The following is a 144,179-nucleotide window of genomic DNA, read 5'->3' on the forward strand; positions in this document are numbered from 1 at the left end:
TTATTTGACAGAGAGAGAACACAAGCAGGGGAAGTGGGAGAGGGAGAAGCAGACTTCCCACTGAGAAGGGAACCCGATGCGGGGTTTGATTCTAGGACCCTGGGACCATGACCTGAGTGGAAGGCAGAGGCTTAATGACTGAGCCACCCAGGCGCCCCCTCCTAGAAACCATTTTTTTGCATCTGCTTTAGGGTTCCTGAAATTTAGCATGTCAGAATTTTACTCTTTCTTCCTCCAGCTTTTCAAATGCATTCTTTTGCCTGTTTTTCTTATTTTTAGGAGATAATTCTACCTACCACTTGTTTGATTTCTCTCTGTTTCTCACCACTCAACCTCAAACCATCCTACTTCCAGAACTGTCTTAAGTCCATCCTTATCTGTCCGTTCTCACTGCTGTCATCCTAATTCAGGCCATAATCTTGTCATGCTTGAACTAATGTATGTGCCTGTCTGGTGTTGCTCAACTTGACATTCTCCTTTTTATTTAGAATTGTTATTTTTCCTTCTAAAATGCTTATGAAATCATGTCAGTGTCCTTTTAAAAACTTCAGTAGTTCCCTATCTTCTGTAGAGTAAGCCCTAGTGTGCTTTAGGGGCCTCCGTTGATCTTCATCCCATCATGTCCTCATAACCCTCTCTCCTCAGCTTCGCTCCCTCCCACCCCCCCTGCCCTACACACTTTTCTTCAGGCCTAGCAAACTACTTTCAAGTGTGGGGTTTCTTGTTTAAATACTAATACCTTTTTATATTACTTTAGCTTTTGAGTGCTTCCTGTAGTTTGCCAATCCAACTTATTTTTTCCTTTTTTTCTTAAAGATTTATATATTTGAGGGGTGCCTGGGTGGCTCAGTTGGTTAAGCAGCTGCCTTCAGCTCGGGTCATGATCTCAGGCTCCTGGGACCGAGCCCCATTTTGGGCTCCCTGCTCAGCAGGGAGTCTGCTTCTTCCTCTCTGTGCTCTCTCTCCCTCTCCCTCTGTGCTCTCTCTCTTTCAAATAAATAAATAAAATCTTTTAAAAAAATAGATTTATTTGAGAGAAAGAGAGAGAGAGCGGGGGGTGGGGCAGAGGGAGAGAGAGAATCCTTAAGCACACTCCCCTGCTGAGCACGGAGCCCATCTCAGGACTCGATCCCACGACCCTGAGATCATGACCTGAGCCAAAATCAAGAGTTGGCCACTCAACAACTGAGCCATCCAGGTGCTCCAATTGTTTTCTTTTAGGATACTGATATCTGATATGGACATCATTCTTAAAGTTGTTCTTTTCTGTTTGAAAAAATAGCTTTAGAATTCTATGGTTGGATGGATGTGTGTGTGTGTGTGTGTGTGTGTGTTTGTGTGTGTGTGTATGATACTCAACATTTCCTCATGTTTGTAATTTTTTCGTTATTAAGTTCTTTATTAGTATTATTACAGATTACTTGTACACATGGAAACACATCTGCTTCTAGCCTCATTCCACAAACCAGGTTTATAGAGACTCTAATTCTATTATTGTTTCATTCTGTCATCTACCTGATTTTCTATTTAGGTAATATTCTTGTTATATTTCGCCACCAAAAATCAATTTGAAAAAAGCAGCTACAGAGAAAGGACAGAATGAGAGAGAGAGAGAGAGAACTGCACATGGGAGGACAGTGTAGTAAGAGCAGATTTGGAGCTCTGACAAGAGCCACTCATGTTGGTGTTGGTTGGGAACTTTTGTTGAAATGGTATCTGTAGTTATAAGACGTAACCTGTGCGAGTGAGGCAGTTCTGAGGATGGGTGGGCTAGGCACTACCTGCATAAAAGGGAGGGGGGCAGTGTCACACAGGAGGGTGGGACACAGCTCTGCTTCATCAGACTAGCCCAGAAAGGAAAGGGGTCAATGGGACATGGAGAGGGAGGGGTGCTAGTCACACGTTGTGGGGAAGGAACTGGTGAAAAGAACTGAGAGGCTAGACGAGGAACTTGGGATGACTTTTAACTCCACAGAAGGTTTACTTGACTCCTGCTTTGGAATTCTTTTCCCTAGAGGAGGCAGATAAAGCTCAGACCTGTGGACCTCATCTTCCCATAGGGCAGGCTTCAGTTAGACTGAGAAGATCTCTGTGCCAGCTGACAGGTGGGCAGCTGTGACTGGTGAACCGCTTTCACACCGAGGATCAGGAGTGGAAGGAGACACCTCTAGATGACAGACGTCTGTAGAATCCTTATCCTCAGTTCTTCCACCTGTACCTTCTGCTGTCCAGAATCTCCAAGCAAGATATAAATTCTGTGCTTTCTTTGTGCCTGTTAATATCCACTGCATCCTTATCCTCCGCACAGGATTCAGGCATCAACATGAATTGTATTCTATTAGCCTTGCTGATGGTGACTGGTGAGTGACTGAAGGTAACTCTTTGTCAAATTTATTAGGACTCTGTTGGGGGGTGAGGCTGTGGCGCTGTGTTGGGGAGGGAGAGCTGGTGGATGAGGGATGTCAAAGTTTCGGAAATGGGTGATACATTACTCATTTTCTGTACAGGCTCAGTCATTGGTAGGACCTAACTAAAACTTTCTGTTGTGGGCTCAAACCTCCCAATGTCTTACAAAGTTCTCGGGCTCAAACATGGAGGTGTGCCAGAAAGGAGGATGGAGGTAGGAGCCTGGAAGGGGGCATAGGAATGTACTGAAGACATAGAAAACAAAAAAGCAGGTGTTCTGCTGTAAGGGTCAAAAGGAAAGGGTTTATTTTGCTCTTGGGCTTTAAAATGTAATGTGCAATCGTAAGAATAATCACCATCAGCACTGCCACCATAAAAGCACATAACTATATAGTGCTTTTATAACAGATACTGCTTTCTTCATATTATCTCATTTGATTCTTATAACAACTTTGTGAGATAAGTATTATTATTGTCCTCATTTTTTCTGATGAGGAAACTAAGGCACAGAGTAATTAAGTAACTCGCCCATAATGAGGTTGGTATGGTTCTGTAATTAGGCAATTATGCTCTTCTACCCAGTTATATGGCCTGGGACAAATACCCTAACCTCTCTGAGCCTCAGTTTCCATATGTGCAACATGAGAAAAATGTCTGTCTTTTAAGGACATCAATGCTTCCTAAACCTATATGAGACTGAGTGGAGTTAACCAAGTTAAGTGGGGTAGGGGGTTGGTAGGTCGTTTCAGACAGAGGTGCAGGTCGTTTCACTAAGTGTGAAGGTCATGAGGTGTGACATGTTAACTAAAAGACCATCTGTGTGGCTGGAGCACAGAGGAAGGAAGTAGATTAAGAGTCATATAGTAGAGGGTCTTCTAGCCTTAATTTTAGAAATGATCCTGGATGTAATAGGAATCCTTTAAAGAGTTTTAAATATCCGAGTTATATTACCACACTTAGGATTTAGAAACCTTCACATGACTTTAGTAGGGAGACTGGTTTTGGGTAGAGACGTGGGTTATGGGTGGGAAAGATCTGGAGAGAAATTTAAGAGACTGTTGCAACTCTCCGGGCAACAGAGTGGACTGGGGTGGTGGCAGTGAGTCTGAGATAAAGGAAAAGGTTACCAGAGGTAATAGTGAGGTCAGTGGAATGTGAGGAATGAGGGGCAGGAAAAAGTGAAGGCTGTTACCCAGATTTCTGGCTGGGTGAATGGTAGTACAATTTACGGAAATCAGGAACACTGGACAAGGAGGTATTTGGGGAAGGAGACAGGTTACTTTTTTGACTTCCTGAGTTGGAAGTACTTTTGAGACATCAAATGGCGATGTCCACCTGAATATAAAGGTCAGGAACTCATGACCCGAGTCTGAGCTGGGATGCAGATTTTGGAATTTGGGAATCTTGACAGGATTTGAATTCATGGGAATGAGTAGAAAAGATTACTTGAGAAGAGTTATGGAAATGTGTAAAAGACAGAACTATGAAGAATTCTAACTGCCTTTTTTTGTTTAAAATTCTTATTTTGAAATAATTATACATTTATAGGAAGTTGCAAGAAATGTGTAGAGTACCACGTATCTTCATCTGGTTTCCACCGTGGTAACATCTTGCATAACTATGGCACGAAAAGATAGCAAACCATGAAACTGACATCGATACGATCCGGTTTATTCGGCTTTCCTCATTTTTACATGTGTGTGTATTTAAATCTATGCAACTTCACACGTGTAGGTCTATGCATCCATCACTACTTTGAAGACACACAACAGTCCATCACCGCAAAGTCCCTCCTGTTGCCCTTCTATGGACACACCATTACATTCTCCCTCCTCCACACCTCCCCCCTTCCCTAAGCCATGGCAACTACTAATGTGTTCTCCATTCCTGTAGTGTTGTTGTTGCAAGAATGTTACAGAAATGGAATATACAGTATGTTATATTTTAGGATTGGCTCTTTTCACTCAGCATAATTCCCTTGGGATTTGTCAAGTTGTGTGTATATCAATAGTTTATTCTTTTTATACTGTTATTCTGGAATATGGATGCACACTGGTTTGTTTAACCATTCACCTACCAAAGCACATTTGGGTAGTTTTCAGGTTTTGGCTTTTACAAATAAAGCTGCTACGTTTTTGTGTGATAGTAAGTTTTTGTTTGTCTGGGATACATGTCCAAGAATGCAATTTCTGGTGGAATGGTAATTGTATGTTTAGTTTTATACCATACTGCCAAATTGTTTTCCAGATTGGCTGTACCATTTTAGATTCCCACCAACAATATGTGAGTGAACTATTTTCTCTATTTCTCTGTCAGCCTTTAGTGTTGTCACCAAAGTTCATTATTTTTCACATTAGTCATTCTGTTAGGTATGTAGTAATACCTTATTTAAATTTTAATGTTCATTTTCCTAGTGACTAATGATGTCAAATATCTTTTCATGTGCCTATTTACCATATGGATATTCTTTTTAGTGAAGTGTTTGTTCTTGTCTTTTGCCTATTTTCTAATTAGATTGTTTGTTTTATTAACTGTTGAGTCTGAGAGTATGTATCCAGGCTAGATATAAGTCCTTTGTCAGCTAGGAGGTCTGCACATATTTTTCCCAGACTATAACTTGTCTTTAAACTCTATTCAGAGAGGGCGCCTGGGTGGCTCAGTTGGCTAAGCGACTGCCTTCGGCTCAGGTCATGATCCTGGAGTCTCGGGATCGAGTCCCACATCGGGCTCCCTGCTGAGCAGGGAGTCTGCTTCTCCCTCTGACCCTCCCCCCTCTCATGCTCTCTCTCTCTCAAATAAATAAATAAGTAAAATCTTTAAAAAAAATAAACTCTATTCAGAGAGTCTTTTATAAAGCAATTGTTTTTAATTTTGATGAGGTCCAATTTATCATTTGAGCCATAGGTTATTCAGAAGTCTGTTTAATCTCCATGTATTTTGGAATTTTCCAGTTATCTTTCTGTTATTCATTTCTAGTTTAATTCCATTGTGGCTTAAGATCAGAAATTGTGTGATTCCCTATTCTTTTAAGTATGTTAAGGTGTGGTGTGTGGTCCAGAATGTGGTCTATCTTGGTGAATGTTCCATGTGAGCCTGAGAGGAATGTGTATTCTGTTGTTTTTACAAAAGCAGTCGATAACTGTCAATTACATCCAATTGGTTGAAGGTGCTGTGGACTTAAATGATATCCTGACTAGTTTTCTGCCTTCTGGAACTGTCCATTCCTGATAGAGGGGTATTGAAGTTTCCAAGTAGGAGGATGGATTTATCTGTTCTTTGTAGTTCTATCAGCTTTTACCTCACATAATTTGATGCTCTGTGATTATGCACCTGCATACTAAGGATTGTTATGTCTTCTTGGATCATTGATCCCTTTATTATAATGTAATAATGCCTGTCTATCTCTGATAACTTTCCTTGAAGTCTGTTCTGTTTGAAATTAAATATAGCTACTCCTGCTTTCTTTTGATTAGTGTTAGTGGGGTATATCTTTCTCCATCCATTTACTTTTGGTCTATATGTCTTTATATTTAAAGTGGGTTTAGGGGTGCCTGGCTGGCTCAGTCAGAGGAGCATGTGACTTGATCTTAGGGAAGCCCCATGTTGGGTGTAGAGATTACTTAAATAAATAAAACTTTAAAAAAATTTAAAGTGGATTTATTGTAGACAACGTACAGTTGGATCTTATATTTTGATTCATTCTAACAATCTCTGTGTTTCAATTGATGCATTTAAACTACTGACAGTCATAGTGATTATTGATATGGTTGGATTAATATCCACCGTATTTGCTATTGTTTTCTATTTGTTGTCTTATGTTCCTATTTTTGTCTTTCACTTTTTTTTTGGTCTGCCACTTGTGATTTTAATGGAGTATTTTATATTATTTTATTCTCTCTCCTTTCTTGGCATATCCATTATACTTCTTTTTTATGGGTATTAAAGAGGGCACTTCTGCATGGAGCACTGGGTGTTATACGCAAACAATGAATCATGGAACACTACATCAAAAACTAATGATGTAATGTATGGTGATTAACATAAGATAATAAAAAAAAAGAAAAAACAGAAAAAAATGTTTTTTATATGATTGCCCTAGAGTTTGCAATATAAATTTACAATTAATACTCATCCACTTTCAAAAACACTATGTCAGTGCATGGATAGTATGAGTACCTTATGATAACAAAATAAATCCTTTCCCTTACATCATTGCTGTCATTCATTTCACTTGTATATGAGCATATACACATATAGGCATACATCATTGAATACATTGCTGCTATTACTATTTTGAGCAAACTGTTGTTTATTATATCAATTAAGAATAAAAAATAAGTTTTTTACTTTCACTTATTCTCTTTGAAGCTGTTCCCTTCCTTATGAAAAACCGAATTTGTGACTTATATTATTTTCCTTCTCTTAAAGATCTTATTTAATATTTCTTACAAAGCAGGTCTGCTGGCAACAGATTCCCTCAATTTTTGCTTATCTGAGAAAGTTTTTATTTTTCCTTCACTTTTGAAGGATAATTTCACAGGGTACAGAATTCTAGGTTGGTTTTTTTTGTCTCTCAATACTTCAAATATTTTTCTGCACTTTCTTCTTGTTTGCATGGTTTCTGAGGAGAAGTTGGATGTAATTCTTATCTTTGTTCCTCCACAGGTAAGGTGCTTTTTTCTTGGGTTTCTTTCAGGACTGTTTTCTTTATCTTTGATTTTCTATCTTAAGTGATATGCCTTGGTGCAATTTTTTGGTTGTTGTTGGTGGGGTTTTTTTTTGTTGTTTGTTTGTTTTGTTTTGTTTTGTTTTTTGCATTTATCCTACTTAGTGCTCTCTGAGCTTCCTGGATCTGTGTTTTGAAATATGTCATTTATTTTGAGGAAATTTTCAGTCTTACTGTTTCAAATATTTTTCCATTTCTTTCTCTCTTTCTTCTGACATTTCCTTTATGCATATGTTACACTTTTTTTTTTAAGTTGTTCACAGCCCTTGGATATCCTATTTTGTCTTTTTAAGTCTTTGTTCTCGCTCCCTCTCTCTTTCTGTCTTTCCTTTCATTTTAGTTTTGGACGTTTCTATTGATATATTTGTAAGCTCAAAGATTCTTTTCTCAGTGATGTCCAATCTACTAGTAAGCCCATCAAAGGCATTCTTCATTCTATGGACAGCCATATGCAAAAGAATAAAAGTGGACTACTTTCTTACACCATACACAAAAATAAACTCAAAATGGATGAAAAACCTAAATGTGAGACAGGAATCCATCGAAATCCTAGAGGAGAACACAGGCAGCAACCTCTTTGACCTTGGCTGCAGCAACTTCTTGCTAGACACATCTCCCGAGGCAAGGGAAACAAAAGCAAAAATGAACTATTGGGACTTCATCAGGATAAAAAGCTTTTGCACAGCAAAGGAAATAGTCAACAATACTAAAAGCAATCTATGGAATGGAAGAAGATATTTGTAAATGACTTGTCTGATAAAGGGTTAGTATCCAAAATCTATAAAGAACTTATCAAACTCAACACCCCAAAAAACCAAAAAATCCAGTCAAGAAATGGGCAGAAGACATGAACAGACATTTCTCCAAAGAACACATATAAATGGCTAACAGATGCATTAGGTTTTTTTGTTTTGTTTTGTTTTTGAACTATACTTATGATTGGTGCTTTGAAATCATTGTCAGCAATTCTGTCATCTTAGTCATATAAGTCATATAACTTAGTCATAAGTTTTTTCTCATTCAAGTTGTGATTTTCTTGGTTCTTGGTATGATGGATGATCCTCGATTTTCCTAGTTTGGATATTACACTCTGAAACTCCAGGTCCTATTTAATCTTCTTTTTTAGCAGGCAGTTACCTCCATTCAGGTGTAGTGTTGCAGGTCTTGGTGAAAGTCAGTGTTTAGCCTCTTTCTGAACCTACTTATACCATTGCCAGCAGAAGTGGAGTGCTGCCTCATTACCTCATTGAATATGGGTGGGATGGAAATTAGCCTTCCCCCTCAGGTACTTGACATCTTTTGGGTGGAAGTGGAGCTCTGTCACATATCACTTATTGCCACTAAATAGGGGTGGAAGCTTAGCTCCCTGTTGGGCTGTGCTCACACCAAGAAGGGGTGAAGTGAATTGAAGTTTTGCATTTACCAGAACATTTCCATGTTGAAGGGTGGGTATTGAAATTCACCTCCCTACTGTGCTCCATTTACCAGGGGATGGAGGAAACAATGTTCTGAGTAGCTCTGCCTTACATAGTCTTGTTCAATTTAGTTGTCAAATGATGCTGAAAGCTTGGCAACCTGCTGAGTCCTGGGGACATAGGGCCATGTGTGGTGGAGGGAAGGAAGCAGAGTACTCTTAGCTTTGCCTCAGACTGCCTCCATTAGCCTCCTGGCCACTGTGCAGAGGCTCAGCTTTCCCCAGGGCCCCATTCATACTACTCTGGTTGAGGAATTGGAGTATTGCCTGCTTCCACTGGGAGTGAGGGTGGAATATTAGTCCCCTACTCAGCCTTGGTGAAACCATGGCAGGTGGGCAGTTTTCCACTGTTGTTTGGTTAGAGTAGGGTGGGTGTTGTCAAAAAGAGTTCCTTTGTGTTAGACCACTCATTCCCCTTTCCTTTGGCTAGAGGGAGCAGGTTTTTCTTGGAGTTTTAAAATTTGTTTTGTTTTTGTTTGTTGTCTTTGCTTTTTGGTGGTTCTGGATTATAGGCTACTCTGCTCCAGTGCCCTATCCTGGATCTATGAGATGTAAGGAGAATACCCAGGGAACTTAGTATTATGTTGTTCCTTAAGTCCCCAGGTTCCTTAGGCAGTCCACTTTCTTCTTTCCATTATTCAGAGTCTTCCTATGCTTGTTGTGTTTGTTGTGTGGGGTTTTTAGTTATAAAAGTGAAGAGCTGGGAGGGGGGAATGTGGCTACTCCTTCTTGGATCAAATGTAAAATTGAGCTCTAATGTTTTAGGGACTGCTACAAGATGAGAGCCTGGTAATGTACCTTATGAGGCAGGAGAAATTAAAAATGTAATTTATACCAGTCAGAGGAGTCTGTTTCTAGGAGGAGGAAGTTGTTAATGTGTTCTATGCCTGTGACAGATTAAGGAAGTTAAAACTGCAGACACAGTGAAGGCAGGTAGTTGCATTAATATGGAGTTAAAATTTGCCCGGTTAAAGTATAACTCAAGGACATTAGGACAAGGGATCTCTAAGGAGTAATAAGAACATAATTAAAATGATGAATAAACGGATCTAACTCAGGTAGAGAGAGAAGGTAAAACAGGCAGGGACTGACTGGAACCCAGGGGTAAGGACGCAGTGTGTCAGTTTCTAACGAGTTCTTAGAATCAGTGACTGTAAAGCTTGGTCAAAAGTGAGTTAGGGCATCAGGGCTTTGGTGGAAAGCAATCTGAGCATTTTTAGAGTAAATGACCAATATTCAGTTGGGGCCTCAGCCTGACATATAACTCAGTTTTGATTAGGAGAAACCTGTTCCTCAGCTTTCCTTGGAAGTCCCAGTGGCTTGAAGGAACTCTGTCTTGTTGCTGCAGGTAAGATGGAGCTAGGAGTAGTGCAGACTTCTTAAAGCTAACGAGAGATGGTCTGGAGTCAGGAATAGATCATGGGATTAAATAAGACTTAATTTATGCACTGGATTATTTTAGAATAAGAAGGAATGTGAAGATTATCTGTGTTCTCAACTTTTTGGGCATGAGAACCTCTTTTAGTCTTAAAATATTTTGACTCTTTGAATGATATTTATTGATAGAATACTTATGTAATGACAAAAAGATGAATTAACTACCTTTGTTAAAGCAATGTGTATCTTATTAAAATACTGTTTACCTGGATTTCCCCGGTCAGCTTTACCTTTGAAGTAGATCTTGTGTCCATCCACCCACTTACGTGCTCTTCATCTCCACTGCTGCCACTCTAGTGCAAGTCACATCACTACAGTAAGCCTAACTGTTTCTTCTCTTGCCCTTTTCCAATCCATTTCTTTTTTTTCTTAGGATTATTTATTTATGAGAGAGAGAGCGCATGTGAGAGCAAGCATGAGCAAGGGGAGGGGCAGAGGGAAAGGGAGAAGCAGACTACCTGCCGAGCAGAGAGCCCAATGCAGGGCTGGATCCAAGGACCCTGAGACCATGACCTGAACTGAAGGCAGACTGAGCCACCCAGGCACCCCTCGAATCCATTTCTAATCAAAATCCAGTGATGTTTTTAAAAAAATAATTGGATCACATAACTTTTATATATTCAAATTCTTTTAATAGATTTTTATTATGCTCAGAATACAATCCAAACTCCTGAGCATGGCTTTCAAGCCCTGCTTGATGAGCTCCCTGCCTCCTGCCAAGGCTCATTGTGGGCCAGTCTTTTACTCAGCCTCTATGCTTCAGTCTCCTTGGCTTTCTTCAGATTCCTGAACACTCCTAGTCCTAACTCCTCTTTGAGTCTTTGTATACATGCAGTTCCTCTCCTGAAAATCTCTTTCTTCTGCTCTTCCCATGGCTGGTTTTTCTCATCTTTCTGTCTCAGATTACCTGTCATTTACCTAGCAAGTACTTCTTTGCACACCCAAACTAAATTAGATTCTTCATTTACTCTTTCTTATTATGCTTTCTCATGGAACACTGTTACTTTCTCATCACAATTTATAACTATCCATTTATGTACTTATTTGCTTGTTGTCTATCTCCCTCATTTCATGGAGGCAAAATCTACTTCTATCTTGGATACCTTTTTATATTTAACATCCAATATATTGCCTGGCATATAGCAAGTATTCAGGAAATACTTTTTAAGATAAATGTATGCATATATGAATTTGGAAAAAAGTACACACTCATATACATAACATTAACTCTTAGTCTTCTGTTGATGCTTGCTTCACAAAGGGATTCAGAAAACCATTTTATTAATTTCAGAGCCTCCCAGTGGACCCCTGCACACAAAGGAAATTTTATTCCAACCCATTAATTTATTTGTATAATACATGCATACTGAGTTCCTGCCAGACACTGTCCTAGTTAGTGGGGGATATTGTGTAAGTTATTGTTCCTTCACTACTTATCGTCTACAGGTAAAACAGCATGGACCCCGAAACATAAATTGACAAAGCAAGAGAAGCCCAAATTGGAAAAAAAGTGACAAAGACAAGAAAGGATAAGAAAAAAATCTCCAGAAACAACAACAAAACAAGTAATAGAATGGCAATAAATACATATCGATAACTACTTTGAAAGTGAATGGACTAAATGCTCCAGTCAAGAGACACAGGGTGGCAGAATGGGTTAAAAAAACAAGACACATCTATATGCTGCCTACAAGAGACTCGTTTTAGATCTAAAGACACCTACAGATTGAAAGTGAGGAGGTGGAGAAACCTTTATCACACAGATGGATGTCAAAGGAAAGCCAGAGTAGCAATACTTATATCAGACAAACTAGATTTTATCCCAGATTATAGCAAGAGATGAAGAAGGGCATTATATAATAATAAAGGGGACACTCCAACAAGAAGATTCAACAATTGTAAATATTTATACACCCAACCTGGGAGCACCCAGATAAACAAACAATTATTAAACATAAAGGAACTAATTGATAATAACACAATAATAGTAGGGGACTTTAATATTCCACTTACATTAATGAACAGATCATCTAAACAGAAAATAAACATGGAAAGAATGGCTTTGAATGACACACTGGACCAGATGGACTTAACAGATAAATGCAGAACATTCCATCCTAAAACAGCAGAATACATATTCTTTTCAAGTGCACATGGAACATTCTCCAGAATAGGTTGCATTTTAGGTCACAAAACAGGCCTCAACGAATACAGAAAGATTGAAATCATACCATGCACCTTTTCTGATCACAATGCTATGAAACTAGAAGTTATCCACAAGAAAAAATTTAGAAAGACCACACATACATAGAGGTTAAACAACATGCTACTCAAAATAAATGGGTCAACCAGGAAATCAAAGAAGAAATAAAAAAAATACATGGAAACAAATGAAAATGAAAACACAACAGTCCAAAACCTATGGGATGCAGCAAAAGCAGTCCAAAGAGGGAAGTATATAGCAATACAGGCCTACCTCAAGCAGTAAGAAAAACTCTCAAACACTCTAACCTTACACCTAAAGGAACTACAGAAGAACAACAAATGAAGCCTAAAGCCAACAGAAGGAAGAAAATAATAAAGATTAGAGCAGAAATAAATTATATAGAAACTAAAAAAAATACGGTAGAACAGATCAATGAAACCAGGAGCTGGTTCTTTGAAAAAATTAGTAAAATTGATTAACCTCTAGCCAGACTTATCAAAAAGAAAAGAGAAAGGACCCAAATTAATAAAACCACTAATGAGAGAGGAGAAATAACAGCTAATACCACAGATATACAAATAATTATGAGATTATGAAAAACTATATGTGAACAAATTGAATAACCTAGAAGAAATGGATAAATTCCTAGAAACATATAAACTATCAAAAGTGAAACAGAAAAAGATAGAAAACTTGAACATACTGATAACCACCAAAGAAATTGAGTCAGTAATCAAAAAACTCCCAACGAACAGAAGTCCAGGGACAAGTCTACCAAACACTTAAAGAAGAGTTAATACCTATTCTTCTCAAACTACTCCAAAAATGAAAAAGAGAAGGAAAACTTCCAAACTCATTATATGAGGCCAGCATTACCCTGATATCAAAACTAGATGAAGACACCACTAAAAAAGAGAACTACAGGCCAATATCCCTGATGAAGATGGGTGCAAAAATTCTCAATAAAATACTTGCAAATTGAATCTATTAAAAGAATCATTCACAACAATCAAGTGAGATTTATTTCTGAGCTGCAAGGGTGGTTCAATATCTGCAAATCATAGGATACTTTCAGTAGATGCAGAAAAAGCATTTGACAAAGTACAACATCCATTCATGATAAAAACTCTCAACAAAGTACGGTTGGAGGGAACATTCCTCAACATCATAAAGGTCATATATGAAAAACCCACAGCTAATATCCTCAATGAGGAAAACTGAGAGCTTTTCCTCTATAATCAGGAGCAAGACAGGAATGTCCACTCTCATCAGTTATTTAACAGTACTGGAAGTCCCAACCACAGCAATTGATGACAAAAAGAAATAAAAGGCATCCACATTGGCAAGGAAGAAGTCAAACTTTCACTATTTGCAGATGCCATGATGCTCTATATAGAAAACCTGAAAGACTCCACCAGAAAATTACTAGAACTGATACACGAATTCAGCAAAGTCACAGGCTATAAAATCACCGTACAGAAATCTGTTGCATTTCTATACAGCGATAATGAAGCAGCAGAAAGAGAAATGAAGGAAAAAAATTTTTAAAAAGTACATCAAGTGTTTAGTACAGTGTTTGTACAGTATGTTTCTCTAGTACCATAGAGTTAGGGGCTAAGTGATTAATGAGTCGTAAATATTGATATTATCTGATATTGGCATCCTGAAATCTCCATAAGCAACCTGAGTTCTCTTTAGTCAGCTAGGTTATATCCCTTGATTCTCTTTTCTTTTTGTTCCAGGTGTTGTCTCATACGTTAGTGAAGACATGGAAGGGTTTAATCATCTTCTCTACTTATTTTACCTGAATTCCAGTTATCAGTCCTGTGTGGGGACTTTGATTGCCCCTCAGTGGGTCTTGACAGCAGCACACTGCTTCTTACCGTAAGTGATGGGGATCTGTCCACTCTGTTCCAAGGCTCCAAGACTCCCTAAATACATGTGTTGGTTTATATACCTATTGGTGTGTACCTGCAACTATACCTCTTGGTGTATAACTCTAGAGTATATAATTAGGAGTGGAATTGCTGGATAATAGAGGATGCAAATGTTCACTTCTGCACATCTTCCAGCAATTTATAAGCATTTTCCCACATTGGGTATTGTCAAACATTTTTACTATTTTGCTGATTGTGTCAAATATCTTGTTATGCTCTTAATTTTTTTATCTTTATTAGTAGTGATGATTGGCATAATTTTTTCTCCTTCTTTTCCTTCTCCACCCTCCTCCTTCTGCTAATAGTGTTTCTTCTGGGAAATTCTCTTTCATGTTTTTTGAACATTTTGTGAATTTTTAAAAAATTGCTTTGTAGGACTTCTATAAATGTTGTAGTTATTACTCTTTTGTCAATTACATATGTTGAAAATATCTTTTTCCGGTTTGTGGCTTGATTTTCTCTTTACAGTGTATTTTGATAAAAGCTCTTAACTTGAGTATAATTCAACTTAACACTTAAATTATCAATCTTTATTTCTGGTAAATAGACTCAAAATGGTTGAAAGACCTCAATGTGAGACAGGAGTCCATCAGACTCCTAAAGGTGAACACAGGCAGCAACCTCTTCGACCTCAGCCACAGCAACTTCTTCCTAGAAACATCGCCAAAGGCAAGGGAGGCAAGGGCAAAAATGAACTATTGGGATTTCATCAAGATAAAAAGCTTTTGCACAGCAAAGGAAACAGTCAACAAAACCAAAAGACAACTGACAGAATGGGAGAAGATATTTGCAAATGACATATCAGATAAAGGGCCAGTACCCAAAATCTATAAAGAACTTATGAAACTCAACACCCAAAGAACAAATGATCCAGTCAAGAAATGGGCAGAAGACATGAACAGACATTTCTGTAAAGAAGACATCCAAATGGCCAATGGACACATGAAAAAGTGCTCAACATCCCTCGGCATCAGGGAAATCCAAATCAAAACCTCAGTGAGATACCACCTCAGACCAGTCAGAATGGCTAAAATTAACAAGTCAGGAAACGACAGATGTTGGTGAGGATGCAGAGAAAGGGGAACCCTCCTACACTGTTGGTGGGAATGCAAGCTGGTGCAGCCACTCTGGAAAACAGTATGGAGGCTCCTCAAAAAGTTGAAAATAGAGCTACCATATGGCCCAAAATTGTACTACTGGGTATTTACCCCAAATATACAAATGTAGTGATCCAAAGTGGTACGTGCACCCCAATGTTTATGGCAGCAATGTCCACAATAGCCAAACTATGGAGAGAGCCAAGATGTCCATCAACAGATGAATGGATAAAGAAGATGTGGTATGTGTATACACACACACACACACACACACACACACACACACACACACACACACACACACACACACACACACAGGAATATTATGCAGCCATCAAAAACCCCGGAATCTTGCCATTTGCAACGACGTGGATGGAACTAGAGGGTATTATGCTAAGCGAAGTAAGTCAGTCAGAGAAAGACATGTATCATATGATCTCACTGATATGAGGAATTCTTAATCTCAGGAAACAAATAGGGTTGCTGGAGTGGTGGGGGGTGGGAGGGATGGGGTGGCTGGGTGATAGACATCAGGGAGGGGATGTGCTATGGTGAGCGCTGTGAATTTTGTAAGACTGATGAATCACAGACCTGTACCTCTGAAACAATACATTATATGTTTTTAAAAAAAGAAGATAGTAGGAAGGGTAAAATGAAGGGGGAGAAATCGGAGGGGGAGATGAACCATGAGAGACTATGGACTCTGAGAAACAAACTGAGGGTTCTAGAGGGGAGGGGGGTGGGGGGATGGTGATGGGTATTAAAGAGGGCGCGTATTGAATGGAACACTGGGTGTTATACGCGAACAATGAATCATGGAACACTACATCAAAAACTAATGATGTAATGTATGGTGATTAACATAACATAATAAAATAAAATTAAAAAAATAATTATGACTTTATTATAACTTGTGATGTCTGATAGGGTAGGCCAGCCATGTTTTTCTTTATCAGGAACACTTAGGTATTTTTTAAAATAAATTTTAAAATCAACTTGTCAAGTTCTATAAAAAACTCTACTGGGATTTATTTGGAATTGCTTTGACTCTTGTATCCGTTGGGAAGAATTAATATTTTTCTGATAATGATTATTCCTAGCCATGGATCTGGCATATCTCTCTACTTATTTTGGTTTCCCTTTGATACATTTTAAGTTCTCTCTCTATATATATATGTATTTTATATATATATAAATATATATATATATTTAGATCATAAATATATCTAATGGCATGTTGTTTTGTTATATTCTCTTACTATTTCTAGCAATTTATGTATATGTTCCTGTGGATTTTCTATTAACCATCTTTGAAAAGGGCCACTTTCTTTTGTTTTTGTTTTTTAAAGATTTTATTTATTTATTTGACACAGAGAGAGAGATAGCGAGAGCAGGAACACAAGCAGGGGGAGTGGGAGCTTCCAGCTGAGCAGGGAGCCCGATGTGGGGCTCGATCCCAGGACCCTGGGATCGCAACTGAGCCGAAGGCATGACTGAGCCACCCAGATGCCCCTGAAAAGGGCCATTTTCATTATTATTTTATTTCTAAATAATTTTTAAGAATTTCCACATGATTAAATCTTTTATTCCTAAGTTTAGAATTTGGAGCAGTAAATTTTGGGGGCTAACTTTCCAAATTAAAAGAAAATCTTTGAGTTCTAGTTTAATTGTTTTGTGGTCAGAGAGTGTTACTGATTCTTTGAAAAGAATTGAGACTTGCTTTTTGGACCAGTATAAAGTCAATTTTTATAACTCCTTGTGTGTTTGAAAGAATGTACACTCTCTAATTTTAGGATAGAAGTTTCTATACATATCAAACTTTAAATGTGTAGTTCAAGCCTTTGATATCCTTACTATTTTTTTTTTTGCTTAACATCAATAATTTAGAAATTTGCATTGAAATATTCTTCTGTATTTGGATTGATCAAAATAGTCCTATATATTTATTACTTTTTGTTTTTAAAAATATTTTTAGGCCATTTTATTAAGTATATATAAGTTCAGGTACATTTATAAATGTAGGTGCTTTGTGCATTCCTGATAAATCAAAATTGTGATTGTCATTACTTTCTTTCATATAGATAATATTTTTTGTTTTAAAGCCTATTTTTCAGATATTAATATGCCAATCCTGGTTTTTTTTTTTTTGGTTAGTTGGCATTGTCTTGGTATATCATTTTACATCTTTTCTACCTTTCTGTATCTTTTTCATTTAAATATGTCTATTAATTTACATATAGTAGTAGGATTTAAAAAATGCAGTTTACAATTTCTGTCTTTTAACTGGAGAGTTTAGGCCATTGTGTTTATATTATACTCAGACTTGTTTCTACCTATTTTGAATTTCTATTCTTTTTATATTTGTCTAAAAATGCTTTTGCTCTATTATTTGATTAATATTTTAGATACCTTTTAATTCTTTCATTTTTGTTGTGGAATATACAGAATTTCTATTCTTTTAGCCATTGCTTTATAAATTTTAATATGGAGATTTAATGTAACAGAGTCTAAAGTTAAACAATATTTGATGCTCTTTTTTATTTCAGGTTTTTATTTAATTTCTAGTTAATTAACATATATGGTAAAATTGGTTTCAGGTGTAGAATTTAGTGATTCATCACTTAAATATAGCACTCAGTGCTCATCACAAGTGCCCTCCTTTATACGCATCACCCATTTAGCCCATCCCCTGCCCACCTCCCTCCATCAGCCCTCACTTTGTTCTCTACAGTTAAGAGTCTGTTATGGTTTGCTTCCCTCTCTTTTTTCCCCCTTCCCTATGTTCATCTGTTTTGTTTCTTAAATTCCACATATGAGTGAAATCATATGGTATTTGTCTTTCTCTGACTGACTTGTTTCACTTAGCATAATGCTGTCTAGCTCCATGTATGTTATTGCAAATGGCAAGATTTCATTGTTTTTGTTGGCTGAGTAATATTCCATTGCGTATATATACACCACCTCTTCTTTATCCATTCATCAGTCAGTGGATACTTGGGCTGCTTCCATAGTTTGGCTATTACAGATAATGCTGCTATAAACATTGGGGTATATGTAGCCCTTTGAATTGGTATATTTGTTTCTTTTGGGCAAATCCCTAGTAGTACAATTGCTGGATCATAGGTTAGTTCCATTTTTAAGTTTTTGAGGAACATCCATACTGTTTTCAGAGTGGCTGCACCAGTTTGCATTCCCAACAGTGTATGAGGGTTCCCCTTTCTCTGCCTCCTTGCCAACATCTATTGTTTCCTGTGTTAATTTTAGCCATTCTGACAGGTGTGAGGTGATATCTCATCATGGTCTTGATTTGCATTTCTCTGATGCTGACTGATGGTGAGCATCTTTTCATGCATCTGTTGGCCATCTGGATGTCTTCTTTGGAAAAATGTTCGTGTCTTCTGCCCAATTCTTAACTGGATTATTTATTTTTTGGGTGTTGAGTTTGATAAGTTCCTCATAGATTTTAGATACTAGCCCTTTATCAGATATGTCATTTGCAAATATCTTCTCCCATTCTGTAGGTTGCCTTTTAGTTTTATTGATTGTTTCCTTTGCTGTGCCGATGCTTTTTATCTTGATGAAATTGCAATAGTTCATTTTTGCTTTTGTTTCCTTTACCTCTGGTGGTGTGTCTGGCAAGAAGTTGCTGTGGCCGAGCTCAAAGATACTGTTGCCTGTGTTCTCCTCTAGGATTTTGGTGGTTTCCTATCTCACATTTAGGTCTTTCATCTATTTTGAATTTATTCTTGTGCATGGTGTAAGAAAGGGGTCCAGGTTCATTCTTCTGCATGTGGCTGTCCAGTTTTCCTAATACCGTTTATTGAAGAGACTGTCTTTTTTCCATTGGATATTCTTTCCTGTTTTGTCAAAGCTTAGTTGACCATATAGTTGTGGGTCCATTTTTGGGTTTTCTATTCTGTTCCATTGATCTGTGTGTCTGTTTTTGTGCCAGTACCGTACTGTCTTGATGACTACAGCTTTGTAATAAAGCTTGAAGTCCAGAATGGTGATACCTCCAGCTTTTCTTTTCTTTTTCAGGACTGCTTTGGCTATTCAGGGTCTTTTGTGGTTCTATACAAATTTTAAGATTGTTTGTTCTAGCTCTGTGAAAAATGCTGGTGATATTTTGATAGGGATTGCATTAGATATGTAGATTGCTTTGGGTAATATAGATATTTTACCAATATTTGTTCTTCCAGTCCTTGAGCGTAGAATGTCTTTCTATTTCTTTGTGTCCTCTTCAATTTCTTTCATAAGTGTTCTCTAGTTTTCAGAGTACAGATCTTTTTACTCTTTGGTTAAGTTTATTCTTAGGTATCCTACAGTTTTTGGTGCAATTGTAAATGGGATTGATTCCTTGAGTTCTCTTTCTGCTGCTTCATTATTGGTGTATAGAAATCCAACAGATTTCTGTATGGTGATTTTATAGCCTGTGACTTTGCTGAATTTGTGTATCAGTTCTAGTAATATTTTGGTGGAGTCTTCTGGGTTTTCTACACAGAGTATCATGTTGTCTGTGAATAGAGAAGGTTTGACTTCTTCCTTGCCCGTTTGGATGCCTTTTATTTCTTTTTGTTGTTTGATTGCTGTGGTTGGGACTTCTGGTACTGTATTAAATAACAGTGATGAGAGTGGACTTTCCTGTCTTGTTTCTGACTGTAGAGGAAAAGCTCTCAGTTTTTACCCCCTTGAGGGTGGTATTATCTGTGGTTTTTTCGTATATGGCCTTTATGATGTTGAAGAATGTTCCTTCTATACCTACTTTCTTGAGGGTTTTTATCAAGAATGGATGCTGTATTTTGTCAAATGCTTTTTCTGCATCTCTTGAGAGGATCAAAATGTTCTTGTCCATCCTTTTATTAATGTGGTATGTCACATTGATTGATTTGGGAATCTTAAACCACCCATGCAGCCCAGGAATAAATCCTACTTGATTGTGGTGAATAATTCTTTTAATGTACTGTTGGATTGGATTTGCTAGTATCTTGTTGAGAATTTTTGCATCCATGTTCATCAGGGATATTGGCCTGTAATTCTCCTTTTTAGTGGGGTCTTTGTCTAGTTTTGGAATCAAGGTAATGCTGGCTTTGTAGAATGAGTTTGGAAGTTTTCCTTCCATTTCTATTTTTTAGAACAGTTTAGAAAATAGATATTCTTCTTTATTATCTTTGTTTTTATTTATTTTAGAAAGAGCATGTGAGTGAAGGGGGGAGGGGCAGAAGGAGAGAGAGACTCTCAAGCAGACTCTGCATTGAATACAGAGCCTGATGTGGGGCTCAGTCTCAACACCCTGTGATCATAACCTGAGCCAAAATCAAGAGTCGGTTGCTTAACTGACTGAGCCACCCAGGTGCCCCGGTATTAACTCTTCTTTAAATGTCTGGTAGAATTCCCCTGGGAAGCCATCTGTTTTGGTTACTGATTCAATTTCTTTGCTGGTTATAAGTCTGTTAAAATTTTCTATTTCTTCCTGTTTCAGTTTTGGTAGTTTGTATGTTTCTAGGAATTTATCCATTTCTTCCAGATTGCCCAGTTTGTTGGCATATACTTGCTTGTTTCTGTGGTGTTGGTTGTGATCTCTCCTCTCATTCATGATTTTATTTATTTGGGTCCTTTCTCTTTTCTTTTTGATAAGTTTGGTAGGGGTTTATCAATTTTATTAATTCTTTGAAACCAGCTCTTAGTTTTGTTGATCTGTTTTACTGTCTTGTTTCTATGTTGTTTATTTCTGCTCTAGTCTTTATTATTTCCCTTCTTCTGCTGACTTTAGGCTTTATTTGCTATTCCCTTTCTAGCTCCTTTAGGTGTAAGTTTAGGTTCTCATAGGCCTTCTTAGTTATAGTCCATCCATATCCCTCAGAGGGAACTATTCTCTTGTTTTTCCACCACAGTTTAGTTTTGCATGCTGTAGAGTTGCCTTAAGCTGGAGTTTACTCACTCTAATTTTCCTGAATCATCTATTTATCATGAACTCTTTTTTCAATATAAACCTCTGTATTTACTTATAAACATATTTTATGATAAATTAAATCACAAAATTTCTTAAGGGAAGGAAAAAAGAAATAGAGGAAGGATAAAAGAAAATATTAGAGGACACCAGCTTTAGATATTAAATTAACACTGTAAGCACCAATGACTTTCCTTTAGCAAGAAAGGAGAATAATCTTAGCAACAGGAAAAGCCAATTTGACAAACACAGATGCACAAGAGAGTTACTACAACTGATTTAAACAATAAGTTTGGGCCTAACAATTCCATCAAGTTGTATAATTAAAACACCAGTTCTCATTAATTCCCAAGGTATGGAAATGGAGTGATAGGGGTCATTAAGTGATCTCTAATTTAGAAAGACAAGAGAGAAAGAATCTTAACATGAGGGTTTCTTCCCTTTCTGTTCTAATGTATCTGTCAAATGAACAGTCTTGCTCTTGTCAAAAGTTCCTCCCAGTGGCCACTGAAATTTCATATTGTTCTGGAGGAATTATGCCAATTGGAGAGACATCATATGAATTTAAACAAAAAGGGAGCATGTGTTCGGTATAGAGAACCAAATAGACTGAGATGATCTAATGAGAAGTGCAACAGTCAGTAAAAACAACTTGGCCAAAGACCAGTCATCCCCACCTGGGGGCCGAGCAAAATTCTTCACTGCAAGCAGATGAAACAAAGTATGACAGTTCTCAGGAACACAGCAAAACTAAGGAAAGTCCTTATATAGTTTAACGTCTTGTAAAAGTGGCCCAAAGCAAAATTTGTCTAAAGGATGTTGCTCTAATGAGAACTTTTAAACTTGTCAATCCTTGGGCGTGGCTCAAGGATGAATTTATCAGGCCTATTCCTGTCCTATCTCTTTATTTTTATTTTATTTTTAAAAATATTTACTTATTTTGGAGAAGGAGAGCATGAGTGTGAGCGGGGGTGGGGGGGGGAGGGGGAGGGGAGGGACAAGCAGACTCTGCACTGAGTCCCACACGGGGCTTGATCCCACAACCCTGAGATAATGACCTCAGCCAAAATCAAGAGTCAGATGCTTAACTGACTGAGCTACCCAGGGCGGCCACCCTGTCTTATCTCTTTAGACTTTATATTATAACTCTCTACAAGGTGACAAAGACAGACTGAGAGACATATGGTACTGTTGTTAGGAGACAATATAATCTTAGCATTTGGGAGCTCAACAAAACCATCGGTGCTCAGTACCAATGTGGTACTTATCTCACTCTTGTGGTTGGAGAAATACCTGAGTGGGAGACTCAGGGGCCTCACTGGAGTGCCCTGTTCTGAATTTAGAGTCTTGAGCCATGTTAGTGAGTGGATCTCAACTGGATCTCAGTGGAACATCCAGGATTTTTGACTATTATTTTCCCAAAGGACCACCAGAAAACCCTGTTAATCCAGCAGTTTTGATAGACATGAGTAGAGCATAGTATATTCAGATGATCCTCCTTAGCTTTAGAATATTTAAACTCTCAAAGCTGTTACTCACTTCCTCTGTAAAATTTCACATTTCTATTCCCCTCAACTCCCAGAGGAGCCTCCCTAACAAAACCTACTAGTCTCATAAAAGCCTTGACTATCCATTTACATCCTTCTTTCTACTGTTTCTAGGGGTCTTGAATTGGAGCTTCTCTCTAGAATTATGCTAAGAGTAGAGTCCAAGCCATTGCATTGCTTAATTCCTGAAGGCACCATTTACATTATAGTCTATGTGAATGACAACCCATTGGCTTGTATAATGCACAATCTGCATGACCACAGGTGGCAGCTACACATAAAGGATTAAGTGCATAAAAATGAGTGGAAAAGGTTAAATGGGTTACCATAGAAGGAAAGTGTGTGTGTGTGTGTGTGTGTGTGTGTGTGTGTGTGTGTGTGTGTGATTAGCCTTGGGATCTGGGAGTATTAATCTTTTTTCTCTTTTTCATTTTTCAGAGATCTTCAGATCATCTTTTATGGCAGTTCCACAAATCTTCGAGACTTTACTGGGGAGATTGTACCTTATGAGAGGATCATTATTCACCCAAACTTCACTGTTACCTCTCCTAAAGATGACCTCATGCTGATAAAGCTGCCTGTACCTTTTACCTTCTCCACCAAAATTTTTCAGTTGCCTACTCTCAAGAATGCAGTTAAAGATTGCTTGATTCACACTTGGTTAGACAACAAAGACTTTATTGGTGAGTGACAATCAAAAAGAAGAGTTAGTTCTTGGATATATTGACATCTTTAGGATCTCTAAGTAATTAGGGGAAGGAATTGGAACTTATAGGGTAGTGCCAGATTTCTACGCACGTGTGTAAAGCTAGAAACGGAACAACAGTATTGGCTTTCTAGAGTAGAAGTGATCTTAATTAGGGCTTTGGGAATCAAATCCTAAATCAAGGTGTTGCATGAATGTATCACATTGGCACACACCACAGGGGCTAGAATCTGAGATCTATGTTTGAGTATTGATTCTAACATTCATTATAGGTTTATGAACAAATTCTTTCACTTCTTGAATCTTAATTTGCAAATTGGTAAGAATCATATTTTCCCTTTACCTAACAGGAGTGATATTGTTATCAATTACAACAGCGGTAATAACTACCATTTGTCAATCACTACTTATGTACCAGGCATGAAGCATCCTATACATATTATATAGTCATCGTTATATATCGTGTAGATAAGTTTCCTTGGGATTTATAGCTTATAAGACAGGAAACTCAGACTCAGGGAAACTAGTTATTCAAGATCATGAACTTGGCAATGACAGAGCTTGGATTCAGATCTTGTTTGATGTGTGGAGTGTCTTCTCAGCAACCACCCCTTGATCCTGATCATCTGTCAGAGATGATAAATTGAGCAGGAGGATGTGTTTGATCCATGGTTGTTCATTCTTACTGAGAAGAAGCCCTGAAGGAGGAGGAGGCAGGGTGCCTTATGAAAAGGCAAACAGGAATCAAAGTCTCCTTATTTCCTGTGCTTAGGAAATTCAAACCATAAGCTGCAAAGAGTCAAGATTCAACTGAGCTCTAATATAAACTGCAAAAAATTACTGGGTGAAAAACTCCTTGAAGACATGTTCTGTATAGGACCCATGCTAGGAAGCCAAGAGCCGTGCCAGGTAAGTCTTCTTACGTCATTTGCCCCTAAGCTCAGTCTCTACTCTTTGTGTCTCTCATCCTTCTTCAAGGGGCTGGATTTTTCAGTCAGGCTGGGAGTTCAGAGAGTAAGGTGGCTGAAGAATGATGACTCTTTCTTCTCCACCCTGTGATAGAGATGAAAGAAACAGATTTTGGGGTGGAAAGCTATCTCCCAGCTACTGCTTGGAAATACCTGTGTAGGGATGACTGGGAGGTGTAGGAGTCATTAGTGCAATGGAAAGAAGCTTTCATATGGTATTCTTATATCTTGGATCCCTCTGCATGGCAAATGTAGTAGCTGTCATTGTTGTTCAGGTGTTGAGGAAATCTCAGGCGGGAAGGAATTTCTGATCCCTCTACTCTATCTGGCAGGTGGTCACAGCTGCACCAGCCATATGTGGTGGTGAATTACAAGGAATTTTGTCTTGGGAAACTGGATGTATTCTCACAGGATACACTGTTGTCTTCACTGACCTACACAGCTACATTCCATGGATCAAGAACATTATGTCTACAAAATAAGCTGATATAGAGCTCCATTGGCACCCTTACCTCCCAGCTGATCCACAGCAACCACATTATGTATCTCAGTCCCCATCTTTCCTAGGATCTAGGCTTGATTGGAGTCCCAAAAGAGATCGTTGATGACTCCTGGATGTTGGCATGACTCTAGTCTCTTTAACTGCTTCTTTGCTTATTCCTAACTCATGACTAAATGTTTTTGACATTGAAAACATGAGTGCTGGTCTCAGGAAGTGGAATTCACCCAGGAATCTTTTTGGATTCTACCTACGCAGATATTTCTGTTAAAATACTCTCTGCTTTATCTTAAGACTGCAAAAAACAAGTGGAAATGAGGGATAATAACTACCAGGAGTCTATTTGGGTAAAGTGTAACCATATAGCTGAGCAATAATTTGCCAAAAGTTGGTCAGATGATTAGCAATTTTTCTAATGACCAAGTGTCTCCTGTGTAAATGTGTGTGTGTGTGTGTGTGTGTGTGTGTGTGTGTGTGTGTGTGTGTGTATGGGTGGTTGTAGTTAGTTCCCATTAGTTACTTAAAAGATCTATAGAGTTCAGATTTGCTTAGGTTTACTGAGACCACCCAAAGGTCATTGTAATATTTGGAATAAATAAGGATTTCTGTATTTTGAACAAAAGCTGTAATGCATATTCATAAATGATAGGATGGGATTTTTTCCAATACATTTTCCTTCTGGTTTACTGCTTTTTATTTAAAATCACACATACATGCTTAAAGGGGCACAAAGTGGTGGAGTTCATGAGGATTTTGCCTCAGAACTTTCATACATGCCTCTGAATACACCTTCTATATGGTGCATGCACTCATGAGCACACACTTTCATCCACAAACACACTCAGAAGATGCTTGTTATTCCAAAAATGTGTTTTCCACATACTATTTTTCATTAATCAATGAGAGATTAAACTGATTTTAAACTAAAGCCTATCCATTTTCATATAAAATATTGAACATTCAAGAAATTTGTCTCTGAAATGTGAAATGCATTTTTGTTTTTCCCCATACTGTGAATTACTGGGATTTCTTAAAATTCAAATTGCTATCCAGTTGATTAAATCACCTATTTTTACAGATTCACAAAACCAAAACATTTTACTTTTTAAGACTCTGATGGGGATTAGAGATAATGTGGGAAGTGCGTTGTATGCAGAGGAACAATGTAGGAATTAGCAGCGGTTACTAATTTTGACAGTTTCTACCTCTTTCACCCTTTTGTTGCCTAGTTAATTCCCGCTACTTCTGGTTGCTAACAGTCCTTTTCATCCTTGCCATATGCCAGGTTGTGTATTGTCATCAGCCAACTGAACGAGTTGCAAGCAAACTTTTTACTGGGGTGATCTTCCTAACAACCTACCCTGAGTCCTGTTCTCTCTTTTCTGGCCTCAGGCTTACAGATCTTACTTTCTCCATTCCACTGGCATTGTTCCAGGCTGAGTCAGGTGTTTTAATTACAAGCCTTTTCTTATTGATTGGGTCATAAATTCTTTAATTTTGGGGCCTTTTTACTTCTTTATATCTTCTGGACTTGAGTTTTTTATGTATGAATTACCTTCTCTCTTTCTCATCTCATTCCTCAATTTGAAAAGGAAAAGGTAAGTCTATCCAGCTGTCTGTCTTACCTACTATCATCTATCTTTCATCTATCTATCTATCTATCTATCATCTATCTATGTGTCTATCTATCATCTATCTATCCAGCTGTCTGTCTTATCTACTATCATCTATTATCTATCATCTATCATCTATCTATTTATCATCTATCATCTATTATCTATCTATCTATCTATTATCTATCTACCATCTATCTATCTATCATCTAATCATCATCTCATCACCATCTGTGTATCTAACTGAGCCAGGACTGTTTATCACACTACTAATTTTTGAGTGTGTGAATACTTTTCTAATTATCCTATCAATTTCACCTAAACTCCAATTCTGTATATGATTGATTCCAAAGACTTTTGACTTTTTTCTTTTCTTCTCTCTCTTTCTTTCTCTCTTTCTTTCTTTCTTTCTTTCTCTCTCTCTCTCTCTCTTTCTTTCTTTCACTATTCTCCATTTTAAGTTAGTCTACTAAGAATTTCAGGTATCACCTCCACCTTCCTCTCCTGACATGCCGACCAACAACTGCTCATTTTCTTTCTGGTTCCTTTTTCCCTTCACATGGGCTAGGGGTAATGTTGCATGACTTTCTCTGTACTTTAAATACTTTTCATTTAAATGGATACCTGATACCAAGCTACAGATTTCAGTACCATAATTGGAGAACACAGGAATGCTTGCCCTGTTTGGTCCAGGGATGGCTTTTCTCTGCACTCTGGTTCCCCATCCTGTCTCCAACCTTATGATTCAGTCATGCCTGACCTTCAGATCAGGAGGATGGGGATCACCTTTTGGGTACATAATTTTATTTATATAGAGTACTTCAAAGATCCCTTCTAAACTCATGTGTATATGTTACATATTTGGCTTTTATTTACCCCTCAGTGTGATTATGGGTCTTCATTTCTATTGGTTCCCTGCATAAACTCTTTTTTTTTTTTTTTTAAAGATTTTATTTATTTATTTGAGAGAGAGAATGAGAGAGAGAGCATGAGAGGGGGGAGGGTCAGAGGGAGAAGCAGGCTCCCCGCCGAGCAGGGAGCCTGATGTGGGACTTGATCCCGGGACTCCAGGATCATGACCTGAGCCGAAGGCAGTCGCTTAACCAACTGAGCCACCCAGGCGCCCTCCCTGCATAAACTCTTGTAAGCTCACCATATTTATTACCACATACTTGCCTACCATTTACATGCTTCTGACATCACAACTTTTCTTCCTCAGTCCATGTCCTTTGGAAATATGTAGGGGATTAATACTCAGGTTCAGTAGACTATGATTCAGTTCTTGGCCTAGAATTAACAAACTGTAAATTTGGGAAATCAATGAGCTTTGGTTTTTAGATTTGCTTTATCTATAAACAAAAGAGTTAGACCTGATGATCTCGGTGGTGGACACTGTGACTGCCCTCCCAGCATCCACTCCACCCCTCCTCTGTTAGGTCACAGTCATACTCTAGGGTGTGGTCTGCATTGACAAACTTATCAGTGAACTCCCTGAGTTTGGTTTGGAGATGGATACATGATGCCGTTTGGCTTATTAAACATCAGTCCCTCTACATTCAGTGTTGAGATAACATTGTAATGAGCTATTGTTGAGACCTTGTTTTGGGCCTTGTGGCAGGTGAATGGGACAGAGCAGAGTTACTGCTGTCACTTGGCAACCAGCAGGGAAGCTGCCTGAGGATGAAGTGCGTCCACAGAGGAGGTCAAAACAAGAGAATTGCCCAGAAATGTAGCTGAAGTCCTGATAAAACCATTCCAGAATTTAAGTCTTCTCTCTGGATATTTTTTCGTTATATAATCCACTATGAAATTCCTCTCAGTGTTTAAGACAACTTGCATTGGGTTTTCCATTGCTATAATTAAAAATATCTCAAGTGATACAGTTTCCAAACTTCCTTCTGTCTCTGCCATCAATCTAGACCAATGTGTGCTAAGTGTTTTATATATTCATTCTTATTAATTTTCATGGAATACATGTGGAGTCATTTTTATTAGACACAAACATTCTGCATATCCTCAGATCTTCTCAGCTGCCTCTTTGTTTTCAAAGGCTTTGCCTGTCAGGCGCCTGGGTGGCTCAGTTGGTTAAGCGACTGCCTTCGGCTCAGGTCATGATCCTGGAGTCCCGGGATCGAGTCCCACATCGGGCTCCCTGCTCAGCAGGGAGTCTGCTTCTCCCTCTGACCCTCTTCCCTCTCATGCTCTCTATCTCTCATTCTCTCTCTCTCAAATAAATAAATAAATAAAAAAAAAAAAAAAAAAAAAAGGCTTTGCCTGTCTCCTTGATCATCCTGCTACCACATTTTTGGGACTCTCTAAACGGGCTGGAGGCTGAATTGAAGCTCTGAGCATGGATAGCTCTCATGCCCATAAGCTGAACGTATCCATGCCAAGTTACCACACTACTTTAAAGCTTGTATACAAAGGCACACTTTCAGGCCTTAGTTTGGGTTTTCTGAGTGACAAGGGGAGGATGGTATCATCATGAAATCTGAGTAGTTATAACCCGGGGTATGAACCTTGACCAATGAGAAATGAGAAGGGGGAGCCAGACTAACCCCCACTGCCCTCGCCCTTCCGTGGGCTGCTCTGAGGTGTGGGCTTGTCCCTCACCTCTCCCCGCAGCCCTGCTTCGTGTCTCTCCTTGCCTCACTTCCACGTGCTCCTCACCCTTTCTGCCCTGGTTTTGTAACTTTCAAATCATGGCAGGTCTTTAATCCTTGCCTCTGCCTCAAAAGGACCATTTTTATTCTAATAAGGCAACCAAAGTTCAGGGATGAGTTTGTTACTGGTCCACGGACTATCACTGTCCTGATAAGAGCAGCACTACAAAAGCCTTGGAGTCTTGAGTTCTTTTTGCCATCTCTGCCCCGTATCTTCTTCCTACAACACTCACTCAGTTCTTCTGGATGTGAGTGGTTGGGAAGATGTCAAAGGGACTTATAATTTATCTATTTATGTATTAAGTAATTTATACTTCATGGCTTTCTTTCTTTAGAGATCGAAGTATTTTAAGTTTTTTTTTATTATGTTCAGTTAGCGAGCATATAGTACATCATAAGTTTTTGTTGTGTTCAGCGATTCATTAGTTGCATATGACACCCAGTGCTCCTCCCAACACCTGCCCTCCTTAATGCCCATCCCCCAGTTACTCCACCCCCCCACCCCCACTTCTGTAACCCTCAGTTTGTTTCTCGGAGTCCAGAGTCTCTCATGATTTGTCTCCCTCTCTGATTTCTTCCCATTCAGTTTTCCCTCCCTTCCCCTGTGGTCCTCCGCTCCATTCATTATGTTCCACATATGAGTGAAACCATATGATAATTGTCTTTCTCTGCTTGACTTACCTCACTTAGCATAATCCCCTCCAGTTCTATCCATGTCGATGCAAATGGTGGGTATTCATCCTCTCTGATGGCTGAGTAATATTCCATTGTATATATGTACCCACCTCTTCTTTATTCATTCATCTGTTGAAGGGCATCTCAGCTCCTTCCACGGTTTGGCTACTGTGGACGTTGCTGCTATAAACATTGGGGTGCATGTGCCCCTTATTTTTACTACATCTGTATCTTTGGGGTAAATACCTAGTAGTGCAATTGCTAGGTCATAGTGTAGCTCTATTTTTAATGTCGTGAGGAAACTCCATACTGTTTTTCAGAGTGGCTGCACCAGTTCACATTCCCACCAACAGTGTAAGAGGGTTCCCGTTTTCTCCACATCCTCGCCAACACTTGTTGTTTCCTGCCTTGTTAATTTTTGCCATTCTAACTGGTGTGAGGTGGTACCTCATTGTGGTTTGATCACTGAACACTACATCAAAAGCTTATGATGTACTATATGTTGACTTAGTGAACATAAAAAAAAAAGAAAATAAAAAGAAAAAATAATTAACTGTGTGTTGGGGTAAATTATTTAAACCCTCTAAACCTCAGTTTTGTCATTCCAAAAAGGGGGATAATAATAATTAGTGACTAAGGGCTCAGACTATGGAGTTAGGCTGCTGACATTTGCATCCTGGCTTTATTACTTACAACTTATGAGAGTCTTGGTTATGTTATATAACCTCTATCTCACTTTCCTTATATATTAAAATAGAGATAATGCTACTAGTACCACATAGACGAGTTGTGGATTATATATTACATGTTATGTATCTAGTTCTTAAAAGATGGCATAGTACATAATAAGATCTCCATAAATGTTAGATACTATTTTAGGAATAGGATTGTTGAGTGGTTCAATGAGATAACCAATGTAAAGCATCTGACACATGATAGGTATGCAATAAATAGAAACCATTACTCGATATTAGATCCCTGAGAAGCACATCACCTCTTTTTTTGCTACCCCAAATTATAATAATTTTGCCTTGGAAATCAGTTTCTATCTTAACTGTATTTTATTTACAAAACTTTTGATGTAACTTAATTTTATTGAGGTATAATTAACATACAGTGTTACATTAGTTTCAGGTATACAACATATTGATTCAACAATTCTATACATTACTCAGTGCTCATCATGATAAGTGTAGTCACCAACTATTACTGTATGATGTTATTACAGTATTATTCACTGCATTTCCTATGGTGTACTTTTTATCTCCATGACTTTTTGTTTTATAATTGTAAGTTTGTACCTCTTAATCCCCTTTACCTTTATCTGTTTCACCCCTCCCCTGCCCACCTTCCCTCCGGCAACCACCAGTTTGGTTTCGCACATCACCTCTTTTTGAAGGTCACAACACATGTATACATGTATCAAAGAACATTTGGACTCTCAATTGGCAAATTTTTTTAAAAATTTTGTTTTATTATGTTAGTCACCATATAATACATCATTAGTTTGTGATGTAGTGATCCACAATTCATTGTTTTCGTATAACACCCAGTGCTCCATGCAGTACGTGCCCTCCTTAATACCCATCACCAGGCTAACTCATCCCCCCCACCCCCTCCCCTCTAAAACCCTCAGTCTGTTTCTCAGAGTCCATAGTCTCTCATGGTTCATCTCCCCCTCCGATTCCCCCCCTTCATTTTTCCCTTCCTTCCCCTAATGTCCTCCATGCTATTCCATATGTTCCACAAATAAGTGAAACCATATGATAATTGACTTTCTCTGCTTGATTTATTTCACTTAGCATCATCTCCTCCAGTCCCATCCATGTTGATGTAAAAGTTGGGTATTCATCCTTTCTGATGGCTGAGTAATATTCCATTGTATATATGGACCACATCTTCTTTATCCATTCATCTGTTGAAGGGCATCTCGGTTCTTTCCACAGTTTGGCTATTGCAGACATTGCTGTTATGAACATTGGGGTGCATATGGCCCTTCTTTTGACTACATCTGTGTTTTTCGGTAAATACCCAGGAGTGCAATTGTGGGTCATAGGGTAGCTCTATTTTTAATTTTTTGAGGCATCTCCACACTGTTTTCCAAAATGGCTATACCAACTTGTGTTCCCACCAACAGTATGAGAGGGTTCCCCTTTCTCCACAACCTCTCCAAAATTTGTTGTTTCTTGCCTTGTCAATTTTTGCAGTTCTAACTGGTGTAAGGTGGTATCTCAATGTGGTTTTGATTTGAATTTCCCTGATGGCTAATGATGATGAACACTTTTTCATGTGTCTGTTAGCCATTTGTATGTCTTCTTCAGAGAAGTGTCTGTTCATGTCTTCTGCCCATTTTTTGACTGGATTATTTGTTTTTTGGGTGTTGAGTTTGAGAAGTTCTTTACTGATCTTGGATACCAGCCCTTTATCTGTTAGTGTCATTTGCAAATATCTTCTTCCATTCTGTGGGTTGCCTCTTTGTTTTGTTGACTGTTTCCTTTGCTGTGCAGAAGCTTTTTATCTTGATGAAGTCCGAAAAGTTCATTTTTGCTTTTGTTTCACTAGCTTTTGGAGATGTATTTTGAAAGAAGTTCCCGTGGCCGATGTCAGAGAGGTTACTGCCTATGTTCTCCTCTAGGATTTTGATGGATTCCTGTCTCACATTGAGGTCTTTCATCCATTTTGAGTTTATCTTTGTGTATGGTGTTAGAGAATGGTCGAGTTTCATTCTTCTGCATGTGGCTGTCCAATTTTCCCAGCACCATTTATTGAAGAGACTGTCTTTTTTCCATTGCATATTTTTCCTGCTTTGTCGAAGATTATTTGACCACAAAGTTGAGGGTACATATCTGGGCTTTCTATTCTGTTCCATTAGTCTATATGTCTGTTTCTGTGCCAGTACCATGCTGTCTTGGTGATCACAGCTTTGTAATATAGCTTGAAATTGGGCAATGTGATGCCCCCAGCTTTGTTTTTCTTTTTCAACATTTCCTTGGCGATTTGGGGTCTTTTCTGATTCCATACAAATTTTAGGATTGTTTGTTCCAGCACTTTGAAAAATGTCATTGGAATTTTGATTGGGATGGCGTTGAAGAGAATTTGACGTCTTTGCCCATTTGAATACCTTTTATTTCTTTTTGTTGTCTGATTGCTGTTGCTAGGACTTCTAGTACTATGTTGAACAATAGTGGTGAGAGTGGGCATCCTTGATGTGTTCCTGATCTTAAGGGAAAGGCTCTCAGCTATTCCCCATTGAGGATGATATTCACTGTGGGTTTTTCATAGATGGATTTTATGAACTTGAGGAATGTTCCCTGTTTCCCTAACTCTGAAGTGTTTTAATCAGGAAAGGATGCTGTATTTTGTCAAATGCTTTTTCCTCATCAACTGAGAGGACCATATGGTTCTCTCTCCTCTTATTAATGTGTTCTCTCACATTGATTTGCAAATGTTGAACCACCCTTGCATCCTGGGGATAAATCCCACTTGGTTGTGGTGGATGATCCTTTTCATGTATTGCTGGATCCTATTAGCTAGGATTTTGTCCAGAATTTTGGAATCCATATTCATCAGGGATATCGGTCTGAAATTCTCCTTTTTGATGGGGTCTTTGCCTGGTTTGGGGATTAAGGTAATGCCTCATAAAATGAGTCTGGAAGCTTTCCTTCTGTTTCGATTTTTTGAAACAGCTTCAGTACAATAGGTGTTATTTCTTCTTTGAATGTTTGGTAGAATTCCCCAGGGAGTCCATCAGGCCCTGGTCTCTTGTTTTTTGGGAGGTTTTTGATCATTTCTTCAATCTCGTTACTGGTTATTGGCCTATTCAGGTTGTCAGTTTCTTCCTATTTCAGTCTTCGCAGTTTATAGGTTTCCAGGAAGTCATCCATTTCTTCCAGGTTGCTTAATTTATTGGCATATAGTTGTTGATAATAATTTCTAATAATTGTGTCTATTTCCTTGGTGTTAGTCATGATCTCTCCCCTTTCATTCATAATTTTATTAAATTATTAAATTTATCTTTTGGATAAGTTTGGCTGGTGCTTTATTGATCTTATTAATTCTTTCAAAGAACCAGCTTCTAGTTTCATTGATCTGATCTACTGTGATTCTGGTTTCTAATTCATTGATCTCTGCTCTAATCTTAATTATTTCCTCTTCTAATGTGTGGCTTAGGCATCGTTTGTTGCTTTTTCTCTAATTCTTTAAGGTGTAATGTTAGTTGGTGAATTTGGGATTTTTCTTTTTTTTTTAATTTTTTATTGTTATGTTAATCACCATATATTACATCATTTGTTTTGGTGTAGTGTTCCCTGATTCATTGTTTGTTCATAACACCCAGTGCTCCATGCAGAATGTGCCCTCTTTAATACCCATCACCAGGCTAACCCATCCCCCTACCTTCCTCCCCTCTAGAAACCTCAGTTTGTTTTTCAGAGTCCATCATCCCTCCTGGTTTGTCTCCCCCTCTGACTTACTCCCCTTCATTCTTCCTCTCCTGCTATCTTCTTCTTTTTCTTTTTTCTTAAAATATGTTGCGTTATTTGTTTCAGAAGTACAGATCTGTGATTCAACAGTCTTACACAATTCACAGCACTCACCGTAGCACATACCCTCCCCAATGTCTATCACCCAGCCACCCCATCCCTCCCACCCCCCACCACTCCAGCAACCCTCAGTTTGTTCCTGAGTTTAAGAATTCCTCATATCAGTGAGGTCATATGATACATGTCTTTCTCTGATTGACTTATTTCACTAAGCATAACACCCTCCAGTTCCATCCACGTCGTTGCAAATGGCAAGATCTCATTCCTTTTGATGGCTGCATAATATTCCATGGTGTATATATACCACATCTTCTTTATCCATTCATCTGTCTATGGACATCTTGGCTCTTTCCACAGTTTGGCTATTGTGGACATTGCTGCTATAAACATCTACCCTTCGGATCCCTACATTTGTATCTTTGTGGTAAATACCCAGTAGTGCAATTGCTGGATCATATGGTAGCTCTGTTTTCAACTGTTTGAGGAACCTCCATACTGTTTTCCAGAGGTGTTGCACCAGCTTGCATTCCCACCAACAGTGTAGGAGGGTTCCCCTTTCTCCGCATCCCCGCCAACATCTGTCATTTCCTGACTTGTTAATTTTAGCCATTCTGACTGGTGTGAGGTGGTATCTCATTGAGGTTTTGATGTGGATTTCCCTGATGCCGAGCGATGTTGAGCACTTTTTCATGTGTCTGTTGGCCATTTGGATGTCTTCTTTGGAAAAATGTCTGTTCACGTCTTCTGCCCATTTCTTGATTGGATTATTTGTTCTTTGGGTGTTGAGTTTGATAAGTTCTTTATAGATTTTGGATACCAGCCCTTTATCTGATATGTCATTTGCAAATATTTTCTCCCATTCTGTCGGTTGTCTTTTGGTTTTGTGGACTGTTTCCTTTGCTGTGCAAAAGCTTTTTATCTTGATGAAATCCCAACAGTTCATTTTTGCCCTCGCTTCCCTTGCCTTTGGCGATGTTTCTAGGAAGAAGTTGCTGCGGCTGAGGTCGAAGAGGTTGCTGCCTGTGTTCTCCTTTAGGATTTTGATGGACTCCTGTCTCACGTTTAGGTCTTTCAACCATTTGGAGTCTATTTTTGTGTGTGGTGTAAGGAAATGGTCCAGTTTCATTCTTCTGCATGTGGCTGTCCAATTTTCCCAACACCATTTGTTGAAGAGACTGTCTTTTTTCCATTGGACATTCTTTCCTGCTTTGTCAAAGATGAGTTGACCATAGAGTTGAGGGTGCATTTCTGGGCTCTCGATTCTGTTCCATTGATCGATGTGTCTGTTTTTGTGCCAGTACCATACTGTCTTGATGATGACAGCTTTGTAATAGAGCTGGAAGTCCGGAATTATGATGCCGCCAGCTTTGCTTTTCTTTTTCAAGATTCCTCTGGCTATTCAGGGTCTCTTCTGGTTCCATACAAATTTTAGGATTATTTGTTACATTTCTTTGAAAAAAGTGGATGGTATTTTGATGGGGATTGCATTGAATGTGTCGATTGCTCTAGGTAGCATTGACATCTTTACAATGTTTGTTTTTCCAGTCCATGAGCATGGAACATTTTTCCATTTCGTTGTGTCTTCTTCAATTTCTTTCATGAGTATTTTATAGTTTTCTGAGTACAGGTGTAGGGTCAGGTTGTGTATTTGAGACCTTTCTTGTTTCTTGAGAAAGGCTTGTATTGCTATATACTTTCCTCTCAGGACTGCCTTTGCTGTATCCCAAAGATTTTGAACAGTTGTGTTTTCATTTTCATTGGTTTCCATGAATTTTTTTAATTCTTCTTTAATTTCCTGGTTGACCCATTCATTCTTTAGTAGGATGCTCTTTAGCCTCCATGTATTTGAGTTCTTTCCGACTTTCCTCTTGTGATTGAGTTCTAGTTTCAAAGCATTGTGGTCTGAAAATATGCAGGGAATGATCCCAATCTTTTGGTACCGGTTGAGACCTGGTTTGTGACCTAGGATGTGATCAATTCTGGAGAATGTTCCGTGGGCACTAGAGAAGAATGTGTATTCCATTGCTTTGGGTTGGAATGTTCTGAATATATCTGTGAAGTCCATTTGGTCCAGTGTGTCATTTAAAGTCTTTATTTCCTTGTTGATCTTTTGCTTAGATGATCTGTCCATTTCACTCAGGGGGGTGTTAAAGTCCCCCCCTATTATTGTATTGTTGTCAATGTGTTTCTTTGCTTTTGTTATTAATTGCCTTATATAATTGGCTGCTCCCATTTTGGGGCCTAGATATTTACAATTGTTAGATCTCCTTGTTGGATAGACCCTTTAAGTAGGATATAGTGTCCTTCCTCATCTCTTATTACAGCCTTTGTTTTAAAATCTAATTTGTCTGATATAAGGATTGCCAGCCCAGCTTTCTTTTGGTGTCCATTAGCATGGTAAATGGTTTTCCACCCCCTCACTTTCAATGTGGGGGTGTCTTTGGGTCTAAAATGAGTCTCTTGCAGACAGCATATTAATGGGTCCTGTTTTTTAATCCAATCTAATAGCCTGTGTCTTTTGATTGGGGCATTGAGCCCATTTACATTCAGGCATGTATGTAAATTCATACTGTTGGAAGGTATGAATTTAGTGCCACTGTATTGCCTGTAAGGTGACTGTGACTGTATATTGTCTGTGTTCTTTTCTGGTCTATGCTGCTTTTAGGCTGTCTCTTTGCTTAGAGGACCCCTTTCAATATTTCTTGGAGGGCTGATTTCGTGTTTGCAAATTCCTTTAGTTTTTGTTTGTCCTGGAAGCTTTTTATCTCTCCTTCTATTTTCAATGACAGCCTAGCTGGATATAGTATTCTTGGCTGCATATTTTTCTCGTTTAGTGCTCTGAAGATATCTTGCCAGTCCTTTCTGGCCCGCCAGGTCTCTGTGGATAGGTCTGTTGCCAATCTAATGTTTCTACCATTGTAGGTTACATATCTCTTCTCCCGAGCTGCTTTCAGGATTTTCTCTTTGTCTCTGAGACTCGTAAGTTTTACTATTAGATGTTGGGGTGTTGACCTATTATTATTGATTTTGAGAGGGGTTCTCTATGCGTCCTGGATTTTGATGCCTGTTTCCTTCCTCACATTAGGGAAGTTCTCTGCTATTACTTGCTCCAGTATACCTTCTCCCCCCCTCTCTCTTTCTTCTTCTTCTGGGATCCCAATTATTCTAATGTTGTTTCATCTTATTGTATCGCTTATCTCTCGAATTCTGCCCTCGTGATCCTGTAGTTGTTTCTCTCTCTTTTTTTCAGCCTCTTTATTTTCCATCATTTGGTCTTCTATATCGCTGATTCTCTCTTCTGCCTCATTTATCCTAGCAGTTAGTGCCCCCATTTTGGATTGCACCTCATTAATAGCCTTTTTGATTTCGACTTGGTTAAATTTTAGTTCTTTTATTTCTCCAGAAAGGGTTTCTCTAAGAACTTCCACGCTTTTTTCAAGCCCAGCTAGTATCTCTAAAGTCATGATTCTGAACTCTAGGTCCGACATCGTACTAATGTCCGTATTGAGTGGGTCCCTGGCTGACGGTACTACCTCTTGTTCTTTTTGCTGAGGTGATTTTTTTCGTCTTGTCATTTTGTCCAGAGGAGGAGAATAGATGAATGAGAGAACAAAATGCTAACAGGTTAACAACGTCCCCAGCAGATATACTGTATACAAATCAGGAAAGACCTGAAACCAGGGGAAAAGAAAGGGAAAGAAAGAAAAAAGAAAGAGAAAAAAAAAAAGAAAAAAAGATAAAAACAAAAACAGGACAATACAAAAAAAGCAGAATATGATCAAATATGATCAGGCTGGTGCATAGATCAGTGCCACACACTAGATTTTGGGTGTATTTTGGTCTGTTAGAAAAAAGTGCCTCCTAAAATTTTAAAGGAAGAAAGACATATATGTACAAAATAAGGGTTGGTACAATGAAGGGATGGAAGATGACTGTAACGATGAAAATTATAAAAGATTTTATAAAAGGAATTGATAAGATAAGAAGTTGTTTGAAAAAAGAAAGAAGATTTAAAAAAAAAAAAGAAAGGGAGAGAATGTGATCAGGCAGGAGACTAGAACAAAGCTGTACACATAGTGGGCATTTTATTTAATATATACAAGAATTCTGTGAGAGGGTTATTACTGCCTCGTTGTATAAGTTTTATAATAAAGAAATTAAGGGGCAGAAAGAGTAAGAAATCTATACAGATTCACATATTGGGAGCAAAGTCAAAAACTCTAATCCAGTGGTTTACTAAATTTCCATTGCTTTAAAAAAAAACAAAGACACCTCATACTACTGCAGTCAATAAGGTCACATTTATCTACCTTCTTAAGGAACCAGCAACCCCTGCACCCTCCAGTAAAGAATTTAAAACCAAAGGGACCATATTCCCTATATGCTCCCTACTCCCACCCCAGCCCACTGGGCCTCTTTTTAGAACTTTCACAGAAGTATGTCCTCATCCTGGGGGAAATTTGGGCTGTCTACTGGGAAATTACTAGATGTCTACATTTCCTGACTATAGAAGTCTGAAATGTGTTCTGTCATAAAACAGGATGTGTGGCAACCATAATCTTCCCTTCTCAAAACAGAAGGGTTGTGGTTTTCTTTCTGTTGTCTGGATTCTGGGACTTACCTTTGGTGTAGAATTCTGTTTTCTTTCTTTATCTACCATAGACTCAGCCTCTCCCCCCAACACCTGCCTCAACTGTAGCCTTTATTCCTTGCTACTACCACATCCAATGCACCCCAAACACAAATTATTTCTGGTAACTTCCTTCAAGCAACTTCTAACACTTAATGTATTATCTCATTTTTTAAAAATTATATTTTTATATATAAATAAATTTTATACAATGGCCATGCTAATTGTATAAAAATTATGAAGCCTAGGAATATAGGAACAGAGCTTAGTACTGTAATAGACAATACAACAATAATTTTCTTCGTCATACATCTGATGATATACACAGTCATTGTGGTATGCTGTTTTTAGACACAAACGGTGAGAAGTTTACTTAGAGGACTATAATTTCCATTAGTTTAATACAGTCCTTCATTATGGCTTAATTCTTGTTACTCCAAACACAGAGGTGTCTCTTTTTTCCTTTCCGTTTACTGAGGAGGGTATGTGGTTGATATTTTGTTGCAAGTGCTGAGAATAGCCAGGATGCCCCAAGACTTTTCTTGCCTTTCTTCCAGTATGGCCAAATGAACTCTGTTTCCTTCTGCATATGATTTCCATTTGTCTCTGGTGTTCCCTCCCTACTATATGCCTACTTCTTGCCTATACCCTATGTTTCCTTGAGTCGTCCTCCTCTTTTTTACTCCTTGGTCAACTGGACCAGTTCTAAGTTGCTGTGATGCCAATCAGTATAAGGCTGTGACATCTTTTGGTCACAAGGCTGTACCTGGTAGCAGGGTCTCTCTAAACTGCAGGCAGGAATATCTTGTGACCACTGGAACCCAGGAGACTATTATTAATTCTTAAAATACACTCAAAAAGCATGGTCAGGTAATAAAATCTACTAAAATGGAGATTCAGGTCAAAACCAGGAAAATTTAAGCCTGAGTGTCTTTTCAGGGCTTTGTTGAAAAACATTGATCAGTTTGCTTGGTCATCTTGGCTGTCTGGTTTTCAAAGGGATTCCTGGGAGATTCCTGACCTGGCCAGACCCCTGTCCATTCCTGTGAACAATGCTTTCTCTGCTCCAACCTTGGCTCCAGGAACCCTTCCCTAGGCCTGGCTTCAATTCAGACTGAGGAGGGCCTCTGCTATCCCACCTGAGGTAGGGGTGGGGGAGCATGTGAACGAGGGTCCCTTGGGAATAGAGGTGCAGTCAGGAAGCTGAGTTTATCTCTCTTCTACCCCTGCTACTCTCTAAATATTGTTTTTACCTGCTCAGTCTGCAGTTTCTCCTCAGTAGTAGGGGCATGTGCTTTGAGGATAAAACAGACCCTGGCAACAGCCTAAACCCTGTTGATCAGTCAAAAATGCTCAGTTCTGTGGAAACAGACTTTGTCACTATATCAACTGAGTTGTCTCCATAAAATGACCCTGTCTCCTGGACATGGCTAGCACCCAGTCCCCTAAAGCAGAAGATCATTTCCCTACATAGGCAAGGACCTCTCATCATAGATAGATGGGTCATTGACTAGATGCCTGGTGCAGATCTAAGTGTCATGGGTGTGACACAGGAAGTGGAGCCTCGGGGGAGCTGCTGGCCCAGAATGGGGAGTTTGCCTCTGTTGTGTGTATGCGAGTGTATTTGTGGAGGGGCCGTGGAGCAATTTGTTAGGGAGCTCTGTCAGTGACCTGTGAAAGACTGATACACTAATTTGATATTCTATATTTCCTGGACCAATCCCAATTATATATTGTTTGCTTTCTCCAAAAGCATATTTGTCATTCTTGTCAGAGGCCACAGAGAACTGCAATCATTTGGCTGCCTTCTCACAGATCCAGCGGAAGTTGATGTCACACGGCGCCGCATCGTATGTCTTTGTTAGGCCTATCGTCACACAGTTGAAATTCTGATGTTGATTGGTAACACTAAATGGGAGAGAAAGTGTGGTGAAAGCCAATTGTTTCAGCCCTGGCTTTACTGAGTCCAGCCCCTCCCTCTTCCATCCCCAAATCCAGCTCCACACCCGCTCTTTCCGGACTCAGGGTCTTGGATTAACTCACTCTTGTGCTTGGTTAGAAACATCTCATCTGCCGTTTCCTCTCAGAAATATTGTTTTCATACTGCATAGGCTATGTTCACAGCAGGAGGAAAGAGAGGAGGAGGAGAGAGGTTGCTCTTCCTTTCATAGGCACCAGCTGGCTTTAGGAGAAAGTGTGTTGGCCTTCTCCCACCTCTTTTTCTGTCATTCAGTCTGACTGGAAGGAGTCTGGTTTCATGGAAACGTCATGAGTTTTGGAGTCAAGGGGATGTGGGATGAAATTGTGGCTCTACAGTTTCCCAGCTTGACGATATTCAGTACATTTTTAAACCTCCCAGCTTCAATTCAACTGTTCAATGAGGATGAATAAAAGCTTTTTCTACAACATCTTTGTGAATACTGTAGGAAATGACATGAGTAAGTACTTAGCAAGTGCCTAACATTTAGTAGACATTGAGCGAATCTTAATTTCCTTATTTCTGTGAGAAGCCCAGTTATAGGCTAGGGAACTCTCTGTCTGACTCAGCGTCTTCATATGTACACCTGGAATGTCATGTTCTCCACCAGTACTTTACATAAAGAAGCCCCATCTGGGGAATTTATAAGAACTTAGTAATAAAGTATGGTCTGTGGGTTAAAAGAGACTTATGAGATATATCAAACAAATGGTATGTATATGGGTTTGTTTGGATCTTGATTTCATCAAAATAACTCACTGTATGACTACTCTTCTCTCTACTTACAAATGTTTGATATCTTTCTTAATAAAAGTTTACCAAAAAATGTGTCTCTGGAAATAGATGAGTTGGAAGAAAGGAGAGGAATAAAACAAAAAAACCCAAGTCTCATCCTTTGTGATATTCCAGGACAAACCCACTGAATCTCAGGTCAGGTTTCTTTAGGTGAACTAAGATCCTTAGAAAAATGTGAGATATTCACATACTTGCCATTGAATATGGAGTTGTCAATCCAACGCCAACTGTTCTTTGCTTGCTGGTATAAGCCAATAAAATACTTCTCAGCACCAGTTTTGTCCTGGAGAAATTTCTAGAAGTTAAAAAAAATAGTTCAACAAAAAGTTTTTTTGCTGCTGTCTCCCTTTGCCAACCCTGATTATATCTGATTCTGGGAACATGGAAGACTGATAAAGGACTCTGAGGCTGGCTATAGCTGGCATTCACCATAACCCCTAGAGTAGTTTTCAGTAGGTACAGCATCAGGATCACCTGGAAGTCTTGCTAAAACACAGCTTACTGGGCTTCTGGTTCAGTAGGTCTGGTATAGGGGACCAAGAATTTACATTCCCAACAAATTCCCAGTGTGATGCTGATGCTGCTCTTCAGGGATCACATTTTGAAAATGAAGAGGAAGGGTACTATATGATCTAAAAGAGGGCAATTTTGAATACTTCTTTTTTATTTGGAATACCTCTCTGTATAGGATTATTTCATTGCCAGAAATTTTACATTCCAAATGAGGTTGGATCAAGTGAATCTCTTGAATACTTCTCAAGGCAATACAGTTAGGGAGATTTAAAAGTGTGTTGAGAAATAATCAGTGGTTTTTGAGTATTTGCTAAATTGGCACCAATCCGTGATATAATAGTTTCTTTATTAAACTAATGAATCACAGATCACTCCAGCTTGAAGTCTGGGAGTCCCGGGGCTCTTTCCTGTACTCTTCACATATCTCCTGTGATGAGTGGATATCCAAATTCACTTGTATATTCCCTCCGTCCCCAGGGCTATTGCCTTTATTCCTCCTTTTCCTATATTCTCCTTCCCTGAAATATCTCATTTCATTATCCTTTAATATTAGTTACTGTACTTACTCATTTAACAAAGATTTCTTGAGTGTCCAGTGAGCCATTGAACAAGACTGGACATATGGAAACAAATTGGTTTCTCCTTAAAGAAATTATGATCTAAAACAAGGGTTGGCAAAGTACGGCCAGTAGTTTAGCCTGTTTTTGTAAATAAGGTTTTAATGGAACACATCCAGGCCCATTTTTACGTGTCATCTATGTCTGCTTTTGAGCCACAAGGGCAGCATTAAGTAGTTATGATGGAGATCTTATGACCTGACATACATAAAATATTTACTCTATGACCATTTAAGAAAAATTTGCTGACCCATGGTTTAAAATAAGGGTTCTTAACCCTTACCTCTCTTACACTAAGTCATGGTTGGTTACCAAGGGGATCTCTGAAGCTGTTAGAACTTTATTCAAACTATCATGCTAATGCAGTGTTTCTGGGATTCTATAGATTTCTGGATATTTCTATAGATTTGGTCACCATTTAAAAATGTCAACGATCCCAACATGGTGAAGATTCACTGGTCTAATACGAGAAGATAGAGGAGTTAACCAGCATGGTGGCAAGGTGTCCTAGGTGTAGTGCTGGTGAACATGTACTAGATATAGCACAGGCAGAAAGGAGGAAGTGATCAATTCTACATGGATTTGGGGTTTTCTAGAAAGACTGCAGATGAAGTGATCCTGGAGATGGATTCTGAGAGATAGGGGAGGGCGTGGGTCAGGATGGACTTCCTGGAGGAGGGAGCATTGGATCATAGACAGACTGCAGAGCAGCCTGGAGCATTTGAGGAACTCTAAGATGCTTAGTGTGGTTGGGCAGAGGTAGAAGGGAGGTGGGTGGAGAGATAAGACTGGCAAGGAGGCAGATGCTAGGCTGTACAAGGCCTTATATGTCATGCCTGGTAAACCGGACTTTAACCCAGTTTAATTTGTAAAATGGCACAGACAGTTTAGAGGCTTAGAGATGTTATTATGTGGGTTCTATGGAGTATAGGTAAGAAGGGACAAAATCAGGAGCAAGGAGAGGAGTTAGAAGAATTCTGAAGAAATCCAGGTGAGATATGAACAATTTACTGTGGAGAGAGAGAGGAAAAGACTTGGTTAGCAGCTAATTTAGGGGAGAAGAGAAGAGGTGAAGTCTCAGAAAATCATCAGCATTCAATCTTGGGTACCAGTCATGGTTCCAATACTTGGAACACAAAAGGAGGAACCGGGTGAGGTAAAATATAATTTGGCTCAGTTTTGAAAATGGTGAGTTTGTGATGCTTTTTGAAACATCAGAGTGGATTTTGATATACCGTTTGTTCCAGAGATGACTAGCTGGGGATACAGACTTGAAATCACTAGCAAATCCTTGGTGTGAGGAGATTTTTCTGGAGAATGCTACGTATGACACTTGAGATGCGCCAGAACTTGAGGGTTGAGTAGAGGGAGAGGATGTCAGCTTCCTCTACTCAACCCTTTATTCCTCTCTTCTCTTCTTTTCCACTCCCCTGTCCCCCACCCCACATTACTCTTGGCTTTCTACTATAAGGCATTTTCCCTTCCCATCTGTATACTTAGCCTCAGAGGCAGCATCCTGACCCCTACTCTTTGTTGGACACCTGTTACCAAGACTCAGAGAGGGCCCTCTTATGAATTCTCCTCAACCACAGGAGGACTTTATAGAGGAAGTGTGAAAGATGGAGGGCAGAGAAGCAGGTGTGCAGTGTCTCCCACATGCCTAGCACTCAGAAGATGCTTAGGATTTGAAGGAGAGGCAACTATAAACTAAAATAACTTATGATCTAAAATTGATTAGAATGTGGGTTTTAGAGTTGGTGAGATCTCAATTCAATTCTGTCCTGTCACTTAGGAGGTGTATGACCTAGGTCAAATTATTTTTCTGTGTCCTAGCTTCCTCATATGTAAAGTATGGATAATAATAATACCTCCTTGGAATCCTTAGGAGGATAAAAAGAGATAGTAAAATAAAGGTTTTTGCATTGTGTTAGCCATCTTTATTATCATAATTATACACTGCAATCCCAATTCTATGACCTGATTCTTTGTTTTTCATATGGCTAATTTTGTTAATTTGCATCTTCCTTATTTATGAGGCCAACTTGGATGATACATTAGCTCTAATTCACAAATATGAAGTATTCTATAGTTTTTAAACAACTTTTAAGCACATTTGGTCATTCCCTGCACTTTAAATATCCTGGCCCGTCCCCAGGATACCAGTGCACTGCTAAGCCTCATGGAAGAGACTATAGAGTGTGGATTTCCCTAGCTCAAGTGATCTGAGGCATACACCCCACTACTGAGAAGAGTCTCCCACCACCAGATTCAGAGCAAGGAGCTTGGGCTCTCAGCCAGCCACCTCTCTATTCCTCACCTCCACCTTGCCCTTGCTCCATCAATCAAATTGCCCCATTGCCCCACCATCTCGTCCTGCTGAGGCTGCTGTAGGGTGGGCCACTTTACTGTACCCCCCTAATGCTCTCACCAGTTCCCCTGGCGTGTCCACAATGGCCAAAGTGGATCCTTCTGTTTTGCAAAAGTCCCTGCTTTTGTTCCAGGACAGTTCAAAAGGGGACAATAAAAAGCATCTTCTTCGATGAAAATACCACCCTCTGGAGCAGACTAAAGAAATCCAAGAAAAGAGAGTATAGGATTAGTGGTTTGGAGTGTGAACCCTGGAACTGAGTCAAAACATAATGGGGCATGAGTTTCTTTATAGAAGTTATATCAATGCAAATCATCCTCCATCCTGGAAGAAATCCCATGCAGTCTAATCTGAATTTCCCTGTGGACAAAGTGAAGGGGACGAATTAGAAGATCTTTATGGCCCCTTTGAGCAAGAACGTTCCATAAGCAAGGAGGTAATGGGAAAAGTGTCTAAGAATTCATCACATAAGAACCTGGGATAGAGGAGAGATTATTGTCATACATTGTACCTGTTCCGGAGCTCTCTGTGGGAACTAAGCTGACATTACTGCTCCCGATAGTCTGAGGAACTAAAACAAAAAGAAAACCTGAAGGTAACTGCATTATGAGTACAACACAAACATCAGAGCAGCTGTTTGGTCCCTGCAACTATTTGTCTCTGGACAGTGGCGATGAGAAGGCACTCTTGGCCACCATTGGCTAGAAGTTTTCATTTTCTTTCTTTGAATTTTCCATCTAATTACTACCATTTTTAGTCATGCCCCACACCCCATGTCCTATTCCATATATTTTTTGGAGGGGGGAGTAGGTGTGAAATGTTGAGAAATAGAACAGGAGAAAGGAACAGGAACGGGTGAATTTAGTACCAGAAAGGAGACCTCTCATTCCTTTCCATATATGCCTTTGACGGTGTTGCCCCCTCCGCTTCTGCCCAGGTGCTGTTTGGAGCACTTCCCCTCCTGGCTGTGCACAGCATCTGTGCTCTTCTCCCCATCTCTGGTGCCCCTAGTCCCGTGTGAACACTCTTCTCCCATGGGTGGCTCTTGGCCCCACTCTCATCAGCACCTGCCAGCCCTAAGAAGTGAGGCTAATGGGAACTAGTTTCAGGACCAGGGTCATTGACAGACATGGAGGCAGGTGAATGTTCCAGAGATTTCCTGTGGGCAGAGAAGAGTCCGTTTATGTCTTTAAATATAAATAGGGGAATTGATAAGCCTCTAAGAAGCCTCATTTTTCCTGAGAACACTGGCTGGCCAAGCAGACAGTGCAGTGGCTTGGAGGCTGGTCAGACCTCTCCTCAGCTGCCCAGTTATTTGTCCTATGTGGCTGAAGACCACTTTAGTTTACCCAGACACCGTATCAGCTACTTCTAATTATATGAATGAAACATACCAGTTAGCATTCACTTTTTATTTCAGTTCCCAGTTCAAAGGCTCTTTGTATTAAAAAATAACCTGGTTTTCAGGAGAAACCATTTGGGGATTATAACTGCACAGCACTTCATAAATATTTCATGAATACTGCTTCCATACAGCTCACTGTACTAGGAGCCTCAGTTGATACAAAGATGAACAAGCAATTAACTTTCTCCTCAAGATGTATGTAGTAATAAATGTTTTAAGAGGAAGTGAGAGGGAGGTCCTCGGGAAAGTTTTAAGAGGAGGAGGGTTTAATCGGGAGAGCCATGTCTCATTCATCTCTTTATGCCACTTAGCTTCTCGCATGGGGCCTTGTGCTTTACCGAGGACAGCTGGCTGATAGCTCCTCGTTCTTACTCTTCTTCTGTTGTTGGTCTAGCAGAGTGATTGGCGTACAAAAAGTGCTGGTTACAATCTTTGAGTTTTCCTGTGGGAAGTAGGTTTTTTTTTTTTTTTCTTTTGTATGACAGTTCCTTTAGGTATACAACATGTCAGAGTTTATAAAGTCCTTTCTCATGACATTACAGTGATTATATACAAATCATTCTCATACTCAGGAGGAAAACGGAGGATCACAAACTTTGATCAGCTTAGTCTGGGTTTCCCATCTATAAAAACAGGGGAATTAATTAGAAGATCTTTTTGGGGGGGCTCCTGGGTGGCTCAGTTGGTTAAGCATCTGTCTTTAGCTCAGATTATGATCCCAAGGTCCTGGGATGGAGCCCCATGGTGGGCTCCCTGCTCAGTGGGGAGTCTGCTTCTCCCTATTTATTTGAGAGAGAGAGAGAGATAGCAAGAGAGCATGAGCAGGGGGGAGAGGGAGAAGCAGACTCCCCTCTGAGCAGGGAGCCCGATGTGGGGCTGGATCCCAGGACCCTGGGATCATGACCCGAGCCAAAGGCAGACGCCTAACGACTGAGCCAGCCAGGGGCCCCTAATACAGTATTGTTAACTATAGTCACCATGCTGTACATTAAATCCCTATAACTTATTCCTCTTATAGCAATTAGCATATCTTTATGGACCCTCCCTGCAAAAGAATTTCTTAAGAGAGGAGGCCTTGAGGAAGGACTATAAGAAGTCAGCACACAAGAACCTGGAGGCTGGGAGGAGATCATGGTCGTGCACATTACCTGTTTCACAGCTCTCTCTGGGAAGGAAGTTGACTTGACTTTCTCCAAAAATCTGTGGGACTGCAAAGAAAATCAGCTATTGGCCCAGCCCCCAAAGTGGCTGCAGGTTGACTATAACAAACCAACATCACCCAGGGGCTGCTGAAGCACCGTGACTATTACTGTGAGATCTGGAGCTCTCTGACTCAGGTCAACGAGGATGTGTATGTGTTTTTTTGTGAATGTGTTTACTTATTCGTATTCATATTTTCTTCCTGCTCTCTTACATGATAGGAATTGTGCCTTCAGCTGGGTGAAAGGAAAGACACCTCTCTACCCAATTGTTGTCTTTTACTCACATTTCCTTCCTCACTTATGTTCCCTACTGGTTTCTGGGGCTGGGGAAGATTTTCACAGCTACAGCGAAACCCTTTGATACAAGGCTTCTCCTAAGTGTCTGGATAAAAGTTTCTATGGACATAGAGGGAAATTTGTCCCCCAGTAAAATCCCATTACCTCATCATGCAGCTCTCAGCCTCATCATTGGGTTGAACTGACACTGATTTTCAAGTTTGAGGAACAATAACAAGCACTGATAAGTATTTCACCTCAGATTGCCCAACTAACACTGTAGCGGCAAAAGCTTTGTTTGGTATTCTGTCAGACACTAGTCAGTTCTATATCTCCAAGGCAGTCCAAGGGACCCAGCCCATTGCGTGTGCTGGGGAGTGAGAAGAGCATTGTCAGTTCCCCCACACTGGGTCATTGCCCTCAGGTGGGAAGACTTAGGCGTGTAGCCTTTATATTCAACTTTGCATTCTGAGAGGAAAGTTAAAGAACAAGACAGTATGGGGTTGGGATAAGAGGTTGCTCAAATACTCACAATAAAGCAGAAATAAGGTCATTCCAACAATTTTAAGCACCACTATGACAAGCACAGAGATTATCATGTGCCAGTTCATGATGAAGGCGATGAGGAGGCCTGTGGGAATTAGATACTGTGTTTTGAGAGAGAGAGAGAGAGAGAGAGAGAGAGAGAGAGAGAATCACTTTAAAGATCTGGGAGCAAGTCTTCCTTTCTAGCAGGACGCATGCTTCTTTCTCAGAGCACCCTTGGGGGGCTTGAAAGGCAGGTGTGCCATTAACAGCTAGTTACAAGAATAAGGTCCAACCCATGCCCAGAAGACACATAGAATTTTGTACTGATTGGGAGCCTTTGAACTTGGCATGGTGCCTTTCCTTCACCCATACCTTAGCTCTAGACTTTAGCCCTATCAGTCACCTCCTAAACTCTGTCTAATGAAATAAATCCTCTCCTGGACTTTAAGAACCCTTAGCTTTGAAATGACCCTGCTCTCTAGGACCTTCTCTGTGGTCTTGGCCATAATGATTTCAGCTGTCAAAAGTCTCACTCTCCAAAAGACTATGCCAGGACTCTTACAGACAAGACAGGTGTCCCCAAAGCTCTTGGAATTGGGGAAGGGCCAATAATCTGTGCAGGGAGGACAGACAGACAGACTCACCTGCTCTCTCTTGGGAAGGCTGGCCTAGTTTGCAGGTGGGGATCTTCCTGGTGGCCTTATGCTTGGTGTGGTGGGCAGAGGAACCTTCAGAGAATATGCTCCTTCTGCTCAAGCACTGTCATTCCTTCTTTACATGGTCTTTCTATCTTGGCAGCATCCCTGAGCAAACACTTCTTCCTGTTCAGTGTTCTTGGCAATGGGAGTGGGTGGGGCAAGGAGGGGAAGGGATTTTATAGCCTTTGCAAGAGGAAGCTTCCTGCCAGAGGGTTTCTAATACAAGGGGACATTTTTTTTTTTTTAAAGAATATTTAGCTCTAGTCACTGTTAACATCCCTGGGTGTATGTTCTTTCTAGATGACTAGGTAGTGAAAAGATAGATGATAGACCGATAGATGATAGCTAGCTAGCTAGGTGATAGATACTGGTTCATTTAGAAAAATGGGATCATACTGTATACATTGTTTTGTAATCTATATACTATAGATTAAGCTAGCACTATATAAATATCCTTCCATGTTAAAATATAGATTTTGCACTTACAAATGGTCAAAATGGAAAATTTTATGTGTATTTTACCACAATAAAAAAATGAAAAAAAAAAAGGGAAAAACTGAGATTTGACTTTGGTAATCTTCACATGATATTAAGATGAAAATGCGATCTTTAGCATGTGTATTATGCAATATAACAATTTTCTTACTAAGACAATGGAATCTATAAACTGTAATTACCAAAGAGTTTGGGGAGATAGAAAACCATGCCCATACCTGTTCTTGGGAGAAATTTGGACACAGTATATAGCTAAACAGGCTTCTGGGTGTACTGTGGGTTTGTTGTGGGGAAAACAGTGTGTGTGTGGGTGGGTGGGTGAGAGAGAGAGAGAGAGAGAGAGAGAATTGAAATGGGTAGTTAAGAACTCTTCCAAGGAAGAGCAAAAATAGGGGCCATGGAGTTTACTTTCCCTCAGCTTCCAGGATCAACTATTAAAGCTGGCAAAGTATGGCACCAAAGAGATGGACTGCCTGTTTTCAGAATCTGCACCCTGTGGTGACAATAGCAGCAAAAATACCAGTGACGTAGGAACTATGACTGCCCTCTTTGGATTGATAAGCAACCATCGGTATCATAGGGTCCAGTCTGGGAAGGAAATCTAGAAGAAGGGCCTCCTATGAGCCATTGCTTGGTGTTTTGGAGTGGTATCAACATGACTATTTGCCAAAATGACTGTATTGTATACTTCACACAGAGAAAGATAAATACTGTCTCTTGAGCTTTATTTTTAGGTACACATACATTTAAATGTATGTATTTCCTTCACTCTATATTGCAGGAATTCTTTCAAGTAGTTTAGAGAAAACTTGGAAATTGAAAGAGACCTGATGTTTCCTCTTATCTTTACAGTCACAATTCTTGAAAGGATTGTCAGTTTTTACTGCCTTCTCTCCCTCCCCTCCCACTTTCTCCTCAGCCCACTCCAATCCAAATCCCACCATGACTACATCTCGAGATAATGACTCCTACTCAGTAGTTAAATGCATACAGTTTGGTCTTCATATTTACTGATCTTGAACAAGGGCCCATATCATCTTATGTTGTATACTTTTTCTTGGCCTCCACGAGTCTACATTCTTCTGGTTTCCCATCTTTCTCTTGAGCCTCTCCTTTTACTTTCTTCTCTGCCTATTCCTCAAATTGTATTCTTATCCCTCTTCTCTTCTGAGTCTCATGGTTTCAATAACCGTGCTCACGAAGGTGATTCTTAAATCTTTACTCTGAGTTTCAGGTCTGTATATTTTCTGACTGTTTCATTTTTCACTGAGATACTCCACAGACAACCTGGAGTCAACATGTCCCTAAATGAATTAATCCCTACCCTCTGCTAAAGGGGTTCATCCTCTTATGTTCTCTCTCTCGGAACATGAAAACCATCTCTTCAGTTGCCCAAATCATAAAATGTGGGTCTTCTCCTTCTCTTCCCTTCCCTCCCCCGCCCCTTCCCTTCCCCTTCCCTTCCCCTTCCCTTCCCCTTCCCTTCCCCTTCCCTTCCCCTTCCCTTTCCCTTCCCTTTCCCTTCCCTTCCCCTTCCCTTTCCCTTCCCTTCCCCTTCCCTTCCCCTTCCCTTTCCCTTCCCTTTCCCTTCCCTTCCCCTTCCCTTCCCCTTCCCTTTCCCTTCCCTTCCCCTTCCCTTTCCCTTCGCTTCCCTCCCCCTCCCCTCCCCTTCCCCTTCCCTTTCCCTTCCCTTCCCTTCTCTTCCACTCAGACTCCATGCCATGATGATTCTGTCTCCTCAAGGCTGTCAAACCTGTGTTCTTTTCTCCTTTCTAACGGCTACCTCTTGCTCTCTCACTGGCTCTATCCTCCATCTTCTCAACAATTTCCAGAGAAACCTCTTGCCATAATCTTGCTTCAGCAGTTCACTCTGCATCAGAATGATCCTTCTAAAATGCAGACTTGATTGTATCATTCCCCTAGTGAAATATTTGAGTAACTTTCCATTGCTATTAGAATAAGTTGTGGGTTCCTCAGTGTGGTCTATGAGTCTTTACATGTTCATTCTTTCAGCAAATGTTGCTGAGTGCTTGCCATATGCCAGATACTCTTCTAGGCACTTAGGATATATGTTCTGGTTTTTCTGTACATCTCAGGGTACCACATCTACCCATGCACTGTCTGCTAGCAACATTAAACTTCTAGTTCTTTATACACTCCTTGGATCCAAATCTTCATATATTCACCTGACATATACTTATTGAGCACATAATATGTGCAAAGCAGTAATCGAACCACCTCCCCTCTCCCAAGCACATATATATATTCTTATATACGCTCTTTAACCAGATAATTTTGACTCATTCTTTGAGTCTCAGGTTAAATGTCGCTTCTTTCAGGAAAATTTTCCTGATTCTCCTTCTTTACTCCAATTGGGCTTAAGTGCCCTTTATCCATGGACTCATGATATCATGTACTTTTTCTCTGAGGGCTAAAGGAAATGCATGATAATGCACTTGTTTGCTTCCCCTGCTAGACTCTATGAAGTCATGAAGGCAAATCCACAGTGTTTGCAACACTGCACTATGGCATTAGGCTTCTAGGCTTGTTGGATTTTTATCATTTACTCATGAGAGTGTGGTAGGGCCTATAGAATAACTTCCAATCAATTAAAAATTTCTGTAATATTCTTTGTGTGAATTAAGTAGTTTTCAATAATGATAACTTAAGAGCTAGACCATCTCTGAAGGTGCTGATTTCTGATTAGAAAATTTCATATCTTACTTAAACAACCACCCTGAAGTATGGATTGGGACTATAGTACTTCACATGATAACTAACCACCTCCTAGTTTATATAGAGTTAATTTATGTTCATACATATGATACTAATACTGTGTTATTTTAAAGTACATTGCCACTCAGACAATGGCAACAACCCAGAATTCATAGAATGCATGGAATAAACCTACTTTGGGAGCAACTAGAAGAACACTTTACTGGAACTGTGTTATGTATACCCTAACATGAAGAGTCAGAAGCTGGAGGTGAGGGGTGACTGTGGAGCCTGGAGAGGGGAAGATTTAGAGCCTGTGGGAAGGGTGTCAGGTCCTGGAGCCTACCAGAAGCAGCATGGAAACACTCACAGTTGGCTTCCACTTTATGCAGTGACTCACTGAATAAATGAGAAGTCATGCTGCAGAGGACAGTCATCCACCTGGATAACGAGGACATTACTGCATCCGTAGCCAGCTGCCGCAGCATCAGGACAAAGAAACACTATGCCCAGTAGTCAGACTTCCTGCTCAGGTTGTCTCTGGTTGGGCAAAACAGAACCGGGGGGGGGGGGGGGCGAAACTCTCCCCATGTTCCTCATCAAATCCTCTAAGATTTGACCCTTTTAATATCTAAATGGTCCCATTGTGACCTTGAATGTGGGGGAGACTCCCTAACCTCCCACTTCCAAGTTTAACCCAGAGGAAAAAAGATCAGTGGGTATGTGAGAATGCAATCACTCAAAATAAGATGAACACTATGAAGAGAGACAGGCTGTGTTTGTGACATAAAGTCACTAGCAGACACAGGAGATGCTAGAAAACATCTCTTAGGTTTTCGCTGAGATTTTAGAGAACACTGACTGATTCTATAAAAAGAATGTGCCTTCATATCATGAATTGGGCAAATGCTTTAAGATGTGGTGGCTGATGTTTGAGGCAGTTGGTGGAGTGAAGGGTTCTGAATAGCAGATTAGATACTGCAGAAAAAGAATGAGAATATTCAAAGATATCACTGAAATGTCAATTCAGAATCCACAGAAAAAGAACCAAAGAAAGAAAGGTTACTGGAGGTGGAAGAGAATATAATGTTGGATCCAGTAGAAGTTCTACATACACTGCACTTTGCAGAGGAGAGAACACAAAACCGAATAAATATAAGAGCTGCAACAGTCTAAGAAATTGTAAGAGAAAGTGTAAGTAAAAAAAGCTGAAGGTTAGGCAAAATCAACAAAAAAGGTCCAAACCTACATAAACTGGTGATTTGTTTCAAAAAGAATAAAAAGAAAATATATTCTAGAGGCCTCTGGGTAGAAAAATCTATGATGGAAGTAAAATACTAGGTTTGTTTCAGATTCTTGTTCAGAAATTCTAAGTCCCAGAAGATAAGTCAACATCTAGAGTTTTGATGGAGGTGCTCAGGAACTAATAAGTAAAATACATGACAGAGTTTGACTTAAACTTGCTCGTGGGATATGGCTGGTAGATCTCTGAACTTGGAGCCCAACCCCTGCCCTCGCCACATGGGAAGCACACAGAGCCTGTCTGTGGTCGCTGGGGTCCAGGCCTAACTGATGGGAAGTGTAATGGGAGGCAAGAGTCTACCCTTCTCTTTAGTCTGGAAACTCAGCAACCTTCAGGAGAATTCCTCAGAGCGATGTCCTTGCTCTGTGCCTGTCAAGAGAAAAATGACACCAGTCTAGAATAATCCATGATTACATTCTGGGCAATTTGACCTGAATAGCACCTTCTTAAGAGCTTCTCTTGTGATTCTCCAGTTCCTCATCTCTTGTGACCAAGTGCCCAAACAGAAAAACACTGTCACACCCCATTAGAGAGAGGTCGCAGATTGGGATCAGAGGTTGTGGACTGGCAGCCCACAGATTGCATTTAGCATGCAGCTATATTTTCTTTGATCTGTTCAGTGTTTTAAGAAATTTGAGTAAACATTTTGAAATTTGGGAGCTTTCAATAGATGTCAAGGTATCTAGAAGTTCTAACACTGCTGAGAACACATTCCCACAGGGAGCAGTGGGCTGGAGGTTAGAGCAGGAGTCAGGACTCACCGGGTCTGTCTCCGGTGACACCTCAGTGGAAAAAATCCAATTGGTAGCCATTGCCAAGTTTGCAAAGCTGTTTTTTTTTTTTTTTTTTTTCCTTAGAGTAGAGCACAAGTTTAAAGTCAGGCCTCTACTGAAAGAGGGAGAACAGAATGAGGCCATATGCTTCCAGAAAAATGGGAGAGAGAGCATTTCTTTGTGAAAAGTAAATGATATTTTATGTATTGAAAATTGAAAATATGTCTTTACCAAAAAGTAAAATTTAAGATGCCATTACAAAACAAATCAGAACAATTGCTATATAGAAAAGTTATTTGATGAAAATTTAATTAACTGAAAGAAAGAACTAGAATTTCCATAGGATTAATTTCTGAATGCAAATAAAATAGGTGATGATTTTTTAAAAAGTGGCCATAGAATCTTTTAAAATGCATTTTTGAAAGATTATCTGTGGAATGAAGGAGACTTTATATGACTTCAACAGAATCAAACACTCATGAATACATTATAGCTAGAAATACTGTGGTGTTCAGAATATTGAAGATGGCAGAGGACTTGCTAGAGAAGAATGAAAGAATCTATGATATTTTATTTTATTATTTTATTTTTTAAGCTGCTACAAGCAATTTATTTTATTTTCAAAGTCATTCTACTGCTATCAAACATCATTCTAACTGTACATGTTCAAAAGTCTAAATGTGGTTTAGAGTATTAGATTTCTTTTTTTAAATTTAAATTCAAGTTAGTTAATATATAGTGTAGTATTGGTTTCAAGAGTAGAATTCAGTGATTCATCACTTCCATATAACACCCAGTGCTCATCCCAACGAGTGCCCTTCTTAATGTCCATCACCCATTTAGCCCATCCTCCCACCCAGTTCCCTCCATCAACCCTCAGTTTGTTCTCTATATGTGATGTTTCATAACCACAGCTGATAAAAGCAAATATATAAATAATAATTCCAAGCAATAGCTATGTTCACCTGTGGCACTGAAAAAAAAAAAGCTTTTGTACTAAACTGAACATAAAACACAAGAGGAATTCTTAATCTCAGGGTGGCTGGGTGATGGACATTGGGGAGGGTATGTGCTATGGTGAGTGCTGTGAATTGTGTAAGACTGTTGAATCACAGACCTGTACCTCTGAAACAAATAATACATTATATGTTAAAAAAAGAAAAAAAGAAGATAGTAGGAAGGGAAAAATGAAGGGGGGGAAATCGAAGGGGGAGATGAACCATGAGAGACTATGGACTCTGAGAAACAAACTGGAGGGTGTTGGGTGGGGAGGGATTAGCCTGGTGATGGGTATTAAGGAGGGCACGTATTGAATGGAGCACTGGGTGTTATACGCAAGCAATGAATCATGGAACACTACACCAAAAACTAATGATGTAATGTATGGTGACTAACATAACATAATAAAATTTTTTTTTAAAAAGTATACCATAGCAAAACAAAACAGAAAAACACAAATGTATGATATTGGAGACAATATTTAACTGAAAAAAATACAAATTGAAAATTAGAAATGTTTAATTGTTAGATTATATTTTCATAATTTTATAATGTTTTTGATTTGGAACTAAACACCTAATACTTTTTCTTTTGCAGACTACAATTTTAGATTAATATTGTGCATTTTAACTAGATTTTAACTAGAAGCAATATTTAATTGCATTCTGCTTCATAATGGAAAGTAGTTGTTTTTAAGTATGGATTTTTAAAAATATGAAGAGAATGTTTGCTAAACAATTTTGAAATCAGAGAACATATGTTGGAAAGTAGTTTTTATAACTTTAGAAATTTACTCCATGTCATCTATTTCACTTCTGAAAAATTTGGCATAGAAAATAGGCTAGAATATTAGTGTTACATAAGTTTTCCAAAATCAGACTTTTTGTAGAAAGAGTGAATCTAATTTATACAATTGTGTATCTACACATGAATGTCCTAGCAAAGACATATCCAAAGTGCTTCAATGGTGTGTAATGTCAAAACAGGGCTGAGTCTTTGATGCAGTCTTTTAAAAAATGTATCATGTAATATTTCAGGTGTACAAAAAAGAATAAAGAATAATATAATAAATGCTCATCTCCTAATCCCAGAAATGAAACACCAAAACATAACTGAAACTCCTTTTGTTACTACTCACCAAGAGCAGTCCACTTCTCTCCTACCACCAGTAACCACTCTTCTGAATTTGATGTTTATAATTCTTGTGTATTTTTTCATACTTTATTACACACTTATTTAACTCTATATAATATGCTGAATATGCTGTGGTATTTTCTAGGTATTTAAGGCCTACATAGATGGGATCATACTATATGAATTGTCCTAAAACATAGTTTTCTCATTTGACAGTATGTTTGTGAATTCATCCATGTACAATTTTACTGTTGTGTAGTATACAGTTGCATGCATATGTCATGATTTATCCATCGTTCATCTATTAATAGATATTTTGGCGTTTCAAATTTAGTCAGTGTTGTAGCTGAGATTTGAAACAATCAGTCATTATGACTCTAGAACCCCCATGCTTAATTAACCACTGACTACACTATTTCCTGACTACACTATGAATTGTCTCTCTGAAAGTTTGTATCCTAGAAACAAAGAGTGGTCAGAAAAAGCATCTCTACCTGATATTCAAAGTCATTGCTCAAAGATCAAAGTGGAAAATGAAAGATACAAGATAGTGCAGTGGAAAAACCCAGGTTTACACCAAACTAAACTCTGTATAAACAACTGCTCAGTTCCATCGAGTGTTTAAGCAAGCTTCATAGGCTTTCAAATGTCACCTCCCCCAGGGATCCTACTGATCATTTCAATAATCAATTTGAGGTTGGAAATGTTTGGGATGAATGCTGGAAATCCCTAGTTTACAGATGGGTGGTTAGGTTTCTTATGCTTCCTTTGGGATATGTGCATGCATGTGCATGCTTTTACTTAGGAAGTTTTCCACTGCCTTTCTGGTCAAACCGGAAGGCGCCAGAGAACCTGAATTGTGTCTGCACTTGGCAGATGCTAGTCCTCAGCAAAATGGGGATGTACACACACTTTATTATCACTAGTTCTTTTTCAGTTTTCCTATCTCTGCTTTTGGCATCGATACCCCTCAGCTATACACAGAAAATTTGCTGAATGATTAGGAGAAGAAATTATCTGGGATGAGAGAGATTTGGGGCATTTCCACCAGGTACTTGTAGTTGTGCATATTTAGGGCCTCCTTCTTACAGAGAGCTTAGTTGACTCCTATACCATCATCTCCTCTCCCCCTCACCCCTTTAAAAGCATAACACTTTCTCAGGCAACGTTTCAGTGAGTAGCACCATTAAATACATTTTTAAAAGTTTATTTAAGCTTAATCACAAACATGTTAAGTTAAATATGTTTTGTAAACAAAATACATGAAGTAGAATAAAATGTATTATGAAAGAGGTGCTAACAATAACCCACTCTCTGGATCTCCTGTGACTGTTTATCTGTTTTTAGATTACTGAAGTTAATCCTCTGTTATTTAGATTTCCCACTGAGCCTGAGCTGGGATATTCTAAAAATAAAGCCTTTTTCTTCCTGGTCCACAGCTAACTGAAATGGTTATACCTTCTCTCTGTGTCTGCTCATGGACTTACTGGTTCCATTTATAGATTTTGTACCACTCGTTGTATCATAGATCTTTTGGTTGTAAGTGTAAGAACTGCAATCCAAACAAATTTAGGAAAAAGTAGTATGGATTGGCTCATAGATTGTGAAAAGGAATTTTACAGTGAAACCAAAGCAGGACAAGGATGTAGCTGGACTAGAAGTCCATTAGGAATCAAATAAAACCAGGTTTTGCCATACTCACCTCTTGTTTCTGCTCATTTCTGCTCGTGAGAGGAAATGGAGGAAACTAGCCATGAGAACCTGCTGGATTTCATGTCTTACAAATTTTTCTTGGATCAAGTTAGGAAAGTCCAAATGGTAGATTTTGATGGACTTGGAATGAATTAATCAAATACGATCGGGGCAAGATCCTGGTACACATCTTAGTTGGAGCATGAAGAGCAGTTATTTCTAGGAAAGAAGGTGCTAGGAAGACAATAAACAAAAATATGGTCCATTCCAACCATCCTCACTACCTCTTATCAGCTTGATCCTCCCATAACTTTATCACCTGCAAACTTGCCAGGATTTTTTTCTCTACCTTTATGACCCAATTGAAGATTTAAATTTTTCAGGATAGCTTCTCTTTTGATGACCACAAGTCTATTGGTTCTGTCTTCTAATCTGAATTTCAGTTCCTCATTTCCAAAAATATGCTGGTGTTTTCCAAATAGGTAACCTTATACCAACCCAGTTGCAGGAAGTTCCAAACCACATGTACCATTTTCCTCAAACTCAACCCCACTTCTCTTCTCAACTTCTTTATTTTTGTTAGCTATTACATCATATTACAACACAGTCACACACTGGAAACTCCTTGATCCTTCCTTTTCTGTCAGCCACCTATCAAGATGCTAGTTGATGATTTTCAAATCTCTCTCATAGTTTTTCATCTTCTCCATTCCTACTACCCCATCCTAGTCCAAATCTCTTGTTGCAGTTGAAGTTCAAAGGGTTTAAATCCTGTTCCTCCTCCTCTTCAAACCAATATTAGACAAATCTTTATAAAATTACTGCTGTAATCATATCACTTCCCTATTTGTTTCTTTTATAACCATTAACATGAACAAGTCTCAACTCTTGAGTCTGGGAGAAGATATTTGTAAACTATATGTATGATAAGGGACCAGTATCCAAAATATAAAAAAGGAGCTCATACAACTCAAAAGCAAGAGAATAAACAACCTGATTAAAAATGGGCAGGAGAATTTGCATAGACATTATTCATACATACAAATAGCTAACAAGTACATGAAAATTTTCTCAGTATCACTAATTATCAGGAAATACAAATCAAAACCACAGTGAAATACCGTTTCACACCTGTTAGGATAGCTACTATAAAAAAGACAAGTGGTGGGGGGTGGGAGGGACGGGGTGCCTGGGTGATGGACATTGGGGAGGGTATGTGCTATGGTGAGCGCTGTGAACTGTGTAAGACTGATGAATCACAGACCTGTACCTCTGAAACAAATAATACAGTATATGTTAAAAAAAAAGAAGGTAGTAGGAAGGGAAGAATAAAGGGGGGGAATCGGAGGGGGAGACGAACCATGAGAGACGATGGACTCTGAGAAACAAACTGAGGGTTCTAGAGGGGAGGGGGGTGGAAGGATGGGTTAGCCTGGTGATGGGTATTAAAGAGGGCACGTTCTGCGTGGAGCACTGGGTGTTATACACAAAGAATGAATCATGGAACACTACATCAAAAACTAATGATGTAATGTATGGTGATTAACATAACATAATAAAATTAAATTTAAAAAAAAAAGACAAGAGCTAACAAATACTGGTGAAGATGTGGAACCTTTGTGCTCTATTGGTGGCAGTGTAAATTGGTACAGCCACTATGGAAAACAGTATGGGGGCTCCTCACAAAGTTAAAAGTAGAACTATCGTATGGTCCAGCAATCCCACTTCTGGGTGTATGTCTAAAGAAAATGAAAACAGGATACTGAAGAGATATCTACACTCCCATGTTTATTGTAGCATTATTTATACTAACCAAGACATGGAAACATCCTAAGTGTCTATCAATGGATAAATGGACAAAGAAAATGTGATACTTATTATTCAGCCATAAAAAAATGAAACTTTGCAATTTGTGACAAAATGGATGGATCTTGAGGGCATTATACAAGTAAAATGAGTCTGACGAAGACAAATACTATATTATTTCACTTCTTTTTAAGATCTATAATAATTGGACTCATAGAAACAGAGGGCAATGGTGGTTCCCAGGGGCTGGGTTGGGGAGAGGGGAATTGGGAAGGTGTTGGTCAAACGCTACAGACTCTCAGTTATAAGATAAGTTCTGGGGATCTAATGTACAACATGGTGACTATAGTTAACAATGCTATATAGTATACTTGAAAGTTTCTATGACAGTAAAGATTGAATATTTGCACTGTAACCAGGAACAGCAACAAAATGGTAATTATGTGAGACAAAAGATGTGTTAACAAACTTTACTGCAGTAAACATTTTGCAATATGTATGTGTATCAAATCATCACATTGTACACCTTAATATTACAAATGTTGTATGTCAGTTATATCAATAAAGCTGGAAGGGAATGCAATATATTGAAATTTGTGAGATATGGCAAAAACATGTTTAGCAGAAGGCTTAAAACTTTAAATATTTGTGTTAGAGCAGAAAAAAAAAGATTTAATATCAGTGATCTAATTCTCTGCCTGAAGAAGCTAAATCAGGTTTCTTCGTGAGATTAAACCTACAAAAGTAGAAAGAAGGAAATAATAAATAATAGGAAATAATGAATAAAAAATACAAGTAGAGAAAATCAAATGAAACAAGAAGCCTTATTTCTTGGAAATATCAATAAATTGATAAATCTCTAACTAGATGAATTAAAAAGAGAACAAAAGTTATCAAACTTGGGATGGACTTGGAATGAGGTCAATGCTATAGACATTAAAATGATAATAAAGGAATATCATGATCAAATTTATAGCAATACATTAAACAACTTAAATAAAGCAGGCAAATTCTTTGAAAAATGCAACTTATCAAAACGGACACAAGAAGAAATTATACTGAACTAATGAATCATTGAACACTATATCAAAAACTAATGATGTACTATGCCTTGGCTAATTGAATTTAAATAAAGGACTAGGATGGATAGCCATTAAAAAAAACTTAATAATATGTCTATTAAATAAATTGTAATTATAATAATTTGGAAAACCTCCCTGAATAGGAAATTTCAGTCCCATAAGACTTCTGATTAATGCTATCAAATATTTAGGGAAAGATAATACCAATTTTATACCAAGTCTTGAATAAAATTAAGATGGAGGAAACATTTCCCATTCCCAACTTGTGTTATGTCAGAATAACCCTGATACCAAATTTGAAAAAGGTATTACAAATATATAGAAAGGTTAGTGTTCTTCATGAACATAGATGCAAAATTTCTTAGCAATATATTAGGATGTCAAATAGAGCAACCTATAAAATAATAATACATCATGAGTAAGTGAGGGCTTATCCCAGGAATATAAGATTGATTTAACATTTAAAAATTTTCAGTGTACATCCTTATGTTAACAAAATGGAGGAAAGAAATTATACAATCATCTCAATAAATATAGAGAAAGCTCCTGATAAAATTCAACCCTCATTGATAATAAAAATTCTTATTACACTAGGAATAAAAACAGCCTTTCTTAATCTCATAAAGCAGATCTATAGCTAACATTGTACTTAATGACAAAAATACTGAATGTTTCCTCCCTAAGATCAGTAATAAGGCAAGTCTGTATATTCACATTACTACTAATCAATATTGTCCTAAAGATCTCAGCCAATGAAATAAGGTAATAAATAATATAATAAAGGAAATAAATAATATAAAGGGCATAAAGATTGGTAAGGAAGAAGTAAAAATTGTCTCTATTTGCTCATGACATGATTAAGTATAAAATTTCAAAGAATCTACAACTACTAGAACTAATAAATTAATTAAGAAAATTCTCAAGATACATGGTTAGTATACAAGAATCAATTATATTTTTATATACTAGCAGCAAATAATTGAAAAATGAAACTTAAAAATTCTGTATATAATAAGATTATAAAATATTAAGTACTTAGGGATAATTGTGTCAACAGATATGCAAGACCTCTGTACTAAAAGCTATAAAACATTGCCGAGATAAAATAAAGACTTAAATAAATGAAGAGATATATCATATTCATAGATTATCAGACAATATTTTTGAGAGTCAGTTCTCCCCAAATTGATGTCTAGATTTAACACAATTAGAATTCCAACAGGTTTTTCTTTTTTAGAAACAAATGAATAATCCCAAAATGTGTTGTATTAGATTAGCCAAAACAGTTTTGCAAAAGAAAAGTAAACTCAAAAGAATCACAATATCTGGTTTCAGAATTTACTATTAATCTACAGTAATAAAGAAGTGAGGTTTTGGTGAAAGGTTTTTCCAGATTAATGGAATATGACGTAGGGACCAGAAAACCAGAAAGAGATCCGTGAATATATAGTCCTATGTTTTTGACAAAGATGTTAATTCAAAGAAAGGAGGGAGGCTTCAACAAATAGTAGTGGAGCACCTGAATAGACATGGAGAAAAAATAAAGTTCAACTCTGCTTAACATTAGATACACAAATTAATTCAAGATGAATTATTGTTCTAAATATAAAAGTGAAATTCTAGAAGAAATCATAGTAGACCAGTTTTGCATTTTAGAGGCAGGCACGTATTTCATACAGAGCACTAAATATTAAAGGAAAAAATATGATAAATTTGATCTTTTCAAAATTCAAAATTTCTCATCAAAAGCTAATGATGTAATGTATGGTGATTAACATAACATAATAAAATAAAAAAATTCAAAATTTCTGATCATCAAAAGATACCATTAAGAAAGTGAAAGGCAAATCATAGTTTGGGTTAAAATAGTCACAATACATGTATCAGACAAAGGACTTGTATACAGAAAAACAAAAACTATGTATATAGTTATACACACACACACACACACGCTACCAAACTCCTACAAATTAATAAAAAAACTCTATAAAAAGGGCATCAACTATACTTAAATCATAAAATTTTTTTAAAAGATCAAACAAATCAAAGTCACTTTACCATAGAAGATATACAAATGGCCAAGAGGCACATGAAAAGTTGCTCCATATCATTAGTTATCAGGGAAATGCAAGTTAAAACTACAGTGAGACGTCATTCACCCCACTAGAATGGCCAAAATTTCCAAAGACTGGTAATACTGAATACTGGTAAGACTATGGAACAACTCTTACATTGTTGATGGGAGCATAAAATGCTGGAATAGCTTTGGAAAACCTTTGCTGTTTTCTTATGAAGTTAAATGTACATCAACTTAATGACCCAGTAATTCCACTCCTAGGTATTTATCTAAGAGAAACGAAAAGGTGGATTTAAGAACATTAATAAAAACTTTATTCATGGGGCATCTTGCTGGCTTGTTAGGCATCTGACTCTTCGGTTTTAGCCTGGGTCAAGAACTAAGGGTCATGGGATCGAGTCCTGTGACAGGCTCTGCCCTCGGCTAGGAATCTGTTGAAGATTCTCACTCTCTGTCTCCCTCTGCCCCTTCCCCCACTCATGCTCTTTCTTTCTCTAAAATAAATAAATAAATCTTAAAAAAAAAACCCAAAACTTTATTCGTAATAGCCCCAAACTTTGACCAATGTAAATGTTCATTAATAGTGAGAGGAAAAACAAGCTGTGACTCATACACTATTAAGGATGAATCTCAAGGGAGGAGCAAGATGGCGGAGGAGTAGGAGACCTAAATTTTGTCTGGTCCCAGGAATTCAGCTGGATAGGGATCAAACCATTCTGAACACCTACGAACTCAACAGGAGACTGAAGAAAAGAATAGCAGCAACTCTCTGAACAGAAAAGCGACTACTTTCTGGAAGGTAGGACGTGCGGAGAAGTGAATCCCAGGCGATATTCGGGAGGATAGATGGCGGGGGAGGGGGCCTCCGTTGGCCGCTTCTGGCAAGTGATAGAGCCGCGGAGCACAAAATCGGACCTTTTAGAAGCTGGCTCCGCTGAGGGACGTCGCTCCAGTGGCTAAGCGGGGGGTGGAACCCTCACGGGACAGTGCGGTCTCAGGACCCTCGGGGTCACAGAAAGACCGGGGGTGCCTGAGTGCAGCAGAGCTCCCAGGTATCGGAGCTTTTGTTATTTTTCTTTTCTTTGAATTTCTCTTTTTCCTTTTTTAACCAACGTCTTATCAATCCCTTTTTAAAAATCTTTTTTATTTTTCATTTTTAAAGTCGTATTCTATCCCTTCATAGTAGTTAACTTTTAACTTTTGGTACATATATAAGTTGTTCTCTCTTTAAAATTTTGGGATACAGCTTCTTCTAAGAGATCAAAATATACCCTAAATCTCTAGTGTATGGCTTTGTTCTAGTCTCCTGCTTGATCACATTCTCTCCCCCCCCCTTTTTTAAATTTCTCTTCTTTCTTTTTTCAACCAACTTCTTATCTTACTAATTCCTTTTATAAAATCTTTTATAATTTTAATCTTTACAGTCATGTTCCATCCCTTCATCGTATTTACCCTTATTTTGTACATATATAAACTTTTCTTCCTTTAAAATTTTGGGAGGCAGTTTGTTCTAACAGACCAAAATACGCCCAAAATCTAGTGTGTGGCACTGATCTATTCACCAGCCTGATCATATTTGATCATATTCTTTTTTTTTTAACCTTTTTCTTTTTCTTTCTTTTTTCTTTCTTTCCCTTTCTTTTCCCCTGGTGTCAGGTCTCTTCGGATTTGTTTAGTGTATATTTTTCTGGGGTCATTGTTACCCTGTTAGCATTTTGTTCTCTCATTCCATCTATTCTCCTCTGGACAAAATGACAAGATGGAAAAACTCACCTCAAAAAAAAGGAACAAGAGGCAGTACTGACTGCCAGGGACCTAATCAATACAGACATTAGTAAGATGTTGGAACTGAGTTCAGAATGATGATTATAAAGATACTAGCTGGGCTTAAAAAAAAGCATGGACGATATTAGATAAACCCTCTCCGGAGAAATAAAAGAACTAAAATCTAACCAAGTAAAATCAAAAAGGCTATTAATGAGGTGCAATCAAAATTGGAGGCTCTAACTGCAGGATAAATGAGGCAGAAGAGAGAATTAGTGATGTAGAAGACCAGATGATGGAAAATAAAGAGACTGAGAAAAAGAGATAAACGACTACTGGATCATGAGGGCAGAATTCGAGAGGTAAGTGATACCATAAGATGAAACAATATTAGAATAATTGGAATCCCAGAAGAAGAAGAAAGAGAGAGAGGGGCAGAAGGTATATTGGAGCAAATTATAGCAGAGAACTTCGTTAATTTGAGGAAGGAAACAGGTTTCAAAATGCAGGAGGCACAGAGAACCCCTCTCAAAATCAATAAAAATAGGTCAACACCCCTACATCTAATAGTAAAACTACAAGTCTCAGAGACAAAGAGAAAATCCTGAAAGCAGCTCAGGACAAGAGGTCTGTAACCTACAATGCTACAAATATTAGATTGGCAACAGACCTATCCACAGACACCTGGCAGGCCAGAAAGGACTGGCATGATATCTTCAGAGCACTAAATGAGAAAAATATGCAGCCAAGAATACTGTATCCAGCTAGGCTGTCATTGAAAATAGAAGGAGAGATAAAAAGCTTCCAGGACAAGCAAAAACTAAAGGAATTTGCAAACACGAAACCAGCCCTCCAAGAAATATTGAAAGGGGTCCGCTAAGCAAAGAGAGAACCTAAAAGCAACATAGACCAGAAGGAACACAGACAATATACAGTAACAGTCACCTTACAGGCAATATAATGGCACTAAATTCATATCTTTCAGTAGTTACCCTGAATGTAAATGGGCTAAATGCCCCAATCAAAAGACACAGGGTATCAGATTGGATAAAAAAAAAAAAACAACAAACCAAGACCCATCAATATGCTGTCTGCAAGAGACTCCTTTTAGACCCAAAGACACCCCCAGATTGAAAGTGAAGGGGTGGAAAACCATTTACCATGCTAATGGACACCAAAAGAAAGTTGGGGTGGCAATCCTTATATCAGACAAGTTAGATTTTAAACCAAAGACTATAATAAGAGATGAGGAAGGACACTATATCCTACTTAAAGGGTCCGTCCAACAAGAAGATCTAACAATTATAAATATCTATGCCCCTAACATGGGAGCAGCCAATTAATAACAAAAGCAAAGAAACACATCAACAACAATACAGTAATAGTAGGGGACTTTAACACTCCCCTCACTGAAATGGACAGATCATCTAAGCAAAAGATCAACAAGGAAATAAAGACTTTAAATGACACACTGGACCAAATGGACTTCACAGATATATTCAGAACATTCCATCCCAAAGCAACAGAATACACCTTCTTCTCTAGTGCCCATGGAACATCCTCCAGAATTGATCACATCCTAGGTCACAAACCAGGTCTCAACTGGTACCAAAAGATTGGGATCATTCCCTGCATATTTTCAGACCACAATGCTTTGAAACTAGAACACAGTCACAAGAGGAAAGTCGGAAAGAACTCAAATACATGGAGGCTAAAGAGCATCCTACTAAAGAATGAATGGGTCAACCAGGAAATTAAAGAAGAATTAAAAAAAAATCATGGAAACCAATGAAAATGAAAACACAACTGTTCAAAATCTTTGGGATACAGCAAAGGCGGTCCTAAGAGGAAAATATATAGCAATACAAGCCTTTCTCAAGAAACAAGAAAGGTCTCAAATACACAACCTAACCCTACACCTAAAGGAGCTGGAGACAAAAAACAGCAAATCAAGCCTAAACCCAGCAGGAGAAGAGAAATAATAAAGATCAGAGCAGAAATCAATGAACTAGAAACCAAAAGAACAGTAGAACAGATCAACGAAACTAGGAGCTGGTTCTTTGAAAGAATTAACAAGATTGATAAACCCCTGGCCAGACTTATCAAAAAGAAAAGAGAAATGACCCAAATAAATAAAATCATGAACGAAAGAGGAGAGATCACAACCAACACCAAAGAAATACAATTATAAGAACATATTATGAGCAACTCTATGCCAGCAAATTAGATAACCTGGAAGAAATGGGTGCATTCCTAGAGATGTATAAACTACCAAAACTGAACCAGGAAGAAATAGAAAACCTGAACAGACGTGTAACCACTAAGGAAATTGAAGCACTCATCAAAAATCTCCCAACAAAGAGCCCAGGGCCAGATGGCTTCCCCGGGGAATTCTACCAAACATTTAAAGAAGAATTAATACCTATTCTCCTGAAACTGTTCCAAAAAATAGAAATGGTAGGAAAACTTCCAAACTCATTTTATGAGGCCACCATTACCTTGATCCCCAAATCAGATAAAGACCCCATCAAAAAGGAGAATTACAGACCAATATCCCTGATGAACATGGACGCAAAAATTCTCACCAAAAATACTAGCCAATAGAATCCAGCAGTACATGAAAAGGATTATTCACCACGACCAAGTGGGATTTATCCCCGGGCTGCAAGGTTGGTTCAACGTCTGCAAATCAATGTGATACATTACATTAATAAAAGAAAGAACAAGAACCATATGATCCTCTCAATAGATGCAGAAAAAGCATTTGACAAAGTATAGCATCTTTTTTGATCAAAACTCTTCAGAGTATAGGGATAGAGGGTACATACCTCACTATCATAAAAGCCATCTATGAAAAACCCACAGCGAATATCATTCTCAATGGGGAAAAACTGAGAGCTTTCCCCCTAAGGTCAGGAACATGGCAGGGATGGCCACTATCACCCCTGCTATTCAACATAGTATTAGAAGTCCTAGCCACAGCAATCAGACAACAAAAAGAAATCAAAGGCATCCGAATCAGCAAAGAAGTCAAACTCTCACTCTTTGCAGATGATATGATACTGTATGTGGAAAACCCAAAAGACTCCAGCCCAAAACTCCTAGAACTCATACAGGAATTCAGTAAAGTGGCAGGATATAAAATCAATGCACAGAAATCAGTGGCATTCTTATACACCAACAACAAGACAGAAGAAATGGAAATTAAGGAGTTGATCCCATTTACAATTGCACTCAAAACCATAAGATACCTAGGAATAAATCTAACCAGAGAGGCAAAGGATCTGTACTCAGAAAAGTATAAAGTACTCATGAAAGAAATTGAGGAAGACACAAAGAAATGGAAAACGTTCCATGCTCATGGATTGGAAGAACAAGCAATCTACACATTCAATGCAATCCCCATCAAAATACCTCCACTTTTTTCAAGGAAATGGAACAAATAATCCTAAAATTTGTATGGACCCAGAAAGATCCCGAATAGCCAGAGGAATGTTGAAAAAGAAAAGCAAAGCTGGTGGCATCACAATTCCGGACTTCAAGCTCTATTACAAAGCTGTCATCATCAAGACAGTATGGTACTGGCACAAGAACAGACACACAGATCAATGGAACAGAATAGAGGCCCAGAAATGGACCCTCAACTCTATGGTCAACTAATCTTCAACAAAGCAAAGAATGTCCAATGGAAAAAAGACAGTCTCTTCAACAAATGGTGTTGGGAATATTGGACAGCCACATGCAGAAGAATGAAACTGGACCATTTCCTCACACCACACACAAAAATAGACTCAACATGGTTGAGAAACCTAAATGTGAGACAGGAGTCCATCAAAATCCTAAGGGAGAACACAGGCAGCAACCTCTTTGACCTCAGCTACAGTAACTTCTTCCTAGAAACATTGCCAAAGGCAAGGGAAGCAAGGTAAAAAATGAACTACTGGGACTTTATCAGGATAAAAAGCTTTTGCACGGCAAAAGGAACAGTCAACAAAACTAAAAGACAACTGACAGAATGGGATAAGATATTTGCAAATGACATATCCGATAAAGGGCTAGTATCCAAAATGTATAAAGACATATCAAACTCGACACCCAAAGAACAAATAACCCAATCAAGAAATGGGCAGAAGACATGAACAGACATTTCTGCAAAGAAGACATCCAAATGGCTAACAGACACATGAAAAAGTGCTCAACGTCGCTCGGCATCAGGGAAATCCAAATCAAAACTTCAATGAGATACCACCTCACACCCGTCAGAATGGCTAAAATTAACAAGTCAGGAAACGACAGATGTTGGCGGGGATGCGGAGAAAGGGGAACCCTCCTACACTGTTGGTGGGAATGTGAACTGGTGCAGCCACTCTGGAAAACAGTACAGAGGTTCCTCAAAAAATTGAAAACAGAGCTACCGTACAACCCAGCAATTGCACTACTGGGTATTCACCCCAAAGATACAAATGTAGTGATCGGAAGGGGTACGTGCACCCCGATGATTATAGCAGCAATGTCCACAATAGCCAAACTATGGAAAGAGCCAAGATGTCCATCAACAGATGAATGGATAAAGAAGATGTGGTATGTGTACACACACACACACACACACACATACACACACACACACACAGGAATATTATGCAGCCATCAAAAGGAATGAACTCTTGCCTTTTGCATCGACGTGGGTGGAACTGGAGGATATTATGCTGAGCGAAATAAGTCAGAGAAAGACATGTATCATATGATCTCACTGATATGAGGAATTCTTAATCTCAGGAAACAAACTGAGTGTTGCTGGAGTGGTCGGGGGTGGGAGGGATGGGGTGGCTGGGTGACGGACACTGGGGAGGGTATGTGCTATGGTGAGCACTGTGAATTGTGTAAGACTGTTGAATCATGGACCTGTACCTCTGAAACAAATAATGCGTTATGTTTTTTAAAAAAGAAGATAGTAGGAAGGGAAAAATGAAGGGGGGGGAAATCGGAGGGGGAGACGAACCATGAGAGACTATGGACTCTGAGGAACAAACAGGGTTTTAGAGGGGAGGGGGGTGGGGGGATGGGTTAGCCTGGTGATGGGTATTAAGGAGGGCACGTATTGAATGGAGCACTGGGTGTTATACGCGAACAATGAATCATGGAACACTACATCAAAAACTAATGATGTAATGTATGGTGATTAACATAACATAATAAAAAAAAGGATGAATCTCAAAGCCATTATGTAGGACAAAAGCAGAAAGAAAGGAGTAATTACGGGATTTATACAAGAACAGGCAAAACTAATCTATGGGAAGAAATTAGTATAATGGTTGCCCGTAGTGGATGGGGATTGACTGGAAGAGAACACTGGATCTTTCTGTGCTGATGAAATATTGTTCAACTTATTTGGGGTGTTGGGTACATGCATGTGTCATTTATCAAACTTCACATTGTACATGGTTGTACATTTAGCATCTTTGCATTTTGCTGTATGTAAATTTTACCTAAACGTGAAAAATATTATAAACAAATATTGAATTCTAGTTAGTCCTTTTGCCTTTTGCAGTGCTATAGGATAGCAATTTCAAAACCGTATTCTCTGTATTCTAGGCATAAGCAAATGAGCAAATTATTAAGCATATGTGGAATATATTTCTCATGGTTAGAGAAGGGAGTTACAAGTGTGTAAAAAGGAAAAGTAAGGTGAACCGTGTATTATTGGATTGGAACTGGAGGTATCTGTGTGGGGGTGTGGAAAGAGAAATGGGGCAAAACATAAATAATGAGTGAATGTGGGTAACGGGTATATGAAATTCTTGCAACTTTTCTATAAATTTGAAATTATATCAAAATATAATGTTAAAAACAAAGCCATGGAGAGGAGTAAGAGGTTTGGAGCCCGGTTCAGAGAGAATTCATACAAAAAGAAAGAAAGAAAAATAAGAAGGGGGGCGCCTGGGTGGCTCAGTCGTTGAGCATCTGCCTTCGGCTCAGGTCATGGTCCCAGGGTCCTGGGATCGAGCCCCACATCGGGCTCCCTGTTCCGCGGGAAGCCTGCTTCTCCCTCTCCCACTCTCCCTGCTTGTGTTCCCTCTCTCACTGTGTCTCTCTCTGTCAAATAAATAAAATCTTAAAAAAAAAAAAGAAGGGATGTTCTCTATTATTTTCTTTATGCTTATATTCCTTCCAAATACTCTAGGGGAAAGTGGAGTTAAAAGGGCACAATAGAGGGCGCCTGGGTGGCTCAATAGGTTAAGCTTCTTGGTTTTGGCTCAGGTCAGGATCTCAGGGTCATGAGATCGACCACCATGTTGGGCTCCTTGTTCAGTGTGGAGTTGACTTGTCCCACTCCCTCCCCCTTTCCCCCTCCTTCCACTCATGCAAGCTCTCTCTCTCTTAAATAAAAAAATGAATGAATGAATGAATGAATGAATGAATGAATGAATGAATGAATAAGATTTCTTTTTTTTTAAAGGCCACAATACAGTTCCACAGGAGGGTCTGACATCATCCAGCTCAAGAAAAATGGCACCTGGAACAGAGTTTCTCAACACTGACTGCACCCTGGAATCACCTGGAGAGCTTTAAAATGATTCCTGGGTTCTACCTCTAAAGATCTGATGGAATTGGCCTGGTATGTGGCCTGGGCATTGAGATTTTTAAAAGCTACCCAGGTGATTTTAACGTGCAGCCAAGTGCGGGGACCCCTGCCTTGGAGGGAAGCCTAGGACAACTTCGGTGTCCACCAAGGAAAGAAAACCAGATGAAGTTACAAATTGTGTAGCCAGCAGAGGGGAAAAGGGTTTAGTTGGTTTGGACAACTGGGAGGAGGAATTGGGTGCCAGAGAGGAGGAAGCCATTGCTCAGCAGTTCCCACGGCTGCCAGAGCTACAAGCCTCTGTGCGTGACCTGCCATGCTTTTGAAGGCTGTCAAGATTTATATGTCTCGTATATCTTTTTCTCTCCTGAGTGTTGTAGGATTTGATCTGAGGAGAGCCTTCCTGGCAGGCAGCAAATGCCAGATCTCTACAAACATGCTTTCCAGTGAGGCTATTTTGGTAGGTTCCAATGCTTGGTACCAGGCAAAGCACTGTGTTCAGGGGCAAATAGAGCAGAGCCAGAAGGCACACACCAGCACTGGTATCCCGGGTACCCACTGAGCAAATATCTACCTCTCTTTCCCCCTACTATAAAGCAGGTTGAGTGTACATTTCTGAATCTGTGTATTTTCAGACAAAATGACCCCTATTCTCTGGTTCGTGTAGGAGTTTTAATTTAGTACCTCTTGAAGCTGAAGTGATGACACTTGATCTTCCAAGTCTGTCTTTTCATATCTTACATTTCCGTGAAATTTGTGGAGTTTGAAGAGGGTTATGTAATTGCCATAGTAGTGAATATTTTCTAATATTAAGCTAGCGCCTTTTTTAAGAAACAGGTTTAGCAGTCATGTGAAGAGCCAATCATGTTATCTTGGGGTTTAGATAGTATTTCATAAGTGGTGATTTCTCATGGTTTGGTTCATACCAAGCACAAATAAACTATAGTATACAAAGCATTTACACTGAGTACCTCACCTATATCATTCTTTTTCAAAACAAACTTAAAGAACCCATGCATGTCATTCTTGCCTAGGCCATAGATAGAGCTTTAATGATTTTATTCTACTATGGGTGAGTTCATTGACATAAAGTGGAGAGACCCTCACTTATGTCTACAGAAGAAACTGGGATAGGTTTCTGAAGGCTTTATGAACTATCAGAGGCATATTCATGAAGAGCTCATTTCGTGTCTGCTCTCAACATAGATCTGGAATCCTGGGATCTTCCCTGTGGTCTGCCCTTACCTTTAGGCTGCTCTGAACCCAGAGTAGAATGATCTCCACAGGTCTCCTTAGCTTGGCATTGCCTGAGAACAGGATTGCTGCATGTATCGAAGGACAAGCTGCTAGGATCCCTACACAGATCATTACCCTGATCTTGTTGTGCCACAGCATCAGGAAAAGCACTGAAATGAGGGCAGCACAGAATGACACCACATAGAGGCAGAGAAAGGAGACAAGAGATCTGAGTACTTTGCTATGGGCCTCCAGGCCGGGCTCACGGGAGTCCTTGGTTTTGGCCTTCATTATCCTCGTGTGCCTCCCCAGAGAGACAGTCAGCACCCCAGAAGAAACCAGAAAAAGCAAGAAAGGAGGAATGGACTCCAAGATGCAGAAGATGAAGGAATGATAGGAATTGAGTTTTGCAATTTGCAAATTGAGTTCTGTATTATTCATGAATAGCATAGTTGTGAATGCAAAGCCAGATTTACTAAAAAAGTCCCCCAAACAGAGGAGAGTGCAGATGGAAGAGAAAAGCATGGCACCCAGGAGCATCTGGGGGACCTTCCTGGAGACCCAGCTTGCCAAGCAGAGCAGGATGGTGTGAGAGAAACAGATAATCTTGGAGCAGGAGAGAAGACTCAGACAGGTGGTGAGCCAGAGCCCAGCTTGGTTTGTGATCATCCAGAGCATGATGATGGTCTGGTAGCTGAGGCTCAGTGGGTCCTTCATCCTCTGGAAGTATATAAGCTGGATGGCATCCAAAAACAGCAGCCCATGCAGGAAAAGCTGGGTGAGGCTGAGACTCAGAAGGTTAAGATCACAGTTGCTCAGTGGCTGCCTCCTCACCACATCCCAAAAAATTCATAAAGAAAATGAAGGCATTTGGCAGGATCCCCGCTGCAAGCTCCAGGGCTTAAAAGAATAGAAATGCACTCTTGACTTCATAGGACACAGTTATGGCAGGAGTCAGGGTCAATATGATGTCTGTTCTTACTTGGTTAATCTAAGGCTCAACATACCACCCAGCAGAGAAGGGTCAGTGTACGTTATAAGCCAGGACCTCTCCTTCACAAGGCATCAGGCTCTTGCTCTAGATCTATCCCACAGTGAATGCATAAAAATTTCTGACGGCAAACTTAGAATAGGGATATTGTTGCTTTGGAATATCTCTTGGATACACACTGGGGTTCATTATAAGAGCAGAGGAATGATGGTTCTTTCTCTTGGGTGATGCAGAAGCTTTTAATAAACTAGGTGTGTCCATATAGCAGACTCCTCAGAGGGCCCTGGCACAGCATCATGGATGCAAACAAGACAGGGTCTCAGTTTTCTGAGTCCGGTTTTGCATGCCCACCTGGACCTGCATGGTAGAAGAAGGGAGCGGGATTTGCTTATGGGTTTGAAGGGAACTGGCAGCAGGCAAAGCATATCTTCTTGATGAACTAAGGTTTGAAATGGTGCCTCTTTCCATTTGCATGCCTTCTTCTATCACCTCTGAGGCATGACTCTTATCATAGACTTTGTTTTTAATGTGGATGAATGCATGGTTCTTCCCCTGGCATCAGCACAGGAGTTAAGACTGCCATTGCTGAAGATTTCATTCAAGCATCATCATTATGCCAAGCACTGTGCTGGCAAGAGGAGCGTTACCGTGAACAAGGCCAGCACCTGCCATGAGGGGAGGAGGTAGGGGGTGATCTGGCCTGGATTATTGCAGAAGCCTTTTAACTGCTCACTCTGCTTTCCACTCCCCACTGCCTTACCCCATTTTCTGCAAAGCAACAATAGTGATCCTGCTAAATATAACTAAGATCATGTCATTGCTCTGTTCAAGCCTTTCGGGGCCTCTCATTTCTCTCACCATAAAAGCAAAGTCCTTACATACCTAATCAGGTCCTCTGTCCTTTCTTAGATGTCATCCATGATACTTGCTTCCTCCTTCACTCCACACCAGCCAATGGGCCTCTTTCATGTTCTGTGACTCACCACGCATGCTCCCACCTCAGGACTGGTGTGCTTGCCCTTCCCATTGCCCAAATTACTTTTCCCATACATACTCTGGTGTCCCGCTTTCTTCTCAAAAGTTACCTTATTGGAGGGACCTTTCTGATCATCCTATGACTGACATCCCTTACCCACATCATGGATGCTTGTGATCATAGTTACCCTAGTTTATATTCCTGTGTATGTTCAGTTACTCATTGCCTATACCTATCCCTCACTAAAAATACAGGCTTCATGAAGCCACACAGCAGGAACCCAAGAAATAATTTTTGAATGAACGAAATGTCCACAAATGAAACATTTATTAGTCTATAGCATCCCTGTGGATTATATCTAGGATTTTTTAACATTCCAAGGCATTATATCCTAACATATAACATACTCTAACATACTTGGCTGTAATTTCTGAAGTCTAGCTCTCTCCCCTTTTAAACATTTCCAAATATTTGATGTGCTTGGGCTTTCTGGCATCTCTAATTCTCCTTGATCTCTAAACGAATCTGAGCTGATTTTATAATCCCTTCTGCAAACTCTGTAAAAATTCAGGCTAGTTACTCAATGGAGATTTGGAGGGCTGATCATTTAGAGACTGGATGTTGTTTTATAACATTTCACTCTTACAAATGCTTTAACTTTTCCAGTTCTTTTATTGTTGCTTTTCATGCTTCATCCAGTCATTCACTCATTTTGTGGAGTGAATGATGGGGAAAGGAAAGGAGAAGTTGAGTGGTTGGTTTGCAGTCTGTCATATGGTAACATTTCCTCTAAGAGGTGGAGGTTTTCTACCTCTGCTCCTCTGCTTGCTCAGCCTCCTGCCTCATTGGCCGTTTTTGCTAACTTTTCACAGTCTCGCTCTGGGCAGTGTGCTCCTGTGACTGAGCTCACAGTTCCATAAAGCACCTAGAGGAAGGGTTTCTCTGTGTTCAGAGTCTCTGGAACCAGGAGCCTCTGGAACCAGGGTCTCTAAGGTTGAGGCCTGGCTCTGCCACTTCCCTGTGTGACCTTGGCAAATGTTTGAATCTTGTATATTTATCTCATATGAAATGGAGATGACCATCAAAATAACACCTACCTCAGAGGATTGGGAGGATTACCTGAACTGACACATACAGCATGCTTGGTGTTGTGCTTGGCACATGGTGTCTGATCAGTAAGTATTAATTATAGGACCACTGTATCATCTAGCAATCACTCTTCTGGATATATAGCCAATGGAAATGAAGCCAGTACCTTGAGGAGGTATCTGCACTCCCATGTTCATTGCAGCATTATTCCCAATAGGTGAGATATGGAAACAACCTAAGTGTCTGTCAATGGATGAATGGATAAAGATATTGTGGCATATACATATGATGGAATATCATTCAGCCTTGAAAAAGGAGATCCTGCCATTTGCAACAACATGGATGAACCTGGAGGACATTATGTGAAGTGAAAGAATCCAGTCACAGCAAGAAAAATACTGCATGATCCCACTCTTATATGGAATCTAGAAAGTTGAATTCATGAAGCAGAGTAGAATGGTGGTTATTAGGGGTATGGTGGGGGGTGATGGGGAGATGTTGGTCAAGGGGTAACCTACTCTCAGGAAGTGTGGAGGCTGAGGATGAGTCCCCATATCTCCAATGTTCCCAGATAATTGGACAAAGAAATGGGCCCCAACAAACTGGAAGAGTCCTATAATCACTGCCATTTTCCCAGAAGTTCAAAGCAGCTAGGGACCCAGAATCCTCCTATCATTATTTAACAGTTCCTACCAGAGGGCGCCAGACCACTGTGAGACCTGGAATTCCTGACCTGCTTACTGGGCAGGCTCAGCCCAGGAAATTACTTAATCTTGGGAAAATGTGGCTCCATATTTTACAGAACTGAAATTGTAGACTCCACTTACTACTTTATAGTAGGATAAGTATCCCTTAAGCTCACAGTTCCTGTAAAGACCATAATGCTACTTACTTCCATTTTATTGACAAAGTGGAGTTTCAGGAAGGTGAAATAGTTTAATATCTTTGCCAGGGTAACTAAAGTACTAAGTGAGAAGTTGGGTTTCTAATTCCGCTGATTTCATGTTTGATGTTCTTTCCTGTCAGTCTAGCTACCAATCTGTAGAGTGGGGTGTAATGGATATCCTTATTTGGGTAAAATGCCTGGTAACGTTCTTTCCAACCTGAGTCCTATTTGAATGGGTTTATTTTGGGTGGTGGCTGTTGAGTCCTTGTGAACTACCTCAGGGTAGAGGTAGAGGTCGAGGGAGGGATGAACTATCATCCCTTTCTCAGGAAAGATAGAAAAGTTGAGTCTGGTGGGTTCATATCTCCAGAAACTACTATTCTGGCAGGGAAAGGAGTGGGGGGGGATCTCTGTGGGCTCGGTTAAGATGACTGAAAGAAAATGTCTATCTACTCAGGAGGTTAGCATAGCGATTAGCAATGTATAACTATAAGTATAAATGAAATTCCTCAGAATTTCTTCTAGTGGATCCGGGCTGAGGCCTTCTTTGATTCCCTCCCATAGATTTCCTACGTCTTCTTTGCTTCCATACCACCATTTTGTCCATACCAGTATCATAGCACTTACCATATTGATCAAAATCTGTATTGGTTTGCAAGTGTTTATCCCCAATTACACTGACTTATTCAAAAGCAGGGATTATATATTACTCATTCTTTGCTCCTCGTGGTGTATGACATACAACTAGATTTTTGTTCATTTATTTGGTCATTCGCTTTAAATCCAAGGTAGTGATATGATCACTTGTGCTTTCTTATGAATGTGTATGTAGGCCCTGCTTGAATGTAGATGAATTCACTCCTGGAATTCAAATGTGTTTTCTGCACTGAAGATTAAAGCCTGTAAGTCTCTCATAACCTACTGTGTAGTCATTCAGGAAAGTACTCATCCTAAGGGAAGAAAGAACTAGTGAAATTTGACCCAGTAACAACCGGAGCCACCAGAGTGTAGGCAGGGTTCTGAGGGATATGGTGTTTGTCATTAGATCTTGTCCTCGATCTGGTCCTATGGGCTTTTGTCTGAACTCAAAGGGTATATTAAGCAGCTTCTTTTGGCTGCAAAGAGTAAAGATTCATTTGGGAGATCTCCAGTAAATGCAAGTTTACTATAAGTTACACCAGACCCGGGAGGTCAGCATCAGCAGAGAATTGTGGGAGATGCAAACTTTTGGGCCTTACTTAGAACCTTTGAACCAAAATCTCTGAAGGTGGACCCCAGCGATCTGTGTTTTGACAAGCCATTCAAGTGATTCCAATGCACACTGACATTTGAGAATCCCTGGGATAAAAGGGCATTAGGGATTTCCCAGGGTCCCAGCAGGAGCCACACCTGAGTCTGGAGCATGGCTCGGGCCCTGGCACCTTACTCAGTATCCATGTCATCTTAGCATGGAGAGTTTACCATTCACTTGACGGCTCCACCATAGTAAGATTCAGACTGTTGCTAGAAATTAAAGACTGTTGTTAATGCTTTTAGATGGCCCATAGCCAAGAGCTCTGGGAATTCCCAAACCCAGCTTTGCCAGTCACTCCTATTACATGAGAACAGCAGTGGAATGGGGGTGTGGGGGGGTGTATTGCTTTATTAAAAGCTGGACCAGCACCTGAAGAGTCCCAAGGCAGAGCTTGTGTAGTGCAAGTTGGATTGGAGCACACAGTTGACTTAGGCAGAGTCCACACATCCAGCTTGCCACTCCGGTCATGGTGGATATTGCTAATTACCTACACTCTTCATTACCAATAGAAGCCCTGTGTTATTGGGGATGTCAATATTCCCATCTAAAAATAAACTGCATCTCTCATCTTTCATATAGATAGGAGCGGCATTTGGAACACAAGAAGAAGTTACGGGGTAGACTATTTTAGAAAACCCTTGCTGCCTTTTCTTCTTTCTGTGCCTCCCGCACTTGAATGTTACAGTTAGAGCTCTGCCTCTGAGGGAAAAGTCAAGAGAATTGCAAAGCTCCCACCCTGAATTTTTTGAGTACTTGAAGGCATGCCAGCAACTACTCTGTTCCAGGCTTCTCCTTCTGTGAGAAAGGTCATCTCTTTATGGTTTTAAGTCGCAAGGCTTGGGCCACCATTACTGAAAGGTGAATGCCATTACTAGCTGATAACCCGCCTGCAAGAAGGGCCCTGGGAATCTATTTGCCCGCCTAAGCATGGAAGTGGAACGGAGGCAAGGACAGCCTGGACTCTGTCTAGGTATGCTTGTCACGGAGAGGCAGGAAACAGGAAGTGCAAGAGAGGAAATAAAAGGAAGGATGTCTCTGCTTCCTGCATTTCAAGTCTATTTTGTCCACTCATGGTTGTCAAAAGGATGTGGGCAGAGTGGTACTGGCATGGGGAGAGGAGGTTCAAGATTGTCTCGCTACAGCTCTTATTTCTGATTCTCTCTCTTGACATTTTGCTCTTACTACTAATTGATCCTGCTGCAAATTCTCTCTGTGTCTCACACTCAGAGAATCTAATTTGCCTTGTGATCACACAGTGAGCTACTCCATAAGAAGCTGGTTGAAATAAGGACTTGTTGTCTTTGGGTTAGGTGCTCCTCCCAGGTCCAGACATGGTACCAGCGTGGAATCTGGTGATTCAAGGACATGCATAAGATCACTTCCCTCATCAGGGAGCTGTGGAAAGGGATTCCTTTAGAGGGATCTCTGGGCCCCTTCTTAGGCCTCATTTTGTCCACTAAAATGAATTAAGGAAGAGGAGGTTTTCAGTAAAAGCTGATAGAGCTGTAAGACATTAGATGAGGACCAGTCCTGCTCTGTTTCTCAGTGACACAATAAAGTAGGAGAACATTGGGCAGCCTTGGCACCTTGAGGTTTCTCTATCTGGCAGAGACAGGGAGATCCTGTGGATATGCTGATTCCCAGAGAGCAGAACAGAGAAGGAAGCACATAGGGAGAGAGGCTGAGCCAGAGAGAGGGCAGCAGTGAAAGAGAGAGTCTGTTCATGGCTCTAAGACATTGTCAGTGCCTTTAAGATGTTTTCTGTGGCATTCTTTTCACATATTTTCCCCTTGGGTGGGGGCTAAGGGGAAAGCATACTCACTAGCATCTTATCACAGGGGAAAATTTCTGTAAAATTTAGTATTTCATGTTGAAAAGTATGTAAATTTGCATGCTATTACGTTATACTGTCACATTTTTCATCATTCAAAATATTGATCCAAATTACTTATTCTTCTCTAATGATCTTGGACTAAAATGGAATTTCTAAGAAAATGTGTGATGTACCTCTCAGCAGGTCACCACATAACCCTAGGTTACAACGTATTTCCTGATCTAAAAAGTACACTTCTATGCGGATGCCAAACAATTCGGAGAGACTCTGTGGGGATTTGAAGATCCCATGATTATTACAAGGGGTTGTAAGAACCAGCAAAACAAAGTAGGAGGATATGTTCGACGGGAGTGGTTAGAGATTTTTGGTGAAGATATTTACTCTGAACAAAGGGAGAAAACCGAGAGCCTGTGGTAGCAGGGCTAGCAGAGACTGGTTGCCAGGCATGGAAATGCACAGAAACTGTCTGGAAGAAAGAATGATGATGGTGGTGGTGGTGGTGGTGGTGGTGGTGGTTAGTCGCAGAAGAGGTGGTGGTAGTAATAGTAGGGATAGTATTTTGGTGAAGGTGCATGTGTATCAAATGAAATTCAGTTGCACCTTGACCTTCACAGAAATAGGAAAAATACTGGCAGCGAGTCTCTGCTTTGGATTGAGTGGTCTCTCATTTCTGCTACATTCTATATGCCTATTCCGTCCTCTTTTGGGTAAACAAGTATTTTCAGCAATGCTTTAATTTCTCTCTCAATAACATGACGTGACTCCACAGACTTAGCACCCAGTGCAATATGATTCAGACTCTGTGTTCCAAATCCTAATCTCTGGGAGAGAGAATCTGACTGGACTGGGTTGGTTCAGTCACGTGGGACCAGTGGGTCAGGGTTATGCTGGGCTCCCTTACAGAAGTGGAAAGGTGTTCTCCAGGCATGGGGCGGGGGAACCATGGGAATCTCTATTCAAGATATGGGCTGAAAGAGAAGTGGCCAGCTGTAAGGTGAGAGTGGTAGAGTTTGATAACTGATGGGATCTGAGAATGTCCACTTTGGGAGACGGGGTAGAGAGGAACTTGGAATAGGCTGAATGAATGAAGGAATATTTCATCTGAAAAAGAAATTCTGTATTTACTTAATTATTTACCGACTCAGACTCCGTGACCATCAGACTACTCTATTGAAATGAAATGACTCAATTTCTGTGTATTGATTTTATATCCTGCCACTTTACTGAATTCCTCTTTGAGTTCTAGCAGTTTTGGGCTGGAGTCTTTTGGGTTTTCCACATGCAGTATCATATCATCTGCAAAGAGTGAGAGTTTGACTTCTTTGCTGATTTGGATGCCTTTGATTTCTTTTTGTTGTCTGATTGCTGTGGCTAGGACTTCTAATACTATGTTGAATAGCAGGGGTGATAGTGGACATCCCTGCCACGTTCCTGACCTTAGGGGGAAAGCTCTCAGTTTTTCCCCATTGAGAATGATATTCGCTGTGGGTTTTTCATAGATGGCTTTTATGATATTGAGGTATGTACCCTCTATCCCTATACTCTGAAGAGTTTTGATCAAGAGAGGATGCTGTACTTTGTCCAGTGCTTTTTCTGCATCTATTGAGAGGATCATATCGTTCTTGTTCTTTCTTTTACTAATGTACTGTATCATATTGATTGATTTGCGGATGTTGAACCAACCTTGCAGCCCAGGGAGAAATCCCACTTGGTTGTGGTGAATAATCCTTTTAATGTACTCTTGGATTCTATTGGCTAGTATTTTGGTGAGAATTTTTGCAGCTATGTTAATCAAGGATATTGGTCTGTAATTCTCCTTTTTGATGGGGTCTTTGTCTGGTTTTGAGATCAAGGTAATGGTGGCCTCATAAAACGAGTTTGGAAGTTTTCCTTCCGTTATTTCAGTGGCGTTCCTATACACCGACAACAAGACAGAAGAAAGAGAAATTAAGGAGTTGATCCCCTTTACAGTTGCACCCAAAACCATAAGATACCTAGGAATAAATCTAACCAAAGAGGCAAAGGATCTGTACTCAGAAAACTACAAAATACTCATGAAAGTAATTGAGGAAGACACAAAGAAATGGAAAACGTTCCATGCTCATGGATTGGAAGAACAAATATTGTGAAGATGTCAATGCTACCTAGAGCAATCTACACATTCAAAGCAATCCCTATCAAAATACCATCCACTTTTTTCAAAGAAATGGAACAAATAATGCTAAAATTTGTGTGGAACAAGAAAAGACCCTGAATAGCCAGAGGAATGTTGAAAAAGAAAAGCAAAGCTGGTGGCATCACAATTCCGGACTTCCAGCTCTATTACAAAGCTGTCATCATCAAGACCGTATGGTACTGGCACAAAAACAGACACATAGATCAATGGAACAGAATCGAGAGCCCAGAAATGGATCTTCAACTCTATGGTCAACTAATCTTCGACAAAGCAGGAAAGAATGTCCAATGGAAAAAAGACAGTCTCTTCAACAAATGGTGTTGGGACAATTGGACAGCCACATGCAGAAGAATGAAACTGGACCATTTCCTTACACCACACACAAAAATAGACTCCAAATGGTTGAAAGACCTAAATGTGAGACAGGAGTCCATCAAAATCCTAAAGGAGAACACAGGCAGCAACCTCTTCGACCTCAGCCGCAGCAACTTCTTCCTAGAAACATCGCCAAAGGCAAGGGAAGCCAGGGCAAAAATGAACTATTGGGATTTCATCAAGATAAAAAGCTTTTGCACAGCAAAAGAAACAGTCCACAAAACCAAAAGACAACCGACAGAATGGAAGAAAATATTTGCAAATGACATATCAGATAAAGGGCTGGTATCCAAAATCTATAAAGAACTTATCAAACTCAACACCCAAAGAACAAATGATCCAATCAAGAAATGGGCAGAAGACACGAACAGACATTTTTCCAAAGAAGACATCCAAATGGCCAACAGACACATGAAAAAGTGCTCAACATCGCTCGGCATCAGGGAAATCCAAATCAAAACTTCAATGAGATACCACCTCACACCAGTCAGAATGGCTAAAATTAACAAGTCAGGAAACGACAGATGTTGGCGGGCATGCGGAGAAAGGGGAACCCTCCTACACTGTTGTTGGGAATGCAAGCTGGTGCAACCACTCTGGAAAACAGTATGGAGGTTGCTCAAACAGTTGAAAATAGAGCTACCATATGATCCAGCAATTGCACTACTGGGTATTTACCCCAAAGATACAAATGTAGGGATCCGAAGGGGTATGTGCACCCCGATGTTTATAGCAGCAATGTCCACAATAGCCAAACTATGGAAAGAGCCAAGGTATCCATCAACAGATAAATGGATAAAGAAGATGTGGTATATATATATATATATATATATATATATATATATATATATATATACACAATGGAATATTATGCAGCCATCAAAAGGAATGAAATCCTGCCATTTGCAACGACGTGGATAGAACTGGAGGGTATTATGCTGAGCGAAATAAGTCAATCAGAGAAAGACACGTATCATATGACCTCACTGATATGAAGAATTTTTTTTTAATTTTTTATTGTTATGTTAATCACCATACATTACATCATTAGTTTTTGATGTAGTGTTCCATGATTCATTGTTTGTGTATAACACCCAGTGCTCCACGCAGAATGTGCCCTCTTTAATACCCATCACCAGGCTAACCCATCCCCCCACCCCCTCCCCTCTAGAACCCTCAGTTTGTTTTTCAGAGTCCATCGTCTCTCATGGTTTGTCTCCCCCTCCGAATTACTCCCCTTCATTCTTCCCCTCCTGCTATCTTCTTCTTTTTTTTTTCTTAACATATATTGCATTATTTGTTTCAGAGGTACAGGTCTGTGATTCAAGAGTCTTGCACAATTCACAGCGCTCACCATAGCACATACCCTCCTCAATGTCTGTCACCCAGCCACCCCATCCCTCCCACCCCCCACCTCTCCGGCAACCCTCAGTTTGTTTCTTGAGATTAAGAAGGGTTGCTATGGTGAGCGCTGTGAATTGTGCAAGACTGTTGAATCACAGACCTGTACCTCTGAAACAAATAATACATTATATGTTAAAAAAAAAAAAGAAGAAGATAGCAGGAAGGGAACCATGAGAGACTACGGACTCTGAGAAACAAACTGAGGGTTCTAGAGGGGAGGGGGTGGGGGGACGTGTTAGCCTGGTGATGAGTATTAAAGAGGGCACGTACTGAATGGAGCACGGGGATGTTATACGCAAACAATGAATCATGGAACACTACATCAAAAGCTAATGATGTAATGTATGGGGATTAACATAACATAATAAAATAAATAAATAAATATTTTAAAAAAAGAAATTGAAAGAATCAAGTGACTTTAGCAGTCATCTTTCTTAGTTTCTGTTTCCTCAGTTTTACCTGGGGATAAAATACCTGCCCTATGATAAGTGATTAAAGAAATTGTACAGGTTAAAGTGCTCTGAGAGCTACAAGGTGTGTGTGATGTAATTGATGCTTTATGACTGCCACGTCAATACTAGGTCATGTATTATCCCCAAGAACTCTCTCCCTGGACCCACACCTGTGTGTTTGCACGAGTTGCTGTCTGTGGGGCTAAGAGGTAGGAAGGGACGCAGGGCAGTGTCAAATTGCTGAATAATAGGTATTTCCCCAGGGAAGGAAATGCTGTAATGCTCAGTATGGGTAGATCGTATTTTCCCCCCCCCCACCCCCCCCCACCTTTCCTCTGAAAGCTTCTGGGCAGAGAAATTACTCCTACCCCAAACAACTCCTCTTTCCCCTTTCCAGGTAGCCTCTGTTGTGAAGAGCTTACACTTGGAACAAAAGAAGGAAAACAACTCAGCTGCAATAAGAAGAAAGAGGTACAACTTAAAGTTTGTGGGTTGTGGCGAGTGTGAGAGGTGATTTGTGACAGGAAGGTTGTAGATGGCATGTAGCTTATGAGTGTGAGTGTCTTAGTGTGCGTGTGTGCATGTGTGTGTGCAGGGGAGGGGGTCATCCTGCAGAACAAGGTTCTGGGCTAGAGCTGGCTTTCCCCCACTGGCCTGGGGAATCAGTTCGGTGTGGCAGGCAAACTCTGCTCTCTGCTGTCTGTCAGTGGTCCACGGAGGAGAGAGTTCACTATCTCCAGCCCCACCCTCTAGTGAGGCTCTTCCAGGCGCTTGATGAATAAGAGCAAGAGTTCTAAACAGAATTTAAGCCAGTGCCACTGCTTGCTGGGTTTTATTTGACTTTATTTTCAGAAAAGACCAGTTAGGGAGAGCCTGGAAAACTGACCCTGGATGTCAGGCACTTACTGTCTCAGCTTGGGCTCCAAATAATATTATGTTGTGCATATTATCATCTCTAATTTACAGAGAAGGCAACTAAGCTTCAGACAATTTAAATGACTGCCCAAGTCTGTAGCAAGTAAGTAGAGACTCTGATATTCAAGCCCAGGCTAGTTTGATTCCAAACACCATGCTCTTTCTATGACACCAACTGGGGGATCATAAACTACCACCTGAAGGTTTTGCATGGCAACACATTTCCAAGAGATGACTCATCTTGGTTCCAACATTGTATTCAACTGTTTCAGATTAATAGGCTATAGGGATACCGCCAGGGTTATCTTATCCACCTGTAGTCTACCGCCAGTAGAATACAAGCAGATGTGTATCTTGTTTTCTATAGAATTTTATTCCAGGAAGGGAAAATCCAATAATGTGTTCAGTGCCAAGAGGATGGAGACACACACTGGTGCTCAGCCATCCCCTCTCAGCTCAGCAGTCAGAAAGGGCTCCTCACCTGGGTCTGGCTCTGCTGGAGCATTTGAGGGAACTCAGCCAGCAGGGACTTGATGTCCTCGGAGCACTTTTATGCACATCTATAAAGTAGAACCATATCTTCTTGAAAGTACTGTTACTTTAGTAGTTCAGAAAAGGAGAAGCATCAACATGAATTGAGTGTTTAGAGAAATTTCATGGCAAAGTGAGTTTAAACTTGGTTTTGCAGTAAGAGAGGGGTTTACATAGGAAGACAGAGGACATAGACATATCAGGGGGAGGCTGCGCCGAAAATGCAGAAATGGCAGTGAGCCAAGCTTTTTGGTGACTAATGAAAAAATATTGGAATGGTAGAATCAAGAATGATAAAGCAGCCTTCACGAGAAAGAAGAATTTGAGATTTTTCCTGAAAAACTGACTATTTTCAGGTTTCGAACAGAAGCCAGAATCAAGCGTTGTTTAGGGAAGGTCAGCAGATGTTCTCATCAGTACTGGCGAGGTGATGCACCACTCTCTTGATCTTTAGGGGATGCCTATGGAGATCTCAGGGTGGTAGAGTTCCCCACTTTTGTGTCACTCCAACGGACAGGCAGCTTGTACAGCTTCCAGAGTTCCCTACTGATTGGCACTTGTTCTGTGTGGAGGTGTGGGGAGACTAAATATTCTGATTAAAGAATTAAAGAGACAGATACTCCAGCATTCTGAGTCCTGGGCAGAGAGCTCAGAAATATTTCACACTTATGACCACTCTGGGCAGTTTCTTATCTGTGATGGTTCCCTGTTGGTAACAGGCTAGAGTCTCCACGATGGGCCTCCAGTGTGCTTTGCCAAAAGTGTCCCTGACTTTCCCATAACCATCTCCCTTGTCTCTATCTTTTCACTACAGTTTCTAAAACAGATCCCATTCTCTCTAACCTCTGAGCCTTGCGTATGCTGATCCCTTGGCTCACAATCTCTTTCCCTCTTCTCTGCCCACTCCAATCTATCCATGCCTTTGGTTTCTTTCTTGTCCCTCCCAGTTGTGGTCTTTGCATTAGTCAGTGCTGTCTTGTCTTCGGCATGGCAGTCACTGCACTTCTACCTTCTCTTGGCCATGAGGTTATAGATGCACCGCTCACATTCATGTTCAAGTGCAGGTTTGACCACACTACCTGAGTTTGCATTCTGGTTTCACCTCTTCCTAGTTACAGAAGCTCGCTCGAGCAAGTTGCTTTTTGTGTCCAGGGTTTCTAGTCTGCGAAACGGGGGTGACGGTTGCTACCTCACAGTGTGGTGATGAGGAGGAAATGTAATCATGCCTGTGAGTCATTTAGCCTAATGAACAGGCCCTAGGAAGCATGCCGTAGATGTTGCTGTTATTGCTTTTCTGACAATGCTTGCTTATAGTACACATACACCTATGTACTGAATTGACTTGTGTTAAAGAAGTGCTCAGAGTTGTGTTTTCAGGGGTTGGAAGCAAGGACAGGGCGTCATGAAAGTCTAAGTAAGGGTGATATCTAGGGAGCAGAGAGGAGGATGTATTGTCATCACACTGCTGGTGCTGATATGTGCACTGCCTCCATGGCTCCCAAGTAGACACAGAAGACAGAAAGCAAGTGAACTTGCAAGGGACAAGATATATGTATTTTTTCTTTGCTAAAATCCAGCTGAAATGTGGCCTGTCTTTTAAGTATAAAGTGAGATCACAAACCTCAGGAGTGTTAGAAGTACCTAAGAGTTTGGTTCCAAGAGAAGCCACAGTTACTTTTGTATCATATTTTGAAGATAATCTCAAGATACTATTTCCACTTATTACTCTTTCGAGATTGTAGTAGCTGTTAGACTTGTTGCTAGATTTGTTGGCTATTACATCACTAAAGCAACACATGCATTACTATGTTGTAATTAAAAATATTCTGGTAACTAATTCGTTGGAATTAGTTTCCTCAGTATCCTTTTTAAATCTTTAAAAAATTTTTTATTTAAATTCAATTAATTAACATAATGTATTATTAGTTTCAGAGTCTTTTGTATCCTTAAGTATTTTGTCTCATGCATTTAAAAATGTAATTTTTTTTTAGATTTTATTTATTTATTTGACAGAGAGAGAGAGAGACAGACACAGACACACAAGCAGGGGGTGCAGCAGAGGGAGAGGGAAAAGCAGGCTCCTCACTGAGCAGGGAGCCTGAAGCGGGGCTGGATCCCAGGACCCTGAGATCGTGACCTGTGCCGAAGGCAGACACTTAACGACTGAGCCACCCAGGCGCCCCTAAAAATGTAATTCTAAGAGAGGTCCATAGGAGGCACCAGACTGCCAAAGGGTCTCCACCACACAAAAATGCTTGGGGACTGCTCTCCTAGAGACAAGGAAAGAAGAAAACTATTCTGAAAATATTTTCAAAATTATTTCCTTCAAACACCAACCAGCAGATTGTGCTAGTAAATGTCAACGGGACCCTGGGATGGTTTATTTTTTGCTCTTTATCATCTACATCTCAAGTCAGTCTGTGTTCCTTTGCCAGGCACCTGAGTGTGATCACTGCTGAAAGTACATTCAGCCGCTGGAGGGGTTAGAGTGGGTCAGGATGGTCACTTCTTCTCTAGGTTCTTAGGGATGTTCTCGGAAGAAGACCATGATTACTAATTAACTAGCAGATCTGATCTGGAGAATGAAATCTGGGCAGTCATTTGCATTTGAAACCCATTAACGATAGCATGGTAATGGCTTGCCAGGGCTGTGGCTGCACTCAGTGGACTGTGCTCCTTGCTTTGCTTCCTAGTCCATCCTTCAGTGAGAGCGGGGACAGCGGCAGGAGGTGGTGAGGTATGTTTGTGAACCGGGTCTTCATTTATGGCTGTAGATGGGTGTGTGCAAGTGTGTGTGGACTGGCGCTGATCTCCATTAGTAGAATGTCCTTGCAATTGGTTAAACACAAAACTAAACAACAGCACACATAATTACACAAATATGCACATAAAACAAGATTCAATTCATTTATTTTTTGGTGTGTGTGTGCTCACGCCTCTATACCAAGGCTGGGTCTATAAGCCCTGCTGTAGCTAAACCTTTGTGTGTGTGTGATGGGGAGGATAATGAAAGAGTTAATATTCAGGGTAACAATTCTTTCTGATTCAGAGGTGAGGTGGGAGAAGGGAGGCAGGGGGTTAGCATAGAACCTGTGGGCACATTCCTTCTGAAATTATGTGGGGTTGTGATTGTGGGGTAGTAATTAGAGAATCCATTGTGGTCAGGAAATTGAGAAATCTATTACTAGCCCTATGAGTTGGGTGATCAAATAAAGAATTATTCTAGGGAAGAGTCTCAGGTGTGTGCATGCACTGGGTGCCGGGGGCTGTGGGGCGTGGGAGAGAGTTGAGGCGGAGTCTGAGGAGGAGGGTGTGCAGGGAAAGGTGCAGGACCTGGACTGGCCCTCATGTGTGAAATAGAACTGAAGTGCCCAGGGGAAGGGGGAAGGCGGTGGCTTGTTGGTGGCCCCTCTCTGGTAAAACTTAAAGTTGGGTCCTCGCTAGTTGCTAAAGTCTATTTAGATACAAGTGGGCATTTTCTGGCACTGAGGTGGGAAGGAAGAGTTTCTGTTGGGGAAAGAGAAGGAGACCAAGATCAATGCCATGGTCTCACTCAAATAGGCTACCAAGGGTCTGAACGGTAGCTTTCATGTGGTAAAGGGACCTCCTACTCTCCAAACTGGCTATTGCTCGGATGTCATGTTGCAGAACAGTGAGTACCCATGTGCTGGGCAGGGAGGGAGTGAGAGGGAAGGGGGTCTTTGGGGTTTTTGTTTGTTTGTTTGTTTTGTTTTTGTTTTTTAGTTTTGTTAAAAAAATTCGGACAATTCAGGAAACAGGGGTTTAGGAGTGGTAGTGATGCAAAGGGGGAAGCCATGGGGGTGGGAGTGGGGGTGGGTCTTTGGTTTGTTGTGCTGGGTAGGGCCAAAGTGTATCAGAGACCAAATGAAGTGGAAGGACACTCTATCCTGTACTCCAGTTTTATGATAGCTCATCACTGTTTCACTCACATTTACACATGATGTCAGGGATTTTTTTCTTGTTAACCATTACCTTGCAAATGAGTTTTGATGAGCTAATAAAGTTACTTTACAAACTGCTCCATAAGCATGGAATACTCATGAGTAGATGGACTTAGAAGAAGAAATTTTCCATTTAAAGTTACTTCAGGAGTTAGCTGCAGAAGGTGATGAGGAAGCCTTTGCTCACCCTGGTGTTGGGGTCACAGTCGTCCATAGCTGTCTTCTAGAGATTGATCCCTTTGTGGTTCAGGGGTGGAAACTGAGGCCTGGAGGGGTTAGACAGTAGGTGGGAGACAGTGAACCAACCCAGTAAGTTTTGCGCAGGATTTCTGAGGAGTAACATGACTTGCTGGACTCCTTCTTGTGAGTTATTCCCAGTATCTGTAAAACTAACCCTCTCTTTTCCACTAGATCTCTTGCCTTATGTTATCAAAGGATTTTTAGAAGAAAGGCTTAGATCATCAAATGCAAGTCAGACAGTGATCATATGATCCTATGCAAATACAGACATTATATTTAGAAAATATGATTGATTATCCAGTTTTTCTAAATTAATTCAGACAGCTATTTCAATAGTTTGGGCTGCTATCTGATTTATCTATCTACTTTGCCTAAACAGTTCTAATAGTACCAGGAAAATGCCCTTTGGCAACGATTCATATAACCGTTTTATTTATTTTTTTTAAAGATTTTTTTATTTATTTGACAGAGAGAGACACAGTGAGAGAGGGAACACAAGCAGGGGGATTAGGAGAGGGAGAAGCAGGCTCCCCGCGGTGCAGGGAGCCAGATGCGGGGCTCGATCCTAGGACTCTGGGATCATGACCTGAGCCGAAGGCAGACACTTAACGACTGAGCCACCCAGGCGCCCCACCATTTTAATTCAAGAGGAAAAAATTACTGTTGGAGTCAGCACAGTTTATGTACGGAAATAATTTGAGCCTTCCAAGCGAGCTTTGCCCTGACCAGTCTAATTGAAGGTGCATCCCTCACCCCCACGTTCCTCATCCCCCACCCCGTTTATTTATTTTTTCCATAGTACTTACCACAATCTACCCATCATAAATGTACTTATTTTGTTTATTGTGTCTTTTTTCTAACTATAAGAACATAAGTCCCGTGAGGGCAAGAATTTTTATGTTTTGTTTGTTGTAGGACCAGCTTCTGGAAGAGTGCTTGGCACATTGTGGGAGCTTAATATATAACTGATGAGTAATAAACTGGTTGCAGTTTATACAATTTATTTATTACTCTGCCCAAAGACAGAACATTGATATCTGGATGATGAATAAACATGGAAAGTATGCATCAGCAGCTCATTCTCTTTGGTCTCACAGAGAATTTAACACAGTGCCATGGGCCATAAACTAAAAGCTAATTGACTTCTATGGATGCCTACAAAAGCACTTTTGAGTCCCCCAGGTGCTGTGGGGACTGAACTGTTGCTGAATATTTGTTTCCTTTTCTTTCCAAAAGACTTCCAATCCCATGGTTGTCTCTGGAAGGACGCAGACATCTCCCATACGTCCTACCTTGTCTTAATTTAGCAGCCTTAATTATTCATAAATAGAGAAGTTTCCTGCATTTGCATCACATTGTGGCTTTGGACTCACACTGCCTGGCTGGAAGCTTGGCTCTGAGCTCTGGACCGTGGGTACCCCAGCTTCTATCATGCCCAGTTAACTATTTGTAGAATGGGGATAACAACAGTCCCTCCTCATAGGGTGGTTGTGAGGACTAATGGAAATAATGCATCTAAATGCTTAGCCATGGACCACGCACATTCTGAGCACTTGGTTAATGACCCAGATACTATCCGATAAAACCACAATCTCACAAAAAGCCTAAGCTGGTGTACAATATGGGACATTATAACATAGAATACAGAGTAATGGTTGAAAGTTTTGGCTGTGGAGTCCAAGGGCCAGGTGTTGAAATTGTGGCTTTGCTTCTTATCAGCGGTGTGACACCAGGCAAGTTTTTTGACCTTGCTGAAATTTTAATTTCCTCATCTGAAAGTGGGCTTGTAGCAGTAAATAATGTGGGGTTGTCGTGAGGATCACGACAGTGTTTTTATTTGAGGGGTGCCTGGGTGGCTCAGTTGGTTGAGCATCCGACTCTTGATTTCAGCTCAGGTTATGATCTCGGGGGTGTGAGATTGAGCCCTGTGGTTGGGCTCTGCCCTCAGTGGGGAGGCTGCTTCTCTCCCTCTGCCCCTCCCCCCACTTGCTCGCACAAGGGAGCTCTCACTCTCTCAAGTAATAAATAAAAAAAATAATAAAGTATTCTTATTTGATTTTTACAATAAGAAGGTGATGATAGGTAATACAATAGGTATTGTTAGTTTCATTTTTATAGATAAGAAAACCAAGACTTATGCGTATTAGGAAAATTCTTTTGGCCACCACAGCAAGAAATGGTAGGGCAGGGAGTCAAGTGCAAGTCTTTTTGTGCCCTATTTAGCAAGCTCTCTGTTCTGAGAAGGAGAGCTTGGGGATAAGATGCAGCAGGAAATTACTAATGAAATGTTTAGCACTAATGAAATCGACCAGGGAGTCAAATACTATTGATCAATAATTATTGATTATACAGATTCTACTAGTAGATACTTAGGAAGGAAATAAAAAGGAAGAAGCAGGCATAAATTTTATACCTCGGGAGCTCACAATTTGAGAGAGAACAGGGGTATTGCAAACCTATGGAAGTAGATATGCCTTTTGAGAAAAAGCCTTAGGAAAAAATTTATCCACTTGACCACAGATGAGTTGAGAGTAAAAAGGGTGTGTTGACATACTGGAGGTGCTGGGAGGAGTGCTTTGATGGGCTTGATAATTTCACAAGAGACCGCCCATCCACTACTACTCCTTCCAAATATGTTATTTGGTTTTAGTTATTACTGTCTCCTACTTAGTGTTTGTCCTATTTTTCACTGTCCTCAATTTACACTTGCCACTTCCACTCCCACCCTACAGGATAGTGTCATGTAATAGTATTAAATCCACTGATGAACTCAAAATTTTCAAAACGATTTTCAAATAGGAGTGGAGGGAACTGAATATCAAAGTCATCTGGGGAACTTTTAAAACCTACCCAGAAAGGTTCAAGATGGGAGACTGATCACAGGACTTCACCTGTTTTCTTTTCTAAACTTCCATTGACAGTCTTATAAAGATGTACCAAATGAAATGAGTCTGTAACAAAATGGAAAAAGAAAAACAGACATGACCATTGTGCTGGGTATAGCAGAGCAGAGACTACTATCTCACAGTGGTCTGTAGTGGAGTTGGGGGCAGTTCTGCTCAGAGACACCACTGGACCTTGAGCTAGAAGTAGGGGAAGGCAGAACAGCACAGGGATGTGAACCAGTGTTTAGCTATGGTTGGGCTTAATAAAGGGGCTGTGAAGAGCACTGTTTTCCAGAAAGTGGATTCTGAAAAAAACCAAACCAAACCCTTGAGATATTGATTACCTCTCCTTCATACTTCAAAAATGGTTGATTAAAGAAATCTTGACTTGGATCCTTTTGTAAAATTAATAACTGTGTTCTAATTTATATTATTTTTTATATCAAATTTTTTTCTTTTTCTTTTTCTCACTTGGACTCCTGTGATTACTGGTGAGATTGCTGGGATGAAGGCATACTGTTTCCTCTTTCATCCCTCTCATACTCCTCGGGAAAGAGGACCAGGTTCCCTGAAGTGCATCTGTGACACAGAGCATATCATGGTGGTGTTTCCACTCAGTCTTTCTTCCAAATCAGCAAATACTCATTTAGAGCACTTGCCAGGGGGCATCCACTGAAGCATTGTAGAGTTCTTCCCAATATTTTCCCCATCATAGAGCACAAAGAAAATGATAGTGGCATCATTAGGCTAAATGAAGGGGGGGGGAAATTGGAGGGGGAGATGAACCATGAGAGACTATGGACTCTGAGAAACAAACTGGGGATTCTAGAGGGGGTGCGTGGGGGGATGGGTTAGCCTGGTGATGGGTATTAAAGATATTCATTCATATTGAATGAAGCACTGGGTGTTATATGCAAACAATGAATCATGGAACGCTACATCAAAAACTAATGATGTAATGTATGGTGATTAACATAACATAATAAAATAAAATTAAAAAAAATATCAGATATCCAAGCCTTAACCCCAGAGATTCGAATTCACTTAGGTTGAGACAGCAGATGACTGCTGAACATCTGATTTAAACTTCTTGGCAAAATATTTTAATCCCCAGCTAGGATTGATAACAGTTCTAACTTAGGTAAATGTGTTATTTCTGTATTTGTTTTTTTTAATTGACAATTCTCCCTGGGACTCCAAAGGCAGCCAGTTGATCAGGATGATCCGTCAGGTACCTTTAGTTGTAGAATTCACTAGATCTCATTGAAACTCTGGTTTCTAAATATTTTTCCCAGTGAAAAAAACAAAGACTCCTTAGAGATGTTTGATTTGAGACTGGAGGCAGGAAATGTGCAAAATGAGCCTAGGTTATCATGTTATAGCAGAGAGCAAGGAAACTATCAAAGACTACCAGGAACCAACTTGAAGAGACTCCTGCAAGTACAGATAAGGCAAAATGAGCATTAATAATAATAATGATATCAATAGATTAGAACAGATAAGATGTGTTTAAATCCATAACTTCACAAAGATATTGTACAGATATTCTCCCTGGACCTCTTTGGAGGATGCTAGGGCAACAACTCCTTATTTTGAAACACAGAAAATAGAGTCAAACATTTATCCCAGCTCTCCTATATGAACTGTACCTTTATGATCCAAATAATAGATGAGGGGAAATTTCTCTCTATAGTAATATTTCATCCAGCATATTAAGAACGGTAGAATTACAGTATCACTGTCACAACTAATGGAATAATGGACCTAAGAAATGCTCACCAATGGCTATTAATATGAAAAAAGGAGAATCTGCTATATTTTATGTGTCTTCTGCTGGGAGACTGTATACCAACTATACACCATTCTTGCTAAAATATCAAACCTGTATCTGTCAAAACTCTAGATCTGATAATTAAATTTACAGGAAACATAAGGGTAGAGAAACATGTAAGTATATCCGTGGATGAAATTGACAAAATCCAGATTATGGGGAAATCTACAGAACAAAACTTATTGATTAAAAAAAAGCTTAACAGGGGTGCCTGAGCCAGGGGTAAGTGGCTCAGTCAGTTAAACATCCAACTCTTGATTTTGGCTCAGGTCATCATCTCAGGGTTTTGAGACTGAGCCCCCTGTTGGGCTCCATGCTGGGCATGGTGCCTGCTTAAGATTCTCTCTCTATCCTCTCTCTGCCACTCCTCCTACTCTGGGCTCTCTCTCTCTCTAAACAACAACAAAAAAAGCTTAACAGACACAAACCAATTACAATATATAAATCTTGCTTACATTCTGATAAAAGTAGAACAAATTGTAAAATATTTATCAGACAATAAGAGAAATTTCAACATTGACTAGATATTGGATGATTAAGGAATTATTTAAAAATAGTTTTGCTATTCTAACAATATTTTGTTTGGCTTTCATGAAGTTTACTTTTTTAATACTGAAATATTAAAAAAAAGTTTTAAAGTATAACATGTGGTATATATATATATATATATATATATATATATATATATATATTTACAATGGAATATTACTCAGCCATCGGGGAAAGGATGAATACCTACCATTTACGTTGACATGGATGGAACTGGAGGGTATTATGCTGAGTAAAATACGTCAATCAGAGAAAGACAATTATCATGTGGTTTCACTCATATGTGGAATATAGGAAACAGCACAGAGAATCAAAGGGGAAAGGAGGGAAAACTGAATGGGGAGTCATCAGAGAGGAGAAAAACCATGAAATTAACTCTAGGAAACAAACTGAGGGTTGCTGGAGGGGAGATGGGTGGGAGGATGGGGTAACTGGGTGATGGGCATTAATGAGGGCACATGATGTGATGAGCACTAGGTGTTATATGCAACTGGTAAATTATGCATCTGAAACTAATGATGTACTATATGTTGAATAATTGAATTTATTTATTTATTTATTTAAATTTTATTATGTTATGTTAGTCACCATACAACACATCATTAGTTTTTGATGTGGTGATCCACGATCCATTGTTTTCGTATAACACCCAGTGCTCCATGCAGTACGTGCCCTCAATACCCATCACCAGGCTAACCAATCCCCTCTACCCCCTCCCCTCTAAAACCCTGTTTGTTTCTCAGAGTCCATAGTCTCTCATGGTTCATCTCTCCCTCTAATGCCCCCCCCCCTTTTTCCCTTCCTTCTCCAAATGTCCTCCATGCTATTCCTTATGTTCACAAATAAGTGAAACCGTATGATAATTGACTTTCTCTGCTCGACTTATTTGACTTAGCATAATCTCCTCCAGTCCCATCCATGTTGATGTAAAATTTGGGTATTCATCCTTTCTGATGGCTAAGTAATATTCAATTGTATATATGGACCACATCTTCTTTATCCATTCATCTGTTGAAGGGCATCTCGGCTCTTTCCACAGTTTGGCTATCGCGGACATTGCTGTGATGAACACTGGGGTGCATGTGGCCCTTCTTTTCACTACATCTGTGTCTTTGGGGTAAATACCCAGGAGTGCAATTGCTGGGTCATAGGGTAGCTCTATTTTTAAATTTTTGAGGCACCTCCACACTGTTTTCCAAAGTGACTGTACCAACTTGCATTCCCACCAACAGTGTAAGAGGGTTCCCCTTTCTCCAAAACCTCTCCAACATTTGTTGTTTCTTTCCCTGTCCATTTTTGCCATTCTAACTGGTGTAAGGTAGTATCTCAATGTGGTTTTGATTTGAATTTCCCTGATGGCTAATGATGATGAACACTTTTTCATGTGTCTGTTAGCCATTTGTATGTCTTCTTCAGAGAAGTGTCTTTTCATATCTTCTGCCCACTTTTTGACCTGATTATTTGTTTTTTGGGTGTTGAGTTTGAGAAGTTCTTTATAGATCTTGGATACCAGCCCTTTATCTGTGGTGTCATTTGCAAGTATCTTCTCCCATTCTGTGGGTTGCCTCTTTGTTTTGTTGGCTGTTTCCTTTGCTGTGCAGAAGCTTTTTATCTTGATGAAGTCCCGAAACTTCATTTTTGCTTTTGTTTCACTAGCTTTTGGAGCTGTATCTTGAAAGAAGTTGCTGTGGGCGATGTCAAGAGGTTACTGCCTATGTTCTCCTCTAAGATTTTGATGGATTCCTGTCTCACATTGAGGTCTTTCATCCACTTTGAGTTTATCTTTCTGTATGGTGTTAGAGAACGGTCGAGTTTCATTCTTCTGCATGTGGCTGTCCAATTTTCCCAGCACCATTTATTGAAGAGACTGTCTTTTTTCCATTGCATGTTTTTTTCCTGCTTTGTCAAAGGTTATTTGACCATAGAGTTGAGGGTCCATATCTGGGTTCTCTATTCTGTTCCATTGGTCTACGTGTCTATTTTTGTGCCAGTACCATGCTGTCTTGGTGATCACAGCTTTGTAATATAGCATGAAATCGGGCAACGTGATGCCCCCCGCTTTGTTTTTCTTTTTCAATGTTTCCTTGGCGACTTGGGGTCTTTTCTGATTCCATACAAATTTTAGGATTGTTTGTTCCAGCACTTTGAAAAATGTCATTGGAATTTTGATTGGGATGGCGTTGAAGTTATAGATTGCTCTGGGTAGCATAGACATTTTAACAATGTTTATTCTTCCGATCCATGAGCATGGAATCTTTTTCCATCTTTTTGTGTCTTCTTCAATTTCTTTCATGAGTGTTCTGTAGTTCCTAGAGGTATTCCGAGGTATCTTATGGTTTTTGATGCTAATTTCTCTTTCTACAGTTGCATTGTTAGTGTATAAGAAAGCAACTGATATCTGTGCATTGATTTTGTATCCTGCCACATTACTGAATTGCTGTATGAGTTCTAGTAATTTGGGAGTGGAGTCTTTTGGGTTTTCCACATAAAGTATCACGTCGTCTGCGAAAAGAGAGAGTTTGACTTCTTCTTTGCCAGTTTGAATACCTTTTATTTCTTTTTGTTGTTTGATTGCTGTTGCTAGGACTTCTAGTACTATGTTGATCAATAGTGGTGAGAGTGGGCATCCTTGACATGTTCCTGATCTTAAGGAAAATGCTCTCATCTTTTCCCCATTGAGGATGATATTTGCTGTGGGTTTTTCGTAGATGGATTTTATGAACTTGAGGAATGTTCCCTCTATCCCTATACTCTGAAGAGTTTTAATCAGGAAAGGATGTTGTATTTTGTCAAATGCTTTTTCTGCATCAATTGAGAGGACCATATGGTTCTTCTCCCTCCTCTTATTAATGTGTTCTCTCACACTGATTGATTTGCAACTGTTGAACCACCCTTGCATCCTGGGGATAAATCCCACTTGGTCGTGGTGGATGATCCTTTTCATGTATTATTGTATCCTATTAGCTAGGGTTTTGTTGAGGATTTTGGAATCCATATTCATCAGGGATATCGGTCTGAAATTCTCCTTTTTGATGGGGTCTTTGCCTGGTTTGGGGATTAAGGTAATGCTGGACTCATAGAATGAGTTTGGAAGTTTTCCTTCTGTTTCTATTTTTTGAAACAGCTTCAGTACAATAGGTGTTATTTCTTCTTTGAATGTTTGGTAGAACTCCCCAGGGAATCCATCAGGTCCTGGACTCTTGTTTTTTGGGAGGTTTTTGATCACTGCTTCAATCTCGTTACTGGTTATTGGCCTATTCAGGTTGTCAGTTTCTTCCTGTTTCAGTCTTGGCAGCTTATAGGTTTCCAGGAAGGCCTCCATTTCATCCAAATTGCTCAGTTTATTGGCATATAGTTGTTGATGATAATTTCTAATAATTGTGTCTATTTCCTTGGTGTTAGTCATGATCTCTCCCCTTTCATTCATAATTTTATTAATTTGGGTCCTTTCTCTTTTCTTTTGGATAAGTCTGGCCAGTGGTTTATCGATCTTATTAATTCTTTCAAAGAACCAACTTCTAGTTTCGTTGATCTGATCTGTGTTTCTGGTTTCTAATTCATTGATTTCTGCTCTAATTTTAATTATTTCTCTTCTAATGTGTGGTTTAGGCATTGTTTGTTGCTTTTTCTCTAGTTCTTTAAGGTGTAGAGTTAGTTGGTGAATTTGGGATTTTTCTATTTTTTTGAGTGAGGCTTGGATGGCTATGTATTTCCCCCTTAGGACCGCCTTTGCAGTATTCCATAGGTTTTGGACTGATGTGTTTTCGTTCTCATTGGTTTCCATGAAATGTTTAAGTTCTTCTTTGATTTCCTGGTTGACCCAAACATTCTTGAGCAGAGCGGTCTTTAGCTTCCAAGTGTTTGAATTTCTGCCAAATTTTTTTCTTGTGATTGAGTTCCAGTTTTAAAGCATTGTGGTCTGAGACTATGCAGGGAATAATCTCAATCTTTTGGTATCAGTTGAGACCTGATTTGTGACCCAGTATGTGGTCTATTCTGGAGAAAGTTCCATGTGCACTCGAGAAGAATGGGTATTCTGTTGTTTTAGGGTGGAATGTTCTGTAAATATCTATGAGGTCCATCTGGTCCAGTGTATCATTCAAAGCTCTTGTTTCCTTGTTGATTTATCTGTCCATTGCTGAGAGTGGAGTATTGAGGTCTCCTACAATTAATGTATTGTTATCAATATGACTCTTTATTTTGGTTAACAGTTGGCTTATGTAGATGGCTGCTCCCATGTTGGGGGCATAGATATTTACAATTGTTAGATCTTCTTGTTGGATAGACCCTTTAAGAATGATATAGTGTCCTTCTGTGTCCCTAATTACAGACTTTAGTTTAAAATCTAATTTGTCTGATATAAGAATTGCTACCCCAGCTTTCTTTTAAGGTCCGCTGGCATGGAAGATGGATCTCCATCCGTTCACTTTCAGTCTGGATGTATCTTTAGGTTCAAAATGAGTCTTTTGTAGACAGCATATCGATGGGTCCTGTCTTTTTATCCAATATGCAACCCTGTGCCATTTTATGGGAGCATTTAGGCCATTCACGTTGAGAGTGATTATTGAAAGATATGAATTAACTGTCATCATGTTGCCAGTGAAGATGTTGTTTTTATAGATTGTCCCTGCAAATTTCTGTTGTATATCACTCTTAGGGTCTTTCTCCTTTTACAGCACCACCCTTAATATTTCTTGCAGGGCCGGCTTAGTGGTCGCATATTCTTTCAGTTTCTGCCAGTCGTGGAAGCTCTGCATCTCTCCATCCATTCTAAATGACAGCCTTGCCGGATAAAGTATTCTTGGCTGCATGTTCTTCTCATTTAGTACCCAGAATATGTCTTGCCAGGCCTTTCTGGCTTGCCAGGTCTCTGTGGATAGGTCTGATGTTATTCTGATATTCCTCCCTCTGTACGTAAGGAATCTCTTCCCCCTAACTGCCCTTAACATGGTTTCCTTGCTTCTAAGATTTGCAAGTTTTACTATTACATGCCGGGGGGTTGGCCTGTTGTCCTTGACCTTGGGAGGGGTCCTCTCTGCCTCTAGGACATGAATGTTTCTTTCATTCCCCAGATTAGGGAAGGGAAGTTCTCAGCTATGATTTGCTCAAATACATCTTCTAGTCCACTCTCTCTCTCTCTCCACTCCCTCCAGGATTCCAATTATTCTGACATTGGAACGCTTCATGGTGTCACTTATTTCTCTGATTCTATCTTCATGGATTCTGAGTTGTTTTTCCCTGGCCTCCTCTTTTCCCTTTTTATCTATTATATTGTCTTCCAGGTCGCTTATTCTTTCTTCTGCCTCACTTACCCTAGCTGTTAGATTATCTAGATTGGATTGGATTTCATTGATAGCATTTTTAAGTTCTGCCAATTCAGCTTTCATTTCTGCCCTTAGAGACTCTATGTTGCCATTAATTGATTTCTCCATTCTAGCTATTGTCTTCACAACTGCTACCCTGAATTCCATTTCTGACATCTTGGTTATATCTGCATCCATTTGTAAATCTGTGGCATAAGTCATAATCTCTGAGTCTTTTCTATTTTGGGGGTTCCTCCTCCTAGTCATTCTGTTGATGGGTGTTTGAGGGAATGTATGAGTCCAAATTATTGACCAGAACCCAAGCAAGATGCACCTGTTTTCTTGGGACTTTAGGGTTGCTGGCCTCTTATTTTCCCAGCCTGTCTTCTGGGGGAGGGGCCTGCCCCGCTGTGACTCAGGCAGCCCTGTTTGGGCGGAGTTGCCCTGCTCCCCTGTGGTGGGGGATGGCCTCCGCGGGAATCAGTTTTTGGGGCTTTTGTTCTCTGGCGGCTTTCCCTGATGGTTTTCCGCTTCTCTTCGGTGAGTTAGAGCAGAAGAGACCACAGTCTGTTCTTCAGTGAGCTCTCCAGGCCACACTCTCTCCGTTTCTGTCTGTGCTGCTATAAACTGCAGCGGCCTGGGTTGTGCGCCCCTCCGCAGCGCCCCCAGTCCTGCCTCCAGCTCCAAGCACGTCTCTGTCCTTTGTGCTTCTAAAACCGCCAGCTGCCCCCAGATTGCACGCCGCGACCGGGCCGCACCGGGTTTCTGCCCCGGGGGCTGCCCTAAAGTCCTTTCCCCACCCCTACTGGTCTGCGAGTCTGTGCCCTGTCCCCAGCGCGTGAGGCTGTCGCTCACCGGCGGCGTAGGATCCCCATGGCCAGGCTCCCTCCCGCTGCCGTTTACCCTCTGATATCTGCCCACGGAATCACGGCTCCCTGCTTCCTACCTCGAAACCAACTGCCTGCGATATTCTGTTTGTAGAGATCCAGATCTTCTTGCATCTCAGGCTGGTTTCATGGGTGCTCAGAGTGGTCTGGGAGATATCCAGCTCAATTCCGGGGCCCAGTTGAAATAGGGTGCCCTACTCCTCTGCCATCTTTCCTTCTCCCTCTGAATAATTGAATTTAAATAAAAAGAATCAAGTAATCTCTCTACATCTACATCGTGGGACTCAAACTCACAATCCTGAGATCAAGAGTCACATATTCTACCAACTGAGCCAGCCACGTGCCCTGATACTTCGATATTTTCACCCAGATGAAAAGGTATCTGATATTTGCTTCAAAATAATCCAAGGTTAGGGAGAGAAGTAAGTAGAATAAAGAAAAAATGAGATTGGTCATGAGTTGATAACTTTTTAAATCTAGCTGATGGGTGTGTACATGAAGGATTGTTAGTTATTCATTTTACTTATGTGACATTTGAGCTTGTCCATTTGAAAATTACTAGCTATAAATTAAATAAAACTCAAATCTAAAATTGTTTTCCTTTCTTTGCAGATGGCAAGAAAGAAGTTGAAAGATTTCACGACTTTGGAGCTTATGCTCAGTGTTCTTCTGCTTCTGGTGTTTATCATCACTATTCCTCTGTTTGTGCTTTCAGCTAAAGATTCTTTGGAATCACAAGGTAACAAGGAACTCTGATGTTCACCCTCCATGTGTTGCTCTTCCCAGAGCAGAAACTTCATGAGTGGCAGGAACGTGATGTTCTCTTGTCCATTGTTGTGAGTGCGTGTGTGTATGGGGGAGGGGAGAGTTACATGTGTGTCTGTGAACCCCTGACTGGAGGTGTGACAGCTCACTAGGTAGTCACTGTAGGCCTAAGCCGATACTTTTTTTTTTTTTTTAAGATTTTATTTATTTATTTGAGAGAGAGAGAGAATGAGAGATAGAAAGCATGAGAGGGAAGAGGGTCAGAGGGAGAAGCAGACTCCCCGCCGAGCAGGGAGCCCGATGTGGGACTCGATCCCGGGACTCCAGGATCATGACCTGAGCCGAAGGCAGTCGCTTAACCAACTGAGCCACCCAGGCGCCCAAGCCGATACTTTTATTTCCCAGTTAGCACAGTGCAGGATTCCACAATTGACCCTTGAAATAAATTTGCTGAACTGCATTGAATAATTCTCATTTCATTAACAATATAATTAACCTTTATTAACCAATTACCCCTTATATGCAAGGCATTTGAATAAGTATATAATCAAAGTATTTTAGGCCAAAGTTCTGATTCTTTAAAAAGTAACAACTAGGGGCACCTGGGTGGCTCAGATGGTTGGACGTTTGCCTTCAGCTTGGGTCATGATCCCAGGGTCCTGGAAGGAGCCCTGCATCGGGCTCCCTGCTGAGCAGGGAGCTGGCTTCTCCCTCTCCCTCTGCCTGCTACTCCCTCTGCTTGTGCTCTCTCTCTCTCTGTCAAATAAAAAATAAAAAATCTTAAAAAAAAAGTAACAACTACCAGAGTTATTTATTGAAACGTTTATTGAACTGTCTTATTCTGAAAGAGGGGCTGGATTGTGCCGAGTTATCCCTGACTTCTCACCTGTCGTCTAGGAACAGTTTCTATGAACCAAGTGATGAAGGGTCAGTCTGTGGCTAGAAGAAGACTTCTCTGCTCCCACTCCCTCTGTCCCAGCCCTGACAATTTTTACTTTTGCGGGGAGTTAGATCAAGTAATCTCAAAGATTGTTTAACTCTTAAAATTCCATGGCTTTGAAGATGGAACTAAAACCCTTATGCAGAAAGTGGCACAAATATGGAGCTCTCTCAATCCACCACTTTTGAATTGGAACAGAAATGGAACTAATTAAAAGCCTCATTGTTCTGTCTTAATGTCCTTATTAACTTATTGCAGAGTGACTTAAAGAAATCTCACTTCCTTATTTTAGAATGCAATAAATGTGTCTTTTATTTGACTGATTTTAAAATCTGAATCAAAGCCTTTGGGCAGATCCCTACGGCCAATTTTTAGAGTGGTGGCCTTCCTTTATATTTTTGTCGTATGAGACTTTATATTTACATAAGAATGTCATCACTCAGAAGTGTTCCTTGTTGAGGGAAAGCCCGTTGATGAAACAACTGCAACTGAGAAAACATACACCGCCCATGTTCTGTGCACAAACATATTGTGAACCAGTTGCTGGGGGTGGAAGTAAAGGATCAGAGCAATCTGCAAACTTTTCTGTAAAGGGCCAGGTACTTAATACTTCAGATTCGGCAGGCCATATAGTCTCTGTCACAACTAATTAATTTTGCCATAGCACAAAAACAGCTATGGATAATACATTAAAAAGTGGGTGTGGCCGTGTTCCAGCAATACTTGATTTAAAAATCAGGCTGTGACCTGAGTTGGTCCACAAGCTATAGTTTGCTGACCTCTGGACTAGAGAAGGTAGATTTGGTTCTTACTTTGGTGGTGACCTTTTTTTTGATCTAATGGTGGAGCCAAACTCCTTCCTGGTGGCGGAAGGAGATGATGCAGTATATACAGAGGTAAATGCAGTCAGCAAGAACTAATGAGGCTTTCTAAAGTGAATGTGTACATTTCAAGGACCTCAGGGTGAAGCCCAATCAGTAGTTGACTTCATATATATGGAGGTGTTGAGAACTGTGACAATCATGCTAAATGCTTGTGATATTAGACCTGTCTGATGGTCATTTTATGTTTGTTTTTGGGATTATCCCAGATCCTGGAGCAACAGTTACCCCAGATCCTGGGACAACAAGTACCACCCCTGATCCTGCTACGTGCCCAGTAGTAAGTGAAGTGGAACGGATAAATTGCATCCCTGACCAGCCACCAACAAAGGTTTGAATTACGGATCCTGTTTTCATTTAAGAGTTTATGCTGTTGGATAGTTTTTGTTGTTGTTGTTAATTTGTTTGTTTTCTGTTTATAACTCCTGGAGAACTGTTTGCATTGCAGCTCTTTGTGGCTCAGGCAAATGAATCCTGGATCCATGCTTGTGTGTCAATGCAGCTTTGGGAGAGGAAGAGTGAGAAAATTCCTTTGGGTTGACAGATTAAATTAAATATGAATTTCAGATAAAGCATGAATACGTTTTTAGCATAAGAATGTCCCATGCAAGATTTGGGACTTACTTCTACTAAAAATGGATTTGTCTTTTATCTGGCAACCCTACTTTGTTACTAGTTCTCTCTGATTCTGTTACTGCCTCTGTTTCTTGCCTTTTCTTTCCTTTTCTCTGTCTAGAGAGACTTCCAAAGGCTGTCTCGGATCTACAATGAAAAGTGATACACATGCATAAAACATTATTTAAAATAAGGACAAAGTTTTAAGAGCCATGTTTTGGAAGGAAGAAGATAATAAATACCAGATGAAAGATAGTGCAGACAACTGGGTATTTACGGCAGTATTTCTTGATCATCAACTGAAGTCCGGCTGAATAGTGAATTCAAAATAGAAGAGGTCTATAAACAAAGTGATGGATGAGGAAATTGTGGGGCACACACATGACATATCAAGTGGTCCCATATGACCAAGATACAGGGTGGGTGTCAGAGAGAAGATAATGCCTAAGGAGGTAAGGTAAATTAGAGCTTGACGAGAGAGGACCATTAATGTACCGCTTTGTTGATAGGAAAGGGAAGTTGTGGTCTAGATATGCTGCACCTAAGCAGAATGTTTGGTCTAGATATCCTGCACCCAAGCAGGATGTTTGGTAGGATGTAGGTTTGCAGAAAGTTGATCCACACCCATTCACTTGCCCCTGTCAAAGTGTGCTAGGAACCCCATTGCTTGGAAGCCCAGCTAGAAGACTAATGCATCCTCAGTCTGTTCATTCTCCTACAACACCCCATCTTGATACTGACTATTGAACTTCAGATGTCGTTATTGCACCAGTAATGTTTCTTTGGGGTTTTATTGTAAGACTTTTCACAAAATTTCTGTGGTATCAAGATTATAGTTCAGTAAATGAACTTTGCTTTTTTTTATATGTTGTACCAACCGAATTAATTTATGACCCTTGGCATTCATTCACTGGCCTGCTCCTCTTTAGCTCAGCCAGAGAGAAATGCGCTGGGAGTACTTTCAATGGCCTGTTTTTTCATAGAAGTTATATCTTGGGCATTTTGGCGCATGTTTTAAATATCCTGAGTGCTATATGCTGTTCCAGATTGTTGTTGAGAGGCTGAGTCTATGGATAATGATGTATTTATATAATGTATATGTAAAAGAGACATAGATGGCTGTGTGGAGTAGAGAAGTGGGAAGAAATTATGAATATGATACCAGGCTAGTGGAATGTCCAGTGTTGAGGCCATTGCAGTACCATTTTATCACTCCTATCTCTTCCTCTCCTCCAAGGTTACTTATAAAGAACTAACAGTATAAATTTCCCTTCAGGTAATTCTTTGTTGTAGATCCCATTGTTTTTAATTCCTAATAATGTGAGGGAATCCTATAAATCTCTAAAGCCACATGGAATACTCTTCAGAGACATCTTGGGAGAGAATGAACTCAAAGAGTCTTCCATGAGTCTCAGGGGGAAAAAAGGGATGGCTCAGTTATCAAAATCTCTAGCCTGATCTTTAGTTTTGGGCTTGCAGCTGGTTGCAGGGCATCTCACTTGGGTGTCCCACGATCATCTCGCCTCAACTTGTCACTCCTCATCAAATCTGCTTTTCCTCCTCAACCATCAGATTCTGTTCATACTTCTGTTATGCTTCTCATCTCAGTGGCAGAAACAGCAGAACTCTTGCCTGCCTCTTCCCTTCAAGCCCTTTGGCCAATGTTTCATGTATTTTAAACATTTTCCTTAACAATGTTTTCCAGAATAAGCACTTCATTTCCCTTCTCACTATGGTCATGCTGGGCCTTCACCACCTCACAGGTGGCTTATTCCCACAGATTCCCAGTGCCTCTTCTGAATTCCATTTCTCCCTGCCTGTTCCATTACAGGATTGAAACTGCCCACTTGAACATCTTACTTTCATTGTATTGCTACCCAGCTTGAGTACTTATAGTCTTCATCACTGTTTATTCGGTCAAGTTCAAATACTCAGTCTGTCATCTTAGACCCTATTTAAACTTTGTGCCTCTCAAGCTGCACATAGGCCATTCTCCCATACAGATTTTAGAGACAACTCTCTGTACTTATCCAAAACCTATCCGTTCTGAAAGAGCATATCACTTTCTACTTCCTTGTGAGGGCTTCTACCCACAATCCCAGAACAGTTGAGAACAGTTTACAGTAAGTCCTTTCTATGGTTAACAATAGTACTAATAATAATCTTTATGATGATATTTGAGAAGTTACCATATTTCTTATTCAGAAAATTTTGTCATATTTTATAGCAGACATACTCGGTAATTATTATTTACTTATTGGCTTGTAATATATTTTTGCAAATTCCATTTTCTTATCAATAAGTGTTTAATGAGTCAAGTTTTATGAATATCAGCAAGCAAATTGCATTTTGCAAAGATCATTATGAATCCCCACCTTCAAAATTACTCTGTGTTTACACAGCATTAGGTAAGAGCCATGATACAGTGCTAGGAGGAGCGGTGAGCTATCAGGTCCTGCGTACAGACTTAAGTTTATGCTCTGTGCCTTGAACTGGTAGTGTAGCCCTTGGGCAGAAGAGTGTTAGGGGAGCCCCAGTACCAGGTTCTAGTTCTGGCTTTGCTCCTGAAAAACTCTGTGATTTGATCACTAAGTCTTGTTTCCTTGCAGACTATCAAATCTTTGTCAGTGAAATGAGGCAGTGTGCTCAGGTCAATCCGTCCATTAAATCAATGCCTTCTGAGCGTGAGCCAGGAGCTCTACTAAACTCTGTGCTTCCCACGATTTTAGAATAGTGACCTCTAAGGTATTGGCAGATGACATGTGATAATTGACATGATAAATTTTTTTCTAAGGTCTCATTTTGTGTTTCCCATATGTTCTGTTTCATTATATGCTGCTCCCTACCTGTCCCCCACCCCATCCCCATATCCGTGTCGTCTTTCCTTAGTTTTTTTTTGTATTGAGGACTTTTTCCCCTGAGTTTTTAATACTGTATTGGAAGTTACGCATGCTGTATTATTTCAGCAATTCCTCTTAGATTTAAATTCTCACCTGAACTTAGAGGGACATTTGTATCTTGGGTCCAATTCTTCTCTTTATGCCCCTTCGGTCCTGTTCACACCATCATTTTGTAAAGCTTTTCGCTACAGCGATTTTCCTAGGTTTCACATCTTTTTACTCTCCTGTTTATGTGCACCACGCTTCTCTTTCCACTCCTCGTGACTGCTTAGGGCCACGGCAGGAACTGGTATTTTCAAGTTGCCCAACAGAGACTATTCACTTTTCTGGCTGCTTTGGCCACTCTTTGATCTTTGCCCCTTCCAGTTCAATGAAGAAATCATTAAGCTCTGGGCAGCATGCAGAAACCATCTGTTTAACACCCTTTTTGGCACCTTTCTCTTTGCCTGATGTACTGAGGTTTCATCTGAGTGGGTTTTGAAAGGAAAAAACCCCCAAAACCTGTTGATTGAAGTGGATTTCCCAGTGCAGCCCAATCCTGCAGCCACGTCGTCCACAGATGGACATGGTTTTCCATCCTTAAATTAGTATCCACATAAAAATAAGCATGTGTTTAGATCCATTTGTTCATATACCTCAGCCATTTTTTTTTTGTCTTATCATTTGCAAAGCAAGGCCACGTCCTCCTGAAAATGTGCTTAACAGAAACTCCACCCAGAGTATAGAAAAAAGAGAGTGGATAGCAAGAGAACTAAGTTTTGGTGCTTGCCTTCCCAATAGCTAACTGAGTAACCTTTGGCCCGTCATTTCACCTCTGTGAACTTCTGCCTGTCTCAGGCTCTTCATCTGTAAAATATGTAGCAGGATATAGTAGTTATTTATTGCTTTGTGACAGATTATCCCAAAACTTCATGGCTTAACACAACAAACATAATTTTCTCACATATTTTTATGGTCACAAATCTGGCTTTGATATAGCTGGATGTTTTGGCTCAAAGTATTTTAGAAAACTGCAATCAAGGCGTCTGCTGGGACTGTGCATGATCCCTTTTAGGCTCATTCATATGATTGTGAGCAGGATCGAGATCCTCCAGGATTGTTGGATGAGAGTCTCAGTTCCTGGAAGGCCACTGGCCAGAGACCTCCCTTAGTCCCTTGCCGTGGGCTCTAGTAGAGCAAGGGAAAGAGAGGAAGCCAGACAGGAGACATAATCTTTCTGTGCTCTAATCTTAGAAGCAAGATCCCATTATTTTTGCTTTATTCTGTTCGTTACAAGTCACTAGGTCTAGTCCACACTCAAGAGGAAGAGGCTTCTTTGTACTTTTTTGTAGTTACCCTGGTGCCCCTCCCAAATAAATTAGTTGACGTGAGAAAGGGATTGTGTTCATTTTAATCTCCCCTCGATTCTGTCATTAATTGTGGTATAAAGCGGGCACCTTTCTTAACTAAAAATTAGAATTTCTTTGGGTCTCAAGGAACAATTACTTTCTGCTTTGGGAGAAGTTGAGAGACTGTGTATATATGTATGTATCTATCACATATACGTCACACATACACACATAATAGACATATTTGAAAGTCAAAACTGATTTGATTTCAAAGCTTCTGAATAAAGCAAAGTCCTTTTTTTCTTTTTTTTTTTTTAAATACCCAGACTAATATAAGTGAAGCTGCATTTGCAATTTTAAGTTACTGGTGATATAACTATATTGTAGTTTAGGATATTTAAATGAAGTTGCCAGTTTTATTGTGATGGCAGATATGGGACTCCATTGCAGTCCCTATATTATTATAAATTAACAATAACAGGGTAGGACATTGGGCAGAAAAATTAGTTTTGAGTACAAGCTGTGCATTGACTGGGATAAAGCACAGTTTCTCTAAATATCATAAAATGAGGTTAATGATACCACAAGCTCAAAATATATTTATAAATGATGATGTTCTACAAATAAATGGAATTATTTGATTAATCTCTTATTTCAGGCCACATGTGATCAGCGTGGGTGCTGCTGGAGACCTCAGGGGACCATAAGTGTGCCCTGGTGCTACTATTCTAAAAGTCATGGTTATCAAATGGAGGGTGACCTTGTCAAAACAAATGCAGGTAAGCCAGACAATGAGGCGGGAGCTCCAGACACTCTGTTCGCTGCAGAGGAAAGCCTTAGTGGCCTGCAGAGTATCACACACCACCACCTATGACAGAAGGTGGGCACTGTTCTTAAGCCAGGGCTAGGATCTATTTTGGCATCAAGGAAAAAAAAATCCAGTCTTGGGAGTTAAGACACATGGTCTATTCCTGGCTCTACTTTATGTCCCTTGGTAACCTTGTACAAACATCATGATGTCTTTGGTCCCCAAGTTTCTAACTTTTAAAGAGAGGGATTTGAACTTAGTAACCTCTGAGACTACTTACAACTCTAATACGATGTGATTTTGATGATATGGAAACAATTCCAATTTCATAAACATTTTTATGAAAGTTAGCTAGTCACTGTCAGTGTTCATGGACTAAATGTCTCCTCTTCTTTCTCCCACCCCAAGATGCAGAGGATAATAGTGAACATTCTGGGAGATAATAGAGGGTGACTACTTTGGGAAGCTCTTAACATAAAGGAAGAGGCATGCTGCCCCTCCAAGGGTCTTGGCCTGATGGTCTTTTCTAATATAGTCTCAATTCTCACCTGGCTTATCACAGAAAATGGGAGATGGTTTCAGCATATATGATCACCTGTAATGTAAAATGAAAATAACTGAGAAGGAACGATGTGTGTGTGTGTGTGTGTGTGTGTGCGTGTGTGTGTGTGTGTATCAATGTCTAAGAGTGTAAAGGGTATGTGGTTAATGCCGAATGGCTGATGGACTGATGGAATGAGAATTAGGCCTTTTGGGGGAGGTTTCAAGCTGATTTTGTAAGCGAGAAGCATGGGTAAGATAATGACAGTGCCTAGCTTTACAATCTGGCCCAAAGTAACAAATGATGGGTAGACATCTATCTCTTCCCTTCTTTTGAGAAAGAAAGGCTTTTTACGCCCCTTTGACATAGATATGGCTACTTCTTGTGAGTTTACACAGCCAGCTATGTAAACCTTTTTCCCTCTACATACTAGGATTCACAGCCCAGTTGAAAAGGTTGCCTTCTCCATCCTTATTTGGAAATGATGTCAACAATGTCCTTCTCACAGCAGAATACCAGACGTCCAATCGTTTCCACTTTAAGGTTGTGGTTTGTTTATTCTTTAAAAATATTTTTGGAAAAGTGCTCATTCTCTACCTGATGGCTGCAGTTACTTCAAGATTGACGATGTTGCTAATGGAAGCATTTTTCTCTACAGACATTATTCTTACTTAGTACCTATATGTTGAAGGCGTTTGTAGCCTTCCTTCAGTGTGATAACTTCCTGAATATAGATTATAGAGTCAACCGGTGAAATTTGGCTTTTATTTATTTGCCCCTGATACCATGTGAAATGTAGTCAGGAGGGAAAAGAAAAAGAATGATCACAGCTGTGAAAATTCTAGAGCTAGTTCATCTCTGTAGACTTACAATGTCTATTTATACCAAAAAACTAACTTCTGTCCAAGTGTTAAACATTTGAATTTGGTAATATAATGGATATGTCTGCCTCGGACATCATGCCATTTGGATCAGTGCCTGAGTTCAGGACCATGAGCATAGTCATTGGGAAGCACTGCTGTTGGTAGGGAGGTTTCCACTTTGGAAATACTGAGGAGTTTTTATTTTGGCTTTCTTTCCCTTCATGTCCTGGGCAGCTAACTGACCAGAGCAAGGACAGGTACAAAGTACCTCATGAACATGTGCAACCCTTCAAAGGAGATGCTGCTTCTCCCTTGACCTATGAAGTTATGGTCTCCAAACAGCCATTTAGCATCAAAGTGATCAGAAGAAGTAATAATCGTGTTCTGTAAGTTTTGAAAACCTGTCTGGGGATCTGAGTAGGAAGGACATGGGAGAGAGAGGTCTGCAAGCCTAAGGAAGGGTGCGTGCATTGCAACAATGCTCCTGAAGGTTGTGAGCCCACTGTTGGTGACCAGACTCTCCAAATGTATACTTTCTTCTGCCTTCCTCTTTCCTCCTCCTCCTGCGGCTGCTGCTTCTTTTTTTGTTGTTGTGGTTATTACTAAGCATTATTATGGGCCAGGCACTGGGCTGGGTCCTTTTTTCTTTCATTTTTTATTACTGTGTGAGCATTTCTTCCGCCTTATTTTTCCCTTTCCTCCATCCATCTTACCACGTATCCACCAGTAACTATTTATGGAACATCTATTATAATGTAAGAATAATATTTTGGCCATGTAGTAGTGTATCTAAGGGAAAAAGCCCTGATCTCTTGGTGTCCATGGGAAAACATCACTGGAGGGCAAATGGGGCCAGTGAAAGCAGGGGATATGAGTCATTAAAATGTAAGGGACAATTTTCTAAAAGGTTGTGTCCTCTCCACTCTACTTACCCACTTGTCCCTGCATTTTGCATCGGAGTCTAGGTTGGACTCAGGCATCGGACCCCTCCTGTTTGCCGATCAGTTCCTGCAGCTCTCCACCCGATTGCCCAGTGCTAACGTGTACGGTCTGGGAGAACAGGTGCATCAACAGTACCGGCATGATTTGAATTGGAAGACCTGGTCCATGTTTGCCAGGGACACAACCCCCAATAGGGTAAGTTTTTAGGATGGGCCCCTCTGCACTGAAGGTCAGCCTCATTCTTGAAGATAACTCCTAGCAGTACAGAATAATAGTTAAGAGTGAGATTCTAGGGTGAGGCTGTTTAGGTTTGAATTCCACGCACCAGTTATGTGGTTCTGGGTGAGTTACTTCTATGCGTCTCCAGTTTCTCATCTATAAAACAAGGGGAATATACTTCCCTTGTAGGGTTGTGATGGGAATTAAAGGGATTTATCCATATAGAGTCTCTAGAAGAGTGTCTGCCACAAAAAAGTGCTCAGTAAATGCCAACTACTCTTCATTTTATTTTCCTTTTCAACTAACTGGTTGTGGAGAAAACATTACTAATATTGACTCTGCACAATAGGTGGGTTATTATCTCCATATATTTTAGGTTGACCTTTCTAAATCACCAACTTATAGCAGGTTTGTCAGCAAAATAGGATAAAATAGCAACTAAAATACTGTCTTGCTCATTCCTGTACGAATAATGTTTGGGGCAGTGAAAGAATAAAAGAAATAGAGTGTTGTTATTGTTTTGTTTGATTTTGTTTTAGTTTTAGTTTTTATATTGTTTTGACTGTGAAAATCTAAATCAGAGTTACTTCCTAGGCTCAGCAATATTACCTACAGCTCTTGTTCAGCCAATTTCCTGATTAAGCAGAACTAGTTTCTGGATAAAGGAGATCATTGGAATAATTTATTAAGTGATTCTTTTAATACACGATCTCTGTTTACCAAAAGAACCCTAAAAAATTAAGCATAATTGACTCCATTTAAGAGGCAAGAAATTGAGGCTCAGAAATAGCCCAATGTTTAAAAAAGGTTTGAAGTAACAGAGATAGGATCTAACCCCTGGCCTGTGTAATGTAAAGCCCATGCTCTTTACTGTACCATATGCCTATCAGAAAGACAGAAAAGGTGTTGAGTCAGAGCGGTTCATCTGGTAATTATTTAATAAGGAGCCTGAGACCTTTGCTACTCAAATGGGTATCACCATGTGAGAAATGTGGGCTCCTTCTTCCTTTGAATTAGAATCCGCATTTAACTAAGATTCATATCTCATTTCTCTGCACACCAAATTTTAGGAAATGCTATTCTAGAGCAGTGATTTCAAACATTTCTACTCATTGGAATCACCTGGAGAAATTTAACAAAATATCAATGCCTGCTTCCACCCCCAGGGATTCTGTTTTAATTGGACTGGATGCAGCCCCAGGTTGAGAACTACTGTTCCAAAGTCTTAGACGGTCAGCTCGAGTTCTATAAAGTCTAGACTTTAGAAAGCCTGGAAGACCAAGATATCTTGAGTACAGCTGCCTCTAGTTGCATATTAGAAAGATGTCAGATTCATATTAAGGCTTGGTGGAGCTTTTGTAGATGGGGTTAGGTTAAGCCTCTTTGAGAGAAGAGATTCTTTGAACTACGGTTTCAAAACTCTTCTCCCACATTTTGACAGATAGCACAAGCTCTCACATTTCTACTAGATAAATGGTCATAACTGGCTCAGTTCAATAAGAGAATACTAATTCACTTGGTTGACATCAACCAAATCTAGACTTGATATGTTAAAGATTTATCTGTGTCTTCTTTGACCAGGAGTTCCCTGTCAGTTACTCACATGATTAACACTGATTTCTTAAGTCATTTCTAGCCATTTGGGGTTTAGATTATTAGATGGTAAGTTTATTTTTAATTTTCTTTCTGCAGGATGGAACTAACTTATATGGTACACAGACATTCTTCCTGTGTCTTGAAGATGCTAGTGGATTGTCCTTTGGAGTGTTTCTGATGAACAGTAATGCCATGGGTAAGAGACTAAAGGGATAGTCATGAAAAAATGCATAAGAGCAGTTTTCAGCACTATGATAAAAGGAATGGAGTCCTTTAAGAATGGCAGAGCCATAGCTCAGGGACTTGCATGTTCTCTGATTGTCCCATCCCTCGTTCATTACTTGTTGTTATATGGTAGCCATGAGTAGGGCTTTCTCTCCTAGCTTATGATTTTCCTAAATCTGGTTACCCCTTTTGGAATATTTTCTATTGTAGAGTTAAAACAAGTAAGCCTTTCCTATCATCTACTCAGAGGCAGTTTCTACCAATTTGTTCTTTTCCTTCTTTAGACTTTCATCCAGTAGAGGGTTTGATATAAAATCTACTAGGAAACAGCCAAATGCCCTTGGCCTCATGATGACAGTAGCTGGGCCTAACCAGGGAGCTACAACTGAGCAGTGAATATTACACTCAGACAATCCAAAGGTAGCAAGGCAACGTGGAGTGGCAAGGGTCAGGCCCTGCAAGATCAATTTGTTTAAGACCAAACAGTGTAACATCACAGGATTCCAAAAAGTGGCTAGCCTCCCCATCTTTGAAGGTTTAGATTGGATCAATGATTCTGTACTTTTTTTCTGCTTGCACCAGTAACAATGGATCTCAGTGGCAATGAATCAATCACCACAGGGGAAGAGGAGATATATTAGAATCTCCCAGGGTTGACGGGCTATTGATCCCTACCTCTTCTCTACTGAGAATCAATGGACTGGATCAGAGCTGCTCAAAGCATGGCCCACGGATGGTTGACAAACTGTTTCAGGTCTACAGTAAGATGAGTATAGAAATGGAAAGTAAACATTGCAGTAGCTTCCAAGTGCATGCATGAACCCTTTTCTAGTAATTTGTTTTCATGTTGTTTTGCAGAAAGCATCAGATTGCAAAGAACTGGACATTTAAAAAATAAATCTCTGATCCTTCACTGTAGATTGAGACTCACTCTAGGTGACCTGAAATACTTCTAAGATACCTAATAGTCTAAGAATTGACTGAGATAGTTCAAGGATTGCATAGTTTCAGGGTGTTGGAAGGAACCAGAAAAAAAGTTGAATCAGGCTTAAAGAGAAAGATCCCAGGATCCTAGATACTCTGTGTGAGTTGTTCTTATGACTGAAGAATACATTTCAGTAGACCTTGACACCTTTTATTCCTAAATGCAAACCAAGGCTATGGGGAGACTTCACCTCTGAGAACTGTGATTGGGGCTTAGAGGGATGTGCAGTTTATAATATAATCTCTGACGTTTTTTAGCTTGGCTTTTGCTTGATGTGAGATTCACTGAGGCTGGTACCTCAGTGTGTCTAATTGGGTTACATTCCTGCAATGATGATGGGGTGTGAGACGGGAGCAACGAGTTCTGTAGTTGTGATGGTCAGAGAAGAAACACTTTTCCTCTGCCCTCGCCAGTCCAGTATTTGGGGGCCTGTGAGTCAAACTGACAAGAGATAGGTTAGCAAGAGAAAAGACAGGTTATTTACATGTGCAGCATTGATACACAGAGGAGTGCTCAGTGAAGAGTAACTTCTCAGAGGGGTGGTTAGAATCTGGGGCTTATATTCCACCCTGATATGCAAATGGGAGGGAGAGAAAGGGATCCCATGGGAAATATTGGGAAAGATAAATGAACCCTTAGGGGAACAGTTGGGGGATAGGATATTCTTGTGACAATGTTTGGGGGTGGTGCCAATGTATTGTCTTGGAGAAGATTTGATTTGGGCTGGGGGTGGGAATTTATGACAACTGAGTTCTTTTGGGAAGGCCTGCTTTTTGTTGAGAAGGGATTTCAGAAACTCAAATGTCTTCAGCTTAAAATAACTTCTGTGCTACAGTGGCTTCGTCTGGACCCCTTCGTGAAACTGATTGCTTTCTCATGAAAGCCTGAGTCCTGACATGGGAGCGAAGATGCTCTAGTCACCAGTGATCAAAATCTGTCACAGAACAAATGCTTTGCCTCTCACATGTCGTCATCATCAGAATGTGACCCTTTGTGTACAGAGTTTGAGGTGTTAGATCCACTTTCTTAATATTCAGATGATTGGCGATCCTTCAGTCTAGAACCTTGTAGTCATTACTCTAGAGTAAATTCTAATTTTTATTTTATTTTTCTTCTCCACTTTTAAATCTTGCAAGAGGTTGCCTTCCAGCCCACCCCAGCTGTCACTTACCGCACCATCGGGGGCATTCTCGACTTCTATGTGTTTTTGGGAAACACTCCAGAGCAAGTTGTTCAAGAGTATCTAGAGGTAAACTTATGATATCGTGATTATGACTGAGAAAATAAATCCTAAATAGCACAAAGAAAAGTAAATTTAAGATGCAGATGCGAGGCACAAAAATGTGATGGAACTGGAGGGTATTATGCTGAGCGAAATAAGTCAATCAGAGAAAGACATGTATTATATGACCTCACTGATATGAGGAACTCAATCTCAGGAAACAAACTGAGGGTTGCTGGAGTGGTGGGGGATGGGAGGGATGGGGTGGCTGGGTGATAGTCATTGGGGAGGGTATGCGCCATGGTGAGCGCTGTGAATTGTGTAAGACTGCTGAATCACAGACCTGTACCTCTGAAACAAATAATACATTATATGTTAAAAAAAAAAAAAGAAGATAGTAGGAAGGGAAGAATGAAGGGGGGGAATCGGAGGGGGAGATGAACCATGAGAGACTATGGACTCTGAGAAACAAACTGAGGGTTCTAGAGGGGAGAGGGGGTGGGGGGATGGTGATGGGTATTAAAGAGGGCGCGCTCTGCGTGGAGCACTGGGTGTTATACGCGAACAATGAATCATGGAACACTACATCAAAAACTAATGATGTAATGTATGGTGATTAACATAACATAATAAAATAAAATGTGCTATTGTAAGCAGCTATTATAAATCTGCTACAACAAATTGATCCCACCCTCAGTGATTTATAAAGGGGCTAGGAAAATAGAGTAACATTCCAACATTGATGACATGGTGTGTTGGAAATTGGAGTTGTCTTGTGCCCGCAAACCAATGCTTGCAAAGCTTTGTTAAAAATCGAGTATTTGCTTTCATTTTGCATACTTCTTTCAGCTCATTGGACGGCCAACCCTTCCCTCATACTGGGCACTTGGATTTCATCTCAGTCGTTATGATTATGGAACACTAGATAGCATGAGGGAAGTTGTGGAGAGAAACCGTGCGGCAGGGCTCCCTTATGTAAGTAAGGCTTTAAACCTCCTCCTGAAATAAAGGAATTCCCTTGGGGAATAGGATCAACTGCTTATAATTTCTCCCCCCTGAGTTATTTTTTAAATATATACAATAAAAAGAGTTTTATATATTCAGAATACTAGACTTTTTTGCTGTGCTGGCCATTCCTTTAAGGAACTAGTTCTTTTTAATAAGAAATGATACTTAGAGACCACCATTTTGGGGTTCAGAGATGATCTGTCTGTCTTTGTTCTTCTTATAACATTTTCTTAGTAAAATGTTCTTATGCTTACTGTATTGACTACATTTGTACAATGTGTTTTTACTTGAGTTCTCAAAACATTTCTTTCCCTAGTTTAAGTGAGCAAAAATGTAACAATAGAATATTTTAATATTTTGAATGGCTAAATTTGAATGTGTCTGTTCAATTATGGAGAGTGAGGTTTTTCAAGAGGTGCAAAGGAAAAAGCCCCGTAGTCTCTGGAATAGTCCTCTTCTCTTCCCTACCCCTTTCCCTTAGAGGCAGACACATAGGTCCTAGGGCAAGGGTCAATTTCCTTCTGGGCTCCGCTATTTTCATACAGGTTGAATTAGGAAAAAATAAGTGCCAAAGAAAACTTGAGTTAGGAGAGAAGTCACAACTCTGAGAAACAAACTGAGGGTTCTCGAGGGGAGAGGGGTGGGGGGAATGGGTTAGCCTGGTGATGGGTATTAAAGAGGGCACGCTCTGCATGGAGCACTGGGTGTTATACGCAATGAATCATGGAACACTACATCAAAAACTAATGATGTACTGTATGGTGATTAACATAACATAATAAAAAAAAAACACCCAAAACTAATGACATAATGTATGGTGATTAACATAACATAATAAAATAAAAAAAAGTAAAAAATAAAAAAAAGAAGAGAAGCAACAAAACAAAATGTGGGGCAGTAAAATGAGGGAGATGTGGGACAGTCTCTTCCCCCTTTCAGTTTGTGGATGGGGTAGGATTTAGGTACAGATATGTTTTTGATAGCCTTAGTGATTTGTTGCGATTGTTGTGGTTTGTTTGTTAGATTGGTTTTGAGTGCCAGAGGGGGCCAGGCGACAAGGCCGGGTGATGCAGTTAACCTGATTCCAGGGGTGGGGGTCAGGCCTTAGGGACACAATGGGTCCTCTGTTTTTGAAATTACTTTTGGCAAAGGAGCACTTGGATGCCAGGGACTGATCAAGAGCCCCGTTTCAAGCCCGGTACGGAGTCGGTGTGTATGGTGGGTAATTATAATGAGGATTTGACTGAGTCATTTGAACAGGGAAATTCTGGAGCCCTAAACTGTGGAGTTTGTGTATGCTTTCAGGATGTTCAGCATGCCGATATTGATTATATGGATAAGAGGAAGGACTTCACTTACGATCCAGTCAATTTTAAAGGTTTCCCTGAGTTTGTTAAGGAGTTACACGATAACGGTCAGAAATTGGTCATCATTGTGGTACGTGCCATCCTCCCCCCCTGCCCCCGATCATCAGGTGCTTGCTCTTCCTTGCCTTTATACCACCTCCCTCTCCTTCACCCCCCAATTCCCAATCTCCTTTCTGTGCCTCGAAGCTTGAAGCTGGGTGCTTCACTGTATTTTTCCTCTTCTTAGGATCCAGCCATCTCCAACAACTCTTCACCCAGCAATCCCTATGGCCCGTATGACCGGGGTTCGGGCATGAAGATATGGGTGAATGCTTCAGATGGGGTGACTCCACTCATTGGGGAGGTAACTGAATGGGGGACCTGGGGGCTGGTGGCGGGGCTGTGGTGGAGTGTGTGTATGTGTGTGTGTTTGCATGTGTGTAGTTGTCTTGACACTTTGAGATGCCTTATATATGCTGGGGATACACTTGCCCCTGTCCCCTCTTCCCCAGACCACCAATCATCTAGCTCTATATTCATTTAATTGACTCTGATCAATGCTTTTCTTTTTCTCCTGCAGGTCTGGCCTGGAAGAACTGTGTTTCCTGATTATACCAACCCCGATTGTGCTGTTTGGTGGGCAAAGGAATTTGAGCTTTTCCATAGCCAAGTAGAATTTGATGGAATCTGGATTGTGAGTTCTTAATACTCTGAACATTTGGTGACTAATATGCAGACTGTGTATATATTATTGAGTCAAGGAACATGGGGGAAAGAGGAGGAGAAGAAAGCACATAGGGCAGTAATTCTGATATTCCCTATCTTACTAGTTAAATAATCTTATTGAAACACGTAGCTTAGAATCTAAATCAGATCATTGGGTCTGGAAATAAACCAAGATTTTTTTTTTTCTGAATCCAGCTCTTCTTTTAAAAATGAATGAGCTGAACGAAGTAAAAATTGGTCATATATGCTTTACATTGCCACAAAGTACACGGTTTTTCAATCACCAGTTCAGGGTTCTTTCCTTTGGACATGGTGGACAAATTGATCAGAGCCAAAGGCCCCAGGTGCATGACAAAACTGTGGGGGTGGTAAGGACAACTGTCCATATGATAGCAAATGAAAACAAGTGCAAAGCAGCAGATGTTCAGTAAAATTTAGGGAGCTCTAGAGTTGAACTTTTTTCTATTTTTAAGAGAAATGTAGAAAATTCGAACAGTACAGAGAGCTAAAAAGATGAAAGCAAAATCCTCTAAAATGTTATCAGCCAAAGACATCTACCATCAACATTTTGGTACGCATCTTCCCAGAGCCCTCACCTGCCCAGCTGTTGGCACGGGCTTGCGCCCTCACTCTCTCTATGTGTGTATTTGTATGTATGTATGTATGTATGTATGTATGTATGTATCTAGATAGATAGATAGATAGATAGATATGTATGTGCATTCATGGCTATATTTGGATATATAGAGGATGTATAAGTTGACATATATGGAATCATATAAATCAAGATCTTTTTTCACCTAATGTTTTTGAAAATTTTTCATTTCCCATGATTATAGACATACAGCATTTTGAAGGGATTTTAAGAACCTTCTCTGTGGAACCTTCAATGGGTAGAGAAGACAGGAACATCTATTTCCCTCCATGTGCATAAGAACCTCTTTAAAGAAGAACTATCTGGAATCATTGCTCTGATTCCTTAAAAAAACAAAAAAGGAGACAAACATCAGTACAACATAAGGGGGCATATTTCTTTTCCTTCATAGTAGCTTTGTCTTACAGGATATGAATGAAGTCTCCAACTTCGTTGATGGTTCCATTTCAGGATGTTCCACGAGCAATCTAAATTATCCCCCATTCACTCCTAGTAAGTCTTGGTGGTGGTATAATTAAAGTGGCAATGCATATTTGGTATTTTACATTCGTAAGGATAGATATGAACTACCGGGCAAGGGAGTTTGTGTATAAATGTATGCAGGGAGAGGAAAATGTGGGTAATATATACTGAAGATTAGGAAAGAAAATCAAAGCACTCCAAGCTTTCCTAAATGAGGCATAAATTCAAACGGGGCCACTAGTCTTTCTACAGACAGTTTGAGCTATTTCTAGGGGAAGGTCCAGAGAACATTCAGTGCAGAGGCCAGAGGCTAGTGGTTAGTTTGTATTACTCCCTAGCGTGTATCCCCCGAGGTCAGGGCTTACCAGAGAGGGACCATAAAACTGGGCTTGGTCTTCGGGTAAGGGTAAAGTCTAGTGATATCAAGAATGTGAAGAACAGACATGAAACGTAGGATGAAAAGCCAGAAGCCAGAACCCAGAACCCATGGCCTTGAAGGTTAAAGTCAGAGTCCATGAATATGATGATAGTGAGCTCCAATTTAACTTTGAACAACACCATCTCTCAGGGTATGGCCCTGGAATCACAGTATTTATTGTAGTTTGAAGAAAGCTAGAGGCTCACAGATACATTTTATCTTAATTAAGGAAAGAACAAGGTGCTAACATTATAGCATCTAATGAAGACTTCCAGTCTGGTGAGAAAATAGGAAATTGGGGCAAATGGGCCAGGGATTTGCATGGGGGGGGGTGCACGAAAGTTCATACTTCATTCTTTTGGTGATGGAAGCTATTTATGTTTTAATATAAGGGAACCAGGATAGTCGAATGGTTTTGGAAATATTAATCTTGTGTTAGTGTGCAGCATGAATTCGGAGATCAATAGATCCGAAGTAAATAAGCCATTTAGAAACTATCGCAGTAGTTAAGATGCAAAGGTAATTTAGACTGGAGTCGGAATGATACAATGGGAGCAGAAAAGAATAGTAGCATGAGAGAGATTGGGGAAGCAGCCTTTTTACACTCTGGTGAGTTGAAAAAAGGGGCAAACAATTAATTTACACTTTCATCCACTGCTTCTGTTCTTGGGCCACATGATTTGGCTAAGTTTGCAGAATTCAGATTAAACGTCAAGTCTAACTGGATCCTCTGGTTTCCAAGTGCCTACCTTGAGCCACATGAGCACCTGGGGTGGAAGAGTGTGTATGGGGCAACAGAATTTATTTATATATCGGAGAAACTACTCCCAACATATAACCCTCTGATAGTGAGGAAGCTGTGTGATCATTTCCAGGATGGCCACAAGAAACCCTGCCTAGAGTGCTACCATTTCCGGTTCTGCCATAGACTAGGCCAGGAGCAGGGAATGCGCATCTGAGGCTCTCATTGACCGATTCCCTCCTTTGCCCCAGGAATCCTGGATGGGTACCTGTTCTCCAAGAGTCTCTGCATGGACGCAGTCCAGCACTGGGGCAGGCAGTATGACGTCCACAATCTGTACGGCTACTCCATGGCAATGGCCACGGCAGAGTAAGACCACTGTTGCTGTGGACTTCATACATGACCAGATTATTGATCTTTGTTAGATGCCAGGTGCCAGTGTGTTATTTTTAAGAACTCTGCAAGATAAATAGGGTTGTTATTACTGAATGAATGAAGAAACTACCCGGCACATAGGGAAGAAGGAATCCGGTAAATATTCGTGGAATGTATAAAATGAAAGAATGGATGAATACGTGAATGAATGGAAGGCTGGAAGAAATAAAGAGAAGTAACTTGACCAAGGGCAAACAGCTAATACGTTGTAAAAGCAAATTTTAAACCATTTTTGCATGAGTCCGAAACCCATGTATTTTCCTCTCTGCCACACTGTATGGAGTATGGAAGGTAAAGTAACTTATAGACTTCATGTGCCTCAGGGTTTTGGATACTGGCTCAGTGTCCTTCTACTGTGCTGTGTCTACCCTTGTGTATAGACTCAAATTCTACAGTGAGGAAAACGTACTGAGAATTTACTGTACTTACGGTAGTGGTGATAGCAGGAAGCCAGACCAAAACCACATTCACTCATTAGCAAAGTCATGGTTTAAGTTTAGCCTTCTTAAAAGTCGTTTTAAAAATTACAGAGCAGAAGTTTTAAAATAGACGTATAGACTTATAATTTTAAAAATATAGATGGGATGCCTGGGTGGCACAGTCGGTTAAGCATCCGACTCTTGGTTTCAACTCAGGTCATGATCTCAGGGTCGTGAGATCGAGCCCTGCATTGGGCCCTGCACTCAGGGCAGAGTCTGCTTGGAATTCTCTCTCCCTCTGCCTCTACCCCTCCCCTTAGTGCTCTCTTTCTCTCTCAAAATAAATAAATAAATCTTTTAAAAAATATAGATGATATATATTTATAGTTACTTATGAAAGTACACACATGTATCTGTACATTTAAAATGCCCACTCAAAAAGATTTTAATCTCTAAAAGGCTGTTCATAAATTCACTTTTTGTGTATGTCTAAAATCATACAATGTGAAAGATCAATGTATATACATCTATGTAAAATTAAATTTCACCTTCGTTCCTTAAAAATTGTATACCTCTAGTTATTAGCCTTTCCAAGCCTGCTTTTAAAAATTTTGGAAATTATGGATTTAATGACGTACATAAAACACCTTAAAACAAAACAAAATAAAATGGAAACATATTTAATGGTGCGATCTGCTTCCACAGCAGCTCTAACCCTCCTAGGAGGGAGTTAAAAGACAATGAGCCCTGGCATTGTCACTGTATCTGGGGGGCTGAGACATGCTGAGATCACACATTGACTCCTTAAGTTTCTCTCCCTTTCTAGAGCCGTCAAGACTGTGTCCCCTAATAAGAGAAGCTTCATTATAACCCGTTCTACCTTTGCGGGATCTGGCAAGTTTGCAGCCCACTGGTTAGGAGACAACGCAGCCACCTGGAATGATCTTCGGTGGTCTATCCCTGGTGTGCTGGAATTCAACCTTTTTGGTATCCCAATGGTGAGTCCACATCCCTACCTCAATCCCCAGAAAGCCTCATTCTAGAAAATTCTCAGAGCATGAAGCTCACCTCTCCTACCCTTTCTGGCCCAGGGATTTAATGTTTTGAGAACAAATGGCTTCATCTACATCAGTATGGCTCTGATACAACAACATTCTTTTCTGTACTGACTTATCAAGATAGAAAGTGGAACCTGGAAGTGCTATCATCGGAATATTTTTTTTCTATTAAAGTATAACATACACACAAAAAAGTACACATATACTTAAGTATATAATTGATGAATTTTACAAGCTGAACACATCTATGTATCCAGCACCCACATGAGAAAACATAACATTGCCAGGTTTCTAGAGGTGGGTTTGACATCTTTTAGTTAAATTCAACATATATATTTATGGAGCTGTTACTGTGTGCAAGGTACTAAGGTAGGTATGCATGGTGAGGGTAGAGAAAAGCATAAATATAGTACAGAAACATCTTCTCTGTCCCCTTATATATGAAATATATAAACAAATAATTATGACAAGCTGGGGACATATAAATTAAATGTTGAGGGAAATCCTGAGAAAGAGACTTTTTAATTCTGACAAGATTACAAGGAACACAGGGAGTCAGGGCAAGGAGTCAGGAGAAACTTCACAGAATAGGTTTCACTTGAGTTTACCCTTGGAAAGTGGACTTATTTTATCAGACCAATGGAGAAGTCATCTTAAGATTGAGAAATAAACATGAGGAAAAGCAGTAAGGGGGAGAATTTGATATGTTTATAAGGATTGGTTTGTAGGACTTGAGTGGAAAGTGATGCTGGAAAGGTGAGTTGGAACCAGGTTTTGAGGAGCTGCTAGCTAAGCTGTGGGGGGACCCTGGAGATGTTTGAATACATGACTGATGGAATCAGATTTAGGCTTTGGAAAGTTAATTCTGATATGGTGGTCAAAATAATATTGGAAGTAATTTTAGTTCTACCCATCAAAAAGCTATTGTATGTTGGGGCACCTGGGTGGCACAGTCGGTTGGGTGTTTGACTCCTAGTTTCAGCTCAGGTCGTGGTCTTCGGGTAGTGGGATGGAGCCCCACATCAGGCTCCATGCTCAGCAAGGAGTCTGCTTGGGATTCTCTCTCCCTCTCCCTCTGCCCCCCCCACCCCTCTCTCTGTCTCACTCGAATAAATCAATAAATCTTTAAAAAACAAAAGCTATTTTGTGTCAAGTGTTCTACTTCCATTATGTCACTTACTAAAACCCTGTGTAGCTAATTAATGCCCACTTTAACAAAATGAGGAAACTGAGGCACAGAAGGATAAAGTAACTTACTCATAGTCATCTGACAGTAAAGAGTGGACATGAGAGGTGCCCGGATGGCTCAGTTGGCTAAGCATCTGACTCTTGATTTTGGCTCAGGTCATCATCTCAGGCTTCTGAGATGGAGCCCCACGTCAGGTTGTGTGCTGGGCATGGAGCCTGCTTAAGATTCTCTCTCCCTCTCCCTCTGACCCTCCCTTAAAAAAAAAAGAGTGAACATGTGATGTGACCCAATTCTGATCACACTCTATAAGCCTTCTCAGTAAAGCTTGGTAAAGTGCAACTGGAGAGTCCCTGATGGAAAGCAAAGGGGGCGGGATAATGGAATTGAGGTATACGTTCTGTTTGTGTGTCCTTCCAGGTGGGTGCTGACATATGTGGCTTTGCACTGGATGCCCCCGAGGAGCTCTGTAGGCGGTGGATGCAGCTGGGGGCATTTTATCCATTCTCCAGGAATCACAATGGCCAAGGCTACAAGGTAAGTCTCCCAGGAGACATGATCAAAACAAATTTGGCGTACATTAGAGCGAGATCCGTCTGCATCCTCGCCAAGACATCTAGCGAGCCAACCTCCTACCTGGCGCTTCACTTAGGCTAATTTGCAATTAACCAGGGCCTCTGACATGCCATTAAAATGCTCTGCTGACACAGAATCTGCTCTTGGTACTGCTGTGGTCAAGGAGATGGAGAGTCTGTGAAGGTTTTCATCAAATGTCTGTACACTCTGTGTACATTGCTCATTTTGTAATGAGAATCAGATGAGGAAGTACTTCAAAATGGTTGAAATGGCAGTCTCCCGAGAGAGCAGTCCCTAGCGTGACTGAGGCTGGATGAATTGCCAGATAGTGAATGACATTTACCTGGTGAAGCAATCTCCCTCTGCCCACCTGTACTGCTCAGAGGCTGAGTTTATACCCTAGGCCTCAGGTCTTTGAGGAAGGAAACTCTCGGTTCTGATGAATGGGGTCTGGAGTTCTCCAGATGCTTCTGTCATTCGTAGCCGGATCACAGTGGCAACATCTTATTCCTCCCAGGCCCAGGATCCTGCCTCCTTTGGAGCTGACTCTCTGCTGTTGAACTCCTCCAGGCACTACCTTACCATCCGCTACACCCTATTACCCTACCTCTACACCCTCTTCTACCGTGCCCACAGCCTGGGGGACACAGTGGCCAGGCCCCTTCTGCATGAGTAAGTTCACCGCATCCAGAGGGTTTTTGTTAACGTGACTGGCCACATGGCTGGTTTCACCAAATATCAGAGTGAACATTGAGACACTCTGAGCGGTTATTCAGATAACTCTCTCTACTTTTTAACTGGGATACTGGGTATTTGCAAGGCAACTGCTGCCTCCATACTGTTGTAGAGGTATATTTAAGTGGTAGAGCCTGTTCTCTTTTGGGGCTAGAAGAAGACTAAAATCACGGGACTTCGGGGTCTTTGTTCTGCCACCAACTAACTTTCTGTCTTAGACAAATCATTTAAGTTCTTTGATCCGTTGTTTCTTGATTCTTAGTTTAAAGGATTTGATAGCTTGATCAGGATGGTGTCTTCTGTAATGCACTATGTTCAGGCCCTAGGATGAACCTGTTATTTACACATGAATAAGAATATTACAGAGGATTTCTAGAGTTCCAGAATTTTTACTGCCAGCCAATGAGCATCTCCAGCTTAAGCCTGAAAAAGGCCACTTAAGAGGTTTTCCATGTCAAAATGCAGTGAACCCCCTTAGGTGTCCGACATTCTAGGCTCTCAGGCACGTATCTGCTATTATCGTTATCATTATCATTATCATCATCATTATTATACATTCATTATTTTGAGTCCATTTTTACCATCTCCTGGAATTCCCTGTTAAAAGGCAGATACCCTAAAAGAGAAAAGAGTAGAATTTTAAATTATCTGCAATTTGTCTTGATCACATCCAGTTCCTTCTTGATAGTCAGCTGAAGTTTTAAGATGTATTCCTTGTTTTACTTATTTTATTTAAAGGGGCATATGGTGAACAGACTTACGGTCTGGACCCTGCCCAGCATACATCCTGGAATAGGCACCTATGTCCGACCAGGGAAAGAAAAGGAGAGTGCATGGGTTGGGGAAAGTGGGCCCATCTGCTGGGCTTGAGTAGGTGTCCCAGAATAATTTGGGGGGTTACCACAGGCAGGAGGCCTGCATGTTTTGGACAGTTGAGGGGAAAGCTGTCGGGAAGCATTGGCCTGGATCGCAGTGAACGTCTCTGATCTCCAGGTTCTATGGGGACAACAGTACGTGGGATGTGCACCAACAGTTTTTATGGGGCCCCGGCCTCCTCATCACTCCGGTTCTGGATGAGGTAAGTGTCCCACAGAGGCATGCGGATGGTCTCTGCTTCTGTTCCTGCTACCCTCCAAACTCTTCTCTTCTGGAGCCATTTATCTTCTCTTTATTCCAAGCCTGAGTCCAGCCTCCATGGCTGAGATGGCCTTGAAGACAGTGTGCTGAGGTTTGGGGAAGTTGGAGATGGCTGACTTAGGAGTCTTTTTTTCTTGACCAAGTTCCCACTCAGTGTAGAAGCAACTGTTGGTGGTTCTGGGTTTGGGAATGGTCCTATTTGTCATCAGAGTCTCCTAGCAGATCCTTCTTGCTCCTTGAGGTAGAGGCAGAATGGAGCAGGGGGCCGGCAGTGTCTCTAAGGTTGGATGGAATCAGGGTCTGATTGCTGTCTCTGCCTCTTAGCACCGTGTGGCCTGGGGCGAGTTCCTCAGCTGGAAAGGTGAGATCATGAGAGTACCTGCCACCGGGGACAGTTGGGAGGATTACATGAGTTCATGTAAAGCTGGAATTTTTACCACAACCTGTATTTCAAGATTATTATTATTCCTAATGTGCTTCCACTGGGATTTTCCTTTGGGTTGCCAAGTTATTGCTTCTATTATTCCTATTAGAAGAAAGGCATGATTTGATAACAGAGAAAAGAAAGGCCACTTATGCTCTCTCAGTATATGGGTAAGAAGCTCCTTTGGGAGTGCTAAGAAATCCATTTTATCCCCTTCAGAGGCTGGGCCATGAAGAACAATACTTTGTTTTAATTTCAGGGTGCAGAGAAAGTGATGGCATATATGCCCGATGCCGTATGGTACGATTACGAGACTGTAAGTAGCTTTGACTTTTCTTAAACTCCTCAAGACCACAGCTGCACAGACAAGATGCCTCTCTGGAGAGAGGAACATCTGTCCACATCCCCAGGAGCGTTTCTGTACTGTTTTCTGTCATTTCAGAGCACAGTTGATAAAGTGTGCCTAAGTCACTTCATGTCAGTCATGAAGAGATCTGAAAAAAAAAAAAAAACACTTTTATATACTTTATTCAACACAGGATAAGGGCAAATATTGGAGGGTCCAATGGAGGGACCAAATATTGGTCAGGAGTCAGCTAACTTGTTTAAAACTATCAGTTCATCTAATATATGTCAGATAGCCTCGGCATGGCGTAAACGCTCCCCCAAACTCCCAAGTGATGGCAAAACCTGTTGTTCTTAATTTGTTTCCTTCCTCTCATTTGATTGCCTGGCTAGACACCAAGTCATCTGGGTGGAGAAAGGATAGCTGTAGATAACTCAGCCCATGGGTAACAGGGGGGCGCGAATGTGCCATCCTGCCAAGGTGCTTGATGTGTGTGCCTGCATCAGGGGGCCCGAGTGAGATGGCGGAAGCAAAGGGTGGAGATGGAACTTCCTGGAGACAAAATCGGACTTCACCTTCGCGGAGGCCACATCTTCCCCACACAACAGCCGGCCACCACCACAGTGGCCAGGTAGAGCATGGCGGGACTTTCCTTCAAGGGGAGGCAACTGACAAAGCTGGTCGTTTCTGTTCCCATCTGTTGCCCATGCAGAAGGTGCTGAAGCTTTCCGTGGTGTGTGGGAAAGAAGAGGACTGGGGTGTGTGTGTCCATCAAACTCTGTCCCTTGTATTTCTCTCAGCCTCTTCTGAGGAAGTTGTGGTTTCCAAGAGGGATTTTGAAAGAACTTAACCCCTGTCCTTCCTTAAGTCTCCTGCATTTCTCCTCAAAACACACTGGCTGCTGGGGTCCTTATCCTTCCTCGTTTTCCCAGGACTAGTTCAATTTTAGCACCAAAAGTTTCATGTCTTGGGAAACCTCTCAATTCCGCGTAAATGGGGTCTGTTGATCACGCTACCTGCTTGGCCAGATCATCCATCCATTGTGCTATGCTCTTGACTCATTCATTCTCATTTCTAGGGAGAGGGAGTCCGCTTTCCATTACCCTATAATCTCAGTTTCCCATTCCTTTCCTCCCAGTGAGCCATTTATTTCTTGTGATGCAGAACAGGGCACAAAAATTGCTTGTTCACTTCAAATCTCCCTCATATCACTAATTTCTCCTTTATGACTTTGATTCTGAAATTCTAGACTCCATCTGTGCTAAAGACATACACATTTATATATGTCGCTAAAAGTCTATTTGTTTTTAATAGACTGGGAGTTCTTTGGAGGTTAGAAATCTTTCTTTTCTTTTGAACTTTCCTTACTACCTTAATTTTTCATATTGCAGACTTTTTATGACAACGAGGCAGAATATTTCTTCATCTAACACCAAATGGTTTCTTTGTATCTAATTGTTCAACTTCAGGCTGTTCCGCATACTGATACCAAAATTATCTTTCCAAAATGAAGATTTTTTTTCTTGTTGCTCCCCTGCGCCAAGTCCAAATTCTTTCACGGGTAGGGTTTCCAGGCCAATCACAATCTGGTTGCAAGTTAAAAACTGTGCCTCCTGAGACATCTGAATGCACACCTAAGGACCAGGCGTGCCCCAAAGCTTGCTGTTCCCAGACATACCCATCTATTCGACTGCATTTGGGCTTCTATACTTATTAGCCTCTCCAACATCCTTTGCCTGGTCCGTTCTTAATGACTTTCCAAATTAAAAATTTCATCTGCAAGAAAGCTTTCTCAGTTCTTCCAGCAGAGGGAGTCATGCCACTCCAAACTTTTTAAAAATACTTTTTAGTATACTGTTAAATATTATTTTGTACCTTAGCTGATTCTTTTTCTTTCCTTCTTAATATGTTTAAGTATTTCAATCATAGTTACTTTATACCTTGTATCTGAAAATTCTATTATCTAAAATCCTTTGGAGAATCCAAATTATTGTTCATTGTTTTTGCCAACTTTCTCTCATGCTGGCTTATTACCTTGAGTATTTAAATAGCAATGTTTTTGTTTTTCAAATGTAGTGATCTTAAGGATCCAAACATGGGTATTATTCCTCCAGAGAGGATTTGCCTTTTTCTTTGGTTGCAAATCAGGACTGCTGTCAACTTGAGGTCATCTTAAGCAACCTTTAAGGATCATGTGTTGGGTGGGTCTTTCAGGGTACCTGGTGTCCCCCAGAATATTTAGTCAGCCACACTGCTGGAAGTGCCATTCGGGACTCCTATAAGTCTTTCAGCTTCTGTGTCTCCCTACTTTCTGCCTTGATTATGCAGTGAATATGTTTAATCCTTCTTATAATATTTAAGGTCATCGATAGAGTTGTGATCTATTCATCTTTGTATCTCTTAGATGTGCTGATAAACAAGAGCTACTTAATACATGTATATTAAGTGAAAGCAGGTGATTTGATTGATAATGGAACCTGCCTCGCATAGGGCACAGTGGAGGGCTGGGCAGAAAGTGTGAGGTCAGTGACGGACCAATGGGAGCAGGAAACCGGGAGGGAGTACGGGGAGCAGTGACACCAGGCAGGAGTCCACGTGAAATAGCTCTTGCCCTCTTTCCCTGTGCCCATCTACTTTATCACCTTTTCGAGTTGTGTTTTGTGTTTCGTATTTTAAGTTATAAAGCAGAAAACTATAGTGTTTTATTTTCCTCTCCAAATGAACTAATAATAAATAATCAAATTAGGAAAGTTGCCATTAAATAGATGGACTTTATTGTATTTTATTGCTTTCTGAGTCAAAATGGAGTCACTTTCTTTGGCAGGAAAAAAAATATATTCCCCCCAACCATAGTTAAGGCTTCCCCTGCACAAACTCCAAAATTAGGCTGAACCAATTATTGTCTAGAATGTCTTTCTCTTCTAATTGTCTGTATTCTGAATAATAGTTGCTTCAGCAACTTTTTTTTTTTTTTTTTTTTGCTTCAGCAACTTCTATAGTAGCAATTACAATGATTCTGGTACTTAAATTCTTGTTTCCTACGTAGATGTTTATTGCTAATGTTCACAGTATTTCTGTCTCTTGTGATGTTACTGATTCTAGAGAAAGATGAGCCTGTTGATTTTGCTTTTGTGCCTGGAGAAAAGTCGAGCCATCTGCTGCTAGTAACCTTTCCCATCTGAAATCTGATGGCAGGGGTGCCTGGGTGGTGTAGTTGGTTAAGCGTCCAACTCTTGGTTTAGGCTCAGGTCATGATCTCAGGCTTGTGGGGTTGAGCCCTGTGTTGGTAGCCAGTGCTCAGCAGGGAGTCTGCTTGGCATTCTCCCAATCTCTCTCCCTCTGCCCCTCCTGCTTGTGTGCTCTCTCTCTCTTAAACTGGTTTTGGTTGGTGCAAAAAAGAAAAAAGAAGAAAAGAAATCTGATGGCAACATTTCCAGCTCAATTGGCAAAATTCTTTGAGTCTTAAGTGTTTGTTTCCTTCCTAAACCTTGTTTCCCACAGCCGCCGGAACCCTCTTGGTCTTATCATTGCCCTAGATGATAACAAAGAAGCAAAAGGCGAACTTTTCTGGGATGATGGGGAAACTAAAGGTGAGCACTGTTATGACAGCCTGCGTCTGTGTGTTACTCCCACTGGTCATTCAGCCAGGGGAGAAATCTCACCAGCTACAGCAGCGCTAATCACTCAAGAGAATTTTTGTTTGGGTTGCACTGTTCACAGCTAGTGGTAGATGGACCACAGATGGAAGGAAAACATGTTCCTACCTCTTAGAATGCTCCCATCAGACAAGCAATATAGACAGGCTCTCATTTTGTTGTCAACAGACATCTGAAAGAGATGTTTTCAAGACTGTTCCTGCCATTCACCGTAGATCTCTTCCCCTAAAATACAAAAGTCGATGATAGGAAACACATAGCATGGCAGCGAGGCAGAGTGAGAGTGTGTTCTCGTGTGCCTACATCCAGCCATGCTTCTTCGTGCATTTTCCTGGCTCCACTATACTAACAACTCTTGTGGCTCAAGCTTAGGAGATAGATTCACTTGAGGCATGTGCCTTTTTTGAAGCACTTGGAAGGGCATCTTTTCAAGGGTAAGGTAGGAAGGAAAAGGGAAAACAGTGGCCTGGCCTTGGAGACTCTGTCTACAGTCTTGTCATTCTCAAGATGGAGCTTTCAGTATAGCCAAGGGGTGATCTGTCCTCCTGTGGTGGGCAGGCCAGAGGCTGACTCACCTTTCTCACACTTTCAGATACTGTGGCCAATCAAGTTTATCTCTTTTGTGAGTTTTCTGCCACCCAAGTAAGTAGCACATTTTTATGAATCTTAGGTGTGGGCTTTTCTCTGACAATTAGCTCATGTGTGTTTGTATATGTGTATAATTACATTTATAGCTTCATATGCCTTTATGACTGTAGATGAGCACATTTCCTTTAAAAGAACTTTATTTTTTATTATTTGTCTTTATTTTAATTCCAGTTAATTAACATGCAGTGTTATATTAGCTTCAGGTGTACAGTATAGTTATTCAGCACTTCCATAGATCACCAGTGCTTAGTTGGGCACATTTCAGTTTATAACTTAACTCCCAATAATTGAATCATCCATGTTAGTAAAAAGAGGCAATGATATCGTTAAATCAAAGTAGCCAGTCTTTTATTTTTTTTATTTATTTTTTTGTTTTTTTAAAATAATTTTTTATTGTTATGTTAATCACCATACATTACATCATTAGTTTTTGATGTAGTGTTCCATGATTCATTGTTTGTGCATAACACCCAGTGCTCCACGCAGAATGTGCCCTCTTTAATACCCATCACCAGGCTAACCCATCCCCTACCCTCCTCCCCTCTAGAACCTTCAGTTTGTTTTTCAGAGTCCACCGTCTCTCATGGTTCGTCTCCCCCTCCGACTTACTCCCCTTCATTCTTCCCCTCCTGCTATCTTCTTCTTCCTTTTTTTTTTCTTAACATATATTGCGTTATTTGTTTCAGAAGTACAGATCCGTGATTCATCAGTCTTGTACAATTCACAGTGCTCACCATAGCACATACCCTCCCCAATGTCTATCACCCAGCCACCCCCTCCCTCCCACCCCCGACCACTCCAGCAACCCTCAGTTTGTTTCCTGAGATTAAGAATTCCTCATATCAGTGAGGTCATATGATACATGTCTTTCTCTGATTGACTTATTTCACTCAGCATAACACCCTCCAGTTCCGTCCACGTCGTTGCAAATGGCAAGATCTCCTTCCTTTTGATGGCTGCATAATATTCCATTGTGTATATATACCACATCTTCTTTATCCATTCATCTGTCGATGGACATCTTGGAGTAGCCAGTCTTTTAAAATGCAGTTTAAAAAAAATTTCTCTGTGTGTGTTTCTCTCTTTTTCACTCAGGAGAGTATTGAAAAAGTTGGTACTCCTTGAGCACATGTTAGTAGAGACAGCTTAAGAGGCATTCAAAGCAGTTTTGGGTATCTGGTCTACGATAGAATATTTGAGTGACTTCACAACCAATCAGCAGACCTTTGTGTTTAATTGTTTTGCAGAACTACTTGGATGTGAAGATTTTGCGGTCAACTTACAAAGACCCCAATAATTTAGTATTTAAAGAGATTAAACTTCTTGGGACCCAGGAACCTACCAATGTTACTGTGAAACACAACGGTGTCCCAAGTCAAATTTCTCCTAATGTCACTTATGATTCTAACCTACAGGTAAAAATTAATTTTGTTGAGATAGTTTACCAAGAATTCATAGCTTATGGTGTTCCTTCTTGCCAAAATCGCATGGGTTCCTGAAGGACCAGGGCACACTCTGAGATCTGGGGTGGGGAAGTAAGAGGCTTAGGAGAGAAAAAAAAGCAAGGGGTAAGCCGGAGCTAGAATGGATCAGGGAGCTGCTGAGAAACTGGAAGAAGATAAAATGCTCTTTTCATCTATTTCTGTTTCTCTCAACTATTCATTCCCTCATTTGCCCATCAATCAAAAGAGCAAAAGAGCATTTGTCTAGATAAAGCATGCAAGATTGAGATATCAGAATAAGTGGACTTGAGGATTGAGACTGGGACAGAAGAAGAGTGAAGTGTGGAGTGTGGGGGACGGGATTAGAGGCAAAGTGAGTCTGAAGTCTGCTGACTGAAGCTAGAAAGGCAAAGTGGGAGATGGGATACTTACTAATTAAAATTTTGAAGTGCATTTTTTTTTTTTTTTTACTGTGTTCGGATACATAGACTTTCTCTCCAACACATACATTTTAGAGAAATATTTCAAGTCAAAAAATCTGTTCAACTTAGCTAATGGCTACTTATTTGGTTAGATAATGATAAAAAATAATTTTTCATCAGTTGTAATGAGACCTGATGCTCCGGAGCAGGTTGTAATCTGTTCCCCTGGTATCTTAGCATTTGAGGAATGCTTTCTCCCATCCTCCTCACTCCAGGTCCTCCAGATGATCTGGGGCTGGGAGCTGCTGGGTCAGCATGTTTGTGAGAGATCTTCCAAATTTGGAGAAAATAAGTAAATCTGGCATTCTACTATAATGATGTATCGATTGCATTGGCCATTTTGCCTTATAACGTAGGTTGAGGATACCTACATTATAAAGTTAGAAATAAAGTACAGTTGACCCTTGAACAGCATGGGGGACACTGACCCCCCTATGCCATCAAAAATCCATAAATAACTTTTGACTCCCCAAATCTTAACTGCTAATAGCCTACCACTGACCAGAAGCCTTACGGCTAAACTGTCGATTAACACATATTTTATATATCATAAGAATTCTGTACTGTATTCTTACAATAAAACAAGCTAGAGAAAAGAAAATGTTATTAAGAGAATCTTAGGAAGAGAAAACATTTGCAGTTCTGTACTGTATTTATTGAAAAAACATGCGTGTAAATGGACCCATGCAGTTCAAACCCATGTTGTTCAAAGGACAACTGCATTATATGGTTAGTTATGTGTACAGCAAAGGGCAAGCCATTTGAAAGGTGCATATGTGAAAACAAACTCAATTAATATTTGTTAAATTAATTAATATAAGAGCAAAGGAAATGTTGATGCTTGAATTTGGGTGGTGGGGAGACACAGTTTATACACAGGAAACTACCAGGAAGGGGACAGGCAGTCCAAAGCAACGCAGAGGAAATGTTAACTGACATTATATCTAATTTAATGTTCGAAGCGTAATGGCCTAGCTGAGCAAAGCCGTTGGAGAAGTCAGGGTTCGAGCTGGGCTTAAAAATTTAGTTCTTAATCGTGAACTTTAATATTCTAAGCTGAAATAGTGAGTCAGAAGGGAACTTTTATATAAGGCAGGCAACTAGCAGAGCATTCCACAAAAGGGCACCATTTTCCTAGAAAGAGCATTTGTCTAGCTAAAGCGTGCAAGATTGAGATACCAGAATAAGCCAATCTAAGGATTGAGACTACCCTGACATTTGTCTGTGAGTTTTCTATAACTAGAATAGGGAGGGGATCAGTTTGGACAAATAATTTGTGGTCAGGTTTTGGAGGGTCTTAGATGCCAAAGTGAGAAGATTGGATTCTCAAAGTGTGTCCTATGAATCCTTGAATCAAGGCTGTGCCATTATGAAAGCATTGGTCTGGGGCATGAGATTTGTAGAATAGGGAAGTTTAAGGTGAATTTAGACTGAGAAGAGCCTGGAAAAGGGGTGATTATCCGTAGAGTGTGCTTTTGTAAATCTGGGCAAATGAGGACCTGCACTATGGAAATTGCTAATTAAAGAAGAGATAAAAATACATAGCAAATATTAAATATTTGAATTAGTGGGACTCAAAGAAGCAAGGTTTTGGGTTTTCAGGCTTTGGTCTTGGAGAAATGAATAGGTTGGGCTGTTAGGATATTAGAAATGGAAGGAAATGTAATGATTTTGCCAACTCCCCACTTTTGCTGTAGATGAAACTGAGACCCAAAGAATTGAAATGATTTGGCTAAGTTTCCCCAGCAGAATGGAGTTGAGAACACAAGCCGCATGACTCTTACTCCTCTGTTCTTGCCACCACTCCAGACCAAGGCAGGACAATAGGCTAGGGAGTGGAAGGCAAGAACATAAGCTCGATTTCAGATGGCCCCGTGAGCTCATGTGTGTTATGCTACCAGGGGAAACACAGAAGGCCTTCTTGTCCAAATAAGGAAGAGGAAGGGGAGTCAGGAAAAGAAAGAAAATGGGTGATCACAGTAGATTTTATTTGGCTTAATTCTCTTCCAAACGTGGCATACAAGATTCTGATAGAGTTGGCACATTTGCACTCTTCCCCTCTCTCCACGTAGCTCTCTTCCTAGAAGCTCCAGTGGGGTGTCACTTTGGATTGTTGAGAGTCTACTCTGGTTTCTATTTCCTCTCCTAAAAGAGGTTTCAGATCTTGCAAGGCCTTTGTGCTGGGGATAAATTTCCTTGTCACTTGCCCATCCCTACAGGTTGCTCTTATCACGGGAATTGATCTTATCCTGGGAGAAGCATACACGGTGGAGTGGGACCTGAAGATAAGGGATGCAGAAAAAATAGACTGTTTCCCTGATGAGAGTGGTGCTTCTGCAGAAAACTGTACTGCCCGTGGCTGTGCCTGGGAGGTAACCATGCTGACGACGCTAGCGTGCCTCGAAATCCTTGCCACTCAACCTACAGTTTCATGAGCATAGAGCTCCAGTACCTGTGTCACTGCCTAAAACCCATAGAAAGGCAGGACTTTCAAAGGAACCTGAGTCTGTATCTGGATATAAACAATAGATAGGGACAGGAGTGGGACTTTTTTTTTTTTTTTTTTTTTACAAATACCTTGTAAGGAGACCAGAAATTTAAACTTACGTCACTACCAATGAATATATAATGAAGTGAGTGATGGCCTGGATTTATCTCCCTGTAAATGGCCTTTTCTAGCCCCTTTATATTTGATAATTCTAGGACCGCATGCCGAGCTGACCTTAGCTTTCCTTTCCAGGTACCCACTTCCCCTGGAGTCCCGTTTTGTTATTTTGTCAACGATCTGTACTCTGTCGACAATGTTCAGTACGACTCACAGGGAGCCACTGCGACCATCTCCTTAAAGTCTTCGGTCTATGCCTCTGCTCTGCCCTCAGTACCCGTGACCTCCCTCCGTCTGCGTGTGACCCACCATAAGAATGACATGCTGCAGTTTAAGGTATGTGTTTGCAGTACACATATGTGTCAAGTGCCCACTGGGCACTTGGCAGTTCCATTACTTTTTGCTAGTCGAGGTCACAGAACCCTAAAATAAGTGCGTTCCTCTGAGCTAACCATGCCGCAGTATACTAGATCATTATCCTGGGGGCATTGAGAGACCATTGATCGACTGGTGCTGCCCCTTCTGATATGCATTTTGAAAAGATCACTGTGTCTACCCTAAGGAGAATGGTTGGGAAGACAAGAGTGAAAAAGGAGAGGGCAGCTAGGAGGCTACCAGTTCGGTTGTCCATGTGGGCAGCCAAGTGGAGACCAGGTATAAGAAAGGAAGAGAATGGTGGGAGAATTGAGAAGGTAGGATCATAGGATCTGGTGATGACTGCAAGTAGGCGATGAGAGAGAGGGAGGCATCAAGGACGATTGCCATGTTTCTGGCGTGTGTCTCTATATGGATGGCGGTGATGTTACCTGGAATGGGAACACTGGAAGGTTTGGGCTTGGGCCAAATAAGATGATGGGTTCAGTTTAGGATGCTGAATTTAAGATAGCTGAGAAATAGCCACGAGAGTGTAGAGACCTCTTTCTCTCCTATGTTTTAATTACACCTAAGGATTAGTGACAGGCTGTTCTTATGTCTATTTCTCTACTAACTTGTAAGTTTCTCAAAGACAGGAATTTCTCCATTCATATTTGTGTTTCTGAAATCTGACACAGAGTCTGGTAGACAGCACTCAGATGTTTACTGAAAGAGTAAATGGAAGACATTGGGCATTGCCCAAGAGGTTCATCACGAACTGCTATCAACCTAGGCTGAGTCCTTTTACATCTTCTGATGCAGGGAAGATGCTCTTTGATATTCCTATCCTCACCACAGCACTGGCCTGTGGTAGGCACCTAGTGCGTTTGAACTAAATGAACTTGCTCGCATTTCTGGCTTCAACCCTTTCCTCCTCTACGTCCTGATCACACAGCAGCTATCCCCCTAGCATTTGCCTCTTTCTGACCTGGCTTTAATACTCTGGGCCTTTGCATTTATTTTTCTAGCAGGACTGACTTCATCTCCTTGCTGTGCTTGCTTAACGGCTGCAAAGGTTTTAACACACAGCCTGTATTTTGCCCATGACATCATCTCAGTCTTCCAGAAACCGTGTTGGGCATTTTCTTCTCTATAATCTCACAACACTCGCATGTAGCTGTACATGAGCGTATCATCACCCAGGTATTGTGGGTGCCTCTTTTACCTCCTGTCAGCATGTGAATTTCTTAAAAACAGTGATCGTGTCTTGTCTGATTTAGTGTCTCCAGTGTCTATAGTACAGTATCGGGCAGGAGTAGAGAGCGAACTCAGTGAATCGATTTAGATGCCATTTGTAGCAAGGACATCTATGATTATTTTGATCAAATACAGTTCATGTTTTTTGACTTTTTTTCAATTCAGAGAAGCTTTCAGATATTCACATACACCCACAGATAAAGTAATAAATAATATATTCTATGTACCAAACTGATACCATACTGATTTTCCAAGGTATCACCAATGTCAAAGTGGATGTGTTAACTGTAACAGGGGCCTTAAAAATGAGATATGACAGACTCAGATCGAAATGTCAAGTCTAACATTTTCTTTGATATGGTAACTAAATCCCTGGTATCATGAGCTTAATGAAGACAAAGACAGCATTCAGCCTCCATGTCAAAGATACCAAGTTGCTGCTAAGGATATAGGTTTCTCGAATACTATATTTTCCTAATTTTCTTCCCACTCACCCTAGATTTATGATCCCAACAATAATCGGTATGAAGTCCCAGTCCCTCTCAACATACCCACGGTTCCATCCAGCACCTCTGAGAGTCAGCTCTACGATGTCCTCATTAAGAAGAATCCATTTGGGATTGAAATTCGCCGGAAGAGTACAGGCACTGTGATGTAGGTGGCTAGTCTGATTTGGAACTGATGGTTCCCTGCACTGCCAGGTCCGTTGTCCTTGGAGACATCCGGGCTCAAAGCATCACACTATACATTTCCAGATTTATGAATACATTATTCCCTTGGGGCCTGTTCTTATGAGAAATTTTTAGTTCCTTGGCAATAACTACTGAGGCACTTATGTGTACCAATGTTTATGGGGTGGTTAGTATATATTATCTCTATATTAGGGGATTCTAGAAGACGAGGTCTCTCTTCTCATGGCAAAAATTAATGATCAATAACAAAGATAACTTAAGTTAAAATATAAATAAGGAAGTTTAGGTAGTGACAACTGCTCTGTAGGAAAAAGAACAGGGTAATCAAGAGTTATGGGGAGTTTACTGCTTTTGATACTGTGGTCAGAGTAGGTGTCTCAGAGAAGGTGACATTTGAAATAGGACTTGGATGAGAAGGATCCACCCATGTGGAGATCTGGGGGAAGGGGAAGAACATTCCAGACAGATGGAATAAGAAGTGCACAGGCCATGAAACAGGAGCAACACCTGCCATATGGTGGGGGGGAATGCCCGTTGTGGTTGGAACACATTGTAGTTGGATTGCTCCGGATGTTAAGTAGCAAAGGGACTATATAGAGGAGCAAGAGTGGAACCCTGGGCTGGTGTGGAGTGGTAGCACCCGAGATGTAAAAAATGATTAGATTTGGCGACCGGGAAAGAGAACTGAAGGGAAGCAGTGAGAGAGGAAACCAGAAGAATGAAGGCTCACTCCTGGGCTTGTAGCAGGTGCACTAAGATTATTTTAACCAAATAGACTTTGTGTTTGTTTGGAGGATTAACAGGGCTCGGGGTGGGAGAGGGAATCAAGAGTCCTGTTGTCCTTGAAAAGTCAGCTGCTTGAAGCCAACAGGATAGCCCATGTCTTTTCCAAATACTCCTTTTTGTGTTGCAGTTGGGACTCTCAGCTCCTTGGCTTTACCTTCAATGACATGTTCATCCGCATCTCCACTCGCCTTCCCTCCCAGTACATCTATGGCTTTGGGGAAACTGAGCACACGGCCTTTCGGAGAGACTTGAACTGGCACACATGGGGGATGTTTTCCAGAGACCAGCCCCCGGGGGTAAGGACAGAACATCTGGGATCTGTGTCTGCTTCTCTTTATGCACTATGTACACTCCATTCTTCGTCTTCCCGGACTCACCTTAGATGGTCACATTTCCGCATTTAGATGAGTGGGCCAATGCTCAGTCTCCTTTGTTTTTTGTGTATTTAGTTTATTGCACAGAGAAGATGGACGGGACGTACCCCGTCAGTCATTTTTTGTGGAGTTTCTTTCTCGGCCACAATGTCTTTTAACCTCTTACCACTTTTCTCCTACGACTCTCCCAGTATAAGAAGAATTCCTATGGAGTCCACCCCTACTACATGGCACTGGAGGAGGATGGCAGTGCCCATGGGGTGCTCCTGCTAAACAGCAATGCCATGGGTAAGGTGATGCCAGCATCTCCCCTTCTTTTTGTGAACCATATTTGGCAACATGTAAGAGGGGATGTAAGAAGGGATAGAGAGACCAGGTGAGTCCCAAATATCCTGGAGGTCAGCCAGTGGGAGCCATCTTTTTAATTTGAATTAGTGGTGAGGCTATGGGTAAGAGTGCTCATTCTGGGGGTGTGAAGGTGTGAAGAAAATTTATACGGTGTATTGGAAAGGAGGTGGAAAATCAGGAGGTGGTGGTGGGGAGCATGCACGTAAAAACTGGTCGAATCAGAGTCAGATCTATCCCTGACTTAATAGTTTTATATGAATGTCAGTTTCCTGGTTTTGACAACGTCCGTTGGTTATATAAGATGCTGTCATTGAGGGAAGCAGGGTAAAATGTACAACGGAACTCTAGTACTACCTTTGCCCCTTCTTCTAAGTCTTAAACTATTCTCAAATGAAAGTTAGAGTAATAATTTTAAAAGAACAGAATGACAGAACATATTATAAAAAATAATAAACCCAATGGCAAAAAAGTCCAGGGGTAGCACCCTTAGACTTTCACTTAACTTCTTCAATTCTATGTAGGTATAGTAAAAATACTTTCTCTTAATACTCCCTAATAAAGAGGTATAGGAAGAAGGAAAAGGTAAGAATTTCAGGGGTAATTCCTCACCTTGAAGGTTCCAGCTTGATTGGTATTTTCCTATATTTTCAGATGTGACATTCCAGCCCCTGCCTGCCTTGACATATCGCACCATAGGAGGAATTCTGGACTTTTATGTGTTCTTGGGGCCAACTCCAGAGCTTGTCACTCAGCAGTATACTGAGGTAGGGGGGAATTAAACTGATTATCATGTATTCATACAGTAGGTTCTGAGTACCCAAATCCACATTTATTAGCATAACTCTTAGATGAGACCTGGAATTGTTGATCCTTCCGGAAGATAGACTATAAAACGAGGAGCAAGAAATATATCCCAATAACCATGAAATTTGCAGCCTCTCAAAGCATTGCAGAATAGCAGAAGTAGTAGTGGTGCCAGTTGCGGTGGTGGCAGTGGCAATGATAGTGATGGAGGGTGGTGGTAGTGATGTATTGTAGGTGATGGAGCTGCTGGTGTTGGATGTGGTGCTGGAGGTGATCATGGTGCTGGAGATGGTCATAGTGGAAGTGGTGGAGGTGATGGAGGTGGTAGTGGAGGTGGTACAGGTGGTGGTGGTGGGGGAGGAGATGGTTGTGGTGGAGGTGGTGGTGCAGGTGGTGGTGGACGTGGTTGTGGAGGTGGTGGTGGTGGTGGTGCAGGTGGTGGCAGAGGTGGTTGGGGAGGTGGTAGAGGTGATGGTGGTGGTGCAGGTGGTGGTGCGGGTGGTGGTGGTGGCGGAGGTGGTTGTGGAGGTGATGAGTGGAGGTGATGATGGTGGTGGAGGTGGTGGTGGTGGTGCAGGTGGTGGTGGACGGGATGGTAGAGGTGATGGTGGAGGCGATGGTGGTGGTGGTGGAGATGGTTGTGGTGGAGGTGGTGGAGATGGTGGTACAGGTGGTGGTGGATGTGATGGAGGTGGTCGGGGAGGTGGGGCGGTGGGGGAGGTGGTGGTGGTGTTGTAATAGTGATGGTGCTAGTGGTGATGGTGGTCACAGTGGTCGTGACAGTTACTTTGGCAGTAGCAACACACATGTATATAACTTACTACATGTTACTGATCATTTTACATATATTAACTCATTCAGTCCTCACAAAAGAAACACTAATGAAGCAAGTACTGTTAGCATCCCCAATTTACAAGTGAAGGAACTGACGAACAAGGGTTTTTTAACTTCTGCACAGGGCTGCATAGCCAGCAAGATTGGAGCCTGTGTGGTAAGCCAGGCCTTTTGCCTCTAGATTCTGAATCCTGAACCAGCAAGCTAGACTGCCTCTAGGAACCAGAGTAAAATCAGATTTTCCAAAATTCTTAGGCAAAGAGGTAAGATCTAGCAGAAAGCTTTCTCTGAGGTATCCCAGTGGTTCTGCATCCTCTCAGTTTCTCTCCATTTTTGAAGTTGTTGATTATCCAACTTGGGACACTGAAAGATGTTCTTATTAATTTGTTGACAATTTCAATCCAGATTCTCCTTTTTAAGGACTTAAATTTTCTGTCTATTTTCTAGCTGATTGGTCGGCCAGTGATGGTTCCTTACTGGTCCTTGGGGTTTCAGCTGTGTCGCTATGGATACCAGAACGACTCTGAGATTGCCAGCTTGTATGATGAGATGGTGGCTGCCCAGATCCCTTATGTATGTTCTCCATATGTGGTGGATTGGCTCTGGGACCTCATGGCCTACACTAGTTGTTCCTGTATTTGGATTAGCTTGACTTGGAGGGGGGCGGTTCCTATAACCACATCACTTTAAAACATTTGGTCAAAAACATCTTTGTTATCTTAAGGATAAAAGGTTGCCCAAACAGTAGTTTTGCTTAATTGAAAAGAAAATGCCCTAATTTAGTCAGATCACCATAGGTGCAGATATAACCTCAGTTCCAACACTTTGCTGGTACAGTGTTCCCTCAGCTTTGAGCTAAGGCTGAAGATAGGGATCTTGGGTATCAGTTTCCTGATGAAATAAATATGGAAACAAATTCTGTCCTTCACTGGAGGGCAAGAGGGGTCCAAGAATCGGAAAACTGATCCCATGAACTTCTTACATATTTTATTTTTTTCTATTTATTATTCTATTGTTTACAGTTGTTGCTTTTAATGGTAAGCATGGCATGCAATATTTCATTTTTAATAAGAAAGCTATATCTGATAACCTCCAGGCCTGGGTATTCTAAAGCACTCCCAGGTGCTTTTTTTTAAAAAAAAGATAGATTTACCATCCATCCAGTTGTATTAGTGCTGGGGAGTTTACATTATATTCTCTTCTCTGAAAGTGAACCACTGATCCCAGAGGCAGCCTCTTGGGCAAGGTAACCACAGTCACTCCTGCTGGCCTTTCACAAAGCACTTTCTCATCTGCTCTTTTCATTTATCCTCCCAACAGCCTTGCCAGATAGGCATTATCATCCTATTTTTGCTGATTGAGTTTTTATTTTCTATTTTATGACTGAAAATTTGAAAATGTCCCAAAATCTAATACCTGATACCTAAGGTTAGAAAAAGTCAAAAGAAAGCCCTCTGAAATTCACCACTGGTTAGTGGAGGCTTGTTCTCACCTGGTACCTGGTCTTTTACAAGCAGGAGCCACTCACTTTCCTCCTGTGGTTCCCCAGGACGTGCAGTACTCGGATATCGACTACATGGAGCGGCAGCTGGACTTCACCCTCAGCCCCAAGTTCATGGGATTTCCAGCTCTGATTAAACGCATGAAGGCTGATGGGATGAGGGTCATCCTCATTCTGGTTAGTGTCTCTGTGAATGGGTGGAGTT

The 144,179-nt window shown here is 40.4% G+C and overlaps 4 protein-coding genes across 10 annotated transcripts in view; 2 read left to right on the forward strand and 2 right to left on the reverse strand.

The window, feature by feature from the left end:
* The first annotated feature begins 1,876 nt into the window (after positions 1-1,876).
* Positions 1,877-48,622, forward strand: LOC113912003 (probable inactive serine protease 58). Of its 3 annotated transcripts, none has more exons than XM_027575004.2 (5): positions 1,877-2,360; positions 13,992-14,133; positions 23,216-23,460; positions 24,256-24,392; positions 47,767-48,622. In XM_027575004.2, the coding sequence occupies exons 1-5, from the start codon at positions 2,324-2,326 to the stop codon at positions 47,932-47,934; spliced, it is 729 nt and encodes a 242-aa protein (XP_027430805.1). In that variant the 5' UTR covers positions 1,877-2,323; the 3' UTR covers positions 47,935-48,622. The 3 variants fall into 3 exon arrangements, with proteins under 3 accessions (XP_027430805.1, XP_027430806.1, XP_027430807.1); XM_027575005.2 differs by lacking the exon at positions 47,767-48,622 and adding an exon at positions 24,784-25,377; XM_027575006.2 differs by having other exon boundaries at positions 2,258-2,374.
* CLEC5A (C-type lectin domain containing 5A) lies at positions 38,450-49,915 on the reverse strand. 3 transcript variants are annotated; one of them, XM_027575010.2, is made up of 7 exons: positions 49,399-49,915; positions 48,759-48,873; positions 47,897-47,956; positions 45,855-45,914; positions 45,404-45,540; positions 42,037-42,140; positions 38,450-41,492 (listed from the first exon to the last, which is right to left on the reverse strand). In XM_027575010.2, exons 2-7 carry the CDS (start codon positions 48,835-48,837, stop codon positions 41,447-41,449), a joined length of 486 nt encoding a protein of 161 aa, XP_027430811.1. In that variant the 5' UTR covers positions 48,838-48,873; positions 49,399-49,915; the 3' UTR covers positions 38,450-41,446. The 3 variants fall into 3 exon arrangements, 2 of the variants coding, with proteins under 2 accessions (XP_027430811.1, XP_027430810.1); XM_027575009.2 differs by having other exon boundaries at positions 38,451-40,980; XR_003516660.1 differs by having other exon boundaries at positions 40,851-40,980; positions 41,116-42,140.
* Positions 49,916-73,069: 23,154 nt separating this feature from the next.
* Positions 73,070-75,151, reverse strand: TAS2R38 (taste 2 receptor member 38). Its single transcript, XM_027574712.2, is given in 3 exon segments — positions 73,070-73,954; positions 73,956-74,099; positions 75,083-75,151. Coding segments are annotated over 3 exon segments (1,098 nt in total).
* Positions 75,152-84,926: 9,775 nt separating this feature from the next.
* MGAM (maltase-glucoamylase) overlaps positions 84,927-144,179 on the forward strand; it is an 86,437-nt gene continuing 27,184 nt past the window's right edge. Inside the window, exons 1-32 of one of the 3 annotated variants that reach the window (XM_027575002.2) lie at positions 84,927-85,056; positions 102,301-102,427; positions 104,484-104,605; positions 109,776-109,896; positions 110,900-111,009; positions 111,564-111,715; positions 112,295-112,466; positions 114,183-114,282; positions 116,433-116,545; positions 117,368-117,493; positions 118,832-118,963; positions 119,120-119,236; positions 119,453-119,566; positions 120,661-120,745; positions 122,127-122,244; positions 123,556-123,727; positions 125,394-125,510; positions 126,067-126,221; positions 127,278-127,362; positions 128,105-128,161; positions 128,698-128,822; positions 131,693-131,781; positions 132,440-132,489; positions 133,743-133,910; positions 136,639-136,791; positions 137,160-137,360; positions 139,135-139,289; positions 140,241-140,409; positions 140,679-140,775; positions 141,487-141,599; positions 142,921-143,046; positions 144,023-144,151. In XM_027575002.2, coding sequence (XP_027430803.1) covers positions 102,301-102,427; positions 104,484-104,605; positions 109,776-109,896; positions 110,900-111,009; positions 111,564-111,715; positions 112,295-112,466; positions 114,183-114,282; positions 116,433-116,545; positions 117,368-117,493; positions 118,832-118,963; positions 119,120-119,236; positions 119,453-119,566; positions 120,661-120,745; positions 122,127-122,244; positions 123,556-123,727; positions 125,394-125,510; positions 126,067-126,221; positions 127,278-127,362; positions 128,105-128,161; positions 128,698-128,822; positions 131,693-131,781; positions 132,440-132,489; positions 133,743-133,910; positions 136,639-136,791; positions 137,160-137,360; positions 139,135-139,289; positions 140,241-140,409; positions 140,679-140,775; positions 141,487-141,599; positions 142,921-143,046; positions 144,023-144,151 — 3,870 coding nt within the window. In that variant the 5' untranslated portion in view covers positions 84,927-85,056. Of the gene's footprint in view, positions 85,057-88,647; positions 88,769-89,395; positions 89,684-102,300; positions 102,428-104,483; positions 104,606-109,775; positions 109,897-110,899; positions 111,010-111,563; positions 111,716-112,294; positions 112,467-114,182; positions 114,283-116,432; positions 116,546-117,367; positions 117,494-118,831; positions 118,964-119,119; positions 119,237-119,452; positions 119,567-120,660; positions 120,746-122,126; positions 122,245-123,555; positions 123,728-125,393; positions 125,511-126,066; positions 126,222-127,277; positions 127,363-128,104; positions 128,162-128,697; positions 128,823-131,692; positions 131,782-132,439; positions 132,490-133,742; positions 133,911-136,638; positions 136,792-137,159; positions 137,361-139,134; positions 139,290-140,240; positions 140,410-140,678; positions 140,776-141,486; positions 141,600-142,920; positions 143,047-144,022; positions 144,152-144,179 lie in introns of those variants that run through there. The other 2 variants (XM_027575001.2, XM_027575000.2) reach the window with 2 other exon arrangements.

The sequence above is a fragment of the Zalophus californianus genome, chromosome 12, assembly GCF_009762305.2.
Source record: "Zalophus californianus isolate mZalCal1 chromosome 12, mZalCal1.pri.v2, whole genome shotgun sequence".
Lineage (NCBI taxonomy): Eukaryota > Metazoa > Chordata > Mammalia > Carnivora > Otariidae > Zalophus > Zalophus californianus.

Coding starts and splice junctions, on each gene's coding strand:
- LOC113912003 (XM_027575004.2), top strand. CDS start 2,324: ATGAATTGTATTCTATTAGCCTTGCTGATGGTGACTG. Junction 14,134..23,215: donor GCAGCACACTGCTTCTTACC/GTAAGTGATGGG, acceptor TTCATTTTTCAG/AGATCTTCAGATCATCTTTT. Junction 24,393..47,766: donor GAAGCCAAGAGCCGTGCCAG/GTAAGTCTTCTT, acceptor TTCCTCTTATAG/CAATTAGCATATCTTTATGG.
- CLEC5A (XM_027575009.2), bottom strand. CDS start 48,837: ATGAACTGGCACATGATAATCTCTGTGCTTGTCATAGTGGTGCTTAAA. Junction 47,957..48,758: donor GACCTTATTTCTGCTTTATT/GTGAGTATTTGA, acceptor TTTTCTTTGCAG/TCCCACAGATTTTTGGAGAA. Junction 45,541..45,854: donor CACAGAGAGCTCCGGAACAG/GTACAATGTATG, acceptor GGATTTCTTTAG/TCTGCTCCAGAGGGTGGTAT.